Raw genomic sequence first — 144,179 nt, forward strand, 5'->3', positions numbered from 1 at the left:
CCGCATTGAATGCGGTGGGTGGGCGAGTCTTCCAGCGGAAGGCTCGCGCTCGCGCCCGCACCTGCGGGACACGTGGTGGCTCCGGACCCCCCCCCCCCCCCCCCCGCCCCCGGCGGTATGTTAGTTCTACGCGCGTGGGATGTCCGGACGGGCGCGAGGTCCCGGACCCCCCATGGGGGTCCGGGATCTCGGCGGTTGGCTCGGAGCTTCCCTTCCTCAAGGACACGTGGCGTCTCCGGACCTGTCCCTGAGCGGGGAGAGGGTCCGGGGCCGTTGGCCCGGTGAGGTAAGAGCCTGACCTGTGGGCCCTGGCTGCTCCGCCCTTTATCGCGTAGTTACGGATGACTACGCGAGTCCTGCCTTACTGCAGTAGAAGTGGGTATCCCTGCTACAGGGTATCGACAAGGTGCATCATAATATCTATGAATCTTTAAAAGTCAAAACGATTTACATTTTGGAACGGAGGGAGTAAATAATTATAATAATGCACGGCAGCTTTCTCCACCCAATAAGCATGTAGGAGCGAAGTACTTGATGAGTAAAAGACACTTCTTTATTCAAAGCACCAGGGCAAGACGAAGAAGATTTTTGTTTTTTAGGACAAGACGAAGAATATTACATGCATTTTAATTTACTGCAGACAGCACATGCTGATAAAAAAAATTATCATTGGGCACCCTTGAGAGACTTGATCGCCGACAAGATACTGGCAAATACACCAATGACGGTGAAAACCCCCAGGATGGTCTTCCAGTTTTTGCGAACGAATGCGTACCCCTTAATCCGCATCGGCCTCTTGATCCTGTAACTCTCAATCTGCAACATGAGGTTGTCACAGGAGAGTCCGAGGGGCAGGCTCTTAAGGCTGGCGAAGAAGTCGAGCGCCTTCTTGTTCGTGAGTCCTGCCCCTCGTAGAATACCCTTTGTTCCCAGGTGGTGCACGTCCTCCTTCCTATGCACCAACATGCAGAGCAGGCGGAGGTACGAGCAGACAGCAGAGTCGTCTTCAAACTCCACCTCGTCGCCCAAAGAATTTGGGGTGGTGCATACCTCAAGCGCCGCCATGTTCACGAGCAGGTTTGCGTGTAAATCGTTCAGAGACAGCGGCGCCATGGAGAGCACCGCGAAAAAGATCGGTTTCTTAGTGAGGCCCATGTCAGCAAGCTCATTTGTTTTGTTGGCTCTGAGATTGATGCCCATTTTGGCAATCTCCATGGCACTAACTGAGACTGCTGCCGACTTTATTTTCTCTACTCCACCAGGCACCTTGGTTCTGCTTCTTCCTACAATGTAGAACCGGAGGAGGCCAAGGAGATGCGGGGGTCCGTAGGTTTCATCCAAGACAGCATCACCTGCAGGCACTTTATAATAAACCCTGTCTTGCAGACGGCCGTCTTGCCACTTCCATATAGAGACGAAATCCGCCAAGGGCACGGACGTGTACTTGAGGAGTGCGTCCACCACCGGCCAGGGGATCTGGTTCTCGAGCAGCATGATGTCATGAGCGATTTCATCGGCACTGGAATTGAAGAAATTACACAGAAACTTGTCGCATTCCATGCCCGAATAGTTTAGCATGTACATGACCAAGAAGCACGCGTCAAAGAACATGATATGTAGGAAGTCGTCATCATCGCCGATACCTTCCATCACGTCCTTTCTGTAGAGGCGGCGGGCACCGATCTCCCTCGCGGCGGAGACGACCGCGGAGTACATTTCCTGGGCCGAGCGGCCCGAAGTTTTGATGCAGTGGTAAGCAGCCGCATGCTTCACATTCTCGGCATGCATGAGCTCTTGTCGACCGTGGTGGTAAGGGCCAATGGCCACAATCGTCGGGACGGTATACCAATTGCCGAGAGCTTTGATGCTTCCAGGGTACCTATGGATCTTCATTTCCATCGTGCCGATATTATCCTCAAACTTGTGGGCTGCTTCCTGGAACACCTGAATTGGATTATTGTTGTAGGACTCCTGTGCTGCTGCTTGCTCAACATTAATCGGACCGTCATCATGCTGTATGGATGCAGCATAGCAGTTGTACTCAACAAGCTGCTGCTGCCATCTGGTGGAGCTACTAGGGACATATGGCTAGAGTCTCCACATACCAGCAAATATGTCAATGTACGTGTAGCGAACATAGCCTGATAGTCAAGTGTTCGAGTATAATTTTGGTGATTCATGACAACATGATCAATGGGACTAACCATATTGATTAAGCATGTCTTTGTAGGCATTCTAGGTCCCATGAATGTTACCACGAATTAAAGTCAAGATACCACGGTTTAGACATAGCAAAATCCCAGACTTAACTCTAAGTGATGGTAAGTTGAAGACGCAAAGAAACAGCAAAAAGTCACCGTCGGATGAACCGATGGTACCCTAGAAGAAGCTTCGGTGCAAGCGCCGGAGGAACTGGTACACTGCAGGAAGACTGGAGTCAACTGACACCGTCGGATGAACCGACGGTCCGGTTTCTAGAAGCGCCGGATGAATTCCAGAGGCAAAGAGTCTGAAGACGGAGGCGTCGGATGAACCGACGGTCCATTGGTGGGAACCGTCGGTCTATCCGATAATTTATGGAGTCAAGACAGAGAGGTTTTGGTCACAGAGTCTTCAGCACCGGATGAACCGACGCAACATCGGTGGAAGCATCGGATGAATGACGTCAGCAAGTTTCAACGGTCAAATGACGTAGAAGGCAATGGCTAGTAGCACCGGATGAACTGACGCCCTGGAAAAGTATAGCGTCGGTCCGACGGTACACAGAAAAGACTAGCCATTGGAGCAACGGATCTATGGATGCCTTGGGCTATTTATACCCCTTCAATTCGGTCATTTGGGGTTGCTGAATTGTGTGGAAGTGCAGAGGAGACGAAGACACATTGAAGACCATCTCCAATTGCTTATCCATAGGCTTTGCACGCTTAGTGTGTGTAGTGCTAGCATTGGCTTAGTGCTGAGTGAGATGCAAGGTGTGTCTGCCTTGTGAGGTGATTCTCGAGTGAATCAAGGTGTACAAGGAGTGCCGGAGCCTTGTGGCTCTCCGGCAATCATCTTCAACCCTCCGACTTGGTGTGGTGCAGTGAAGACACTTTGTGCGGGGGACGTGGAGACCCCCTTCCTTAGTGGAGAAGCTCCTTAGTGGAGGCGGCATCAAGGTGACCAAGGCGGCTTGGCGAGTGCCTAAGTGGCGAGCCTTAGTGGCGAGTCAAGTGGCGCGCTTGGAAGAGACTTGGTGACCGGGAAGCAATACTCTTGTGTGAGTTCTTCAACAACGTGGACTAGGGGTGGCTAAGTGCCTACCGATACCACGGGATAAATCGTGTGTCAAGAGTTTGCTTCCTCTCATCCCTCCTTTACGTTTCCGTATTTCTTACTTGCAATCGTGTGTGCCTTTACTTTCATAGAGTAGTTCTGGATAGGATTGGCTATAGGTTGCAAAACACTTTGGGATGAGGATTGATCACTAGAACTTTGCCTTAGTTGCACATCTAGTTAGATGTTCTAGTTTTTATTTATGCAAAAATAGTGGAGCCTATAGGTTAAGATTTTAAAATTGCCTAATTCACCCCCTCCCCCTCTTAGGCCAACGGAGCAATCGATCCCTTACAGTACGACGCGTACTCTACAGGGGATCCCAAACTTATTCATTTGCTGATTCTTCAAAGGTTCTTGCCGCAGCGGGTTCCGTAGACGATGCTCCAACCGGCAAGCTACTAACTTGCTCAAAGTACTCTATGCAAACAGCCGACTGCACAAGAAAATTTGAAATGAAGAGTCAATTAAGAGAGTTAGAGCATCTCCAGCAGTTTGGAAAATCGAGTTGCCATCTTTGATTTTTGGCAAAAACGTTAAAAATACTCCTCCAACAGTTTGGCAAAAGACTTGGCAATTTTTGGCAACTTGGGAAAAACCAGCCTCCAGCGCGTAAATATACGCGCGCGGCACGCGGTTGTCATCGTGATTTCTAGTCAGGTGGGAGGGTGAAAAAAGAAATAAATAACAGAGAAGGGTTCCTGATTTAAGTTTTCAAGAGGTGGAAGAGTATAAATATAATTTTGTTTCTCTCTCAGGGTTCCTGATGTAAGTTAGATCTGGATTTGGCAAGTGAATTATGCCAAACTGTTGGAGATAAGCTCTTTTTTTACATGGCATATCTTTTTAGAAGTTGACAAAACACAAGATATGCCAAGTAAAATATGGCAACTCTTGGAGATGCTCTTAGAAACACATCACAGAGAAACAAGCATCTCCAAGAGTTTCCTATTTTTAACTTGACAAATCTTGTGATTTGCTAACTCCTAAAAGATTTGTCAAGCTAAAAAAAGAATGCATCTCCAAAACTTTGCTATTTTTAACTTGCCAAACTATTCTTTCTATTTTATACATTTGCATCAGGAACCCTTCTCTATTTTTTATTTCTTTTTCCACCCTCCCACCTGGCTTCACGTGCGCGAGAAACGCCGATACCAAGCCGAGTACGCACGCGTATCTTTGCGCTTTGGAGGAAGGTTTTTCCCAAGTTGTCAAAAATTGTCAAGTCCTTTACCAAACTGTTGGAGGTGTGTTTTCAGCATTTTGCCAAAAATCAAGGATGCCAACCCGATTTGACAAACTGTTGGAGATACTCAACAAGCACACTCTGACCCATAGTAGAATGCCATTTATAATATTAAATAATAATGGTTAATTAGTAAGAGACCAAAGAAAGATGACAAGGAAGAAGACTACTTACCGCAGGACTGAAGATCAGTAGTGTGCATCCTTACTTGTCGACGCTCCTCTTATTTATAGAGCTTTATCAGTTCCCGTGGCAGCTGGCCTTATCATCTAACGTTGGCACCAATTGATTTATTAATTTATGACTACGTTTATAGATGTCCTGATGCACACTATATGGTTGGTAGTACCTACTTTCTTGGTACACATAAACCTTGTGTCGGTGCCGACGGCGGTGATGGCTTTTGGCATCCCAAACCTTCTTGGATATATCGTTGTGGGGCTGTTTTCCCTCACAATCATTATTGGTACCTCAAGTGAAAAACTCAGTCTCGGTTCTACCAAATGGCACCGGCGGCATTCTCTACATTATTATTCCTACCGACAGTACGTCGTCTCTTTGGAAGCATTGTTGCAGCGTGAGGTCAAGGTTTTGGATATTTTGTGAACAGTGGATGGACACAGTAATAGATACTCACTCCATCTAACAATAATGCAACTCTCGCTTCCCGAAAAGTCAACCAATTTTAAGTTTTACCAAATTTATGCAAAATAAATATTTACGTTACAAAATAAACATTAATAGATTAATCTATTTGGAGATATGAATGTCAGTACAGTTCTTGTACTTTTGCTCAAATTTGAAACTATTCACTACCGGAGGATGGACCTTTCGAGCCGGTCCGTGACCTCCCTTAGGTGCCTGACCGGTACCACTTAGTTGGTACTTAAATGCCACGCTATTTAGTACCGGTCGAATTAGTGCCAGTTGATTTTAGTAAACTGTGGGCCATTTAGTGCTACTTGATTTTAGTAAACTGTAGAAGGCAGTTTAGTACCAGTCGATTTTACTAACCAGTACTAAAAAGGTTATTCATTTTGTTTCTATATATGTATTCCTTTCATTTTAATTCGTATGTTAATTCATATTCGATTCATATGCAGTATATGTTTGCGTGTAGCAGTAATATTACGCTAATAATATGGATCTAGCATAGTAAAGGTTGCATATATTGTATTTATACAATTTATATACACTTCAAAAGTTACAAGTATTCCAAATATGCACTATGCGTCATCATTCGAGTCCCTGATTGGATGAAGTTGACCTACACTTGTTCCATTGTAAGAAAACTCTCCCTTTGAATTTACGACCTCCTCCAAAAGGAAACTACATAGTTATTCATGAATTGCCCTTAGTCGTTCTGGGACCATGGGTTCTTCTCTCATGTCATAAATATGTCACGTGCAAATTAACATCATCAATTTAAAGCAATATTTGTGCAGAGTGAAAATGTATGAATTGTGCTGCGTACTCTATCTTCTTGATTTGTAATTTTCTTGTGACCCATAAAGCTGTCAATGAACTCCCAACAGCATTATCCACATAAGTTGTTTTCATACTCCTGTCTCAAACACTAAATATGAAAAAAATATGTTATGAAATATTCAAGCTGTCGTGGTTTTTAAAGAAATGACATTAAATGTTCAGATTTAATTCATACCGAAAAGTTATCCCTGATATGAAGTTATTCCTGGAACTATCCTAAGTTTTTTGTATGAAGCAAGCCCATAACATGTTAAGCGTGTCTACGAGGCTTTGGTACTCTGATTTTGGTTTCTTCTTCGGGTCCAGCACCGTAGCTTCGATTAATCTTGATTGCAAGTAATATCGAATGGAAGGTGTTCATATTTATATACACAACAATGTTAAATATACATAGTAAGTTGTACGGCAAACATATGAATTGTATGTGTTGCTGAGTATCTAGGAAGTTATAAATAGTCTTCAAGGTCCTATTTGGCCATTCCTTGTTTATGACATGCGGGTCCATGAAGCTGACATGGTAGACCTATTTTCTTTGGCACTCTTGAATCTCCATTCTGAATGATACAAAATAAGAGAGGGGGTGAGACTGCGCACATTTAATGTAGGATCTAAGATGTAGAAAATGAGAGCAAACACTTGCATAACCCCCACACTAATGAGGGACTTGTCAAGGGCGTCTTGATGGTACAAGAACCGTAGGCTTTCAAAATCAATTCATATGTCATCAATCTCTCAAATGTAATCACAATCTTGAACCCAAGCAACGAACATGATCCATCCATCTACAACTGCCTCCATATATCATTTGTGAAATGCATATATTTTTGTTGGCGGATGATGCAGTGCTGCCAAGGCACCAGTTCTTCTCCAAGAGCGAACACCGCATTTGTTGGTATTTCCTAACATCACTACTAGGTGGCGCTTCGCCCTAGCGTCAATACAACCTGATGGTATAGCTATGACCACGAATGAATCCACAAGCACGGGTATATCGTTGTAGCACTTCTCTCAAAGAGTATTCCAAGGGCATCGAATCTAAGGAACGTGTGCACTATCTTCTATTCTAGTCTATGGTCTAAGGACACAACTCTATAGGACGAAGATGGTAGAGAGGATCCCGCAGATAGTCAGAAAAGTTAAGATCGGTCTCTTTGGTATTTTCTCTCGCTTCGGGCACTGGCTTACCATGGAATACAGGCGCCTCCGGCTAATGGCTCTATGCTATATCCAAATGTGGAGTACAATGGACCAACGGCTGTCACTACCGCGGCCTACCTCTATCTATCTGTGGGATACAAGGCAAATGAAGGATAACCCGTAATCTAGACATCATGTCTACACTACCGATCACTACTATAACACGACTATGTCTGGCGTCCTATAGCAACACTATAGCACTCCATACGAGTACTGAGTGACAAACCCGCGAGGAAGAGACTAGAACTCACTCTACTACACGACTATCAATGGCAAAAGGATCACGAATGCAACTTACAGATCATGAATAAGTAGCAGCATCCGTAGTGGTTCGAACTTGAGGAGAGACACTAGTGAAACCGGCATGTTCCCAAGCTACCCCCCTCACTGTTTTCCTACTCTCTAAGGCAAGCCAGCACCTAGACTATATAATGGGGATGTCGTCCCCAAGAGAAACCTTGACGAGAAAAGTTGGAATTGGAGAAAGAAATGTGATCTATACTAGCCTCCTCCCATTCTATTTGTAGGTGTGACGCACCGGGGATTCGACGGGGGGCGCCAAGGCTTCTGGTGTGCAAGGCGGTAACTCCTTCCACGGTCGGCTGGAGGCGAACGAGCCCACCTGGGGTTCAGCTGAACTTGGGGTTCGGTTGACCCTAGGTCGGTGCCAATTGCACCGCCTTTCGTCATGCAACTTCCAGGTGGGTCCAAGGTTGGGTATGGGTGTGTACACAGTGTTTATTTCCCGTTTGCTCCCGGTTGCGGGCCCTTGTACTGTATCCATGTCCTTGCTTGTGATTGGTTGAGAGTGTGCTTCTTTGCCTCTTGTGGGTCATGGATCCACGTGTTGCTTACATGGCTGCCTCCCATTGGTTGAGGCTGAATAGCTTTGGATCAGTAGGGTGTGCTTTCTCTCATTTGTGAGCTAAAACACCTGCATACCAATATTCATCGACACTTGTGGAATTCGTTAGTAATAACTCCTACCACTAATGTTGATGCTCATATTTTATGTGTTTATGCAGGAGTTGACAACATAAAATAGGTAGTGAACAGCCGTCAACAACATCCAGTAGCCTTGAGGGGACGTCGACGAGGAGGCTAGGAGATGGCACAGTGCTACTGCTGATGGCGCTGATGGCCTTGCTGTGCTGATGGATCTCCGCCTAATATGGTTTTTTCTATATGATACAAATATATTATTCAGAATCATATATTGGTTTGTTTTGGGTTATGGTTTGTAAATAACACATGCAGATAATTTAGATTTGCATTGAGAGTTATTTTGTGCCATTTTTTTAACAATAATAGATGTAGACCATTAAGTGGCAAATTTAAGTGGTTATTACAAGTTATTTTATAATAATAGGTGGGTAATTTAGATAAATATTATGGATTACTTTAGATTATTTTCCTAATGGCAGAGTTGAATAATTGAAATTTATATACACAGTGTTACTTTAGTCATATATTTTCATAGTGACAAGAGTATTAATTAACTTTGTTGGCAGAAACTAAGTATCACTTAGCCACAACCAGCCACAATCAGCCTGTATTCATGACAGAATAGCAAGAACGAGGCAAGCTATGCATCTACCCTACTTCATGGAGATTTTTGTCATTGCTGCTTGGGAATTATGGAATCTTCGGAACGAGAAGATTTTTGAAAGGAATAGCCTCAATTCGAGTCTTTGGACTGTGCAGTTAAAGAAGCAGATCCTCCGTCAACTTCAAAGAGTTAGAGAGGATTTTAGATCCATAGTTGTACAATGGCTTCAAACAATTTGGTAATCCCTTCCCTGTCCCCCTTCTTGTAAGTATGTACCCTGTAAATATTTTTCTTCTCCTTTTTAATATATTTGCTGTGGGGATCTCCCCCACAGTCCGCTTTAAAAAAAAGAGTATTAATTAATATGTAGGCTTCGGATGAATTTAATGTATATGGTCATTAGAACTTTGGAATTGATCATAGCTTGATGCTTCCAGTAAATCTTTTTTGAAAAATATTTGTTTCAAGCACTTCTTGTGAGTGTTAATTAATATGTAAGCTTTGAGATTGCATTAAATGATGAATGCAGATGCCTTCCAGTTCATGTGGTACAACAATCGAAGTATTAAGTCATGTCCTTGATTTTGTGCGTAATTAGTGCATGGAAAATTTGATGTACATTTGCAAGATATATTCATGAGTCTTGTTAGTTATCAGGAATAATACATGCATCTTTGGTACAGATAGACTACATAAGGGAACTAACGGAAAACAGAGGAGCAACGCCTAAGTTTATAGAGCACCCAGGGCAAGGTTTGGCAAGCAATTCTTTTGAATTTTTTTTTGGTTCACTCGCAATAATTGAACTGGAGGGGTAATGTTCAAGCTGCGTTAAGGGTGATTGTGTAAAGCAATATGGGGGGTTTACCTGCAGGTTTTCCAGTGACAGAGTAGAAACAAAGATGCTCACAAAATAAATGGCCAGAAAACGAGATGGTTGAGATGCTGGAATGGTCCAAGCAAAGTATCTCTAATAGACGAAATCTGACCCAGCCATCGGGCCGGAATCGAGCCCAGGATGAGCCACGTCTCCATTAATCTTGTCCGTTCGATCGCTGTCCCATTTAATCCTGCGGCCAAATAACAAGCTAGCGCCAGATCCCACTTCCAGCTACTTCTTGAACACATGTCGTTCGGACGACTCTAGTAAATCCTAGGGGCACTTCCCCTTTCACAGCTCTCGCATATTCTCTTCCAATCGCAGCACACTTGAAACTCCCTTCCCCTTACTTAGAAAGTAAATGGCCAACGATTGTTGCTAGATTTATCCTACACCACTTCTATGTCGAAGCCGGTTTCTAATAAAAGATTGTTACTCCATGATTACTAATAAAAGTTAAGGACAAACTCTATAAAATGCAGGAGTTACTTGAAGAAACTAGTATTCACATATGGCAAATTATATGTGTTGCAATCTCACAAACTAAAAAAAGGGACTGAAAATGTTGATCGAAAATCACGATGGAACATGTGGAGCAATCGCTAAAAATATTATATATAACAAAATACTCGGAATGATTTGATTTTCGAATTACCACATATATTTTAGAACTAACTTTTGTTTTCTACAATTAAAGATGGACATACCTCAATTCCAATTGTACAAGGAAAATTAAATTACATTGAAATCACATAATCTAATGCTACCAAAAATATCTCAAATGTATATATATTTCTTCATAAAAAGTCTTATTGCTAATGCATACTAATGGTTGATATGATTTAGAAGGCACGTATAAACAATTGAATAGTATTATGATGCTTGCTGTTTTTCGACCATACAAACCCTGGCTATGAAGCGGAGGGCGCGACAAAGTCGCGCCAGGTTTCTAGTGGCAAATTTAGAGAGCTCAACCCTCAAAGAGGCGTTGCTCTTCGCGTGCAGACACAATGCATTGGCCCGGAAAGTATCTTGTCCACATTACTACAGTGACGAGGGCACCAACATCATCCACAGTTTCGTCGGCTTGAAAGCTGAAACGACCAAGGCATGTATAGTCAAATTTGAAACTCAAGTGACCGTTCCTAGCCGACTTGGTTATTAGGTCTTCGGTTCAACTCCCTGTGAGAACAAATTTTATAATTTTTTGACTTTTGTGGGAAGATTTAAGATGGAGTATACCAAATTTAAGGATTTCCTTGACTTTTGTGAGAAAGTCTCGTCTACAATGCTGTAACATCCCGAAAACTCACCAAAGTAAATCGTGCGCTAAAATTGTTTTTCGTCGTTGAGCTCGACCCCTCCTAAAACCCTGAACCCTAGCCTCAGAATTTCTTCTGAACAACCCGACACCCGAATTCAATCCGCGTCCCATCTTTCCCCATCCAACGCGACGCGTCGCGACCGGCCGCCGTGAATCTCGCCCCCTCTTTTTCCCTCTCTCCTTTTTCCTCCATCCCCTCCTGGCCGCGTGCCCCACCTCCCGTGGCCCGCGCGCGTGACGACGCCACGCGTGGCCGACCGCGGCCGCAGTCGCCGCTGGCGCGCACCGCCCCCCCCTCATTTTTCTCTTCCCTCCCATTTTTTTTCTTTTCTTTTCCTCTATTTCTTTTTCCTCTTTTCTCTTTTCTTTTTCTCCTTCCTTCTCTTTTCCCTCTCTCTTCTTCCTCCCCGAGCGCGCAAAGCCCGGCCGGCCCTTTGCTCCCGCGCGCGCCTCCTGCACCGCTCGCGCACCAACGCTCCCGGCCGTGCGCCGCGCCGCGCCAAGCCGCCCTGAGCCGCGCCCCGACGCCCCTAGCTCTCTGCCCTGCATTCACGCCCCTCACGCACGCGCACGCACGCGTGCCCCGCATCGTGCCACCTCGACGCCGGTCCGCGCGCGCCGTCCACCGCCTAAACCCGCTTGCGCGTGCACCGCGTGCCCGCACCCCCCCCCCCCCGCCGCTGCGCGCCGAGCCGCAGCGACGCGAGCACCGCCGAGCCACGTGCGCCGCCCACCGAGACACCGCTCGCCGACGCCGCAGCTCACGCCGCCTTGACGCGCGCGCGCGCACGCGCACCGCGTGGCCGCGACGCGTGCTGACCCCGCTCGCCCTGATTCCAGGCCCGCCCGCGCACACGCATCCCGCCCCCGCCTGTGCCCTGCCAGCGCACCGCACGCGCGGCCCTGTGTGCGGCCCCTCGCCGGGACGCCATTAATGGCCGCCCGCGGACCTCGCTGAGCCGGCCACCCACCTGCACCGACCTGCGCAAACTATAAAAGGCCCCCCCGGCGTCGCCATCGCCCCACAACACCGTCCTCCACCACCAGCGCCCTTCCTTGCTCCCCTAGCGCCGCCGCCACCACTTTCCCCAACCGCCGCCGCCCTCTCTCGCCGAGCCGCCTCTGCGCGCCACCCTAGCTCAAGGTGAGGCCGAGGATCGGTCCCCCGTACCCCCCTCTCCCTTTTCCCCCGGTCCACGGCCACCCCCGGAGCCCGGAGCGGCCGGATTGACCGCCGCCGGCGAACCGGCGCCCCTCCCCTGTTCTGCGATGGGAGGAAGGGGATGAGTGGCCGTTTTACCTTTTGGCCCCCCTCTCCTCCCATTTTAGTAAAGAAACCCCTTCCCCTTTTTGCCATATTACAAAAAGAACCCTGCCCTTTGTTCTAATTTCAAGTGAACCCTTCCACATAAAAACATAATTCTAAGTATACCCTTGACCCCTCCAGTTTAGTCCAAAGGTTTCTAGAAATTACAATTAGGCCCCTGCCTTCTCAAGAAATAATTACCACTAGGTCCCTGATTCCTGATCTAGCCCCTGAACCCTTACAAAACCTATCATTTCATGCGCCAAAACAACTTCGATCGACCCCAAACTTTACCATGCCATTTCTAATATAATTTTGGGCCGTACCTTTAGCAAACCACTCAAAGATGTTACTTCTAGCTCCATATTTTATGTGTTCCCGATCCGAGCTCAATGATAAACTTCTATTTTCTGTGTTTTGATTGGATGCTTGTTTGTGTGCGCTGTAGACCACGGAGTGAACGAAGGAGAGCCCGTCAACGAGCAGTACTGTGAGCAGGAGAACGAGGACCCATTCCGCGACCCCGAGCCCGAAGGACGGGACCTCCCCGAAGGCTTCGAAGACGGCAAGTTTAATCCCATCCTTTGATGCATGTTTCTGTCCTAGTGTTTATAAACACAACCCAATGGCCTGCTTTATAAAACTGCATATGTTTTGCTTGCATGAAAACACGGTTGGATAGCCACCCCTTGATTTGTGATGACCATTCCTTGACTACCTAGATTAATGTCTGATTTTACTTGGACGTTAATCGATATTAGAACGCTTAGGACTTTACTCATAATATGATTTATTTTATAAAGAAAATGTGTGTGTGTGGGAAGGGATAAAATGTGGATTTTTGAAAGATGAGTATGGACGGGATGGGCGGCATTTCTGTGTGAATTGCCGATTGGTGTGCTTGTGCCTGTGTGGCAGGGCAAGGAAGGGAGATATCCATCTTGTCGTGTTTAAGGACCGAGTTGGTGTGTCATCTCACCTAACTCCACTATCGTGCAAACCACTCGACCGTTGAATGGGCAACGGCGTAGCATAAATCCCACTAGTTGGTGTGATAGCCATCAGGAGGGCTGAGAGCAACGGGTGACCAAGGAGCAAGGATATGCTCAGTGTGACTTATACTTTGGTTATACCTCCGAGTTAGGTCGATGACCCCTTGGTGAATCCCGTGATGGCTAGTCAGGCTTAGCTAAGGTGGGTAATGGCTATGTTGGGATCTACACCGACACGACGGTGTTCGAGTTGTGGTATCCTACTTGTGGGTAAAGTTGCACACCTCTGCAGAGTTAAAAGCTATTCTAATAGCCGTGCCCACGGTATTGGGCGAGTTACGGTGTGGTCACATAACTAGTGTTTCTTGGGATGGGCTGGTGTGAGTTGTTTTGGATTTGTGTCCGGCAGTTGTGCTGTGTGCTACGACGGACGGGGAGTCCGGTAGCAGTTTAAAACTTGAACTCCGTGTTACTACAAAAACTGATTTCAAAAAGGTTTTCTGTTAAATAGACCCCTGCATAAAATATTGTTTTTCTGCAAATTAAACCGCAACCTTATCCTTGATTTACCCATGCATGTTATTCTGATATAATCCCCTCCGTGGGTGTGGTTGGACTTGCTGAGTACGTTTGTACTCACCCCATTCTTACTTTTTACAGAAGAAGATCCAGACTTCATACCAGACGACGCCGAGTAGGGTTATCGTTCTGCACCCAACCTTGCCTGTGGAACCGGCCCTATACGAGATGCCTCCGCTGTCGCAATACTCTGAGCCCGTGCTAGACCCCATGTGGTTTGCAGTCTGGTGTTATGTTGTAGCTTGGTTAATTATTATCATTATCTGTATCGAGTGTCCTCCAAGGTTTGTACGGTTTTGAACCATCTGATGTAATAAATGTGGCATCAGCCTCCTGGGACTGCTGTTTTGTATCACATTTAAGTTCCCTCTTATGAGGGGACGCTTCAGGTGGTATCAGAGCCGTAGGTTGGCCGTAGGACGTGACCCTAGGAGCGAAACCCGTTTTCAGCCCCTTTACCTTAGGACTTTTCTATCTTTAATCCTTTCCTCACACAAAAACTTACCTTTGGTTCTTGCCCTGTTCCAGATGGCTGACAATGGATGGATCGGCGGAATCTGTTTCGCAGAGCCCGGCCTTCCTAAGTTGTTGATACTCAGCCTGAAATGCATCGGAGTTGTGGACCCACCAGAGTTTCTCTATCGAGAGTATGACTCCAAGGGCACTCTTCGGTGTGACCTGATGATCTTCATAGCAAGAAGCACCCGCTATCCTGATGTGGACCCTTGGTTCATCTCCACCACTGGATTCCGTTTCCCGGACACCTATCGGAAAGCCCTGCGACGGCTCCGAATGATCTACAAGCATCACCTTCAGCGGACTCCTATGGGGTTCTTTCCGCCAACTGAAGGAAGAGGATGCACCTGGATCGCCCGGATGAGAGGACTCGAAAGGGAAGAAGAAGACCTGGAAGACACAGTATCCCACCTATCCATCTATCTCACCGGCCTGGATGAGCTCTACCGCGAGCAAGCAGCACAACTAAAGCAACAAGTCCGCAGAGCAGAAAAGGCAACCCAGGAGCTAGAAGAACAACGGACGAGAACCGTACACGCCGAGTATTCCCTGGCTGCCCTCCAAGTCCAAATGGAAGAAAAAGAGGCAGAACTGGAAGAGCAACAGGCAAGAGCCACACGCGCCGAGAATTCCCTGGCCGCTCTCCAAGCTCGGATGCAGAGGTACGAGGCTCGCTGGGGAATAGGTGGATGGATAGAGGAAGACGCAGAAGAAGAATCCGAAGAGGCTCAATGGGACGTAGTCATTCAGACCGAAGAAGAAGAACCCATGGAAACCCATTGGGATGTTGGTACTCAGATCGAAGAAGAAGAACCCGAAGAAACCCATTGGGATAAAGGTACTCAGACTGAGGATGACATGACGGATCAGTATCTTCCACTGAAGAAGCGCTCCCTTAGGATTGAGGAAGAATCCCCATGATAGGAGTAGTCTCCAAGCTAGAACCCTTGCTCTAATAATCATGTACCCATGAAGTTTGTACCCCACTATGATGCCATAAATAAAAATCATCTACCCCTTTTGTGTACCTCAAATAATCGTGCAAGATCTTCACCCTATCTTTGTTTTCAGATGGCTGAGGAAGGATGGACCCAGGGCGACTGCCAAGCTGCGCATGGCTTCCCCAGCCTGTTGATCAACGCCCTGGAGAGCCTTGGCGTCACGGAACGCCCAAGGTACTACAGCAGAGAGTACGAACATCATGGCACTCTCCGCTGCAGGGTGATCCTAGTCATCACCAGAAGTGATCGCTACCCCGACATCCAGTCATGGCGAGTGACCGCTACGGGATTTAGGCACCAAGACACCTATCCCTTGGCCATCAGAAAGACACTCCGCTACCTGTGCCGGATTTTCGAAGAACACATAGCACCCACACCAATGAGGTTCTTTCCGCCGGCCATCGGAACCCCTGTTTGGGAAGCTCGCATGAGAAGTCTGGAACGACGCCGCCATGAAGAGGACCCTCTGTACCAAGTGGCTAACTACCTAGCCGCTTTGGATCATCTCTTCGATGAACAAGCCCACCTGCTGAGGGAGCAGACCCATCGTGCTGAGCAAGCTGAACTCGCGGTGAGGCTCCAACAGGTCCGAGCAGCCCAAGCCGAGGCAAGAGCCGCAGCCGCGATCAGCAGTGAAGCAGTTGCACAGGAGAGTCTCAGACAAGCCCGAGACCGGTGCATGCAAGAATGGACCAGAAGTGGGACACCAGTTCCGGCCATCGAAGAAGACCGTGTTCTACTCGGGACGCCTGTCATAGGATGGGGAACGCTCTTTGAAAGCCCTCAAGCCCCAACCGAGAACCCTGGAAGGTCTAACACCGCCACCTCAAGAGAAGTTGCTGCTCAGCCCCAAGAGAACGGGAACCCGGAGGACAGCGAGCCTTTTGTTTCCCCGGAAGCACGTACCGCCCCAGAAGAAGACTCGCCCCGCGAGTAGTATGTCCAACCCTACCCTGTTGTTGTACCCTTCTAGCCCTTTCGGTTTAAGTTGTATCCCTAGTTTGAACCTGTACCCGGACGTGTAGTACGCATTCTAGTCGTGTCCCCGTGTTGTACCCTGCCTCGCTTTAGTGAAGGTTGCTTGTTTGCCTTGTTGTGTGCTTGTTGTGTGTGTGCCTTTCGGCAGAAGGTTAATTCTGCCTTTTTCAAAAATACGAATTAAACAACTTAAACATCACCTAATCCCAATCTCACAAGAACCCTACCCAATCTGCAGATGGTTTCTCGAAGCATCACGAGGGCCTCCCGTGTCAGGGACCCTGCAGCTGCTGATGCAGGAGTGCGTCCTAACGGGCAAAACCATCCTCAGGAAGAACAAGAAGTGAGTCAGGGCAAAGGAGAAAATCATGATGCATAGCTGCCACCACCACCACCACCACCCTTCGTGGACCTGGCACAAATAATCCATAACCAGACTCTCATACTGGAGACACTGGCCAATGCTCTAGTGAACAGGCAGCCACGAGAGCAGACCTTCAATTACAAGCTGACAGCTTTTCTGAGGGCCAAGCCACCTACTTTTGCCGGATCCAGCAACCCCTTGGATGCAGATGATTGGCTCCGCGTGATCCAGAGGAAGCTCGAGCCGTTTGGGTGCTAGGATCGAGATAAAGTCCTCCTGGCAGCACATCAACTCACCGGGACTGCCTTAGCCTGGTGGGAAAATTACTGCGCTGCTGCCAGAGATGCTACCACCATCACCTGGAATGAATTCGTGAGGGAGTTCCGCCGTTATCACATCCCCTTGGCCACCATGAAGCGCAAGGCAGATGAATTCTGCGCACTTCAGCAGGGGAGTATGTCGGTGGAAGAGTATACCCACCAGTTTATGGAGCTGGCTCGCTATGCACCCGAAGAAGTGAACAACGACGAGAAAAAGCAGGATATGTTCAAAAAGGGACTAAACCCAGAACACAGGACCCTGCTCACCCCTCAGATCTATCCTGACTTCAACACCTTGATGAACAAGGCAATCCTTACAGAGAAGGCCAAGATTGATGAAAGAAAGGATAACAAGCGCAAGTTTCTGGAGAGCAAGTCACGCCAGCAGGATCGTTTCCAGAAGCCCAGAAGCTTCAGCTACAACACACCAAGGACCCAAGCCCCAATGCAGTACAGAACTCAGTCTCAAGTGACGGGACCACGGGCCCCTAACACCCAGCTCAGAAGCCAGAACACCATGAGGGCCCGCAGAGTAATGCAAGCCAGGTCACCACCAACAACAGCAACGTGAGGGCCTGTTTCAACTGCCGAGAGACAGGGCATTTCATCGCCGACTGCCCTTATGCCAAGAACAAGCCGGCTACTTCAGCTTTCTCCAACACAGTGAACGGACCCAAGCCAGTGCTGACCGGTGCCAACCGAGTGCCCCTCCGTGGCAACAGCAACAACAACAGCAACCAGCAGAGGCAACCCCAGCAGTATTTCGGACGGGCCCGCATCAACCACATCGACGCGCAGGAAGCCCAAGGAGCTCAGGGCGTAGTGCTCGGTGAGTACCTAGTCAGCTCAACCCTTGCAACAGTACTGTTTGATTCTGGAGCATCACACTCATTCATATCCTCGAGTTTTGTGGAGAAACATAAAATACCTACAGTACTACTAAAAACACCCCTATTAACCCGGACGCCTGGATGAGACATCTGGTGTCAATTGGGTTGTCTACGGGTGAGGATCAATTTAAGTGGGGTAGAGTTTCTAGCAGATCTAGTAGTACTTAAGTCAGAAGGGATAGATGTGATCCTTGGAATGGACTGGCTGAGCAAACACAATGGCCTCATAGGTTGTACGGATAAGGTAGTACATCTAACAAACCTAGAGGGAGTCCGAGTGACCTGTCATACCCGGGAAAGTGGAGCAAACCCGATGGTATTCAGTATGGAAACCAAGACCTTGGAAGAAGTCCCAGTAGTGAATGAGTACCCCGATGTCTTTCCCGAAGAACTTCCCGGTATGCCACCAGATAGGGACGTAGAATTTGTCATTGATCTTGTTCCTGGAACCGCCCCCATAGCCAAGAGACCTTATAGGATGGCAGCCTCCGAGTTGGCGGAGTTAAAGAAACAATTAGAGGAGTTACAATGGATTGGCTTCATCAGGCCAAGTTCGTCACCTTGGGGAGCCCCGGTTCTATTCGTCAAGAAGAAGGACGGAAGTATGAGGCTATGTGTAGATTACCGGGCACTAAACGAAGTCACTATCAAGAACAAGTACCCTCTCCCTAGGATCGATGATCTTTTTGACCAGTTAAAAGGAGCCAGGTACTTTTCCAAGATTGACCTGAGGTCCGGCTATTTTCAGCTCAAGATCAGGGAGAGCGACATTCCGAAAACAGCTTTTGTCACTCGGTATGGGCAGTTTGAGTTTACGGTGATGTCTTTTGGACTGACAAATGCACCTGCCTATTTCATGAACCTCATGAACAAAGTGTTTATGGACGAGTTAGATAAGTTTGTCGTAGTATTCATTGACGACATACTTATTTACTCGAAGAGTATTCAGGAGCACGAGCAGCACCTAAGGGTAGTTTTGGAAAAGCTAAGAATGCATAGGCTATACGCCAAGTTCAGCAAGTGTGAGTTCTGGCTGGAGAAAGTAGCCTTCCTTGGTCATATTTTGACCGCCGAAGGAGTAGCCGTGGACCCCGAAAAGGTCGAGGCAGTATCCAACTAGCAGCAACCAACCAATGTCAGTGAGATCAGGAGTTTCCTCGGATTAGCTGGGTACTATCGAAGATTCATTGAGGGATTTTCTAAGATAGCCCGGCCCATGACAGAGCTGCTCAAGAAAGAAAAGAAGTTCACCTGGACGGAGTCGTGTGAAAGGAGCTTCCAGGAGTTGAAGCAAAAATTGACGACAGCCCCAGTGCTAACCCTGCCGGATATTCATCGGGATTTTGTCATCTATTGTGTTGCGTCCCGACAAGGATTGGGTTGTGTGCTAATGCAAGATGGGAAAGTCGTTGCATATGCTTCCCGTCAGCTCAGGACCCATGAGCAAAACTACCCGACTCATGATTTGGAGCTTGCAGCCGTAGTACACGCACTTAAGATTTGGAGGCATTATTTGATTGGAAATAAGTGCGAAATCTTTACCGACCATAAAAGTCTGAAGTATATCTTCACCCAGCCAGACTTGAACTTGAGACAGAGAAGATGGCTGGAATTAGTCAAAGATTATAATTTGGAAATCCATTACCACCCGGGAAGGGCAAACGTAGTGGCCGACGCCCTTAGTCGGAAATCCTACGGGCTCAAGAATGACCATTTACGAGAGGAAATGGCACGACTAAATGTGCACATTGTCCCTCGGGGCTCCAGCCATGTGCTGAACGTCCAATCCACTCTAGAAGAAAGAATCAGGAAAGCCCAAAGATCGGACAAGGGACTAATGGAAATCCGGAGGCAAACCGGAGAAAATAAGGCACCGGACTTTAGAGTGGATAATAGGGGAACATTGTGGTATAAGGATAGAATCTGTGTGCCCCAGAAGGGAGATTTCAGGCAAATAATCATGGATGAAGCCCACAACTCGGCCTACTCCATTCACCCAGGATCTACCAAAATGTATATGGATTTAAGACATAAATATTGGTGGAACGGGATGAAGGCAGATATTGCACGATTTGTCGCCTGGTGCGATACTTGTCAAAGGATCAAAGCTGAACACCAAAAGCCAGCAGGATTGCTGCAACCCCTACCCATCCCGGATTGGAAATGGGATGAAATAGGGATGGATTTTGTAGTAGGCTTGCCCAGAACCCAGAAAGGACACGATTCCATATGGGTAATAGTGGACCGACTCACTAAATCAGCTCACTTCATACTCGTACGGACCTACTATGGCGGAGAGAAGCTAGCCAAACTCTATTTGGAAAATATAGTGAAATTGCATGGTGTGCCCAGTCGAATTGTTTCAGATAGAGGGACCCAGTTCACCTCAAGATTTTGGAAGAGTTTGCATAAAGCCATGGGCACCAAGCTAGACTTTAGTTCCGCTTATCACCCGCAGACTGATGGTCAGACAGAAAGGGTAAATCAGATTTTGGAAGATATGTTGAGAGCATGTGTCCTCACTTATGGCAAAGATTGGGAGCAGAGTTTACCCTATGCCGAGTTCTCATACAACAACGGGTATCAAGCAAGCTTGGGCATGTCGCCGTTCGAAGCTCTTTACGGAAGAAAATGCAGGACCCCTCTGATGTGGTTAGAAGTTGGAGAACGTGCCCTAGTCGGGCCCGCACTCATAAAAGAAGCAGAAGAAAGAGTAGCCGAGATTAGAGAGAAGCTGAAAGCAGCCCAGTCCCGACAGAAGAGCTATGCTGACAAGAAAAGACGGGAAATTTGTTTCAACCCAGGGGATTTCGTGTATCTCAAGGTATCACCCATTCGAGGAACCCGAAGATTTCAGGTACAAGAAAAATTGGCTCCTCAGTACATTGGACCATACCGAGTCCTGAAGAAAGTTGGAGCAGTAGCATACCGTTTGGAGTTACCAGAAGAAATGTCAGATATACATCCGGTATTCCACGTCTCGCAACTAAGAAGATGTTTGAGGGTACCCGAGGCAGAGCATGTGCCAGTAGAAATGATAGATCTACAGCCAGACCTACAATATCAAGAAGTACCGGTCAAGATTCTCGATACTGTCACCAGGAAGACCAGAAACTCCGAAGTACGAATATGTAGAGTTCAGTGGAGCAGACACGGAGTGGAAGAAGCTACCTGGGAACGCGAAGACGCTCTAAAGAAGGAGTTTCCTCACCTGTTTAGGAACCAGCCGAATCTCGAGGACGAGATTCATTTTAAGTGGGGTAGGTTTGTAACATCCCGAAAACTCACCAAAGTAAATCGTGCGCTAAAATTGTTTTTCGTCGTTGAGCTCGACCCCTCCTAAAACCCTGAACCCTAGCCTCAGAATTTCTTCTGAACAACCCGACACCCAAATTCAATCCACGTCCCATCTTTCCCCATCCAACGCGACGCGTCGCAACCGGCCGCCGCGAATCTCGCCCCCTCTTTTTCCCTCTCTCCTTTTTCCTCCATCCCCTCCTGGCCGCGTGCCCCACCTCCCGTGGCCCGCGCGCGTGACGACGCCACGCGTGGCCGACCGCGGCCGCAGTCGCCGCTGGCGCGCACCGCCCCCCCCTCCTTTTTCTCTTCCCTCCCATTTTTTTTCTTTTCTTTTCCTCTATTTCATTTTCCTCTTTTCTCTTTTCTTTTTCTCCTTCCTTCTCTTTTCCCTCTCTCTTCTTCCTCCCCGAGCGCGCACGGCCCGGCCGGCCCTTTGCTCCCGCGCGCGCCTCCTGCCCCGCTCGCGCACCACCGCTCCCGGCCGTGCGCCGCGCCGCGCCAAGCCGCCCTGAGCCACGCCCCGACGCCCCTAGCTCTCCTGCCCTGCATTCACGCCCCTCACGCACGCGCACGCACGCGTGCCCCGCATCGCGGCACACCGAACCGTGCCACCTCAACGCCGGTCCGCGCGCGCCGTCCACCGCCTAAACCCGCTTGCACATGCACTGCGTGCCCGCACCCCCCCCCCCCCCCGCCGTTGCCACCTCCGCGTGGCCGTGCTGCACGCCGAGCCGCAGCGACGCGAGCACCGCCGAGCCATGTGCGCCGCCCGCCGCGACACCGCTCGCCGACGCCGCAGCTCACGCCGCCTTGACGCACGCGTGCGCACGCGCACCGCGTGACCGCAACGCGCGCTGACCCCGCTCGCCCTGATTCCAGGCCCGCCCGCGCGCACGCATCCCGCCCCCGCCTGTGCCCTGCCGGAGCACTGCACGCGCGGCCCTGTGCGCGGCCCCAGCCAACGCCGCGCCGCCCGTCGTCCCGAACAGCACCCCGCCCCGGAACGCCGCCTCGGCGCGAGAGCCGCCCCGCGACGGCCGCTAGCGGCCGGGACGCCATTAATGGCCGCCCGCGGACCTCGCTGAGCCGGCCACCCACCTCCACCGCTCCACCGACCTGCGCGAGCTATAAAAGGCCCCCCCCCGGCGTCGCCATCGCCCCACAACACCGTCCTCCACCACCAGCGCCCTTCCTTGCTCCCCTAGCGCCGCCGCCACCACTTTCCCCAACCGCCGCCACCCTCTCTCGCCGAGCCGCCTTTGCGCGCCACCCTAGCTCAAGGTGAGGCCGGGGATCGGTCCCCCGTACCCCCCTCTCCCTTTTCCCCCGGTCCACGGCCACCCCCGGAGCCCGGAGCGGCCGGATTGGCCGCCGCCGGCGAACCGGCGCCCTCCCCTGTTCTGCGATGGGAGGAAGGGGATGAGTGGCCGTTTTACCTTTAGGCCCCCCCTCTCCTCCCATTTTAGTAAAGAAACCCCTTCCCCTTTTTGCCATATTACAAAAAGAACCCTGCCCTTTGTTCTAATTTCAAGTGAACCCTTCCACATAAAAACATAATTCTAAGTATACCCTTGACCCCTCCAGTTTAGTCCAAAGGTTTCTAGAAATTACAATTAGGCCCCTACCTTCTCAAGAAATAATTACCACTAGGTCCCTGATTCCTGATCTAGCCCCTGAACCCTTACAAAACCTATCATTTCATGCGCCAAAACAACTTCGATCGACCCCAAACTTTACCATGCCATTTCTAATATAATTTTGGGCCGTACCTTTAGCAAACCACTCAAAGATGTTACTTCTAGCTCCATATTTTATGTGTTCCCGATCCGAGCTCAACGATAAACTTCTATTTTCTGTGTTTTGATTGGATGCTTGTTTGTGTGCGCTGTAGACCACGGAGTGAACGAAGGAGAGCCCGTCAACGAGCAGTACTGTGAGCAGGAGAATGAGGACCCATTCCGCGACCCGAGCCCGAAGGACAGGACCTCCCCGAAGGCTTCGAAGACGGCAAGTTTAATCCCATCCTTTGATGCATGTTTCTGTCCTAGTTTTTATAAACACAACCCAATGGCCTGCTTTATAAAACTGCATATGTTTTGCTTGCATGAAAACACGGTTGGATAGCCACCCCTTGATTTGTGATGACCATTCCTTGACTACCTAGATTAATGTCTGATTTTACTTGGACGTTAATCGATATTAGAACGCTTAGGACTTTACTCATAATATGATTTATTTTATAAAGAAAATGTGTGTGTGTGGGAAGGGATAAAATGTGGATTTTTGAAAGATGAGTATGGACGGGATGGGCGGCATTTCTGTGTGAATTGCCGATTGGTGTGCTTGTGCCTGTGTGGCAGGGCAAGGAAGGGAGATATCCATCTTGTCGTGTTTAAGGACCGAGTTGGTGTGTCATCTCACCTAACTCCACTATCGTGCAAACCACTCGACCGTTGAATGGGCAACAGCGTAGCATAAATCCCACTAGTTGGTGTGATAGCCATTAGGAGGGCTGAGAGCAACGGGTGACCAAGGAGCAGGGATATGCTCAGTGTGACTTATACCCCGGTTATACCTCCGAGTTAGGTCGATGACCCCTTGGTGAATCCCGTGATGGCTAGTCAGGCTTAGCTAAGGTGGGTAATGGCTATGTTGGGATCTACACCGACACGACGGTGTTCGAGTTGTGGTATCCTACTTGTGGGTAAAGTTGCACACCTCTGCAGAGTTAAAAGCTATTCGAATAGCCGTGCCCACGGTATTGGGCGAGTTACGGTGTGGTCACATAACTAGTGTTTCTTGGGATGGGCTGGTGTGAGTTGTTTTGGATTTGTGTCCGGCAGTTGTGCCGTGTGCTACGACGGACGGGGAGTCCAGTAGCAGTTTAAAACTTGAACTCCGTGTTACTACAAAAACTGATTTCAAAAAGGTTTTCTGTTAAATAGACCCCTGCATAAAATATCGTTTTTCTGCAAATTAAACCGCAACCTTATCCTTGATTTACCCATGCATGTTATTCTGATATAATCCCCTCCGTGGGTGTGGTTGGACTTGCTGAGTACGTTTGTACTCACCCCATTCTTACTTTTTACAGAAGAAGATCCAGACTTCATACCAGACGACGCCGAGTAGGGTTATCGTTCTGCACCCAACCTTGCCTGTGGAACCGGCCCTGTACGAGATGCCTCCGCTGTCGCAATACTCTGAGCCCGTGCTAGACCCCTTGTGGTTTGCAGTCTGGTGTTATGTTGTAGCTTGGTTAATTATTATCATTATCTGTATCGAGTGTCCTCCAAGGTTTGTACGATTTTGAACCATCTGATGTAATAAATGTGGCATCAGCCTCCTGGGACTGGTGTTTTGTATCACATTTAAGTTCCCTCTTATGAGGGGACGCTTCAAATGCCCATGGGGTAAGATGGAGTATTGTAAGACAAATGTCTGAAACTTCGAGATGGAGCAGTTCTTGATTTTGGTTTATGTAGGTCTCGATGTTTGGCATTGCTCTCTAATGAACATACCCTGACTGAATTTATCTTTCTCCTCATGGTTCCTCCATTGCTTATCCTTTCCAAGTTCCAACCTATAGATGTCCATTTGGGCCGCCCAGCCCGACCCTGGCCCGAGCTTGGCATGGCCTAGCCTGGCACTACTTTCCGGTCGTGCTGTGTCGTACCGGCCCATGGGCTGCACCGACAGCCCAAGCCCGGGCTCCTGGGCCGAAATCGTGCCGGGTCAACCCAAAATAGCCCGGCCCTATGCACGCACACGGGCGGCTCGAAGCCTGCACCAGTCGCCGGTTGGAGCCATGAAGGCCGCAGCAGCTCTGGTCCCAGCCACGCCGGCAAATGGAGGAAAGGAGGGGGTGCGGCACCGACGGTGGAGAGGAGGGGGTGCGCAGGCGGCTACGCCGGCCTGCGACCTCCGAGCATAGGGTAGCGCGGCAGGGCTGGCAGATGGGAGCGGTGCACCGGACAAAGAAGACGAGGGCGGAAGGGGACAAGGGAGCGGTGGCAGAGGGGAGAACCGAGTGGCGGCCCACCAACCATTGCATCTGCCTAGGGTGGGGGGGAGGCCTGCCAAAGAGGAGGGATACATTCATTCTGGGCCTTGGCTACACACGGTGCAAGATATTTCAACCTGAGTTATTCCTGAATATTAGCTGTGCACTGCGCAACATCGTATGGTCGATTTTCGTACCGAAGAGGCGAATACTTGATATGAAATATAAGATTCTTTAAACCTGCTAGACCTAGGCAGCTGCTATTTGGACTCGTGGTCAACAGTGAGCTTGAAATAATTGAACCAAAGACTGCGTCAAACTCATGTCAGGTCTATGCACAGAAACAAAACCCATCCTTCCTTGACCTTGTTCCCCTCATAAATGTACAACATGGCCGACATAACCGAAAACGAACCAGTGGATCAAGCTGGTAACGGTTCGGGTTGCGGTTTGATTTTGTTATTTGGGCTCATTTGGTTTAGTGTTAAATGGGCTGAGGCATCTATTGATTTGGTTAGGTTTGGTTTTTCTTACACAATGGGTTGGTTTGGTATGGTTTGAGATTTTGCTTTCAAGTTCATTTGTTGGCTCAGAGTGATAGTTCTAGCCAATTAGTGTAGCTGGACAGACTTGCAGCGCGCATAGGCAAATCTGAACATTGGCTGCAGGCTTGCATCGTGCACAAATGGAGCTAGTTGGTGGAGTTAGCTCGTTGCATGATGCATTTGGTCTGGTTTAGTTTAGTTTTGAAAGATGATGGTTTGGAATGGTGTGGTGTGGGATAATATATATCAGTAAAATGGTTTGGTGCAGTTATGGTCCAGTTCTCAGCCCATTAGCACAGTGACCAGTGGACAAGTTATGTCCAAGGAGACGAAAACTCTGCCTCCCTAGTCGTCCCGCAGCGAACTGAGGGCATCCGCAGTGGTTAGAGATATTTTACTCTCTATAACTTGTCCATCTCATCTATAGACAATATTTGTAGACTAGTCATCCAATAGAGTGTCTATAGCATTTACAGCTGCACTTGATCAACCCTGCGTGTCAGAGATTTTTTCCCACCTCCCCCTCCCTCTCCTCCCCTGTTCCCCATCTCACACGCCGGCGGCCGCCGCACCCCGCCTGGCCGGCCGCCCCTCGCCCCTCGCCGACCGCCGCATCCCGGCTCCAGTCGCGCCCTCGCGACCTGCCCCCGGCAACGTCGGCGCCTACCTTCCTCCCCCGCGCCGGCGGCCCGGATGCAGGCACCGCGCCAAGGTGTCGCCGGCTGCTCGCCCCTGCTCCTCTCTTCCCAACTCTTCCCTTCCCTGATGTCCCATGGTGTCGCCGGCTGCTCGCCCCTGTTCTTGCCTCCTCCCTCGCCGGCCACGGCGGCACCGCCCTCGCAGGCTCTGACCCGCCTCCGGGCGAGGCCGAGGCAGCCGCATCCCCGCTCCCGGCCACGGCAGTGCCGCTGGGTGGGTCGCGTCGGCACGCTGGCCTCTCCCCACGCTGGCAGCGGCGGCCCACCCTTCCTCCCGCGCGGGCCTCGCAGCGCGGCCTCGCCCCACACCGGCGACTCGAAGAGGAGCTCAGTGGCGGTGAGTTCTTGGTACGCAATGGGCGATGGCGGGGCTAGTGTTGGCCGGCGACGGGGACGCCATCGGCGGCGGCTCGATTCGCTGCTCTCCTTCATCGCTTTGCAGGGGCCGCAGGCTCGCAGCGACATTCGAGAGGTGGTGGGGCCTGCATAGCATCGGGGCACGTGATATCGGCTCTCGCCAGCCCTGGCGGCAATCTACTCTCTCTTCGTTCCTCTCTCCTACGTGGACTGCTTATCGAGAGCTTATAGGCCCCATTGCGGGTGCCCTGAGCTATGGTAGGAACTGTACGTGCTTTTGGGTGTTGCATCAAGTGATCACCGAGATGTAGGAAATTTAATTAACTTTACTCAGTTCTGAAGCTTCTTTCTTTCAAGATTGAATCAAATTTAGATTATATTTAACATAAATTCCATTGTTATAGATTTGAAAAAGGTATTAATTGTCATTATGAGATAAATGGCTACTTCCATTAGTTCTGAGTAACCAACATCTGAACAAGGAAATTAAAGCTCGTTTGGTTTGATGAAGTCAATGGGTCAAACCAATCATCATTTCGTCACACACAAGCACTGGTGTTACTGTAGTAACTGGAAACAGTCTAGTTGTACCAAAATTCATGAAGAAGGAAACTTTGCTTGGTTTGATGAAGTCAATGGGTCGATCAGTCATCACTTCAAGCACTTGTGTAGTAATTTAGTTGTACCAAACTTCATGCGACAACCCACAAGACGAAGCACTCAATTCCATGTTAATTATCAGTCTATAAATTAAATCTGCACTTATTAGCACGTCAAAGATAGTAGGGCCAAGACCAATTGCCAATTGGCATTATTGTAACTTGTACAATGCCCAACAACGCACGTACGCACACAGGTGGTCAGGAACATGTTCGCGTACCAAAATCACGCGACGTTTCATTCCAATCGCACGACATGCCGACACTGCCGAAACCTCGGCCGACGCTCGGTTGCCCACTGCCCGAGGTCTGCAGACCGCCGGAATCTTGCCATGGCGCCATCAACGACAGGCAAGCCATGGGCTGCAAACGGGGGCAAACATCACGGCCAACCCTCCTACTTCTGATATTTTGTTTCTCCAACTGAAACCAATATAATTAAGCAAGCCCTATTTCCCTAAGCCATATTTTTGTTTCTCTAAATTATTTTCAAGTTTATTTCATATGTCAAACATCATAGGATTTGTTTGATGAAATGAGGCCAAATCCTTGCACTTCTAAAGCAAAACCTCAAAGAAAGATACTTTTTTCTTACTACCTGAAGGCATATGAGGAAAGACAAGGTGTTAATGACACCTTTTTCTTCCTATTCACTTCTGTGTATTGCCTGTGCATAATTAACTATTATAGTCATAGCTAGCCATTGTATGATTTTCTTGACAACGAATAATTTGGACAAATTGCCAAATTCTTGAACCTACGAATGTTTATCTTGCCCCCCTTTAGTTTTCTCTCCAATTCCACAACTGTGTCGACCCATGCATTTATTTTGTTTAGTCTGAACGTTCAAATGCAACGCTCCACAACATTCTTGTTTTTTTTTTTTTGAAAAGATGGCAAGACAGTTGTTGTGTTAAATTAACAGAAAGGAAAAGGTAAACAAAAGTAACAGCGATGGAGAGATCTAAAGCTACACATAGAACCAGAATCAATAACCTGAGGGGAGGAGGACAAGTTACACAACAGTACAAGCAACCAAAGAAAAGGAAAGGCATCACCTAAACGCAAAAGAAGAAAATTGGACTCTACATGGAAGAAAATATGTTGGTTAATCACAAGTCACAAGTAATTGTTTTGAGCACTTTTACATTATCTTATGCGAGGCTACACTAGTATTAAAAAAGAACAAGTATATATAAAAATATCCGATGATTAATATTCATATTTTGTATGGGTAGCATTGAATAAGTATAGAAAATATCAAGGTATCATGGAAAAAAGCACAAATGTCTCATATTTTTTTAAACTAGTACAAAGTCTAAAATATCATTTCATTTGGAACCTTACTTCTAATAATAGATGGTTAGATTATTCTCTAGGCTGTATATACATACCACCAAAGAGTAATATCTAATTAATGAAATGGACTCTTTTCGTGGCAAAAGCAAAAAAAAATCTGAAATGGTCTAGTTCTACCAAAATTGATGTGACGAGAGCAAAGACAAACCACAGTCGATTCTGGAAAACTTCATTTCTGGTAGCAAGCAAACTTATAATTTTCCAAGTGGTCCATGCATTTACTTTCAGCCTGGTCGTTGGCAAACAACTTCCATGGCAGCAATAGCAGTGACTTCTCCACACAGGTCGTCGCTACTTAAGGTGCATATGCATCAGTGATGGAAGCCTTACGGCCTTACCTTAATGCTAGACAGAAGCCATATGATTCTCATCGCCCTGCAGCTCGTCCTTGGCTTCGCGCCTATGGCCGTTGCCGCCCAACCCTGGCAGATCTGCGGCACAAGCAACTACACGGCCAACAGCTTGTATCAATTCAACCCCGATAGCCTGTCATCGGGCCTCTTTGTTGAAGGTGGCGAGTCCAGTGGTTTATTCGCCAAAGGCTCCACCGGCGCCGCACCGGACACTGTCTACGCCGTCGCGCTCTGCCGTGGCGATATGAACACCTCCGACTGCAGAGACTGTGTCGATGCCGCCTTTTAAGGGTGCAAAACAGCTGTGCGGGCTCAGCAAGGATGCAACCATCTTCTACGACAAGTGCCACCTCCGCTTCTCTAACAAGGACATCCTCAACATGGATTCCGCCAACCGTGTCAACACTTCGGCCGTTGTCGATGGTGCGCTCGTCCTGATGAACATGAGCTCGGAACCCATGTTACCTGGCTGGGATCCCAATCGCCAGGCTACAAACATCACCAAGTTCTTCGAGACTGTGCTGAACAATATGGCAGGGAATTTTCTCTCACCACCCAGGCACTACGCCACAATCCGTATGGACATGGATGGTGTTCCGTTCTACTTCTTGGCGCAGTGCGCGCCAGACCTGATAGAAGATATCTGCTATGGCTGCCTGAATAATTTCAGTGACCGGGCGGCCGTGAGCTTCGCTGGGCGGCTGTCACACCCGGTTTTAAGGACAAAATTGAATGCATAACTATATGTATGCCAGGATCAAATTTTATACATATAGAGACATTATAAGTAAATAATCAGTAACAGTATCACGTAAAAGAGAAAATAAAATAATTAAAAGACTATCAGAGTTATACAGCTTATCCTGGAAACGATGGCTTCAAACTTCACAGGCAATCGACTAGGGGTTGCATATGCCTAGAACTCAGCATCATCTTCAAAATACTTCTCACACCTTCTCCTTCTGAGCAGCAGTAAGTAAAGGTGAGTACACTTATGGTTGGTACTCAGCAAGGCCACAAGAAATAACCAGAAAGTGATTTAAATCCATCTTTAAGTTTATTAATCATGTGAGGGTCCAAGCCGCTCCTGACCGTGAGCACGACTGATATATCAGTTTTACACTCTGCAGAGGTTGTACACTTTCAACACAATTCGCGTAAAAGTTCCGAAGAACTTTGAACCCAACCACGCAATGTGCTAGCTAGGCACAATACCACACTTCCGTGGTGTGATTGCATAGGGGCGCTACGAGGCCTTTCCGAAGAATCCTTATATGTATGTGTTGGTCCCTGCCTTTGCGGTTCCTCAGAAGACACAGCTTCCTTCACCCGCTCCACAACACAAACTCATAACCACCAAGCTGAACAACCCCAACACAACATATAGTTCATCTAATTACTTAGCCAAGACCAGAGCCATATAGTATTGTGGTTGTACGGTTTTCTTGGGTGGTTCTCCATGTTCCAATTAAATCAAGTACTCTTGTAAATAAAGCATAGATAGAAGTATGGTTAGGGTCACTTGCCTTTCTCCAACAAAAAGCTACTCTTACTGCTCTTCAGCTTTTGCTCACTTGGAACTCTTGATCTTCAATCTTCAAACAGCGATCCTTCTACTCGGAGCAATCAACGAGCAACCATACAAAGCAAACAAAAAATACAACTAAGAACATTACACCATAACAAAAGAAAGGCTTTAAAAGAACATACTAAAGGATAGGGCTCGCTACTACGGTTACGAGAGCGCAAAAAACACGGAAAACAGAACTAAAATGACGATTCTATAGACTAAACGGTGCTTCAGGGATCTAGTCGCGATTAACTAAAGGGTTATGGTCTAACAGAAAAGATTTGTGAGACACAACAAAGTGTGGTCACAGAGTATAACAAGGTGATAAAGCTATTGCACACGTCACAAGGATCACGTGAGCGCGAGAATCGATGAAAACGGAGTTAAAACGTGAAAGATATGACTAAAACAAGTTTCTAAGGACTTGTTTGTGATAGATTTAAACTTCCAGGGGCTAGCTCTAAAGAAACTAGGGACTAAAACAAGATTAAACCTAAACTACAGGGGCTAGCTTGCAAAACAACTCACTAAGGATGGCGGGTCCTATTTTTGAGAAGCTCAGGGGTTAAACCATAAAAGAAAGGACTGGTTTGTAAATTCTTTTCACCTAGCATGGACCGCGGGTTGATTTGCATGAAACCGAGGGTCTCTTTTGTAAAAGTTCCCCAGTTGACCGGTATAAGGCTTGTTTGACTCGGGTTAGATCTTATACGGTCCGTCGGATCGCGATCTAACGGCCACGATGGGTTGGTGCGGCTGGCGGCGGCGCAAGCGACCGGCGGCGAGCTAGGGGCGGCGGCGCCTCGTCGGCGTAGACCAAATTTGGTCCTTCGGTGCTCGATTCGAGCGCGGTTTGCACTAGGGGAAAGCGCGCGGAGCAGGCAACTCATCTAGGGCAGTGGCGCAGAGCTAGAGCGTGCGGAGTGGAGCTCGCGGCGGCGCATGGCGGATGGCGGCGACGGCGAACAAGACCGAGCGGAGCAGAGTGAGAGAGAGGGAGAGAAGGAGCCTGTGGGATCCACAACCTTGGCGCGAAGCTCTCGGACGGCTTGGGGACGGCGGCAATCACGCAAAATGGCGGCGCGGTGGCAGGCTCCGAGCTCAAGCTCGTCAATGGCGACGGCTAGGGTTTGCGCGAACTGGGCGGCAGCTACGGCTCGAGTTGGGGTTCCAGGGGTGCGCGAGGATCACTTTTATAGGCCGGGGCTGGGGCCTTGGCGTGTGAGCCAAGAGAGGGCGCGGCGGTGCACGCGTGGCCGGGTCGGACTCCACCGGGAGTCCGGCTCGGGCACGGGAGGTAAGGGGCGACCCCGACAGGCGGGCCCCGCCTGTCGGTGGGCTGAGGGAGGGGAAGGCCGGGACGGGCTGGGCCTGAGGAAAAGAAATGGTAACGGGCCGGCGATGGGGTTTTGGGCCGCGGGAAAGAAAAGGAAAAGGGGAATGAGGAAAGGGAGTTGGGCCAGTTTGGGCTGAAAAAGGTTTAGGTAGAAAGAAAGGGTTTTCCATTTTTGAAAATAACTCGAACACATTCAATTCAAATTTAAATTCAAGAGAATTTAAACTCGAGTTGAACAATAAGCAATAAAACAATGCATTGCGGCATGAACGCAACACAGAAGAACAACCTTATTTAATTTTGGAAAACAACCATTATACATTTTCTTCTGTATTAAATTCCCTGTGAAGAAAAGTAAATATTGAGAAAATTTTAAAACTATGAGAAAATTTTTTATTTATTTTTTTAATTTCTATCACAGCCTGAAATCCAAAAATTTCAGGGTGTGACAGAACTACCCCCTTAAACGGAATCTCGTCCCGAGATTCACAAGGCTAGCATGAGATAAAGGTTTAGGTGGGTAGTATGCAACACATATTAACTTTCTTTTCAGTCATTCGTCCTTACAATGTATGCTTCTTAATTCCCGGTAACTCACACAAAACACTTCATGGACACTCGATCTAATTCCACCTTTAACTATCAATTCTCTCCTCAGCTTCATTGGTCCATTTGTTGAATACTTCACTCGTGCCTTAATAAAGAATAGAGATGGATTGCTTCTCTCTAACTTGGGTGTCTTGTATCACCTCTCAAGTCTTCATGTACTTCTGTCATGGAGTTAATTATCATTTTCTTTTTCACACCAACTGGCAAGGTGTCCATCTTCTCCACACTTGAGGCAGTATAATTCAAGGTCACGGGATCTAGTCATCTTACGCTTTGTTGGACATCCATTGGCATAGTGCCCTTCTTTACTACATACAGAACACATTCTTTTAGCATACCCATCCTGGCTTCCTCGCTTTGTGGAACATCTGTTGGCATAGTGGCCCTTTTCACCACATTTAAAAGCAAACTACTCTTTTAACACGTCCATCCCGTCTTTCTTTATGTTCTACCTCCACTCTTTGTGGAATAGCTTGTGCGGCAGGATTCTTCTTGATAGAGTTGTTATATGGAGGTTGAACCACTTCAGGCTATAGTTGGTTGGAACTGGGTTGAATACTTCTGTCCGTAAAGGGTTGTGGTAACTCCATCTTCTCTTGGCTTGCGCCACTAAATTGTTTCTTGGACTGCTTGCTTCTTTTAGGCTGAAATTCTTTGAAAGAGATACTCCAATCCTCGAGGTTTATAGTCTGATTACTATCTCTATCTTGGACGACTTCTTCTAGGACTGGATCCTGGGCAGATAACTTTCTGCTGATCTCTGAATGGTAACGTCGTCTTGCTTCTGCTGTCATTAAGCTATCTTCTTGGAGACATAGACGACCATAATGCTCGCAACACTGACATGTTCCTAGAGTCTTATTAACCTCATGTTGTTCCTCTATCAGTGGCTTTGGTGCTTCATAGTTCCTCTTATGCTTTTCATTGTTCCATACTTCAGCAACTTGCCTCTTTACTGGTCCGGTGGGGATCTTTGCTTTGGTCAACTCCATGCTATGAGGTGATGCTATATTAGGCTGCAAACTTCCTTGTAAGACACAAGCTTGCATAGCTAATAACTTCTCTTTATCAAACGCTGGCAGACCGGTTGGGACTTGATTATCACTGCTAACAGAGTTGTCATTCCTAGGAAATGAGGCTTGCTCTGTGACATGCTGTTGGATATTGACCCTGATTGAAACCATTGCTTGTACTCCCGGAGTTTGTGCTGGAATGTTGAGATCTTCATTCTCCTTTCTGCTGGGACTCACCATCTGGTTGGGTGGTAGGGATAAGGTCAGTAGAGAGAATAAAGGATAAAGGAAGATTGAATTAACAAGGCAGAGTCCATGATATCCTTTTCACCAGCTCTTGGTGGTCACAACCTAAATAAATAAAGATGGAGGGGAGAAAGACATGAGGGTATCAGCAAGGAGAAGAGAACATTCTTGTCTTCAGTTTCTTTCATTTGTCGATCATTGTAGACTCTGGGAGGTTTCTACTATTGCTGCCAGTGTTGCCATAAACTTTCTTCTTGACATCCAAAGGATTAGGTAGAAAGACAGAGGATAACAAGGAGGGAGAGGTATAAAAGAAGAACCCATCTAGGCAACTGATGTCATTGTAGGTAGAAGACCCACAACACACCAACAATCATTACAAAGAAGCGAAACAGACATGGTCATAAAGCCAAGTATCATCATGCAAACACCGAATTCCACCAGTCAACATGGTCAAAGAACGATGCTAAACGTTGTTAATAGAGTTAGAAGGGGTATTTCTAAGCATAGTTATATCTTCCAGCTTCATTGTTGATGACACATGCCTCCTTCATCTTGTCTAGCGTTGACTTCACCATCGTGATTGCAGTAGTAGTGATAGTGTCACCATGTGGCTCAAGCTTGATTCTTTGGTAGTGCTTTGAATTCTCCATCCAACATGAGCAGGAATGTGAGCAGGTGGTATTATTTTCAATTCAACTTGACTCCTCATGATGAACTAGCAGCTCCATTCTTCAGATGACTTGGATCTCAGATGACTTGGACATGCATTAGGATACGTGGCGCGATTCATCTAAGTATTTTTGAATCAGAAGAGGTACTTTGGAATCAGAAATTAAGGGATGAATCCAGAGCGGTATTTATTTGGAAAGAAAGGAGAGGCACTAAGCACATTGTGAATAAAGTAAAGGAAAGATAGATCCATAAAGGTAAGTTAAAAAGAATTTCAAGGAGCCATTTCACCAGCATATCAAAAATAGGTGAGTTGGATGAAATTGGAAAATCATACATCAAGGGGGAGGTATGATCAAAATCAAGAAGTGATATAGGAAAATAAATAAATAGACAAGGATTGAAGATCTAACATTTGTAAAATAATGAAGTGCAAATGAAAAGAGAGTCAGGTGAGGAAGGTGAGTTATCAATGCTGACTGAGGGAAGAAAATAGTTAAGGAGAGAGAATATTCAATGGAGGGGGTCAAAGAATAAGCAGGAATAGATTTTATATCAAAAGAAACCTTAGAACACGGCCATTGCTATCTAGGTTTACGTCCTACAGTCGATACAGCTCTGATACCACTTCTGTCACACCCGGTTTTAAGGACAAAACCGAATGCATAACTATATGTATGCCAGGATCAAGTTTCATACATATAGAGATAATATAAGTGAATAATCAGTAACAGTATCACGTAAAAGAGAAAATAAAACAATTAAAAGACTATCAGAGTTATACAACTTATCCTGGAAATGATGGCTTCAAACTTCACAGGCAATCGACTGGGGGTTGCGTATGCCTAGAACTCAGCATCATCTTCAAAATACTTCTCACACCTTCTCCTTCTGAGCAGCAGTAAGTAAGAGTGAGTACACTTATGGTTGGTACTCAGCAAGGCCACAAGAAATAAACAGAAAGTGATTTAAATCCATCTTTAAGTTTATTAATCATGTGAGGGTCCAAGCCGCTCCTGACCGTGAGCACATCTGATATATCAGTTTTACACCCTGCAGAGGTTGTACACTTTCACCACAATTCGCGTAAAAGTTCCAAAGAACTTTGAACCCAACCACGCAATGTGCTAGCTAGGCACAATACTACACTTTCGAGGTGTGATTGCACAGGGACGCCACGAGGCCTTTCCGAAGAATCCCTATATGTATGTGTTGGTCCCTGCCTTTGCGGTCGCTCAGAAGACACAGCTTCCTTCACCCGCTCCACAACACAAACTCATAACCACCAAGCTGAACAACCCCAACACAACATATAGTTGATCTAATTACTTAGCTGAGACCAGAGCCATATAGTATTGTGGTTGTACGGTTTTCTTGGGTGGTTCTCCATGTTCCAATTAAATCAAGTACTCAATAAAGCATAGATAGAAGTATGGTTAGGGTCACTTGCCTTTCTCCAACGAAAATCTACTCTTACTGCTCTTCAGCTTTTGCTCACTTGGAACTCTTGATCTTCAATCTTCAAACAGCGATCCTTCTACTCGGAGCAATCAACGAGCAACCATACAAAGCAAACAAAAAGATGCAACTAAGAACATTACACCATAACAAAAGAATGGCTTTAAAAGAACGTACTAAAGGATAGGGCTCGCTACTACAGTTATGAGAGCGCAAAAAACGCAGAAAACAGAACTAAAACGGCAATTCTATAGACTAAACGGTGCTTCAGGGATCTAGTTGTGATTAACTAAAGGGTTAAGGTCTAACAGAAAAGATTTGTGAGACACAACAAACTGTGGTCACAGAGTATAACAAGGTGATAAAACTATTGCACACGTGTAGCGAAAATGGTCTCTCATGCCATATTTCAATATAATGTTTTGGCAATTGATGACACACAACACTTGGACTAATATGATTGTTAAGATGACCATTTGTAACACCCTAATTTAAATTCCAGCATTTATCAATAAATTTAATTGGCTTTATTTAATTTTCTAAGGTTTATTGTGTTAGACTTGCATTCAATCTAAATTTTTGTTCCTTAAATAATTAAAATTCATCATAGTTTAATTTTGTGTTGCATTCATGCTGGTGCATACTTTTATTTGATTGTGGTTTGAATTCAAACTTTGTTTGAATTAGAATTAGAAATAGAAAAGGAACCCAAAACAAAACCCAAACCCATCTCAAAACAGCCCCAAACCAGCCGGCCCATCTCCATCTCCTTCTTTCCCTTCAGCCCAAAAACCCAGCAAACCCCTCAGCCCAGTCAGGCCCAGCCGGCTCAACCCGCTCGGCCCACTTCCTCCACACACACGCGCCCCGGCCTGCTCCGCTTCGGCCCGCATCGCGCAATGCGCTCAGCCCGCTCCCGCTCGCCCAACCCCGCCTTCGCTGACCGCCCGGGCCCACCTGACAGTTCTTTCTCCCTCGCAGAGCAACACCCCGCCCGTCAAGCCGAGATTTCCGGTGAGCCTTCCATCCGGGGCACGCCTCCCCAGGATCACCGGGGATGCTCTATAAACGGCGCCCGCACCCTGTAATCCTAGCCTCCATCCGCAGCCGCCTCGACGCAAACCCTAGCCGCCGCCGCGCTACAACTTGCTCCGCCCGGAGCAGAGCCCGCGCCGCCGCGGCCACGCCCCTCCGCCACGCCGGAGCCCCGGCCGAGCCGCACGCCGGCTCCGCCTCGACCTCAGGATCCTCTTCGGGCTCCTTGGCCCCGGACCGAGTCGCGCCTACGCCGGGATTCCGCCAGGGACACGTCACCGGTGAGAAGCTCCGCCGCCGGAATTACTCGCTGCCAGTGGTCCTCGGCCCTTCCTAACCCCTTGCTTGGCTTCGCAGTGCCATCACTCGTCGATCCGTGCGACCCAGGAGGCCCGGAGCTGCGCCTCATCGACCTCTCCCCGAAACCAGCGCCGACCCGCCGCCGTTTCACGCCATCGACCTCCCCTGCGCCACGCTCCCTACCGCTCAGAGCCTCGGTGAGCATGCTTTTGCTTCCCTGTTTCTTTTGCACTAGCGATTAGAACCTGTAGCGCACCCTAGGTGCCCTGGCCACGCTTGCCGGCGCTTCTCCACCGCCGCCGAACCGCCCGTGTCGGCGGGAGTCCCCTTCCCAGCCCTGCAGCGCCTCTTTAAGTGCCCCAGTGGTTTACGCATGAGGCGTACTGCCTCCCAGGCCAAACCGCATGCCAAATCTAGCCCCAAAACGTCGGATCCGACGAACTCCGGCGAGCCCTATGCGGCGCCGCCGCGGAACAGGGCAGGCCGGCGCGTTCCGCCGCCGCCCCACACCCAAACCCTCTTGAACCGTCCGATCCGAAGTAAGCGGCCGCGATTAGATCAAGGGTACTTTAGATCTAGGCCGCCAGATCTAAATCCTGCGGCTAGAAATCGAAGATACCGGTTCGGCCGATCTTTTTGCATAAGAGACCCCCACCTTCCTTGAAATCAACCCGCGCTCCATCGGTATAGAAAAATATTTACGCAGAGGCCCTATTTTTAGCGCTTAGCACCCTGAGTTTCTTTAAAATAGAACCCGCTGTCCTGGCTAGGCCTTTTTGCACGTCAGACCCTAAAACTTTCTAGTTTTTACGTTTTAGCCCTCGGTTTTTGCAGAAAAGTCCCTGGAACCCTGTTTTTCTTTATATCCACGCGATCGTTGTAACGCGTAGAATAGTTTTAGACTAGTTTAGTGTGCTGTTTTTCTGTATTGATGTACTGTTCTTTAGCTTTTGTTAGAGTTTGCTTGTATGCTTATTATTGTGCATTGTTTTGGCCATGTGTTCGTGAGTAGACGTTGATCCATCTAAGGAGCCCCAGTACTAGTACCCGGAGCAGCCGTCTTTCGAGCACTTTGAGCAGCAGCAGGAGCAGTACGAGGAAGGCAAGTATAACATGAACAACCCATCACTTTTAAATACATTTTCATACTGCATTTTAATACTGTATGCCTATAAGGACTTTCCTAGCCACTTTATATCCTTTATATATGCCTTTGGGTTGCATTTTGGTTAGTTGTGCTAGGTTGCTGCGCTATAACATACTCTGGTCCTTTTTAATTAATTTGATTAATGGTTTACTTGAACTTAATTCTGAGAGTGGCCCTCTGTGCTTCGTGCTTGAGTGGCTCACGTCTCGTTAAAATATGGTTTTTGTAGAAACATGGTTTAGGGGGCCAGTACGGTGCTTAGTGCTTGGTTGGCCACTCTCCATAAGGACCGGTTCATAGAGCGACAACCTGGGACAACAGCGCTACCACAAGGCTAGAATGGGATAGACTTGGCGTAATAATTAGATCTTTTTGGTTTGGAGTAACTTACCTGCGGGGCAGGGGCGGTAAGCTTCTATGGCCCTCGTGCTGAGTGGCCTCGTCTGTGCTTCGTGTCTTGACGCCCACTAGGCCTGCTCCATAGTCGCTGATCCACCCTCGCGGTTACTCCCTACCAATGAGTTTCTTTGTAAAGGCCTCGTAGTGAGTCGCTAGTCATCTCACCTAAGGAAGTGTGATGAACAATTGGCGTAGCTCACGACTTGTGGGTAAAGATGTGCAACCTCTGCAGAGTGTAAAACTGGTATACTAGCCGTGCTCACGGTTATGAGCGGCCCAGATCCTCCTTTTGATTAGTGGGGTTGTCTCCTTCCGACGAGGGAGGTGCCTCTCGGGGTTACCTTGGTTTGGTTCTCAGTAGTATCATAAATTAATTTTGATTAATTACTATGTAACTGGGTTAATGGTAATCCATCAACTCGTAGTAAATAGCTTTAATAAAATTTTGCCAACACTTAAAAGCTAATGCAGTTGAGTCAGCCAGCCTAGAGCCTCATAGTTTGTGTTATACTTGTTGAGTACAAGTTGTGTACTCACTCTTGCCTCTTCTCTACTTTTTTTTCCTCTTGGCTACGCTACTGCTGCTCAGTTCCTGCCGACACGAGGGAGTTCGTCCAGCGCTACCAGGACTACGAGGACTTCTAGGTGTTCGTCTCCCAGTCGACGTCCCTGTGGCGCCCTGCTTCAGCTTCGGAGAGTCTTTATCGTATTTTTGTACTTCGCTTCCGCTGTATCAGACATTTGTCATTATTGTAATAAATAACATTCGTATTTCGATTTATTATATCTTATTCGTGATATGTGCTGTGATATACTGTTCATTCTGTTGTATATACGTGTGACTTGATCCTAGCACGTATATGATTGCTCGGTTTATGTCCTTTTATAAACCGGGTGTTACAGAGTGGTATCAGAGCCGTATCGACTGTAGGACGAAGCCTAGATAGAACTGGTCGAGTTTTAGGACTTCTTCTCTCCAATCCTTGCCTGCTGAAACTATTTTACTATTATACCCCTTGACTTCTATGACTTTTTACCCGTCTTGCCTTGATTTTTTCTCTCTGAAGAATAGTTTTCGTAGATTTTGGCCTGAATCGGTCATCTGACCACCATGAGTATTAGCTAGGTGACCCTTTTATAATAATACGATAGCACGTTCTGCGACGCGTTGTGTTAGTCGAGTCTTTTGCTAAACTCGGCTAAGTTGTGAAAATTGTCTGCTTGTTATTGTGCTACATGTTTGATTTGGATTTTTGACTGATTGCATAGCTTAGTAGTTTAAATTTGTTTAAAGAAAATCACTCTTATGTTAAAGTTAACTAATTTATAAAATGAGTTAGATCGATGGGGGTAAAACAGTCCACTCTATCCTGTCTACTTTATCATGGCTGAGTCTTTTTCCGCAAAGAGTTATCATATCCATCTGAATTTATTCCTGCAATATCCTTACTCGTGAAATCTTTTGTCCAAAATCAGATGGTGAACACCAGGCGTGGTTCTGACCAGCAGGGGCAGAACAACCAGGGTCAGAATACCCAGGGGACCGGGATCCCGATGCCGCCACCTTTGACTCCGGAGCAGTACTTCCAGCTCCAGATGCAGATGATGGCTACCCTGAACAACACTGTTCAGGCTCTTCAGCAGGCGCACACTCAGCCCCCGCCTCCTCCACCGCCGCAGCCTCGCGACAGGCGTGCTGAGTTCCTGAGGGGTCACCCGCCGACATTTTCTCACACGTCCGACCCTCTTCAGGCTGACGACTGGCTCCGTGCAGTGGAGCGTCAGCTGGACATCGCCCAGTGCGATGATCGGGAGAGAGTTCTGTACGCAGCAGGACAGTTGCGAGGGGCAGCTTTGGACTGGTGGGAGTCCCACCCAGTTCATGACCGCGAGTCTCTCACTTGGCTCCAGTTCAGGGAGCGTTTCCGCAGCCACAACGTCCCCGCGGGCGTTATGAAGATGAAGCAGAAGGAGTTCCTTGCACTGAAGCAGGTAATCTTAAGTATAATCATTCAGCGTTTTCTTTTGAGCTAATGCCCCCTTGTTCTATCCTTATGAATCTTGAGTTAATCTTCCGATATCTATCTGTCTTTGTGAATTCAGGGGACTATGTCAGTCACGGAGTATCGTGATCGCTTTCTTCAGCTGCCTCGCTACGCCCCTGCCGATGTTGCGGATGACCGCAAGAAGCAGGAGCACTTCATGGAGGGTCTTGAGGACTACCTCCAGTATGCGCTGCTCAACCTCCGCTTCGACGACTTCAACCATCTGGTTGACAGCGCGCTCAACACTGAGCGCAAGCACCTGGAGATGGAGGACAAGAAGAGGAAGATTGTCCCCGTTGCTTCCGGCAGCAACACTCGTCCTCGACTCCAGCACCCCCAGCAGTACCAGCAGCCTCAGTACCGGCCTCCTCAGCAGTACCAGCCGAGGCCGCAGCAGTACCCGCCTCGACAGCAGCAGCAGGCAGGTCAGGGCCCGAGGTTACCGGCACCTCCGGCTCGTGCTGCTCCACCAGCTCCGCCAGCACCTCAGGCTCCACGTCCGGCAGCTCCTACCGGACAGCAGGCTTCGACACTTGCACGCGTCTGCTATCACTGCGGCCAGCCGGGGCACTACGCCAACACTTGCCCCCCGGAAGGTGCAGGCAGGACAGCAGGGGCGCCCAACTCAGCCCAGGGCGCCAGCACAGGGCAGGGTGAACCACGTGACGGCTGAGTCAGCGGCCGAGGCTCCTAACGTGGTTATTGGTACGTTCATGGTCAACTCTCACCCCGCTACAGTGCTTTTCGATACCGGTGCTACCCATTCTTTCATTTCCAAGTCATTTGCCGAGCAGCATGGTATACCGGTTTCTTGTATGAGGACAGCTATGGTAGTTACCTCACCTGGGGGTCAGATTCGTACATGTTCTATATGCTCCAGAGTTAGTATTGTCATAAAGGGGGTAGAGTTCCGCACTGGCTTGATAGTTATTGACTCCTCGGGGATAGATGTGATTCTGGGCATGGAGACCCTTACCAGATGGGGAGTCCGTATTGATTGTGCTCAGCGGACAGTTCACTTATCGGCATCTGATGGCCAGGAGGTGACAGTCAGTGCTTCAGAGCCTTCTGGATTTCTTCATCAGATGGAGGCTAGACCCACGGACGGTATTCGCGTGGTGTCCGAATTCCCGGATGTCTTTCCGGATGATCTGCCAGGTATGCCGCCTGAACGCGCCATTGAGTTTTGTATTGATCTCTTGCCTGGCACAGCTCCTATTGCGAAGCGGCCCTACCGTATGGCACCTATAGAGCATGAAGAAGTTAAGAAGACTATTGATGAGTTGCTAGCCAAGGGCTATATCCGTCGCAGCTTCTCTCCTTGGGCTTTTCCATTATTGCTGGTAGATAAGAAGGATGGCTCGAAGAGGATGTGTGTGGATTATCGGGAGCTGAATGCAGTTACTATCAAGAACAAGCATCCACTGCCCCGTATTGAGGATCTCTTCGATCTGCTTCGAGGTGCTCGTATATTCTCGAAGATTGATCTTCGTTCGGGTTACTTTCAGCTGAGGATCCGTCCTGGGGACATTCCGAAGACGGCATTCACCTGCAAGTACGGGCTATATGAGTATACAGTCATGTCCTTCGGCTTGACTAATGCCCCGGCTTACTTCATGCATCTGATGAACATGGTCTTCATGGATTATCTGGATGTCTTTGTGGTGATCTTCATTGATGATATTCTGATCTTCTCCAAGACAGAAGAAGACCAAGCCATAACTCCCAAAGGTTAAAGAGATAAATGATATAGGGAGGCATGGCTAGGTAAAACACCTCTCACCAAGTTAATTCATTTTGCTACTAATGCTCCTTGTTGCTAGTGGTTATGAAGCTTTTAGGTGTTTGATGACAAAGGGGGAGAAATGTACCCTAAAAGCAAGCAAATAGTTTGGAGTAAATGATGCCATTAGCAAGGGGGAGGAATGGAAAATGCAATGCAAAAGGATGCATGGTGATAGGGGGAGGTACATAGTCAATGTGGGGGAGAAGTGCAATTTGATGATCCCATGGACTAAGTGTTATCGCCATAAATTAACAGGATTAATTTATGGACCGAAAGCAAGATGGGCTTAAAGCAGAATATTAAGAAGACTTGTAAATCGGCTCCTGCGTGAGCATTTGGGCCACATGGGCCATGTATTTTAGATTTAGTTCAAGATTAGAGATAGAGTCCAATCGGGACAAGATTAGTTTAGATTGTTTCCCAAGTCTCCGGACTATAAATATGTACCCTTTGTTATTCGTAAAGGCGAGCGTCATCACGTCTCACAAACAACAACTCTCGGCGCATCGCCACCCCTAATCCTAGGGTTTCATCCAAGTAAGCGCCATGCTGCCCTGATCGCTTCTTGTGATCAGGGCAGCGTTGTTCTTGCTTTTACCTTGGCATTACTCATACTGAAGCATTTTTTATGGCGAGTAATGCTAGTTATCCTGATGTTCGTAGCATGGCTTTTAGTAGATTTATTGTGCTTCATTGCTTATCATCTACGAATATCATGTTGTCTCTGTGCTGTCACATTTCAATCTCATGCTAGTTCTTGTCGTATAGAATTAGTCGCACAGAGGCAACACCCTGCTTCTTTTATGTCTAGTAGATCTAATCTGTTATGGTTTGCTCTTATCTTAGGAGTTGGCGTAATATCTGCTAGGTTAGGCCTTGCAAACGGATTGGATGATCCGGTGGCGTAGTAGATGCTTTATCTTGGCCTTGATAGGGATTGTTCTGGGAATCGGCTCTTACTAGTTCTTAGGCCTCTGTTTTGGGTTCTGGTTCAGTTGTCTGTTATGTTCATTAGGCCTAGTCGCGTGTAGGATGTTCTGATCTAGCAGTGAAGCTTTTACCATCGTGGATTAGATTAGCTAGATTTAATTGAAGCAGCTTTATAGTTATTTGCTTTACTCATCAGTATCTGGATAGATGCAGATCCAATCCGACACCGGGGCTCGATCGGCTCTTTAAAGCTGATGCAAGAGTCGTCCTGGGGAGCCGACCACGGCTCGGACTTACGTTTACACGTGTCTTTGTACGCAAGAAACTGTTCAGAGCACATTCACACCCTTCTGATCGGGTATAGGTCAGGTGGCACTCCCGGTTTTCCACAGAACATTCGGGCGCGTGACGGAATTGCGGGCCGTCGACGAGGGAGCAGTGCCTGCCAGCGCCCCGGCAACCTCCCGGCTCTTCGTGTTGCCCGTCGCTACTCGCCGGTGGGTTTCGACCGACAACACATTCTGGCACGCCTGGTGGGACCCTTCTCGGCAACAATGTCTGGAGCTCAAGATCAAGAACCCGCTCCCAAGCCCGTCACATATGAAGAGCTCTCTCCTGAACACAAGAAGAAGTATGATGAGATCAAAGCTCTGCTGGAAGCCAATCTCATCGGCTCTTTTGAGAGGACCCGCAACCATGGCATCAGGTGGAAGGGGTTCTCGCCAGAAGGCGCTCTCGACAACGTGGATCTGTCTGTACCATCAGAGGAGCGCACCAGGGCCCTACGTCAGGAGATGAACTACATGGTGGCCCATTCGCTTCATCGGCACTCTCAGAGCCTGATGAACGAGCTTGAACGCATGGCGCACCGCGTCATCCAGGAAATAATCAAGAACCAGTACTCTCCATCGGGGCCAACCCTGGGGAGTCACATAGAGGAAGCTGCACTGCATTCTAGGCCGCAATTGCCGTTCTCATTTGCGGCCCCAAGACCACAAAATTCGCCGATCTACGTCGTCCATAAGATCGGCGGCGATCCTGGAGAAGGCCAATTCCTCACCGAGCCACCCAAGGAGATCCCGCATGGCTACAGGTGCGCCTACATCCCTGACAGCGTCAATCCAACACGCTTGGTGCAGATGGTAAACCCAGGAGCTTCTGGAGTAGATGCGGAGAAACAAGCGTGGCTGGCAAAGTACGCTACTGGGCCGAGTGCTGAGCCATCGGCCCCAGGAGTTCTTAGTGTGGAGCAGGTCAGTGCAATACTGAGAGACCAGTTTGGTATCCTGCCCAAGAGGAAAGCGATCGGCTATTCCAAGCCGTATCCAAGTGATTATGACTTGATCCCGTTGCCGCCCAAGTATCGGCTTCCTGAGTTCACCAAGTTCAACGGGTCAGAAGGGGCCAGCTCCATAGAGCATGTGAGCCGATACTTAACGCAGCTTGGGATGATTTCAGTATCGGATCCTCTGAGGGTCCGGTTCTTCGGCCAGCCCCTTACAGGCCCACCTTTCGGATGGTACGCGTCATTGGCTCAGGATTCGATTCGAACTTGGAGGCAGCTGGAAGATCAATTCCATACCCAGTACCACTCAGAGGCTGCTGAAGCTGGAATTGCCGACCTCGCCCAAGTCAGGCAAAAGCGAGGAGAGACCGCGTCGGAGTACATACAGCGCTTCAGAGAAGTCAAGAACCGATGCTACTCATCGCGCATCACAGAGAAGGAGGCAGTCAATTTGGCTGTTCTGAGACTCGCTAAGCCGATCAAGGATCTGGCTTTTCAGTTGGAGTTCACGTCTCTGGCGCACCTGGTGCAGAAGCTTATGGCATATGAGCATTATCATCCTGAGCTGTACCAAGACAAGTTCAAGCGCCATGTAAATATGGCCCAGGCGGATGAATCTGACGACTCTGGCGAGGAGCAAGAAGTGGCCGTAGCAGAGTGGACTCGGGGGGCAAACCCTATCCCGTGCAAGTGGATCAAACAGGAGGGGCTTGTGAAGGGCTTCGACTTTGACGTGACGAAAGCAGAGCAGATATTTGATCTGCTCCTCAAGGAAAAATAGCTGAAGCTCCTAGAGAATCACAAGCTACCGACGGCACAAGAGCTGCAGGGGAGGCTGTACTGCAAATGGCACCACTCGTTCACTCATGCCACGGGTTAATGCAAGGAGCTGCGTCGTCAGATCCAATCGGCTATCGAGCAAGGCCGATTAATCCTGGCTCAACACACAATGAAGGTTGACACGAGGCCCTTCCCGCAAGTTAATGTCGTGGAGCTGTCGGACTTCGGATCCGAGGGCCAGGATCTAGCATTCCAGATCAACATGGTGGGACCTATGCGCCGCCATGACAAGCAGAGGAGAGAGGCCGCTTCTGGCAAACGGCCGCAGGATGAACACGAGCTGGAGCAGCAATATGTGACTGAAGAGCAAGTGCATCACATCCGCAACCAGCTTCCAGTTTCTAATCGGCTTCTGGAAAAGTACCAGTACCAGTACAAGCTGCGCCGCCGATACAAATTGGAAGAGGACGAGTACGAGCACCACACAGGAAGGACACTGGGGAGACGCCAGGCTATACGCGACCACTGGCATTGCCCGTTCTTCAGGCCTCGAGGGCGCCAGCGGGACGAGACATCGGTGTTCCGGCGCTTAGGGCCTAGAACACGTCAAGACGATCATGTGAGGCGCCCGTCCAGGGGTGATTCCGAGCCAGAAGAAGGAGACAGGTACCATCGCCCACGGTGGTGTCCTGACGGGCTTAATTGCTCGCAGAAGCACAGAGTGCAGCGTTTGCGCAACCTAGAAGAGGCAGAAGCAAAGTACCTCGACGTGCTGAGGAAGGCGCGTCCGGATCTCGCGGAGCAAGTCAGGCGACCGCGAAGGGAGGAGAGGCGCCCTCCAAGGAAGGAGTGGCGCCCCAAGCAGACAAAAGCCGATGAGAAGCTATCGGCTGATGTGAACATGGTGTTCGTGCTCCCATCGGAATTTCGGGCACCCCAATCAGAAGAATTGGCCATCGCGCAGCTGGATCTCGGCCCGCGGCCAATCATCTTAGAGAATCCCAAGGAGAAAAGCAACAAGCATCTGAAGGGATTGTATCTCAAGGGCTTCATCGACGGCAAGCCTGTAAACAGGATGTTGGTCGACACTGACGCCGCAGTCAACCTAATGCCGTACTCTGTGCTGCGCCAATTGGGTCGTTCTTCTGCTGATCTGATCAAGACCAATGTGATGCTCAATGACTTCAATGGACAACCATTAGAAGCAATGGGGGTTCTTAATGTGGAGCTGACAGTTGGCCGCAAGACCATCCCGATTTCGTTCTTCATCGTCAACAGCAAGAGTACATATACGGTATTGCTTGGGATGGATTGGATCCACGCCAACTGTTGTATCCCTTCCACAATGCATCAGTATCTCGTTCAATGGGATGGTGATAAAGTGGAGGTAGTCCGTGCAGATGATTCCAGCGAGGTTTCCCTCGCAGACATGAACACTTGGGATGCGGATGGGCAAGAGCCGATCTCAGGGATCGCCCTGGAAGATTGTGATCGGATCAAAGCGACAAAAAACAGACTGAGGCTGGTCTTATCCACTGGCCTCACAGAGTAGATGCATCCTGGCATGCTGATAGAGAGGCCGGTCGCAAAAAATAGAAAAGTCCTATTTGTGTTTGGAATTCTTACATCATGTACATACGATGGACTGCTCTGGCAGTTGGCCACTCATCGACTATTTGGTTCCGAATGATAATGGAAGTATAGAAGCGGCCAGCCCGTGCGGTTGGCCAAATAATTTTTCTTGTCATCTCCCTGTGTTCGCCGCTGATCTTGCGGATAACGAAGACTCGCCTGCGTTCGCAGCTGGTTTTTCAGACGACGGCAAACTAGGATACGAGTTCACGTCAGCTGACGATTTGGAAGAGGTTGACATCGGTCCTGGGGATAAGCAACGTCCGACATTTATCAGCAAGAAGTTGGATCCGGTCTTGCGTGAGGAGATGATTGCATTAATGAAAGAGTACCAGGACTGTTTTGCATGGGACTACACTGAGATGCCCGGTCTGGATAGAAGCATCATCGAGCATCGGCTCCCGCTCAAGAAGGGGTTTCGGTCATTTCAGCAACGAGCACGTCAGATGAAGGCTGAAGTCCTAGAAGAAGTCAAGAAAGAGGTGGAGAAGATGCTAGATGCTGGGTTCATCAGGCCGTGCCGTTATGCAGAATGGATCTCCAGCGTGGTACCGGTGCAAAAGAAGGATGGCCGATGGCGTGTCTGCGTCGATTTTAGAGATCTCAACAGAGCAACGCCGAAGGACGAATACCTGATGCCTGTTGCAGAGACGTTGATCAACGCAGCTGCTGGCCACAAAATGATGAGTTTCATGGACGGCAATGCCGGTTACAACCAGATCTTCATGGCCCCGGAAGACGTGAACAAGACCGCGTTCAGAGTGCCAGGCGCAGTCGGTTTGTTCGAGTACTTGGTTATGACCTTTGGACTGAAAAATGCCAGTGCAATGTACCAACGTGCCATGAATTACATTTTTCATGATCTCATCGGCAAATTGGTAGAAATCTACATTGATGATGTTGTGGTCAAGTCCAAATCAGCTGGGGGGCATCTAGAAGATCTGCGCCAAGTTCTAGAACAGACTCGAAGGTTTGGGCTCAAAATGAACCCAAAGAAGTGTGCCTTCGGCGTATCGGCCGGTCAATTTCTGAGATTCCTGGTGCATGAATGGGGAATTGAGATCGGCCTAAAGAGTCAAGAAGCTGTGAAGACGATGAAACCACCTACTACGAAGAAAGAATTGCAGAAGCTCATCGGTAAAATTAACTTTGTCAGACGATTTATCTCTAATCTGTCTGGACGCATTGAGCCGTTCATGGGTTTGGTGAAGATCAAATCCGATGATGAGTTTCGCTGGGGGGCAGAACAGCAGCAAGCTTTCGATGAAATCGAAGAATATTTGTCAAAGCCTCCAGTGTTGGTTCCTCCTTAGCATGATAGGCCGTTTTACGTGTACCTATCCGTGGGTGACAGTTCCATTGCTTCAGTGTTGGTCCAGAAGCATGACGGACAGGAGAGGGTGGTTTTCTACCTCAGCAGACGCATGTTAGACGCCGAGACCAGGTACCCTGAAATCGAGAAGCTTTGCCTTTGCTTATATTTTACATGTACGAAGCTTCGTCATATTTTACTCTCGGTGGAAATAATTGTCATATGCAAATCGGATGTCATAAAGCACATGCTGTCGGCCCCTGTCCTGAAAGGCCGACTTGGAAAATGGATGTTTGCATTGTCAGAGTTCGATATCCGGTACCACCCTGCAAAAGCAGTCAAAGGACAAGCACTGGCGGATCTTGTTGCAGACAGGATCAGCACTGATATTGCTGCGGTATTTATTCGTGCTTGGCCTATGTTCTTTGACGGATCGGCTTGTGATGATGGGTGCGGTGTGGGAATTCTGTTGGTGTCGCCTCGTGGGGCGACTTACTCCTTTTCTATCAGAATGACTGCCCCATGCACCAATAATCTGGTGGAATATGAAGCCGTTCGCAGAGGGATGGAACTACTCCTCGAAGCTGGAGCAGAAGCGGTGGAAATTTTTGGAGATTCAAAGTTGGTGATTTCTCAGCTCACGGAGGAATATAGATGTGAGAGTGAAGCTCTTTTCCCGATTTGGGTGCAGTGCCGTGAGTTGATGTCATGATTCAGGTACATCAATTTCCACTGGATACGCAGGACTCTGAACAATGAAGCCAATGATTTGGCACAGATGGCTTCTGGCTACAAGGAGACAGCCGATGGAGTCGATGTGGAGGTTCAGTTTCTAGAACCCGGAGACTGGAGAGCCGATATCTTCAACTACTTAAAAGATTCGGCTCGGGGGGCACCCAGAAGGATAAGACTCAAGGCCATGAAGTATGTTCTGATAGGGGATGACATGTTCTACAGGACCTTGGAAGGACTACTGCTTAAATGTATGGGACCTTCAGAGTCAAATCGGCTCTTGCATGAGGTTCATGAAGGAGCCTGCGGTACTCACCAATCGGCTCATAAGATGAAGTGGCTGATTAGGCGATCGGGTTATTTCTGGCCCACTATGCTTGAAGATTGTTTCAAATATTATAAAGGATGTCAAGCATGTCAGAGATTCGGCAAGATTCAGATAGTGCTAGCATCAGTAATGAATCTGATCATCAAACCGTGGCCATTTAGAGGTTGGGCCATGGACATGATTGGTCAGATCAACCCGTCATCTAGTAAAGGTCACCAATGGGTCTTAGCTGCCACAGATTATTTTACAAAGTGGGTGGAGGCAGTGCCCATGAGGTCAGTAGCATCAAGAGATGTGATCAACTTTGTCAAAGAGCACATCATTCACAGATTCGGGATCCCTCAGACCATTACGACCGATGGAGGGTCGGTCTTTATATCGGAGGAGTTCAGAAAGTTTGCCGATGACATGGGGATTAAGCTGATCAGATCATCTCCATATTATGCCCAAGCTAATGGACAGGCTGAAGCATCCAACCAGAGCCTCATCAAGCTCATAAAGAGAAAGATCGATGAATATCCTAGGCGCTGGCATGAGGTGTTATCAGAAGCTTTGTGGGCATATCGTATTTCGTGTCATGGGTCCACCAAGATGTCGCCGTACCATTTAGTCTATGGCCAAGACGCTGTGCTACCATGGGAGATCACGGCCGGATCAAGGCGTGTTGAATTTCAGAATGATTTATCTGCTGAACAGTATGCAGCCTTGATGAATGACAACATGGAGGACCTGACAATCTAAGACTTTGGTCATTGGAAAAGATCAAGGAAAATAAAGCTAAAGTTGCCCGTGCGTACAACAAGAAGGTCAAGCCTAAGGATTTCCAAGTTGGAGACTTGGTTTGGGAGGCAGTATTGCCATTAGGAACTAAAGATAAAAAGTTTGGTAAATGGTCTCCAACTTGGCACGGGCCGTACAAGGTTGATCAGGTTTTGCCTAGGAATGCGTATATGCTCGAGGAATTGGACGGTGTCAAGTTTCCTGTTGCTGTCAATGGTCAGCACCTCAAGAAATACTTCCCGAGCATGTGGGAGAGTGAGTAACAAGTGCCGATGAGATCCATCTGGCTGTAATCATGACAGGCCAACACGTTGAGTTGGCTAGTAAAAATATATGAGAAGCGAACAGCCGATGTGTAACCATTGACTTAAGATGTTTTTAAAACAGTTGCGAGTTTCAGGTTAACAGGCAGTACTCATTATCTCTTGAGCCTATCTACTGGTTCAGGAATTCTTCTATGGCATGGATGGCTTCAGTACGGACGGCGTCTGCTCGTGCTACAATCGCTTCGTCATCCTTGTCATCGCCTGTAACTATCTGCCGACTCAAGGTGCTGATCTCTGCAAACTCTGCTTGTATCTGCTCGGCTATTTCCTGGGTTTCTTGTTTGTAGTTTGCAATGGAAGTTTCCTCGGCCTGGATGAGTTCCTTGGTGGTGCGGACCTTTTCTTCGAGTTCCGCCAGTTCTTTCTTCAGGAGGTCGAGTCGATTCATGTTGGCAGAAACATCAGCTTTGATATCTAGAGTTGCCTTCTTCTGGTTGAGGGCCTTGCACTTTTGGGTAATGTCAGCTTTCAGAGAAGCTTGAGAGCGACGTGCTTCCATCCTTTGTTGTGCTTTACTGACTTCTATCCGAAAGAATGGAAGGTTGCTGGCTGACCAGAGCTTGATTTGCAATGGCTCCGGGAGTTGGGATTCTATTTGCTCGAAGATGTTTTTTATCTTGCTGGAATCATCAACTAGAGCAGTAATTGGAGCAGATAGAAGATCCTTGATGAGTTGAAGCTGATGTGCCAAGTTAGCCGATTGCTGCAGAGATGATGTTTCTGCTTCAGGGACAGTCAGACCCATTGATGCCGGGTCGAAGGAAAGCAAACCTGAAATATCAAAGCCCTATGGGCATATCTAGAGTTAGAGCAAGATGTATTTATGGGGTTATCGGCTGGTTCAGAATTGGTTTCGTAATGTTACCTGTTCTGAAGAAGAAGTGTTGGGCGGTTCAGGAGCAATCGTCCTATCAGAGCTGGTGTTGACGTCAAGAACGTCGACTGTATCAGCTTGTTCCTCGTTTGCATCCATTAGTGCATCAGGAGTTGCAGCCATCTCATGTTGATCCAGGCTTTCTACATTGGGGATTTCTTTAGCTGCATCCTGGAAATAGAATTACAGTCAACCAGAGTACATATGTATGAAATAAAGAAGAAGTTTTTGAATGATGAGTTACCTGGTTGGTGTTGGACTCTGATGGATTTGGGGAAGTTGGTGCTGGTTTCTTGACCACTCGCCTTGTGATCATCTTCCTTTTCTTGGTCAAGATTCGGGGGGCAACGCTTGCAGAAGTTTGTCTTCGTTTGGAAGCCGACTGAAGTAAGTCTGGCTGAACAGTCATTATCACTTTCTTCATTGGTGGTGATCCTTTACAGAAGAGTACATCAGGAGCAGTTGGAAGGAAGTGAAATGGCTCCCCAGTGCTGGTCATAGGTTCTGGACCATCTTGTTGCTGCTAACAGGATGAGCAGGTTTAGCCAAGAGAAAGGAATAGAGGATTTGGGAGGAATAAAATGCATAAATTCAGTACCTCTTCCTCGGGGATTATGTATTCAGGATCGATTTGCTGCAGTTGAGGACCTAGAGCTTTCCTGAATACATGTGTTTTCCATATTCCCCACCATGTGCTGAAGCCGATTGATGAGAATGTGAAGGACAGATCGGCTGGTATTGGAATGTGGAGGTCATCAAACATGTTATAGCATCTTGAGCTAGTGAGACCATCAGGCAGATCGGCTCTGCTCTCTACCAAGTGGTGAATATGGAAGTGGGGAGGGACCTGTCCTAGGCCAAATTGCCGAGCTGCTATGACTGGCTGGTAAGATTCATAACCTGGCTTGATAATTCTATTAGAGGTGCTGATGCCAACAGGAAGGAAGCCTGTTCGAATCATCAAAGAATACAGATGCCGAGTGCTGTCGTCATCGGCAAAACTATCTAGTCTGAAGGCAGTTGGTTTTTCGAAGGATTCAGATTCAGTAAATGGGAAATATAAGGGATTATCTAGTCCTTTGTAGAACACTCTGAACCAGTTTGCTGCATCTGCTGAATTCAGTTTACTGCCAGGGAGACTGAATAAAGCATGGCCATAACTAGTACATCTAATTGGTTTGCCATTCTCGTCAGGGAAGGAGTTCTTGGTCAGACCTTGGAAGTTGGGAATATGGTGCTGGAAGTACAATTGTGCCCACAACTGAATAAACCACCAAGGGCCTCCAGTTCTCAGTTTCTTTTTGTTAAGAAAGTTAGATGTCATCAAATGGAGATATCTATATGTTTCTCCAAGAAAAAGTTTGCCTAGGCCGGTGTGATTACCATGGGCCAAGTGATAGGCCAAGGGAAGATAGTTCTTAGTTGGAGCTAAAGAAGGACCACAGAAGATGAAGAGCTCTAGCCAAAGATTTAAGAAGGCTGTGTGTTCCTTCTCAGTCACTGGACCTTTTGTTTTCATGTGCTGACTCATGTAAGTACCCCAGTTTGTGCAGTTAACCTTGGAAGAAAGTTTAAAGGGGACTTCTGCCATTTTGTGAGCAGTAGGATTAGGAGAGCTAATGTCTAGTCCAGTGATCATGGTGACATCCAGCAGAGTAGGGGTCATGGGTCCATGACCAAAGAGGAAACAATTCAGAGCATCAGACTAGAAATAGCCGATAGTTTTCAGGAGATTTTCACCTTTGTCAAGGGGTGACAGTGATAAACTAAGTGCATCGGCTATGTTTAAATCCTTCCATAAGGGCATGTGACCATTTGCTACTCTGCTGTACCATGTAATCCAGCTCTCAGGTGGATTAGGCCAGTCTCTTAAGCAGTCGGCCCAGAGGTTCAGATCGATGTTTTGACTCACAAAAGGGATCCTATTTGCTTCACAAGAGATCAAATTTGTGGGGTTTTCATGGGTTTGTGGGCCAAGACAGAAAGATTTTGGATTGGAGGGATGCAGCAGAAGGATGTTTGACACCTGAAGTTCAGAAATTCAGAAGTATACGTATGGTGTCATGTTTCAGAGTTTTAGTTTTAGAAGCTTAGTAAGCTGAAGAAAACTAAAGGATTAGGCCGAATATTACCTTTAGACCGCAGATTGCCGTATCATCGGTTGCAGAGCTTGTCGTATGAGCTGCAGAATCTGCCATGGTTCAGATCTGTTGACTTAGGGTTTGATTGCTGTAGGCTCTGATTCGAATTCCGGCTGCTTGGGGAGTTCTTACTCAGATTTGTAGAGCTTGGTTTTCGAATTACACTCGAATTTGAGAGTGCGTCGAGTTCGGTTCAAGCTGGAAGCGATATTCTACTCTTGTGCGGGTTGCTTCTAGTTTGAATTTTGTCGGCTCTTGGATATTTATGGAAGTCTGATGCGTTGCCATCGGCTTTTTGGAAAGTAAACGAAGACACACAAAATTGAAGAAACTCGATTTCATTAAAGGAAAGTTCATTACAAGGGAAGCCGATTTTACAAAGGAAATAATCCTTCGGCTTTGTGATCCTACTCCTACGATGCTACCTACATCTACCAGTCGTAGGTATCTAAATACCTACGGCGCTTCGGGCCTCGCGATGGTGCGTCTCCGCCGTCGTCATCATCGTCGTCGTCGTCGCTGCTGCCATTACCGCTGTCATCGGCGCTGCTGCTGCTTCGTCCGCCGCCGCTGCTGCTTCCTTCTTCGCTCCCCTCCGAGGGGGCCTTGAGGAATTGGTGGGGGTTTCCTCCTGCCGCCGTGTTGTCGCTGGAGGAAGAGCCGATCTCTTCGGAGGAGTCGGCTCCTTCCCAGGAGAAGGCATCATCTTCGCTGCTCTCCAGTTCCTCTTGGAATAGGAATTGGAGGTCTTCCTCTCCTTCGGTCGTGGGTTCATCCTCCTCGGAGGCGACCCCGAAGTCGAACTCCTCTGCATCCCAGTGCAGAGGAGCCAGTGCCTCGTAGGCTGCTGTTGGGTCCCATTCAGGGGTCGGCTCTCGGCTCTCTGAGATAGGATCAATGGAAGAGGGAGAAGAGGAAGAAGAGGAATCTCCAAAGGAGTTGGAGCCGGAGGAAGAGGAGATCGCCATTGCTGGTGCTGGAGGATTGGGGTTTCTGCGTTATTGGCTTTGGGAGGAAGAAGGAGTTTGCTGTGGAGAAGAGCCGATTCGGGGTGAGGTTAAATAGTAAATGATGGGAGACGGATCGGCAGTTTCACATTCTACGAGGAGCCAGTTGCAGAGACGTTGCGTCTTCCTTGGTGGTTACAGTGTGTTTAATGAGCATTAACAGGAAGATGAAGCGACAGATTGGTTTTGGAACTATCATTGCCAAAATCAGGGGGGCATGTGTTATCGCCATAAATTAACAGGATTAATTTATGGGCCCAAAGCAAGATGGGCCTAAAGCAGAAGATTAAGAAGACTTGTAAATCGGTTCCTGCGTGAGCATTTGGGCCACATGGGCCATGTATTTTAGATTTAGTTCAAGATTAGAGATAGAGTCCAATCGGGACAAGATTAGTTTAGATTGTTTCCCAAGTCTCCGGACTATAAATATGTACCCTTTGTTATTCGTAAAGGAGAGCGTCATCACGTCTCACAAACAACAACTCTCGACGCATCGCCACCCCTAATCCTAGGGTTTCATCCAAGTAAGCGCCATGCTGCCCTGATCGCTTCTTGCGATCAGGGCAGCGTTGTTCTTGCTTTTACCTTGGCATTACTTGTACTGAAGTGTTTTTTATGGCGAGTAATGCTAGTTATCCTGATGTTCGTAGCATGGCTTTTAGTAGATTTATTGTGCTTCATTGCTTATCATCTACGAATATCACGTTGTCTCTGTGCTGTCACGTTTCAATCTCATGCTAGTTCTTGTCGTATAGAATTAGTCACACAGAGGCAACACCCTGCTTCTTTTATGTCTAGTAGATCTAATCTGTTATGGTTTGCTCTTATCTTAGGAGTTGGCGTAATATCTGCTAGGTTAGGCCTTGCAAACGGATTGGATGATCCGGTGGCGAAGTAGATGCTTTATCTTGGCCTTGATAGGGATTGTTCCGGGAATCGGCTCTGGCTAGTTCTTAGGCCTCTGTTTTGGGTTCTGGTTCAGTTGTCTGTTACGTTCATTAGGCCTAGTCGCGTGTAGGATATTCCGATCTAGCAGTGAAGCTTTTACCATCGTGGATTAGATTAGCTAGATTTAATTGAAGCAGCTTTATAGTTATTTGCTTTATTTATCAGTATCTGGATAGATGCAGATCCAATCCGACACCGGGACTCGATCGGCTCTTTAAAGCTGATGCAAGAGTCATCCCGGGGAGCCGACCATGGCTCGGACTTACGTTTACACGTGTCTTTGTACGCAGGAAACTGTTCGGAGCACATTCACACCCTTCTGATCAGGTATAGGTCAGGTGGCACGCCCGGTTTTCCACAGAACCTTCGGGCGCGTGACGGAATTGCGGGCCGTCGACGAGGGAGCAGTGCCTACCAGCGCCCCGGCAACCTCCCGGCTCTTCGTGTTGCCCGTCGCTACTCGCCGTTGGGTTTTGACCGACAACACTAAGGTACAGTCAATGTGGGGGAGAAGTGCAATTTGATGATCCCATGGACTAAGGTACAAAATTTTCATTGCTCATATGGTTCAAACCGCACAATTGTCTTACATTGGCCACAAGCCATTGTTTCACAATTGCTATCAAGCCGGAAGCATTTCGTCCTATGGGCTAATCAAATGCCGGTGGCTTTTTAAATGAGCATTGAAATGTCATCCGAGCAAGCTAAGTAGTTTCTAACTTTTCAAATTGGTATCAATTTCATATTCTTGCAATTCATCTTGCTTGCTTTGGTTGTGTTGTCATCAATCACCAAAAAGTGGGAGATTGTAGCGAAAATGGCCTCTCATGCCATATTTCAATATAATGTTTTGGCGATTGATGACACACACAACACTTGGACTAATATGATTGTTAAGATGACCATTTTCAGGATTTTAGGTTCAAGTGATGACAAAGAGAAGATAGGCGTAGCTAGGCCCGAAGGGCCGCCCCTACGATGGTCCAAGGGACAAGAATTGAAGAGACCGTGAAGAAATCCGAGTCAAAGAAATCAAGACAGAGATACTTAGTATCACCGGTTAAACCGACACTGAGAAAATTATATACGTCGGTGCATTGACTTGGAGCACACCAGGAAGTTTAGTATCACCGGTTGAACCGACATTAAGGAAGTTGAATACGTCGGTGCAATGGACCCAGAAGCTGAGGCAAGGTCTATACACCGGATGAACCAACGATAGGGTCTTGGTGAACGTCGGTGCAGTTGTCCAGAGAGTTTATTTTCAGAGTTCACATGACAGCTACACTCACCGGTTAAACCGACGCAGCATCGGTTGATTGCCCGTACACGTAACGGCTAGTTTTTGAGGCGGGCAGTTTAGTATCACTGGTTGAACCGATGATGGCTTTTGGAGGAGCGTCGGATTAACCGGCATTAAGTGTTTTTCTGGCAGCTTTTCTCCAACGGCTATATTTGCTTGGGCTGCCTTTATATACCTCCAAGGCCGGGTCATTTGAGGTTGCTAGAGACTAAGGAAGCATACTACACTTGAAGAACACCTCCAACCACCATAGAGCTTCATTGTACATCATATAGGCTTAAGCACACTTGTGAGAGTGCTTAGTGCTTGTAATAGGGATTAGTTCTTGCGAGAGCTACCTTGAGAGAAGTCTTGCTGCGGCAAGCATCTTGTGTACTCGTTGTGTGACCCTCCGACTTTGTGTGGAAAGGCAACGACACTTTGTGCGGGGAAGGAGACCCCTCTTGGTGAGAAGCTCCATTAGTGAAGACGGTGCCGTTGGTGACGCTTCGAGAGAGATGGTGGCGGTGGCCTTGTCTTGGTGACTTGGGGTCACTTAGCCTTTGCTTGCCGTAAGCCTTGGTGGTGAACGCAAGACGGTGATCAAGCGAAGAGACTTGGCATCACACTTGTTCTTGTTGGACAAGTGGCCGTGGACGTAGGGAGGGACTTGGTGTCCTAACCGAACCACGTTAAATCGTGTGTCTTGGTGTCTTCACGGGAGTTTGCATATTCTCTCTCTTACCTCTTTACTTACCGTATTACGTTTCCGCATTTACTTTCTCTTGCGTGCCTTTACTTTCCTAGTTAGTTTGATTAGGATTGGCTATAGGTTGCAAGTCTTTTAGGGGTAAGTAGAGAGTAGTATAAATAAACCTTAGTCATAACTAGCATGTGTAGGACGTGTTAGGTTTATTTTATGCAAATAGATTGAGCCCTAGGATAGAAAGCGATTAGCGACCCTATTCACCCCCTCCCCCTCTAGGGTCGGACACCACGGTGATCCTTACAACACGTCACAAGGATCATGTGAGCGCGAGAATCGATAACAACGGAGTTAAAACGTGAAAGATATAGCTAAAACAAGGTTCTAAGGACTTGTTTGCGATAGATTTAAACTTCCATAGGCTAGCTCTAAAGAAACCAGGGACTAAAACAAGATTAAACCTAAACTACAGGGGCTAGCTTGCAAAACAACTCACTAAGGATGGCGGGTCCTATTTTGGAGAAGCTCAGGGGTTAAACCATAAAAGAAAGGACTGATTTGAAAATTCTTTTCACCTAGCATGGACCGCGGGTTGATTTGCATGAAACCGAGGGTCTCTTTTGTAAAAGTTCCCTGGTTGACCGGTATAAGGCTTGTTTGACTCGGGTCAGATCTTATCCGGTACGTCGGATCGCGATCTAACGGGCCAGGACGGGTTGGTGCGGCTGGCGGCGGCGCAAGCGACCGGCGGCGAGCTAGGGGCGGCGGCACCTCGCCGGTGTAGACCAAATTTGGTCCTCCGGTGCTCGATTCGAGCGCGGTTTGCACTAGGGGCAAGCGCGCGGCGCGGGCAACTCATCTAGGGCGGTGGCGCAGAGCTAGAGCGGGCGGAGCGGAGCTCGCGGCGGCGCATGGCGGATGGCGGCGACAGCGAACAAGACCGGGCGGAGCAGATGGCTAGGGTTTGCGCGAACTGGGCGGCGGCTGCAGCTCGGGTTGGGGTTCCAGGGGTGCGCGGGCGTCGCTTTTATAGGCCGGGGTTGGGGCCTTGGCGTGTGGGCCAAGAGAGGCCGCGGCGGTGCACGCGTGGCCGGGTCGGACTCCACCGAGAGTCCGGCTCGGGCACGGGAGGTAAGGGGCGACCCCGACAGGAGGGCCCTGCCTGTCGGTGGGCTGCGGGAGGGGAAGGCCGGGACGGGCTGGGCCTGAGGAAAAGAAATGGGAACGGGCCGGCGATGGGGTTTTGGGCCGCGGGAAGGAAAAGGAAAAGGGGAATGAGGAAGGGGAGTTGGGCCAGTTTGGGCTGAAAAAGGTTTAGGGAGGAAGAAAGGGTTTTCCATTTTTGAAAATAACTTAAACACATTCAATTCAAATTTAAATTCAAGAGAATTTAAACTCGAGTTGAACAACAAGCAATAAAATAATGCATTGCGGCATGAACGCAACACAGAAGAACAACCTTATTTAATTTTGGAAAACAACCATTATACATTTTCTTCTGTACTAAATTCCCTGTGAAGAAAAGTAAATATTGAGAAAATTGTTTATTTATTTTTTTAATTTCTATCACAGCCTGAAATCCAAAAATTTCAGGGTGTGACAGCGGCAAGGAGGACGTGTTCTTGGTCTGAGGTGTAATCTGAGGTACGATACAAATAAGTTCTATGCCGGCGAGACAATGTGGAGCTCTGGGTTGTCGAATCCTGCTCCAACTCCAGCACCGCAGCCTGCTGCTCCGCTACCATTATCGCCAAAATGCAAGAGTAGGCAGACATATGCCCTTTCATTCCACAAAATTTTACTAAATAAAGATTAGATTATTACTTTCATTATCACCATTTCAGGATTGCAGGCAACTAACCTTTGGCACTGACTCTGAATATACAGAATCCATACTCATAGGTTTGGTCATTGCCTTGGTGGCGGCACTAATAGCACTGTTTATCTGCATAGTTGTTTCATTAAGATTGAGAAAGCACATAAAAGGTCAGATTTCTACATAGACATATTATGTGTATGAGTGTATATATGCTAAATTAAGTCAAAGTGTCACACACATCGACTCTAGGTAAGATGACCCCGCTTGAAGATGAAGCACTAATTTGGGGACTAGAAGCAAGGAGCTCAGAATTCACGATTTATGACTTCTCTCAGTATTAGAAGCAACCGATAATTTCTCAGAAGCAAACAAACTCGGGTAAGGAGGCTTTGGTCCTGTATACAAGGTAAGAGAGTAAAAGATAAAGAGATGAGCTTAGACCATGCTGAGAAACAATTTTCTTTGTTATTCATTCATTACATATAATTCAAATTAACTTTGCTTTAGCAGATTATCATCTTAGTCTTGTTCATAAGATCAATCAAGCCGATAGACAGTTAACTGTTCAAAATTGTGTCACTAATTGATCTCTATTGCATTTATCTCCAGGGCCAATTTTCTGATGGGTTGGAGATAGCAGTGAAGAGACTTTCTTCCCATTCAGGGCAAGGCTTAACAGAGTTCAAAAATGAAATTCAACTCATAGCTAAGCTCCAACACACAAACCTGGTCAGGCTTTTGGGATGCTGTTACCAGGGACAGGAGAAAATATTGATCTATGAGTATTTGCCAAACAAAAGCTTGGATTTCTTTATTTTTGGTATTACTTCTCACAGTATCTTAGTCCTAGTAAAATCATGATTCCTTAACTCGTCTTACTATTAAATCAGTTTTTGTTTAGTATACCATTTTGAACAAATTTGCAGATGAAACAAGAAGAACTTTAATAGATTGGAGTAAACGTCTAGCGATAATAGATGGAATAGCACAAGGTCTTCTGTACTTGCATAAGCACTCTCGGTTGCGCGTCATCCACAGAGATCTAAAAGCAGGCAACATTCTGTTGGACCCTAAAATTTCAGATTTCGGGCTTGCAAAAATATTCAGCACAACTGATAATGAAGGCAATACACAAAGGATTGTTGGGACATAGTAAGATTTTCTTATGGTTCAGTACGTACTTGGTATATATACAGAAATGCACCAATACTAACTTAACTTCAATATTTCCTTTCAGTGGTTATATGGCTCCGGAGTATGCTTCAGAGGGCCTCTTTTCAGTCAAATCCGATGTATTCAGCTTTGGTGTGCTAACTCTTGAGATTGTTAGTGGAAAAAGGACATCAAGTTTTCATAGATACGGTGACTTTATTAACCTCCTTGGACACGTAAGTCTTTTCATCATTTAAACATGTAATGGATTCAGTATATTACCTTTATAAAAATGGAAGTATAAGGTTTTTAATGGCATCAATATCATTGTTTAGACCATCCACAATACTCACTGACAACAATATTGCTCTAATATTTGTGTCTTTCTCAGTTCATTTTTGTTTTGGAAGACCGTATGTAGAAACATTTTTGTACTAGACCACTGAAAATCATTTGGATATTTTGTGTCCAATCACATCGCAGGCATGGAAGATGTGGAAGGATGATAGCTGGCTTCAACTCGTAGATACATCATTATTAGTCACAGAGTCTTGTACACCACAAATGATGAGATGTATTAACATTGCTTTGCTCTGTGTCCAAGAGAATGCGGCCGATCGACCCACCATGTCAGAAGTTGTTGCAATGCTAAGCAGCGAGAGTATCACCCTACCTGAGCCTAAGCACCCTGTTTTTTTTCACATGAGGGTGACGACCGAAGAGACATCAACTGTTGTTGTGGCATCTAGTGTTAATGGTATCACATTATCCGCTGTAGATGGTAGATAGTTTTAAATTTTTCATCAAGTTCATATGAAAATATTTTATATATTGTACACTACTCCATTATTCAAGGAGTTCTCTATTTTCCACCTCTGAAATTGTAAATCAAAGCAAGACAAATTTTGTTGAATGGCAATGTTTGCCGAAATACCTGTTTATGTAGTTGCGTGTGGTTACTTTATTTTGCCAAGTTGTTATTTTTTTCTTGTAGAATAGCAAATCGGACAACATTTGTCAAACATCCCATCAAACTGTGGTTGATGAAATTTTGGACACAGAAGTTACACTTTTCCAGAAAACTAGCTACAAAATCCAAGACAAAGCGAGCCGCTACATATACGGAAAGAGAACTGTAGACTTTAATAGTATAGTAAATTTTAGATATGTGAGCAAAGCACAAAAGGGAAAAAAATCATGTCAGAAAAAACACAATATATGGAAAGAAAGAACATGTAAATACATCTCTCATGGAAAAAAGTGGGTGAAATATCAAAAAAAAAGTTGACCTGTGAACCGATGCCTCTGGCTCGGGTAGCGTCGGTTCATCCGGTCACTCATAACCCGAAGTAGCTGTTGAACTCCTGACAGCTGACGCAGTGATCACCGGTTGAACCGATGCTTTGTACCGATGCATCACCGGTTCATCCGGTGCTTAAGGATCTTCTCCTGGGCGCTGACGTCATTACACCAATGGTATGCACCGATACTTCACCGGTTCAACCGGTGCTGAAGACTTGGCTCTTGCGCGACTTGCATCGTCTCTGGAACACAGTACGCCCAATGCACCGATGCCCCTTTTTGACCCATCGGTTCATCCGGTGCCTCTAAGCTGACTTGGCTTCGATTCCCTCCTGCACCAAAATACCAAGGCGTCGGTTCTTCCGACAACCATCGGGCCTTGCTACGCCCGTAGGGGCGGCCCTTCGGGCCTTGCTACGCCTATTTTCTCTTTCTCTTTGTCATCACTTGAACCTAAAAGCCTGAGAAAGGTCATCTTGACAATCATATTAGTCCAAGTGTTGTGTTGTCATTCGATCACCAAAATCACTCGAAATGGCATAAATGGTGCCATGTTCGTTTCAAATGGAGTGATGAAAGAGCAACTTGGGAGCCAGCAACCCATACATTATTGTTGTTTATTAAAAGTGCTTGTCATCCAGTCTTATTCTTCTCTTTTGAAGGGCCAATCCTATCACTGATGTGTGTGCTTCAATCATATGATGGATCAACAGAAGAGGATTCAGAGGTGTCAGGATCTTCAATTATTCAAAACCAATCAACGCACCCTGTAAGTCAATTATTGGTATCATCACTTAGCACAACTTTTGCTAATCCTCACGCGGGGCCGCGCATAGCACATTCTCGAGCGGGGCCGTTGGTGGCGCAACAAGCCTTGCTGCCGCCGGCTCTACGACCAGGATGTGAGACGACCCGATGAGGAGGAAATGAAGACTAGAGAGGAATAGATGGAAATAAGAAAAAATAAAATGAGAAACCATATGTTTCAATTATGCCACCGACATATTTTACCAATAGTATCCATATACCACTCATACCATCTATGTATACTACCTATACCACAGTTGTAGGCTTTGATTTGTTACCCTCTCTTTAACTTTATCTATTCCTTCCCTGTCTCGAGTACTTTGCACATGTAACTGAAAGCGGCATGCCAGAATTAAAAACAAAACTCATGAGTAGCTCGGTATTAAAAATTTAAAGCAAATGGTGTTGCTCCTCTGCTCTGAACGCACAAATGCCTATATTCGGAGTGGAAAGAAGGTGTTGGGTGCACGGGATCAATGAATTTGCTGGATTTTTTTTTTTGCTAGACAGCTGAAACTCAAAAAGCACGTACAACTGATGAAATAATAGCCGAGTTCGTAATAGTTGCCTTTGGCTGCTTAAAAGCACTATCAATTGGGCCTTTTTGGATTGAGGGGCTAAACACCTCAATGTTTAGCTCCATTCAATTTTTTGTTGAGCCTAAGGATTTAGAGCGAGACTAAATATTAGCCCCTACAAGTTTAGTCTCTCTGTTTAAAGATCTAAGGGCTAATTTTTGGTTAAAAAGGGGCTAATGTTTAGCCCCCTTATCCAAACAGGGCCATTATTATTGTTTTGTGTTTTGACCGAAATAAACACTATAAAAAATCTGGTGATCCATGACAATTGAATTTCGTCACAGATCACTGAAAACCCGTCATAAAACAGTATCTATGACGATCTCAAATAACGTCATGTATTGAGCGTCACAGATCACACCTCGTGACGTTACTTAAATTTTCGTCATAGATTGCTTGATCCATGATGTTTTAAAACCGTCATGGAATGTCACCGGGCCGCTGAAGCCCAACCCAAGCCCGTTTTCTATGACGAAAATTAACGTCACGAACAGTATAATTTTTGTCACAGATTCTATTGCCATGTCACACATTGATGACATGGAGGATGACGTGGCTGCTGACATGGTGATGATGTGGATAGCAATGATGACGTGTAAATTAACGTGACCGATGACATGGTTGCTGACGTGGCGGGTGACATCAGCACCACGGCCCATTTGTGAATGGGCCCAATTCAGCCTGGTCCACAGACTTGGGCCAAATATTTTTCAGCCCACCATTAATTTCCAGCTAACCAAAATCAGCACTATATACAGCCCAAATAAAAATTCAGCCCACCAATTCATCCCATTTTTTCCACCCATTTATCGAAACAAAAATCCCAGCACAAAAATAATAGCATCACATGAATCACGTTTCCATTCAGCATCGCATTAAATCAACAGATCACATACATTTTTTTCATCTACTATCACTTGCCGTCCATTGTAGCATCAGAAAAAAAAAGATAGGTTTCAGCAAAATTACAAACACAAGTTTGGTTCCTGCAAAAGCTTAGTTCCACCAAAAGCTAACATACCACCATGACGCTTTGCTCGGTCCATTTTGACACAGCAAATGCTCAAGCTGCGCCTCCAACACAGCTTGCTTCTTCATCTCTGACCTAGCAGAAATCTGCATGTATGCTTGACGCCCATCTCATTCGCATCCACAACCATGTTGTACCTGCACATATATATTATAAAGTTCAGATGCACATGTACATGGTAAATTTCATATGGTATTATGAGGATACTAAGGTCTTGCATATTCAGATCTTACATTTCTATATCTATCCATGTTCTCTACAGATTAGTAGAGTACAAAATCTGCAGTATAGCACATGTATATAATACCTCATCAGGCAGTGCATCCATCTAGCAAGAACTCTATTTTCAGATAGATATCTAACTGGTCCACCTAGCACTAGTACTTTCAGTCTAGCAAAATAGCAGTTGAGAACACCTCTAATCCGAAGTTCTAAAAAATTGGTATAGCAAAGTTTAAGGATAGATAGCTCCAATTAATGATTTCTTATTACAAACATGGTATGACTGTTATTATAAGGGATCAGAAACTTATCTTGTTGTATGACAGGCTCAAAGGCTCTTATCAGCTTGTAGGTCACAAACAATACACTGCACAGGATAGCTACAGCTTATCAGGACAATCATCGAGCACCAGTTGACTTTATTTACCAAATCAAAATTGCTGCGTGGTAATGCAATAAAAAATTGTGGAACTTTTTAACAAAAACTATAGGGCAAGTTCCAGGGGTAGATTACTGTGCAAAGAAATATTTGCTTATTGCCAATTAGGATATACTAGACCACATTAGGATAAAATAAATAAACAAAAAAGCTCATGAAAACAATATTGCAGTGCGAGTACTAGCCTCACTTCACATAAACAACGATCAATTAGAAATCAAATTATCTTTCTTCCCTGTGTGATGACCAGCCATTCTCATCACTTGCTCCTGCACAACCTTTGCTCCATCTGCACATGGCCTCAAGCACATAATTATAAGCTATGGTCAGCTCTCTAAGAAATCCAGACAGGCCATTTAGTTCATCTTCCACCTGCAGCAACAAAGTGTGCGTGTGTGCTTGTGCTCACTGATCAGAGGATCAGTGCAGCTGAGGTAAAGGGTTAGGCTAACACAATAGAATGAATGTTTGCAAAAGTTAAGAGGACATCAGCAGCACCCTGCAACAGATAAACTAATTTTAGTTATCATCAAAGTGAGCTAAGGATTTTGTGGGAAAAAATAGCTCTGTCAAAATGAAAGGGCGCAATTATTTCTGAATCAGATGCAGCGTTGCCTATGATTTTCCAGTGGATACTATGATCCAAAATCAAACATTAAAGAGCACAATTAATACACCCTTCCAGCAAACGGCAGGAGCAAGAGATTCAATACATAAAAAACAATCCGCCCAAACAAGCACGCACTGCATCAGATTGGCCAAGAAGAAAATGAATCTGCGTATTCTTACAGCTCGTCTACTTGAGCAGTTGGAGGGACCGCGAGAAGCTACACCCACCCGCGCTTATGCAGCCATGCCCTCGCTGGAGTTGAACCCTGGCAAGAAACAGAAAGGGTTGAAGGAGGGGCGCACCTGAACTAGATTCACAGCCGCCATGTCGTTCATCGCCGTCGTCGCCGTCCGCGGAGGGGCTACTTGTGCTGGCGGACGAGGCCGAGCACCACCGGGACTTGGCCGCCGCGCTCCTCCCGTTCACTGAGGCCTGCGCGTGGCTTCACCTCGCCGTGCTCCTCCACGCGCCTCGGGGAGAGAGAGAGGCCGCGGACGAGCAGTGGCTCCGGCGGTGGAGGAGGACGCCGGCTCACGCGCGGGCGCCGGCGCGAGGAGGCCAGGGACGAGCGGCGGCTCCAGCGGTGGTGAAGGAGGAACCACCGGGGGATCTGAAGAGGAGGCGCGGCGGATCTGAGGGAAGGGAAGAGAGGGAGGGGGTTTCGGTCGGAGGAGAGCGGGGAGGAGTGGAGAGCTAGGGTTTTCGACGGCGACTCGCCTTTTATACTGTTTGAGAGTGATTCTAACCATTGGATTGCCAATGAATGGTCAGAAATAACTGGGCCGGGAAGACCGAGCCAAAAACAGCCCATATCTATCTCAGTTTAATGTTTTCTTTTTCTTTTTCCATTTAAAACACTCTTGTGAAGTAACTTGCAAAAAAAATATCTTGAATATCAGTACACTTTTTAAATGTATTAGACAGCATATGTTTTGTCATGTGGAAGTTTCAAGAATTTTTGAATAGATTTAGTATTTTCTATCATTTAAATGAATTTCTACAAGCTTATCGAAAGTAATTCCAAGCTGAACTATAATGTAGTATAATGAATGAAAAAATGATATTCATGTTATTGAGTCCAATTTGAGGCATTGTTGAAGAAATGAAAGGAAAATTCGAACATCTTGTTCACGAAACATGACAACGAACGTGCGCGCCGAATAGGTTTTAAATTCTATAAAAATCAAACGAAGTCTGAAAATTATGAGATTTGTCAGGATATCATGATATCATACATGGAGGTTGTGATAAAAAATTGAGCAGGTTTCGTAAAAGTTGTCACGTACGTTGCTTACAAAACTAAGCATCTCCGAAGAAGTTCCATAGACATGAGAAGGATTCAATAAGATTTTGAGTCACAGTAATGATCGAATTAGGTTTTCACTTCAAAACTTTTTGTATAGGCAATATACATGATGGATTGTCTCAGGTAAAATTTTGGTTATTTTTTGAATCCGTTTGATAATTTTAAATTTTTTTTGCAACTCCTGTATACTCCTAAACCCGGATACAAATAAAATGAACTCAATATGGGGACACAAATCCACGAGAGGCGCAGCGGTTCAGCTTCCTCCTCTCTAACGTGGGGGCGCGGGTTCGACTACCCCATGCGCTGCATTTTTTTAATTTAATTCAACCATCAATAGCAGCTGGTGACAGAAAGGTTATCTAAAAGAAAATTCAACAACTGATGCAAATGGTTAAATGGTCTGGTGGTAGAGCAGTCTCGTGTTCAGCGATGCGACCTGGGTTCGAAGCCCCTTCTGCTCCCCATTTTTTTTTATCTAATTCAACCATTCTGGAGAATAGGTTTATCTAAAATAAAATGCTACACTTTGATACAAACCATCTGATGGTATGTTGGTGAAAGCAGATTGCAGTGCAGTGCTGCGGTCCTAGTTCGAATCCCCCCGCAACTTCTTTTTGTTACAAATTTCGCGTACAGATGTGGTGGCAGTTTTTATCTAATATAAAATGCTTAACATGATGCAAACAAAGTGATGGCGCGGTGGTAGAGCAGGCCAAAGTTCAGCCCTGTCACCAGGGTTCGAATGCCCTTGGAGGCCTAATTTTTTACCCTTTTTTCTTTCTATTTTTTTAAAAGCATTTGTGTCCTACATGACAGGTGGGTCCATGTTGACGCCACGCAAACAAAATGATTTTCTGCATGTTTATAGAAAATAATTACAATTTGAACTACTTCTATTTCAAATACTATTTAGAAAATTCCTAAAAATAAATTTTAAGTATGGTTGTTCAATTATAGCTCATATCATAAAAATAGATGAAAATTTGAAATGTTTGTTAGGGATAGTTCAAATTTCTACTCAAAACCTTATTATAAAATAATGATAATAATACTCAAAACCTTTTTATGACATTAATGTTAAAACGTCATGTTTTGTGGGCTCAGTTATGACGAATTCAATAAAACGTCATATTTTGCGGGCTCAATTATGACGAATTCAATAAAACGTCATAAAGTTCTGGGCCTAGGGTCCATACCTTCAAATTCGTCATAGATTGTGTGCAATTGTGACGCTCCATTAAAATGTCATAAAACTTTCGTCATAGATCACCACATTTCTTGTAGTGAAAGCAGATAATCTGAAATGGGTCTGTAAACATTTTTTTTTTTGAGAATCGATCTGTGAACATTGGTGTAGAGTCAGATGAGCAGTGCCAGCAAGGTGTCTGTGGCAGAGCACCCGAGCAACAATGCATGTGAATGTCCGCTCAGTCTTCCAACGCATGGCTAAACGTACGCTTAGATCTAAACTAGCATTAATCGAGACCTTCTCCAGAACTGAAGTTGTGAAGTTAGTCTGTTGGTTGAGATGATAACCATAGGCCATAGCATTTATAAGTTTTTTTTTGGAAAACCCACACCCTGCGCCGGTGAGTTGACGACCAAGACAGGAGCATTTGGATGATGCAGGAGCACAAAAAAAAAGGAGCTAACAGTAGCAAATTAACATACATCACACATTCCTTACTGCATTCTTGTGTGAGCTAGCTGAACATTTGGATGATGGCCACGGATCCATATTGAAATGAGCTTGGTACGAAACAAGGTGATTCACAGATGATTGAGCAACGAAACGGCTCAAGCTACTACCTTATCCTGATGTAGTAACTATTTTTCTCTTGTAGCAACAAAACAATAAATCCGAAATGGAAGGTACGAGGTGGAGGTATGCATAATTTCATTAGCTTCTGGTAGAAAGCCATAGTAGATGAAAGATGTGTGTTAGAAACTTGGAAGGTTAGGATGAGGTGTTAGTGGAAGCTGAAATGCACATGCCACCAATTTTACGAACTCGGATGATTGATCAATGCACAATGTGAGAATCATATCAAGCTAGCGGCACAACACAAGCAGCGTTTGTATCAGACGGATTGGTGGAAGTAAGTTGGTTGAAGCCACCAACACCAATAAGGATGCCCACAACTGTCTCAGCTTGATTTGGAATTAAAAGACGTGATGCACCATCAATCAAGCTGGTTTCATGTTACATTTCTCTAATACGGCAAACCTGCTGTCAGTGGTAGCACCTACAAAAAGGGACTAGAGCTTGCAGGCTCTGCAAGAGTTTGCCATTTGGAGTTGTGACTTGTGAACTTCGAATTCCATTATTGTATCATCTTTCTGAGTTTAGCATTCAAATTCTGTTTTCAATTTGCTGCTAATTCATGCCAAACCCATTCTGTACTTTTGCAAGGCGGTAGCAAGTATATAAATTTCTTGTTTTTTCACAATAAAGAAGTAGTTCATATATACTATTGAGTCCATAGGACCGAACATAAACAGAGGCATACATCTCGTTCATATACTGATATACACAACACTGTCCTAACACAATGGCAGCCCCAGACCATTTGCGGGTTGCGGTAGATGCATGGGGTACACTACTGTGTCAACTGTACAGCCCATTTTGATAGCTTGAGGATTTTTTCTGAAAGCTTGTGCAGCAACTGCGACAAGAGTGATTGAGTGGAAGATTTGTTTACCTGCATGGAGTGAATTATGTTGATAACGACCAACTGCAACAAGGATGGGGAAACAGTGAAACACAGGAAAAACAAGAAGAATATTGTTCTGGATCTTCCGGTCCAAAGAATGTTTGTCCATCGAACCAAGTCCAGAAAGGTGGGGCTTCTATTGCCCTGGAGTTGCACATCATAGAGCGAAAATGCAGTTCAGTACCCTGCAGTAGCTACTGCACTTATTCTGGCCACTCATCCCGTCTGGTGGCCACTCATCCCACCTCGTGCTTCGTGAGTTCTTGTCTTTAGCTAATGCATTTGCGATGTATACAATGCCCCTTGCTTCGCTGCGGGTATGATAATTGTAGGAAGGGGCTATTGCGTTCTTGCCCCTGCTTTAAATGCTAATTATGATTTTACCTTCACTTTCTTTGACATTACATTTTTACCCTCAATTTTTGAAAATGAACCGTTCGATTACCCCTACTCTCAATGCTGTCGGGTCAATCTGGATTAAACGAAATGAAATAAATACAAAAACCCTTCATAGTGGGCGAAAAGGCCCAAATACCCCTTATCTCTTATCCTCATCCACATCCAGTCAGCCACCACCACACGGTCTCTCTCACCAGGCAGCCAGACAGAACCCTAGCTGCGCACCGCGTGAGGGCGATTGGAGCAGAGGCGCGAGTGAGGGTGACAGGAGCAGCGGCGAGCAGGCAGGAGCGCGACTCCGTGCGGGTCGCGAGGCAGGAGCGCGGCTCTGTGCGGGTCGTGAGGCAGGCGCGCGCGGGGGCGTCCTCTCCGGGCGCACGCACGGGCGTCCTCGCCAAGCCCACGGGTGGATGGGCCCTGCGAGGGCAGGCCTCGCCAGGCGCGCGGGCGGGCCGCGTCGCCAGGCGCGTGGTCGGGCAGGCCCCTCGAGGGCGCTCACGAACGCAGAGTCAGGGAGAAGAGGCTTTGGCTCAAGGCTCCAGGCGCGTCGTAGGGAGAAGGTAAACGCTCTGTTCTTGTGGTTGGAGTTCGATTTGATTTCAATTCGACTTAGAGGATCAATTAACCTAAATTTTTAGGGTGATTTTAGCTGACCATACTGTGATTTGTAGGCCAAATCACATGGATTTGAATCTTGTCGTTAAATTTCGGTCCTTCTTCAGTCTTCCTGATGGAGGACCAAAGTCATGGCGGCAGGGTAAAACTCTGCCAACTCAAATGGTTGACATCGATAACTATGGCTTGATGCAGTTGGTTGATTTCATAGCTGAGCACTATATGTGGGGTTCAAAGCAGTACATTTCTTTGTGGCGTGAGTTGGATAAAAGGGATCGAGGGTGTGTCCGAGCGACCCAAGAGGGGGAGGGGGTGAATTGGGTCACTAATCGCCTTCTAAAATCTATAGCTCCAACTAGTGCATAAGATAAACCTACCACGTCCTACACAAGCTAGTTCACAGTAAGGTTTATCTATGTGATCCTCTACTTACCCAAAAGGAGGCTTGCAACCTAGTTCCAATCCTAACCAAACTAACTAGGAAAGGTAAAGGCACACAAGCAATGCGGAAACGTAAATACGGTAAGTAAAGAGGTGAGGGCAAGAGGGATGCAAACTCCCGAGAGGACACATGGATTTATCCCGTGGTATCGGTAGGCCAAAAGCCACCCCTAGTCCATGTTGGCCCGCCACCAAGGCAACAATGGCCAAGCACCGAGTCTCTCCCGATCACCGTCTTGCACTAGGCCACCAAGGCACACCGGCAAGCAAAGGCTAAGTGCACCTAGTCACCAAGACAAGGTCACCGCCACTGTCTCTCTCGGTCACCACGGCACCGTCTTCACTACGGAGCTTCTCCACCAAGGAGGGGGTTTCCTCTTTCCCCGCACAAAGTGTCGGCACTGCTCCACACCAAGTCGGAGGGTCGTCGACGTGTACACTTGCTTAGCTATGGCTAAGACTTCTCTTAAGCTTGCTCTCTCAAGAACTAAGCCTATACAAGTGCACAAAGCACTCTCTCAAAGCTTCTCACAAGCTAGATATGACACTAAGCTCTACTAGGATGGTTGGTGATGATTGTTTGCTTGGGCAACACTTTCTTCATCTCTTGAGGCTTCCAACCATATGCTGCAACCTGCCTTGGGGGGTATATATAGCCCACACAAACCCCAAAAGAGCCGTTGGAAAAGTGGCTGACAAAAAGCGCAATCACCGGTTAAACCGATGATTCACTTTGTGTCATCACCGGTTTAACCGGTGAACACCTTTTTCCAGCTAGCCGTTATACTTCAACGGCTACATTAATCAACCGACGTTCTGCAGCTTAATCAACCGGTGAATGTAAAATCATCGTCGGTTTAACCGGTGAACATCTCCTACAGAGGCTCTGAAAGTTGGTCCAAAAACCAGTACAGATCAACCGACGCTCGCTAAGAAATCATCGGTTTAACCGGTGAATATATTTTCCTTGGTCTTTATCTGCCAATGCACCGACGTATGTCTTTTCTTTAATGTCGGTTCAACTGGTGAGTTTATCTTCAGTTTCTAGCCTTCTATACAACTGCACCGACGTAGCATCCCTTGTCTACATCGGTTTAACCGATGTATAGAAATGTTTTTCTTATCTCTTGATGGCTATATGCATTGAGTCTTTGTCAGTTTCTTCAACTTGTTTTCTCCATATTTTCATCCCTTGGACCTAAAGGGCTGTATATAATCAACTAGAACACACACATTAGTCCAAGTGGTGGGTTGTCATCAAATCACCAAAACACATATGAGGAAATATGGCAACCATGGCATGAGAGGCCATTTCTCTAAGAGGGGCCATTTTCCTTACAATCTCCCCCTTTTTAGTGATTGGTGACAACACAACCAAAGCAAGCAAAACATGTAGATATTGAAAGAATTTAGACACTTGAATTGATAAAAACTTAGCTTGCTTGGATGACTGTTCAATGTCCAATGCTTATTTAGAGAATGTGTTGAGTTGATCTTAAGCATTGGCATTATGGTATGACACTATGATTCAAAGGATCATTGATATTTCACTTCTCCCCCATATGTGAACCATAAATACCTCCCCCTATCACCATGCCTTCCATTTGCCATTGCATTTCCTCTTCTTCCCCTTATTGATGGCCTTCTAGGATCTCTCCCCCTTTGTCACCCAAAGGTTATCCTAGAATTTTTCTTCTTCGATGCTTAAAGATGTGGGGTATCTCCATTGTATGCTTGCTTTGAGACATCTCTGCCCCTTTGTCATCAAACACCCAAAAAGCGACCTAACGGTCTACAACGGCCACTCACAAGGAAAGAGCATTAGTAGCAAAATGAATTGACTTGGTGAGAGGTGTTTTACCTAGCCATGCCTCCCTATAATATTTATCTCTTCAATCTCTTTGGAGTTATGGCTTGGTCTCCTTCCCTTGTCCAATTTTTCTTGATCAATTGATACTAATTGTAAGGCTAATTGCAATGTGCATCATCTTGATATAGAAGGATTGAGTGTATTACCATTTGGACTAAGGGAGTGTGACTACAACAAATATCACTTTGAAAGTACGTTAGTTACAAATAAGACAAGATATAGAGCAAGCTCCCCATAAAGGTGTGTAATAAAAGCTAACTTGGGGGTACTATCTCTATAGCTTGAAAAACATGGCACTAAAAGATGATATACATAAAACATGTGCCATGAAGGTTTCCACGCAAATTAGCTCATGTAGGTTGCGAAAAGATTAGCGAGAAATAAAGACAACCTACCATATGAAACTCTAGGAAAGCTCATAAGATAAAAAAGAGTCATATAAGCATGCAATCCTAGTGAGATACGAGCAATTTTAGTTGCATAGAAAGAAGCACAAAAAATACTAAAGAAGTTTGATGCACCTTACCAATTGCATTGTTACATTGTGATAGCTTGCTCATACCTTTGTAAGTGGGTGAAGGGGAATTTGGGTAATTGATCCATGATAACCAACCTGACTCCAATCAAAACATGATGCATCCCACTTTATGCATCGTATAACTTGCCAAGTCTCCAAATTCCCCGAAGCCTTCTTGGATCCTAAGTCTTTGGAATCCAAACCTTTTGAGTGCTTTCCATGGTTGTGAGAACTTCCTTTGGCACCCAAATAGGTCGGTTCCATCCTTGATGTCTCCACCCCATGGCATGAGCAACCACCTTGTTATTTTCCTTCTTCTTGAGAATGTAGCGGTCGCTCTTTTGCTTGAATTTGTGGGTGGGCTTGGTGTATACCAATGAAGCCTTCAAGTATGGAGATGTGTTTTTATTGATCTCCTTAGCCTTCTTGTGGCCCTTCTTGTTCTTGTTCAAGTTCTTGGGCTTGCCGTTTTCTTTGTCCTTTGCTTGGCCCTCTTTCTTCTTGCATTGGTAGGACTTGTGGCCTTCTTTGTGACACTTGAAGCAAGTCACGATTTCTCCCTTCTCAAGCTTGTTCACGCCTTTGAGGGGGTTATCTTGAGAAGGTTGGGCTTTCTCTTAGTGTACTTTCCTATGAGCCGCCTCAAGTCTTGCCGTAGCTTTTCTACTTTTTCCTTGAGCTTTTCATTCTTCTTGACAATGAGATCATTATTTGTTTCTAAGATCACATTCTCATTGAAAGAAGTTAGATCACAAGAGGTAGATGCATCTACCTTGATGATAGGTATTTCACAAGGAATATTGCAAGGAAATGATTTATCCGATGATGATTCACTTCTAGATTCAAGGCTCTCATATTTATTTTTAAGCTCTTCATGCTCATTGTCTAACAAATTGAATTTGTTTAGCAAGTTCTCATATCTTGAGACAAATGAGGCATGAAGCTTTTCTTTAGCTTTGAGAGCTTTGATTTCTTTATTTTGTTTAGTGAGATGTTCTTGTTGATTATGGAGAAGTGTCATCATCTCACTAGTTTCATCGGTTTCAACATCGGATTCATCATTTGAGGAGGAGTCATCACTTACATAGTTATTACCTTGTGCCATAAGACACATGGGAGGTGGTGATAATCTCCGAGGGCGACGAGTGGTGGAGCTCTTGGAATCTTTGATGTTCTTGCTACTTGAGCTTTTACCACCTTTCTTGGGCTTGTTGATGGCGGAGAGAGCTTGAGATCATGACTTGCTCTTTTTCTTTGCCATCTTCTCCATTCCTACCGCATTCTCTCTAATGAGTGTTTTGTACCCAAGCTTATAAAGCTCATGTATATGCTTGGCTATCTTGCGGTGGTGATATAGCACGGCACTTGGGTATTCTTCATCCTCACTTGAACTTGATTCATCATCACTTTCTTTCTCATCCTCTTCTTCTTGTTCACTTGAGCTTGATGAGTTTTGTCGCCTTGGTTGGTGCTTGCATGAGTGCTTGGCGGCAAGGCTCTTGCGGCTTGAAGAAGAGGTGGACTCTTGCTCCTTCTTCTTTGTCATCCCCATACTATATTCATGGGCGATGATTTGATTAATGACTCGATTTGGTGTAAGCTTGACCAAGTCTTCCTTTAGCAAGAGTGCGTTGATGATGTCATAGTCGGGCTTGCGAAGGCTTCGGAGGATCTTCCGATTAATCTCCCAATCTTCAACTTGATTGAGACCTAAGGCATTAATTTTATTGACAAGAATATTTAATCGTGAGTACATGTCATTAGCATTTTCATTGGGAAGTTGCTTAAAGCTACTAAGCTCCTTGTCGAGAATATGATATTTTTGATTTGCAACATCCTTTGTGCCCTCATGATTCTCGATGATTTGCGTCCATAGCTTATGAGCATCTTCACAAGAAAAAACACGATTAAAAACACTATCACATAAAGCGGACAAGAGAGTAGATTTAGCAATTGCATCATATTGCTGCTCGGCCTTAGTCTCATTCTTTTTGCCCAACTCGGTGACACGCCAAACATCAAGCCCCCGGGCTTGAAGGTGTGCTTGCATAAGCACTTTCCATCGTGGAAAACCCGTGCCATCGAAAAATGGAGCCCTATCGGTATTCATCCCTTTTGTCGGACATACAAGCCCACTAGGAGGTGAAGCCTATTGATCCAATGAGCAACGAGGCTCTGATACCAATTGAAAGGGATCGAGGGTGTGTCCAAGCAACCCAAGAGGGGGAGGGGGTGAATTGGGTCACTAATCGCCTTCTAAAAACTATGGCACCAACTAGTGCATAAGATAAACCTATCACATCCTACACAAGCTAGTTCACACTAAGGTTTATCTATGCGATCCTCTACTTACCCAAAAGGAGGCTTGCAATCTAGTTCCAATCCTAACCATACTAACTAGGAAGGGTAAAGGCACACAAGCAATGCGGAAACGTAAATACGGCAAGTAAAGAGGTGAGGGCAAGAGGGATGCAAACTCCCGAGAGGACACGTGGATTTATCCCGTGGTATCGGTAGGCCAAAAGCCACCCCTAGTCCACGTTGGCACGCCACCAAGGCAACAATAGCCAAGCACCGAGTCTCTCCCGATCACCGTCTTGCACTAGGCCACCAAGGCACACTGGCAAGCAAAGGCTAAGTGCACCTAGTCACCAAGACAAGGTCACCGCCACCGTCTCTCTCGGTCACCACAGCACCGTCTTCACTACGGAGCTTCTCCACCAAGGAGGGGGTCTCCTCTTCCCCTGCACAAAGTGTCGGCATTGCTCCACACCAAGTCGGAGGGTCGTCGACATGTACACTTGCTTAGCTATGGCTAAGACTTCTCTTAAGCTTGCTCTCTCAAGAACTAAGCCTATACAAGAGCACAAAGCACTCTCTCAAATCTTCTCACAAGCTAGATATGACACTTAGCTCTACTAGGATGGTTGGTGATGATTGTTTGCTTGGGCAACACTTCCTTCAACTCTTAAGGCTTCCAACCATATGTTGCAACCGGCCTTGGGGGGTATATATAGCCCACACACACCCCAAAAGAGCCGTTGGAAAAGTGGCTGACAAAAAGTGCAATCACCGGTTAAACCGGTGAACACCTTTTTCCAGCTAGCCGTTATACTTCAATGGCTACATTAATCAATTGACGTTCTGCAGCTTAATCAACCGGTGAATGTAAAATCATCATCGGTTTAACCGGTGAACATCTCCTGTAGAGGCTATGAAAGTTGGTCCAAAATCCAGTCCAGATCAACCGACGCTCACTAAGAAATCATCGGTTTAACCGGTGAGTTTATCTTCAGTTTCCAGCCTTCTATACAACTGCACCGACGTAGCATCCCTTGTCTACATCGGTTTAACCGATGTATAGAAATATTTTTCTTATCTCTTGATGGTTATATGCATTGAGTCTTCGTCGGTTTCTTCAACTTGTTTTCTCCATATTTTCATCCCTTGGACCTAAAGGGCTGTATATAATCAACTAGAACACACACATTAGTCCAAGTGGTGGGTTGTCATCAAATCACCAAAACACATATGAGGAAATATGGCAACCATGGCATGAGAGGCCATTTCCATAAGAGGGGCCATTTTTCTTACATTGTATAGTGGTTCTATGGAGATAAAGTCATATGAGAACCTACGTGAGTGGTTTCAACTTAATCTAGATAGGGGAGTAGTTCATATCAATACCCAGATGAATGATTTTGAGGGCCCATTACAGTGTTCACCAACAAAACGTAGGTTTCACCCTTCTATTAGGAACAAAACAGCCCCAATTGAGCCACCCACCATTGAGCCATTAACAAATGAGAGAACCACATCCACAACCAAAAAAAAGAGAGGCACCAAAATCAAAAGAACAGAGCCAAATGATGGTGAGGGTGTAGCAGTTGATGAGGGCATGCATTCTGACACTGATTCACTTGTGGCACCAAGTGATAGCAGCTATGATAGTGATTTGGCTGCTTCATTGACTCTAATGATGATTGCTCTGATCCAGAGTTTGATCCTGATGGTGAAGTAGTTGATGACGATGAAGAATATGATCCTCCTCCTTTTCCTTTTCCTTTTTCTTATGACGTTGATGATCCAATTATTGGTGTAGATGTGGTATTCCCAGATGTGGAACATAGAGAATGCATGAGGCACTTGTGGAAGAACATGAAGAAGAATGGGTTCATCGGTGGACTTTATGGTAAGAATATGTGGTCAGCCGCCAAGAGCTTCACAACTGACAAGTTCAACTACTTCATGGGCAAGATAGAAGAGAAGGATCCTAGTGCACAGCCGTGGTTGGATGACAATCATCCATATGTGGGGAGTAGGAGCAAATTCTTTGAAGATTGCAAGGTAGATTACATCAATAACAACCTTTCAGATTCTTCAATAGTTGGGTGTCCAAGACCAAGGACTACCAAATTGTTGATATGCTTGATAAAATAAGGCAAATGATCATTGAAAAATTTGTTTTGAAATCCAAGATTGGTGCCAAAATGTCAGGAAAAATAATCCCAGCTATCATCAATGCTCTAAATGCTGAAGCCAAGACTATCAAGAACCATGATGTGTTGAAATGTGGGGCTGGAACAGCTGAAGTAACTGTGAACAGATTTAGGCATGCTGTCAACCTGCAACAAAAGACATGTAGTTGTAGGGCTTGGCAAGTCACTGGAAAACCCTGCACCCATGCTTTAGCTTTCATTGCTAAGCTGAGTTGACATGTACAAATGGATGAATTTTTCCATGACTACTTCTCTGTGGATATGTTCAAGAAGGCATATGCAGGTACTTTCAATCCTATGACATCAAAGGATAATTGGCCACGTGTTGATTTAGGCTACAAAATCAAGAAACCTAAATTGAGAAGAAAGCCAGGAAGACCAAGAATCTCTAGGATCAAGTCCTATAATGAGGCCGGCACTAGTAAAAAAAAGGAAGCCTTGTTCTGAATGTAATGAAATAGGTCATATAGCCAGGTATTGCTAAGGAGGTCTCACTGCTACTCAAAAGAGGAAGCTCTCATCTTCACAAAATGGATCATCTTCACAAACATCAGTGTGAGTATTGAATTGGTATTCAGTTATTCATGTAATCAGCTTATTTATGTCAACTTGTTTGCTGAACCATTTTTCCTCCCTACATGAAGTGCAAGTGCAGGTGAAAGTGGAAGGGGAAGGGGAAGGAGAAGAGCAAGTGCAAGTGAAAGTGAAACGGGTGGTGGTCGAGGAGGAAGGGGAAGGGGAAGGGGAAGGGGAGGAGAGGAGGAAGGGCAAGTGCAAGCGAAACAGGAACAGAAAGTGCTGGAGAAGGTAGAGGAAGGGGGAGGGGAAGGGGAGGAGGAAGAGGAAGAGAGAGGCTGGCTACATTGTTAGGAATGTGATGTGTTGCTAATGAACATGTAATATTGCAATACTAGTTGCTCTTGTTGGATGTGATCTAGTGAAATATGTCTACTAGCTATTGCTTTTGTTGGACATGTATGATGAGATGTTATCTATCTATATATGCATGTGGTTTGGACCTACTTTTGTCTCGTTATGCTGTCATTTTTTTTCAAAATCAAGTTGGCAATTTACTGTTCTTAATTGTGGAAATGCACCGAATATTATTTTGCAAGTTTTAGTTAATATGTGTTGAATTGTATCTACATACATGTGGTCAAATAGGGGTAAAATCACAAAGTTCAAATAAAAGTAGGGGCATATTCGCAAGGGCAAATATGTCTTCTTTCAACATTTTTGATACCATTACATGTTGTTCACGGAGTAGAGGTAAACTGAAGCTTCGTTTTCAAAAAGTGAGGGTAAAAATGTAATGTCGAAGAAAATGAGGGTAAAATCATAATTGGTATTCAAAGTAGGGCCAAGAACGCAATAGCCCCTTGTAGGAATGTAGGATCATGATTTTACTTGATTTGAGGGAAAATAATTACGTGATTTGGTTGAAATGAAGGAATGGTGAATGTAAAGATTCAGGGCTTATGCGCAATTATTACTAAACTTGAGGGGCTAGCGGGAAAGTTTGTCTAGATTCACGCATTCAGCGAATAGAAATCGCAAAAATGTAAAACTGAAGGGTTAGTTCTGTAAAAAAGAGGTTCGACTCGATCTCAAGAAGGGAATCTTCATGGGGCTTTTCTGCAAGAATTTGGAGGTATAAGTTTATGGATAGAATTTCTTTGTTGTTCAAGGGGTTTTATAGAAAAATACGCAATCTTATCTCCTCAACCTCACCTCTTTCCACAGCTCGCTACTCCAGTTCCAGTGTCTCTCGTGCGGCTCCCCGGCGGGGTCCAGGCAGGGAGCGGGTGCTGCGATCCGGCGCCGCGTGGCCTCCCCGGCGGGTTCCGTTGGCGCGTGGCTCCCCTCCCTCCCTTCCTCTTCCTCTCTCTCTCTCTCCCCCTCCCACCCTTGCAGACACCGGCTTCAGCGCACAGCCGAAGCGCCGCCTAGAGGCAGCCCCAACGCCAGCCCCGTGGCCTGCCTTGCCTCAGCGGCCACGCACAGGAGGTAGCGGGGCTCGGCCCGTGCGGGGCTTCAGCGGCAGCCCGTCACGCTGCTCCGGTTGCCGCGCCCAAAGTTCCGGGGTCTCCGGTCAACGCCGACGGAGTTGATCTAGTAGCGGTGCGACCGGCCTCCTCCAGCGCGGTCTCCCCAGATGCGGTGCTGCAACCTGGTAGATCGCGGCGTCAGCTCCCCGCGGGTCCAGCAGACCGGCGGCGCACGGGCCTCCCTGGCGGGTGCGCTGTGACGGGGTGGCCTCCCCGGCGGAGGCGCTGCGGCTCGGCGGCGCGTGGCCTCCTGCACAACTTGACGACGTAGCGCGGCGGCCTCTGTCACGGGCCACGGGCCGACTGGGCTGCGCGGGTTACTGTAGCGCAAGCTACTGTAGCACCGCGGAGCTCAGCTCCTTAGTCCCAAACTGAAAGTAGAGAGGGAGCCGAACCAGCTTAAATAGCCGGTCCCTGGGAAGCTAGTAACTCCGGTTCGAACCTTTTGCGCGAAACCAGAGAGTTAATTAGCAGGTGTGGTTTACTCAAAGTGTAGAGTAGATCTTAGCCGTTATCCTGGGCCGGGTCGTTACAGGGGTAGAAAAGCAACACACCCAGCTCTTTTATGAGTTAGTATAGATAAAATTACTACTCTATAAATGACTGCCCAGGAATTATTAATTGACAAGTTTCCCATACCAACTCACTTTATGTTGGACTGTAACTTTATCATGAAGGAAAAATAATAACACCTAAATCGCTAATCAACTCGGAACTTTGCATTCATACATATGCATTGTTGCATTTCATTTAGTTACGATAGATGAACCACGTGAAGGATGTGACGTTGAAGCCGAGCCAGAAGACGGTGAATGGTGGACACGTCTAGAAGATGGACGGATGGATCCAGATGTGCACAACTGAAGGAAGATACTCGCCGAGCAGTTGTTCTCTAACTAACACTGACCTAGTGTTAATCCCAGGCAAGCCCCGGAGCATGTCCTATCTATTTTAAATTTATGCAACTTATTATTGTTTCTATCTACTTGCGCATTTAAGTTTAAAGGAGTTGCTTGGAACCTTAGCTGCATAATCCTAGGTACCTATGCTTGAACACTAGTATGTGTAGGTCGCTAGATGGCTAGGCTAATGGTTCGGTAGAAGTCGAGTGATTTCCTGTCACTCGCGAGAACTATATGAGTTGAATGTTTACTACATACTGCAACTATAAGGTTCACGGGCGGGGTTGTGGTACTTGTGATACCCCGTCTGTTTAGTGAAAATAGATAAGGCCGCAGTGTGTGGTAGTGGTGGTTAAGCTTTTGAACGTACTAACCACATGCCGAGAAATATGGTAATCGGTAAGCTTCAGTACTGGATTGCACCAAGGCCGGAACATACTCCCCACCGTCTTTGAACGTTGTTCTCATGCGGCCAATGCGGGTGCAAGAAGGCTCACGACCCGGCGTCGTACCGTGGCATGGATTCTTGTATATGAGGGCGGTGGGCCTGTTCCGTGCAGCGGGAATTGAAGGGAAAAGTCGTGTGGGCGAAGCGAGACGTCGATTCCCATGTGTGTGTGTTAGGCCTGCCTAGCCAGGTTAACAAATTCGATTCGAATCGTCCGCTTCTCACGGTTTGGGACTGCTTAACCCTTTTGCCACATAGAGTAAGAAGTGAAAGATGATGATGATGAATATGGTTGGTTGGATGATGAAAGATAATTATTTCCACCATGTATGCTATTGGATAGATGCTCACCTAGAATGGTTAATTGAACTAGAACCTGAAAACTAAAATATGAAGTTAAGGATCTACTCTTTACTGCTTTTCGGCAAACAAACCCCTCAAGCCAAAAGCCTTGCATGTCTAGATAAAGGGCTAAGTATACCTTTAGTCGGGTAAGCCTTGCTGAGTATTAGTATACTCAGCCTTGCTTGTGGCTTTGTTTTTCAGGTGGTACATCGGAGGTTATGGATGACGTCATGTACGGGCTTCATCATGACGTCTTGTTTTGTCGCTAGACTATCGTTTGTTTTCCGTCACTCTTGAACTCTGTTGTCTTTTTATAAATTCAAACTTGGTTTGTAATAATAATTGAATTTCATACTATGTGCTGTAAAATTTGTGGAATGTTGAACGCTCTGAACTGCTTTGTCGATCCTATTTCAAGTGGTTTAATTGGGATTTTACCCGACAGCACTGCTGGATTACTCTGTTTTAAGTGCGTGTTAACCCTAGTTACCGTTTCGGTGATGGTTAGCGCACTTAAATCGGATTAATTTAGGCGGGACTGCCACAGCTCCACAAGCAAGGCTGAGTATACTAATACTCAGCAAGGCTTACCCGACTATGGGTATACTTAGCCCTTTATCTAGACATGCAAGGCTTTTGGCTTGAGGGGTTTATTTGCCGAAAAGCAGTAAAGAGTAGATCCTTAACTTCATATTTTAGCTTTCAGGTTCTAGTTCAATTAACCATTCTAGGTGAGCATCTATCCAATAGCATACATGGTGGAAACAATTATCTTTCATCATCCAACCAGCCAAATACATCATCATCATCATCTTCCACTTCTTACTCTATGTGGCAAAAGGGTTAAGCAGTCCCAAACCGTGGGAAGCGAACAATTCGAATCAAATTTGTTAACCTGGCCAGGCAGACCTAACACACACGCATGGGGATCGACGTCTCGCTTCGCCCACGTGACTTTTCCCTTCAATTCCCGCTGCACGGAACAGGCCCACCGCCCTCGACTACAAGAATTCACGCCACGGTACGGCGCCGGGTCGTGAGCCTTCTTGCACCCGCATGTGGCCGCATGAGAACAACGTTCAAAGACGGTGGGGAGTATGTTCCGGCCTCGGTGCAATCCAGTACTTAAGCTTACATATTACCATATTTCTCGGCATGTGGTTAGTACGTTGAAACGCTTAACCACCACTACCACACACTACGGCCTTATCCATTTTCACTAAACAGACGGGGTATCATAAGTACCACAACCCCGCCCGTGAGCCTTATAGTTGCAATATGTAGTAGACATTCAACTCCTATAGTTCTCGCGAGTGACAGGAAATCACTCGACTTCTACCGAACCATTAGCCTAGCCAACTATCGACCTACACATACTAGTGTTCAAGCATAGGTACCTAGGATTATACTAGTGTTCAAGCATAGGTACCTAGGAATATGTCTAGGAACAATATTATATAAATATATATATACACATATATAGTATTAGAGTGCTTATATATATAATACATAAATACTCATAAATAGAAATTTAATACATACACACACATATATATTTACATAGATATATTCGTTCTTAATTACATATATACGCGTATATTATCATATTTGCTGTGATTGTTAATATTAGATATTCCATCATAGTAGAATTCGCTTTTTGAATCGATGACTTCCTCAACAATAAATCCGGACAATTGTTCTTGAATCGCCATAATCTTTTCCTCCGGTATGAGTTTATCGCGCATCTCCTCGACCTATGGAAAAAGGGAATAATTAATTTTGACTAATTAAAATACGAGTTCAAATATTAACAAGTTTTTTACTTACTTCCTCCTCCCAATCTGTCCAGCCCTTTGGAGGACCTACCAGACCATGGATGTTCTCGCATATATAGTATGCGCATAAATTGCTGCCTTGTTTCTGCCTCATACACTTTAAGAGAGAAGAAATTAGCAGGTATTTACATGAATATATAATAAAACTAATGAATCGTGCAACAAATCATCCAAGTGCGTACCGCAAAATCTGTCTTGATATTCAATTCCTTGTCAAATTTGCCTAGATGATTTTTAGCGAATTCTTTCCAAATCATGTGCATGATTAGAACAATTATAGTCAAGTAACAAAGTGATTCAAATTATCGGTCATCGACGGAGTAGTGGTAGAATTACTTTTTCATCATGTTAAGAAGATTTTCTTATTGTTCTGGAGGTCTCCCCAATGAGTCCATAACCACGAGTAGGCTCTTCTCGGGAATTATGACAATTAGGACCCAGTGTTCACTGCAAGATTATACGGAGGCAGTTCTTGGTAGTTAAGGTTTAAACAATTCGATTACAGAATAGAAAGAGTTAGACAGAAGGAATCACTCACGCAAAGTTGTAAGGAAACAATATCATTTGCTTGTTGTGATGAACGCTTATGTACTTGAACAAGTTTTGGAATATCTCATCGGAATTGTCGCATAGAAGCCTCCAATTACAAGTAATTGGGTCGATGAAGCCGAGGTGAGAGTATCCCTTTCTCCTGCAAGTTTCTATCTCCATTCTACATGATACCGAATAAATCAAGAGATCAGTATGTTGAGATCATGCAAAACAATACGTAAGGAGAGTAAAATACTTAAAGAACCCACAAGCCGACCATAGAGATGTCGAGGGCCTCCTGATGGAATAGTTGGTAAGTTTCTTCTCAGTTTATCCATATAATGGCCTCCCCCCGTAAGAAATCGTCATTTTTAATGTTTGCGCCCTGCATGAAGATGCAATCGGCCATCGCACGCATGTAGTTCTGGTGTAGCTTATACATTTGCGTTGGAAACACGGACACTACTTCGGGGGGTACAAGAGAATTGCGGATCTCATACGTCCATTTGACGACCACATCGGCCTTTGGAATATCTTCTCCCCCTGCAATCTGAGCCACCGTCAGGTTTGATTCTTTAAAAAATGTAACAAAGTCTTGTTCTTGCGTCGTCTGTCCCACTACGAGAGGCTCTATTGATTGTTTCTTTTGGGCTCCGAGCTGTGGAACGTTGGACGACGACGACTTTGATTGTCTTTTCTTTTTCTCAGTAGTTTTGATAATTGTGCGTTCGTAGTCTGAAGGGGGGTCAATCGGAATGAATTTTCTCTTAATTGCTTCACACATTCCCTTAAAAAATTTCAAATCTATTGGATTTATTACTTTCTCGGGCTCCGGCTTCGGCTTCGGCTTGAAGTGCTCTTTAACTCTTTCTTGAGTTATCTGATCGCATTCTTCAAGGCTCATGTCCCAGGGTTTAATATGAGCCTGCTTAGTTTTCTTCTCCTTTTCCTTCTTCTTTGGAGGCTCCTTAGCCGGTGTAGCTACCTTCTTTGCCAGCGGCCGTTTTAGCTTCTTTGCCAGCGGCGGAGGAGTTGACCATGGAGGCGACGGTGACGCTTGAGTGTTCATCGGCGCATGAGATGATGGTGATGGAGATTGTGCCGTGAACCTTGCCGAGACAGTGCTGCCCTTGGGGAGTTTTGCGGAGATGCTGGCCTTGGAGAGGCATGCTGAGATGCTGGTCTTCGTGTTTGATCATCCGACTTTAGGATAATGTAGCGCTTATCCCATAGGATGTAGCCATAAATGGCTTCTGCTAGTGTCCTCTCCCCATCGCCTTCAGGAATATCAAGCTCCAGCGTCTCCCAACCTTGGCACACCTGCTCCACGCCAACTCTTGTGTATCCTGGTGGAATTTGCTGCCCATGGTACACGTCGCCTGGTTGGGTTGGCATGGCGGTACCGTACGCAACAGTGAACATTAAGTTCTTAACGGAAGTCTGCAGGTCACAAGGTGTCCGCTGGGTGATCTCATCCACTGGATATCGCTGCGGGGCCATCGCTTCAACTACGGCCTGGATCCCCGTTGGCTCGGCGATGGCGACGTCTGTGGAAGCGCAGCTGCTTTTTCGTTGAGACAGATGATCGGCTGCGACATTAGGCTCTGGAGGCACCATTTGTGCTTGCTGTTGCTGGCTCATTGCTATGGCCACTTGGCGTTGAACCTCTTCCTACAGTATTTGATCATGTGACATGAGCCGTTCCTCTAGCCTTCGCAAGTGCTCCCGCTCATCATTCTTTCTTCTTTCCCGGCTTCTATATGATTCAATGTAATCCCTGAACCCGTACTTCCACGGAACCACGCCTTTGCCTCTTGTGCGGCCCGGATGCTCTGGATTCCCAAGGGCATAAGTCAGCTCGTCCCTCTCTCTATCCGGCTGGAATGTTCCCTCGGCCGCTGCTTGTATGGCCTCCTGTAGTCTCTGGGCTGCTCACTGGATGTTTGGCACATAGATGCAGTCACCAGTCAATGGGTCCAAGCTTACCCCGTGACCATAAAACCAGGTCCTTGACCTTTCAGGCTAGTTCATGGTCGCAGGTTGGATGCCTCTGTCAAGCAGATCCTGCTCCATCTTCTCCCATTTGGGTATTGCAAGCTTGTAGCCTCCTTGGCCTAGAGTGTGATGGTACACTTTCTTCGAGGCATTGTCTTTGGCCTTCTGCACCTTCTGAAGCCCAAGCTCTGAAGACTTGTATTCCACAAATGCATCCAAGTGACCCCTGAGCTTTTCGAGCTCGCCAGTAAATACGGGTGTGGTCCCGGTCTTGATATATTTCTTCGTCAAAATTTTCTTGAATGATTGCAGCTGTTCGGCCATCTTACTCAGGGTCCAGTGCTTGCATATCTCTTCGGATTCAGCTGGAACCGTGAAGTTTTTCTTAAGCTCCCGCCAGCACCATTCTTTTTCTCTTTCGGGTACCGCATCCCGTTCCTCGCTTGGATTGGAAGCTTTCCAGCGCCTGAAGCTGATCGGGATGTGGTCCCTGATAATACATCCGGATTGTCTTATGAATTTTTTGGCGGCAGCTTCTGGAGCGATCGGTTCGCCTTGGGCCTCGCTTCGTCTTTTTCTGCTGCGACGATGATCCAGACGGCTATAAAAAACATTCATAGTATTCATATAGATTCAGATGAAAATATGATTGTCACTACAAATAAGTATAGTTGTGATATGTACATTAGCACTTTGTTCAGCAGCAGCGTCATCCTGAATAGATGGTGGCTCAATTCCATCACCGGACATATTAAAATATATGTCGGTATTGCTGCCATCATCAGCTTGTTCAGCGACATCTCCTTGACCTTCGCCAATGATATTCAACAGGAACTGTTCGTCTTACGCGTCTGTGTGTCGCGGGTCCATCATAACTAAAATATAAATACAAATAAAACCCATAAAAAAATTCTCTAAATAATCCACATATTTAGATCGGTAACGATCGGAAACTATCGGTCGGTATCGGTAACGATCGGAAACTATCGGAAATGATTCGGTCGGTATCAGTAACGATCGGAAACTATCGGAAACGATTCAGTCGGGATCGGTAATGATCGGAAACTATCGGAAACGATTCGGTCGGGATCGGTAACGATCGGAAACTATCGGAAACGATTCGGTCGGGATCTGTAACGATCGAAAACTATCAGAAACTATCGGAAATGTTTGTGTGTTAGCGCGAGTTTGCGAGCTCGAGAAGTAATATAAATGACATAATTAAATAATAAATACATAATACATTAAAATATTTGAGTGACATAATTAAAGAATAAATACATGATAAATTGAACTCTTTGAATGACATAAAAAAATAATAAATACATGATAAATTAAAGTCTTTGAAAACATAATTAAATAATGAATACATCATAATAGAAATTCCGTCTAATTCTATATTTCCTTCTCTATTTCTCTCTAAATTCACTCTAATAATATATCCATAATTTGTCGCTAATAATATATCCAAAATTTAATTCTAATAATATATCCAAAATTGAATTCTAATAATATTTCCATAATTGAATTCTAATAATATATCCAAAATTGAATTCTAATAATATTTGCACAAAATTTGCACCTAATTCTAATAATTGAATTCTACTTAATATATAATAAATAAAATTAACACCTAATTCACTAAAATTTGCACAAAATTTAGTGTTTGGGGGCAGGGGCGGCAACGACCCACACAGCTCGGGGCGAGGTCGGGACGGCGAGCTCGGGGCGGCGCACGGGCGAGGCGGAGGTCGAGGACGACGACGGCACAAGCATCGCGGCGGTGGACGACAGGCGCGAGCGGGGAGGAGGGACGACGTCGGCGCTCGGGGTGGGGGCTTGGGGCGGCGGAGATCGGGGACGACGGCGCGGTGGGGAGGTGGAGCTCTGGGCGGCACTCGGGGACGGCGGATCTCAGGGCGGCGCTCGGGGATGGCGGACCTCGGGACTGGCGGCGCAGTACGGCGGCGGAGCTCGGTCGGCGCGTCCTCTGGTGGCGGGGGACGGCGGCGCTCCGGGACAACGACGGCGGCTAGCAGGAGGCGGTGGGCGCAGGGGACGGCGGCGGCACGAGCGAGGTGGAGATCAAAAACTGACCAAGTGCTGGAGGAAGGCAGTGGAATGGGAGATATATAGTGTGGGGGCCTTTTGTCCCGGGTGAAGCCACCACCCGGGACAAAAGGGCATTTTATCCCGGGTGGTGGCTTCACCCGGGACAAAAGATGATTTTGGGCGGGCCGGGAAAATTCCCAGCCCGCGGCCCATCTTTAGTCCCGGGTGGATCTACCACCCGGGACAAAAGGGGCCCGTTTTCCCTCGTTCCCGCCAAATCTTATATTTGTTTTTGTTTCTTTTTACTTCTCTTTTAAAATTGGCTTTCATTTGTTAATTCAGTTAATAAAATTATGATTCCAAATATTATGGAATAAAATTTCTTATCTCTATATAAACTTGATACACACAACAAAAATAATTAATTTTCATTCAAGTGATTGGGTCAACGAAATATCTAACTTTTTTGAAATCATATTTGTTATTTTGACCATGCAAAAATATATTAGGTGAACAAATTTTTTCAAACTGTTGCTTTTCGACACAAAGTGGATTCTATCACGATATTAATGTTTAAAAAGTGAATTTTAGATAAAATTAAGCAATTTCATGATATTAATGAGCAGTGTGTGAGTTTGAGAGATAGTGTGTGTGTTAGTTAGATTGTGTGTGTTAGTGAGAGAGTATAGTGTGTTAATGTGAATATAATTTCATGAAATAAATAAAATTAGTTGAGTAATCTATTATTGAATTGAAATTATAATTGAGTCTGGTAATTAAGTGAAAAATTTAAAAAATAATATATATAACACATAAAGTATAATTGTACAGTACATATATAATAAAAGTATTCGAATTGCGATTATGTTTTTATATAATAATATAAAATGATTCAAGTACATGAAGGATTAGCGGTAACAGACTTTCTCTTCACAAATGTCACTTGATTATGATCACGGCGCAAGTATGGAGCATCATCATTGGCTAGCAGGATGCATGGATCAGCATTTACTTCGAAAGGTGGAATGACAACAAAATTATTATATTCTTCTGACAAGTCTGTCTTGTTCTCTACTCCAACGATGTTTCTCATTCCTGATAGAACTATGTGTCTCTTAGGCTCTTTCTTTTGCTTGTTTATTCCCTTATTTGGCTTGCTGGACATGTCCTTAATGTTGAAAACCTGAGCGACATCCTGAGCTAGGAGAAATGGCTCGTCTCTATACCCAAGATTGTTGAGATCAACTATTGTCATCACATACTCATCTTTTGTTACCCCTCCTCCAGATAGCTTAACCCATTGGCAACAAAATAGAGGCACCTTGAAATTGAGACCGTAATCCAGCTCCCATATCTCTTCAATGTAGCCGTAATATGTGTCCTTTTTTCCATTATTGTCCGTGGCATCCATACGAACACCGCTGTTTTGGTTTGTACTCTTTTTATCTTGGGCTATCGTATAAAATGTGTTTCCATTTGTCTCGTACCCTTGGTATGTTAAGATATTCCAAGATGGTTCCCTAGCCAATAAGAACAGTTGTTCACTTATATCCATGTTATGCATTAGATGCTTCCACAACTAGCTGCAGAAAGTGTTCATGTGCTCACGTGTAATCCATGCCTCAGACTTTTCCGGGAAATTGGAGAGCAGAATTTTCTTGTGTTCCTCGATATATGGGTCAACCAAGGATGATTGTTGAAGAACCGTATAATGCGCTTTCTTGAATGAGAAATCATCTGTGCAGACATAAGATTTCTTTCCTAATGTACCCTTTCCAGTTAGTCTCCCCTCATATCGCGATTCAGGGACTCCAATCGGTTTAAGGTCATCAATAAAGTCAACACAAAAGTCAATGACCTCCTCAGTTCCATAGGCACTGGCGATGCTTCCTTCTGGACGAGCTCGATTACGAACACATTTCTTGAGTACCCCCATGAACCTTTCGAATGGGAACATGTTGTGTAGAAATACTGGTCCGAGGATATCAATCTCTTTGACAAGGTGCACTAGAAGATGTGTCATGATGTTGAAGAAAGATGGTGGAAATAAATCGATTTGAATTCTTTACACGTATCGAATAAATAAAATATATCAAACCTAAATTAAACTAAATGTAACATAACATGAATAATTAAAAGATATGCAATATCCATCATACATCTTGATTAATTAAAAGGAGTACTTAATCCATTACAGAACTTAACAAAGGAGTACTATACATGAAACTTAAAAATTCGGACAACAACACATAGGTTTTCAACCGTCCTTGCGTTGGAACGCAGAATGCTCTAACGGATTTCTTACTGGCGCAGAAGAAGATGGCGGAGCTGAAACCTCCGAGTTTGGTGGTGACGAACCGTAACGCCGCAATAAATCATCAAGATCAAACGGAGGTTCCTCGCCCCTTGCCATGCATTCTCTATATTCTTTTTCCAAATAACGGAGCGCTGCCCTATGAAAAGCACTAGGTTTTTTGGACCGACGACCTACTCGAGTTGTGCCCTTCTCTCCAGAAGGACAACGATCACACCCACCGGCGCCACTCCCTCCAGTTGCTGAAGCCATATTTTACTGAAAAATACCTTTATTTTCCACAAAATTATAAATTCTTACCATTACAATGCAAAAATTATTTACTATTACAATTACAATGATCAGATTAATAACTCTTGCAAATAACAATGAAATCATACAAAAAAGACGAAATCTATCATTAATCCTCAAGAAATCTCTAATTAATTGAAAGAAATCTCTATAACTTCTAATTACTTTGACACCCTTCAGTTCCAGGAGTACACTCTTTTCAATATCTAGAAACCCTCTAGAAGAAAAATAAACCTTTATTTCTGAAAATGTATATGTCAGTAACCTCAACCCTGTGGTGATGACACTGCCTTTCGAGGGGACACGGTGAGGTACAAGGATGTCACCAATCGGCCAGTCGCAGCACCAACATTTACGATTAATAGGCACAGCACTTGGCACAGGCAGTGTGCTCGTTGATATGCTCTCAGTACAACAACGGCCATGCTGACTGCGTCAAATGCTGTCTTCTTATCAATCGGAAGTGCTGGTGATGCGACCAACCGATTCGCGACGTCCTTATAGCGCATCGTATATCCCCGAAAGGTAGTGCCATCACCGTTGGATGGAGATTAACGACGTATACTTGTTTCGAAATACATCACTAGAGTGTCAAAATAATCCATTCATACTACAAAAAATTCTAATATACTCATTTCATTAATTCCTTCATGAATACAAAAATCAACTATCCACAATATGGTCATATATACAAGTACATCACATGAAGTGTCTACACTCATTCTAAAAATTTCTACTATCCACATACTCATATAAATCTAAAAGAAAATGACACCTACATATGCAATCTAGCTAAATGTCCAAGAAATGAGCTAGCTACACATTTTCTCTATTTCTAAAGCATGAAATGAGCTATACAAGCCAAGGAAGAAGAGAAAAAAGAAGCCCCAAACCTTTAGCACCGATGGATGGACGGGGAATCAAAGATCTTCACAAATGTGGTGAAGAAATGAGCAAGAAATCCTCTCTCCCGACCCAAGAACAGCAACAAACAAGTGAGCTGAATGGCTCGGGCGGGGGAAGAGGGAAGGGGATAAGGGGGCCAAGGCCTTTTGTCCTGGTTGGTGGCTCCAAAAGGGACAAAAGGCTACGCGGGCCTTTTGTCCCGATTGGAGCCACCAACCGGGACAAAAGGCCTCCCTTTTGTCCCGGTTGGTGCCTCCAACCGGGACAAAAGGCCCCTGTCCCCCCCCCCTCGCTGGCCCGGCTTGCCGTTGGACCCGGGACAAAAGTGTAACATCCCAAAATTCACTAAACTAAATTGTACGCTAAATATTTTCAAAATCATTTTTCATCGTTGAGCTCAATTAACCCTAAACCCTAATCCCCTCCCAGTTTTTCCGCTGTCCTGTCATCCGGTTTCAAACGCCGACCGAACCCTCCCTCTTTTTCCTCACCGACGTTGCATCCCGCACCGCTCGGCGGCCTGTCGCCACGCGCGACCGCTCGCCTCGATCGGCGCCGGCAATCTCCCAACCTTTTTATCCCTCTCTTTCCCTTTTTCTTTCTCCATTTCTTTTTCCTTTTCCCTTCTTCCTTCTTCCTTTTTCTCTTTTCTTTTCTCTCTTTTCTTTTTCCCTCCTTCTCCCTTCCTTCTCCTTCTCCCTCCTCCTGCTCTGTCCCGCACGCGTGCGCCCTCCTGCCCCAACCTCCGCTCAGCCCGCCGCCGCACTTGGCCCACGCACACGCGCGACACATCTGTCTCCCCTAACCGCCCACACACCAAGCGCGCTCGACCCGGCAACTCGGCCGCGCGCACGCCGCCCGGGCCGGCCCCCGACCTTGCCCCCACGCTACAGAGCAGCGTGCCGCCGACACCACGCGCACGGTACGCGCCCGCCGAATGCCGCTCGGCCACCGCCTGCCCCCACGCGCCTCCCCTGGCTGTGCACCCCGACCCGCCTCGCACACTGTGCTGCGGCGCCCTGAGCCGTGCGCGCGCCCACGCCACGCCACGGCCGCATGGACGCGCTCGCGCGCGCCCGCGCCGGCCGCACCACACCGCCCGGTCCCGCTCGCCCTGTGCCCCACGTGCACCGCCGCACCGCTTGCCGCTACCCGCTGAGCCGACGACACGTCACGTCGCCTGGCCGCATCACCGCGCCACCCGCCGAGCCGCACGCACGCCACACACCGCCGTCCGCGTCGCTGCCAAGCACGGCGAGCCACACCCGCGCACAGCGAGCTCGCCCTGTGCCGCGGCCTCGCCGCTCGCACCACTCCACGACGAGCGAAACTGGCCGAGCGCCATTAATGGCCGCCCGCGGACCTCGCTAAGCCAGCCACCTACCCCCGCACCGCTCCACCGACCTACTCGGGCTATAAAAGCCCCCCCACCCCCGCGTCGCCCTTCGCCCCCACGAGAGACCACCGCCGCCATAGCCCTTCTCTGCTCCCCTAGCGCCGCCACCGGAGCCACCTAGCACCGCCGCCTGCTCCTGCTGCCCCGCTTCCTCGCCGCAGCCCAGGCCAAGGCGAGTGGGGGAATTGAATCCCCGCACCCCACTGCCCCTTTCCCTCTCCACTCCGGTCGCCACCGCGCCCCCAGGCCGCGGGCCCATGGCCGCCGGTGCCCCTAATTCCCCCTCCCCTGCTCCGTTCGGGAGAAAGGAGGAAGAGGAAGGGCTATTATGCCCAAAACCCCCTAGCCTTCCCTGTTTTTGTGAAAGAAACCCCCACCCTTTTTAACCTTTTTCCCAAGAAGCCCCTCCTGTTTTCTTATTTTGCAAGCAAGCCCTCCAACTTATAAACCCAATAATAAATAAACCCCTACACCTTCCTAATCGGCCCAAATATTTCTAGAAATTACAAACCAAGCCCTTGCCTTCTTAAATATAATTACAAATAGGCCCCTGGACCCTGATTTAACCACTAAACCTTTAAATAACCTATCATTTCATGCGCCAAACGACCTCGGATCTACCTAAAACTTTTCCACGCCTCTCATAGCATAGTTTTGACCACGCCATTAGGAAACCACCCAAAGATATTACTCCGAACTCCATATATTAATTATTTCCTATTCGAGCTCAATGATAAAACTTTTATTTCTTTTTCTTGATTGTGTGTTTGTTTGTTTGCGTCGTAGACCACGGTGTGAATGAAGGAGAGTCCATTGATGAGCAGTATTGTGAGCCAGCGATTGAGGACAAGTTCCATGACCCCGAGCCCGAAGGACAGTGCTTCGACCAGGACCTCCCCGAAGGCTTTGAAGATGGCAAGTTCAATCCCATCCTTTGATGCATGCTTTTGTCCTAGTTTTTATAAATACAACCTATTGGCCTGTTTTAGAAAATTGCATATATTTTGCTTGCTGAAAACATGGTTGGATAGCCACCCCTTGATTTGTCATAACCATTCCTTGACCACCTAGATTAATGTCTGATTTTGTTTGGACGTTAATCGCTGCTAGAACGCTTATTATCTTATACACAATACAACTTGTTTTATAAAGAAAAGGTGTGCGTGTGTGGGAAGGGATAAAAGTGGATTTTTCGAAAGATGAGTCTAGACGTGATGGATGGCATTTCTGTGTGATTTGCCGTTGGTGTACTTGTGCCTATGTGGCAGAGCAAGGAAGGGAGATATCCATCTTGTCACCACTAAGGACCGAGTTAGTGTGTCATCTCTTCTAACTCCACTATCGTGCAAACCACTCGACCGTTGTATGGGCAACGGCTTAGCATAAAGCCCACTAGTTAGTCTGATAGCTATCAGGAGAGCTGAGAGCAATGGGTGATCAAGGAGAAGGGATTAGCTCTGTGTGACTTATGCCCCGGTTAGAACCTCTGTGATAGGTCGATAACCCCTTGGTGCATCCCCTGATGGCTAGTCAAGTCTTGCTAAGGTGGGTAATGGCTTTGTTGGGATCTGCACCGACACTAAGGTGATCGAGTTGCGGTACCCCGCTTGTGGGTAAAGTTGCACACCTCTACAGAGTTAAGAATCTATTCGAATAGCCGTGCCCACAGTACTGGCCGAGTTACGGTGTGGCCACATAACTAGTGTTTACTTTGGCATGGGTTGGCGTGAGTTGTTTTGGAAATGTGTCCGGCAGTTGTGCCGTGTGCTACGGCAGATGAGGAGTCTGGTAGCAGTCTTAAAACTTGGATCCTGTGTGGATCACCCCTTCGTGTTACTCGGTACAAGGAAACTGGTTTTGAAAATGTTTTCTTTCAAAGGAACCCTTGCATAAAATATTGCTTTCCGCAAAAGTAAACCTTAACCTTATCCTTGAATTACCCCGTGCATTATACTCTGTTTATACCCCCCACCCCCGTGGGTGTGATTGGACTTGCTGAGTACGTTTGTACTCACCACATTCTTTATTTTTACAGAAGAAGATCCAGACTTTGTACATGACGATGTTGAGTAGGGGTACCGTCCTGCACCCAGCCTTGCCTGTGGATTAGGGACACCCGCATGAGTTACCGCATGGTGTAAGACTCTGATGACCTTCTTTTTATATTTAATATCATTGCGTGTGTATGGATTGTAATCCTCGTGATAGTGGCGCTTCTCTGCTCACTACCGCGTAGAGTTTTACGGTAATGAACCATCTGATGTAATAAATGTGTCATCAGCCTCCTGGGACTGATGTTTGTATCACATTTAAGTCTTCTCTTTTGAGGGGGCGCTTCAGGTGGTATCAGAGCCGTAGGTTGGCCGTAGGACGTGACCCCTAGGAGCGAGACCCCTTTTCCCAAGCCTTTCCCTTTAGGTCCAACCCTGTTTAACCTCACAGACCGTTTTTATGCAAAATGGATTCACCTAATCTTTGTTTTTCAGATGGATGAGGAAGGATGGACCCAGGGCGATTGCCAAGCTGCACCTGGCTTCCCCAACCTGTTGATCAACGCCCTGGAAAGCCTTGGCGTTACGGAACGCCCAAGGTACTACAGCAGAGAGTACGAGCACCATGGTACCCTCCGCTGCAGGGTGATCCTGGTCATCGCCAGAAGTGATCGCTACCCCGACATCCAGCCTTGGCGAGTGTCCGCTACGGGATTTAGGCACCAAGACACCTATCCCTTGGCCATCAGAAAGGCACTCCGCTACCTGTGCCGGATTTTCGAAGAACACCTAGCCCCCATGCCAATGAGGTTCTTTCCGCCGGCTATCAGAACCCCAGTTTGGGAAGCACGCATGAGAAGTCTGGAACGGCGCCGCCATGAAGAGGACCCTCTGTACCAAGTGGCTACCTACCTAGCCGCCTTGGATCAGCTCTTTGACGAGCAAGCCAACATTCTGAGGGAGCAGACCCATCGAGCCGAGCAAGCAGAGCTCACGGTGAGACTGCAACAGGTACGAGTAGCCCAAGTCGAGGCAAGAGCCGCAGCCGCGGTCAGCAGTGAAGCAGTTGCTCAGGAAAGCCTCAGGCAAGCCCAAGACCAGCGTATGCAAGAATGGACGAGAAGTGGAACCCCGGTCCCGGCAATTGGGGAAGACCAAGTTCTACTCGGGACACCCGTCATAGGATGGGGACCACTCGTGATAACCCCACAAGCCCCACACGAGAACCCTGAAAGGTCTACTGCCGTCGGTGAAAGGGGAGCTGCTACGCAACCCCTGGAAAATGGAAACCTAGAGGACGGCGAGCAAGGACTACTCGCACACTCCACCCCAGAAGAAGGCTCGCCCCGCGAGTAGATTGCCCGACGCCATCCTAGTGTTGTACCCTCCCAGCTCCCCTGGCTTGAGTTGTACTCTTAGTATGAACCTGTACCCGGACATGTAGTACGTGTTTTAGTCTTGCCCCGCGTTGTACCCTCCCTTACAATAACAAAGTTGTGTGTGCTTGTTGTTTGCCATGTTTGTGTGCTTGTTAGTTGTGTGCTTCGGCAGAAGATAAATTCTGCCTTTTCAAAAATACGAATTAAACAACTTAAACATCACTTAATCCCAATCTCACAAAAACTCTACCCAATTTACAGATGGCTTCCCGAAGCGTTACGAGGACCTCCCGCATTCGGAACCCTGCAGTCGCTGGTATGAGAGTACAGCCTAATGGACAGAACCCTCCCCAGGATGAACAGGAAGTGAGTCAGAACTGAGGAGAGAATCAAAGAGAAGTGCCACTGCCACCACCTCCACCCCTCGGAGATCTGGCCCAAATAATTCACAACCAGACCCTCATCTTGGAAACACTGGCCAATGCTCTCGTAAACAAGCGGCCCCGAGAGCAAACCATGAATGACAAGCTGACGGCTTTTCTGAGGACCAAGCCGCCCACCTTTGCCGGATCCAGCAACCCCTTGGATGCAGACAATTGGCTGCGTGTGATTCAGAGAAAGCTCGAGCCGTTCGAGTGTCAGGACCGAGACAAAGTCCTGCTGGCAGCACACCAACTCACCGGGACTGCCTTAGCATGGTGGGAGAATTACTGTGCCGCCGCCGAAGATGCCTCCACCATCACATGGAAGGAATTTGTGAAGGAATTCCGCCGATATCATATCCCCTCGGCCACCATGAAGCGCAAGGCGGATGAGTTCGGCGCTCTGCAGCAGGGAAGCATGTCGGTGGAAGAGTACACCCATCAGTTCATGGAGTTGGCCCGATATGCCCCATAAGAGGTGAATGACGATGAGAAGAAGCAGGATATGTTCAAGAAAGGATTAAACCCAGAACTCCGGACCTTGCTTACTCCACAGATCTACCCGGATTTCAACACCCTGATGAACAAGGCTATTCTTATAGAGAGGGCCAAAATTGATGAAAGGAAAGATAACAAGCGCAAGTTTCTAGAAAGCAAGTCCCGCCAGCAGGATCGCTTCCAGAAACCAAGAAGCTTCAACTATACTGCACCAAGGTATCAGGCTCCAATGCAGTATAGGACTCAATCTCAAGTGACAGGCCCACAAGCCTCTAACACGTAGTTTCGGAGCCAGAACACCATGAAGGCCCCGCAGAGCAATGCAAGCCAGGTCACCACCAACAACAGCAATGCTAGGGTCTGTTTCAACTGCCGAGAGACAGGGCATTTCATTGCCAACTGCCCATATGCCAAGAACAAGCCTGCTACATCAGCCTTCTCCAATACAGTGAATGGACCAAGGCCAGTCCTGTCAGGTGCCAACCGAGTGCCCATCCGCAACAACAACAACACCAGCAACAACAGTCAGTAGATGAGGCAGCCCCAGCAGTCATTTGGACGAGCCCGCGTCAACCACAGCAACGCACAGGAGGCTCAAGGAGCTCAGGGCGTAGTGCTCGGTGAGTACCTAGTCAGCTCAGTTCTTGCAACAGTATTATTTGATTCTGGAGCATCACACTCATTCATATCCTCGAGTTTTGTAGAAAAGCACAACATACCTACAGTACTACTAAAAACACCCCTAATAACCCGGATGCCCGGAGGTGACATCAAGTGTCAACTAGGGTGTCTATGGGTAAGGATCAATTTAAGTGGGGTAGAATTTTTAGCAGACTTAGTAGTACTTAAGTCTAAGGGGATAGACGTGATTCTTGGAATGGACTGGTTAAGCCAACACAATGGTCTCATAGGTTGTACCGACAAGGTGGTACACCTAACAAACCCGGAAGGAGTACGAGTGACCTGCCATACCCGGGTAAGTAGATCAGACCCGATGGTGTTTAGCATGGAAGCCAGGTCCTTAGAAGAAGTCACAGTGGTAAATGAGTACCCAGATGTTTTCCCGGAAGAACTCCCTGGAATGCCACCAGATAGGGATATAGAGTTTGTCATCGACCTTGTCCCTGGAACCGCCCCTATAGCCAAGAGACCCTATAGGATGGCAGCCTTTGAATTGGCAGAATTAAAGAAGCAACTAGAAAAATTACAACAAATTGGCTTCATCAGACCAAGCTCGTCGCCTTGGGGAGCCCCAGTCCTGTTTGTCAAGAAGAAGGACGGGAGTATGAGGTTGTGTGTGGATCACCGGGCGCTAAACGAAGTCACCATTAAGAATAAGTACCCCCTCCCAAGGATTGATGACCTTTTCGATCAATTGAAAGGAGCCAAGTACTTCTCCAAGATCGATCTGAGGTCAGGATATTTTCAGCTCAAGATTAGAGAGAGCGACATCCCGAAGACAGCCTTTGTCACCCGATACGGGCAATTTGAGTTCACTGTGATGTCCTTTGGACTCACAAATGCTCCTGCTTATTTCATGAACCTCATGAACAAGATATTTATGGATGAGTTAGATAAGTTTGTCGTAGTCTTCATTGATGACATACTTATTTACTCAAAGAGTGTCCAGGAGCACGAGCAACACCTGAGAGTAGTTCAGGAAAAATTAAGAGTACACAGGCTATATGCCAAATTCAGCAAATGTGAATTCTGGCTGGAGAAAGTAGCTTTCCTTGGTCATATTCTGACCGCAGAAGGAGTAGCAGTGGACCCCGAGAAGGTCGAAACAGTCTCCAACTGGCAGCAACCGACCAACGTCAGTGAGATCAGAAGTTTTCTCGGATTAGCTGGGTATTATCGGAGATTCATTGAAGGATTTTCCAAAATAGCCCGGCCCATGACAGAGCTGCTCAAGAAGGAGAAGAAATTCACCTGGACAGAGTCTTGCGAGAGGAGTTTTCAAGAATTGAAGAATAGGTTGACAACCACCCCAGTGCTGACCTTACCGGACATTCATCGGGATTTTGTCATCTATTGTGATGCATTCCGACAAGGATTGGGTTGTGTACTCATGAAAGACGGGAAAGTCGTCGCATATGCTTCCCGCCAGCTCAGGCCTCATGAGCAGAATTATCCAACCCATGATCTGGAACTTGCAGCCGTAGTGCACGTACTTAAAATTTGGAGGCATTATTTGATTGGAAATAAGTGCGAGATTTATACTGACCATAAGAGCCTGAAGTATATCTTCACCCAGCCGGATTTGAACTTAAGGCAAAGAAGATGACTGGAATTGGTTAAATATTATAATTTGGAAATCCATTACCACCCTGGCAAGGCTAACGTGGTAGCCGATGCCCTAAGCCAGAAATCCTATGGACCCAAGGATGATCATCTGCGAGAGGAAATGGCACGATTGAATGTGCACATTTCTCCTCGAGGTTCCAGCCAAGTGCTGAATGTCCAATCCACACTAGAGGACAGAATCAGAAAGGCACAGAGTTCGGACAAGGGGCTAATGGAACTCCGGAGGCAGACTGGAGAAAATAAGGCACCAGATTTTAGGGTGGATAATAGGGGAACCTTATGGTATAAAGATAGAATTTGTGTGCCCCAGAAAGGAGACTTCAGGCAAATAATCATGGATGAAGCTCACAACTCGGCATATTCCATCCACCCAGGATCCACCAAAATGTATATGGAATTAAAACAAAAATATTGGTGGAACGGGATGAAGGAGGACATTGCACGGTTTGTTGCCTGTTGTGATACTTGTCAAAGGATCAAGGCCGAACATCAGAAGCCAGCAGGGCTGTTGCAACCCCTACCCATCCCAATTTGGAAGTGGGACAAGATAGGAATGGATTTTGTAGTGGGTTTGCCCAGGACCCAGAAAGGACACGACTCCATATGGGTAATAGTGGACTGACTTACTAAATTAGCCCATTTCATACCCGTACGAACCAACTACGGCGGAGAAAAGCTAACCAAGCTCTATGTGGAAAACATAGTAAAGTTACATGGTGTACCTAGCAGAATTGTTTCAGATAGAGGGACCCAGTTCACCTCTAGGTTTTGGAAAAGTCTGCATAAAGCCATGGGCACCAAATTGGATTTCAGCTCCGCTTATCGCCCGCAGACAAATGGCCAGACAGAAAGAGTGAATCAGATCATGGATGATATGTTGAGGGCATGTGTTCTTACCTATGGCAAGGATTGGGAGCAGAGTTTGCCCTATGCAGAATTTTCATACAACAACGGTTTATCAAACAAGCTTGGGCATGTCACCGTTCGAAGCTCTCTACGGGAGAAAATGCAGAACTCCCCTAATGTGGTCAGAAGTTGGGGAACGTGCCCTAGTCGGGCCCGCACTCATAAAGGAAGCCGAGGAAAGAGTAGCAGAAATCCGCGAGAAATTGAAAGCCGCCCAGTCTCGACAGAAGAGCTACGCGGACAAGAAAAGACAGGAAATAAGTTTCAAACCAGGAGATTTCGTTTATCTCAAGGTTTCACCCATTCGAGGAACCCGAAGATTTCAGGTGCAAGGAAAGTTGGCCCCTCGAAACATTGGACCATACCAAGTTCTGAAGAAAGTTGGAGCAGTAGCATACCGTCTGGAGCTACCAGAGGAGATGTCGGATATACACCCAGTATTCCATGTCTCGCAATTAAGAAGGTGTTTGAGGGTACCCGAGGCCGAGCACGTGCCAGTAGAAGCGTTAGATCTACAGCCAGACTTGTGATACCAGGAGGTACCGGTCAAAATTCTAGACACTGTCACCAGGAGGACCAGAAACTCCAAAGTGCGGATCTGCAGAGTCCAGTGGAGCAGACACGGAGTAGAAGAAGCGACGTGGGAACGCGAAGATGCTCTGAAGAAGGAGTTTCCCCACCTGTTTAGGAACCAGACGAATCTCGAGGATGGGATTCATTTTAAGTGGGGTAGGTTTTGTAACATCCCAAAATTCACTAAATTAAATCGTACGCTAAATATTTTCAAAATTGTTTTTCATCGTTGAGCTCAATTAACCCTAAACCCTAATCCCCTCCCAGTTTTTCCGCTGTCCTGTCATCCGGTTTCAAACGCCGACCGAACCCTCCCTCTTTTTCCTCGCTGACGTCGCATCCCGCGCCGCTCGGCGGCCTGTCGCCACGCGCGACCGCTCGCCGCGATCGGCGCCGGCAATCTCTCTACCTTTTTCTCCCTCTCTTTCCCTTTTTCTTTTTTCTTTCTCCATTTCTTTTTCCTTTTCCCTTTTTCCTTCTTCCTTTTTCTCTTTTCTTTTCCCTCTTTTCATTTTCCCTCCTTCTCCCTTCTCCTTCTCCCTCCTCCTGCTCTGTCCCGCACGTGCGCGCCCTCCTGCCCCAACCTCCGCTCAGCCCGCCGCCACACCTGGCCCATGCGCACGCGCGACACCGCCGTCTCCCCTGACCGCCCACGCGCCAAGCGTGCTCGACCCGGCCACTCGGCCGCGCACACGCCGCCCGGTACGGCCCCCGACCTCGCCCCCATGCTGCAGAGCAGCGTGCCGCCGACCCCACGCGCACGATACGCGCCCGCCGAATGCCGCTCGGCCACCGCCTGCCCCCGCGCGCCTCCCCTGGCCGTGCACCCCGACCTGCCTCGCACACCCACGCGTGCGCACGCACGCGCACGCCGTGCCCCGAGCCATGCGCGCGCCCACGCCACGCCACGGCCGCCTGGCCGCGCTCGCGCGCGCCCGCGCCGGCCTCAACACGCCGCCCGGTCCCGCTCGCCCTGCGCCCCACGTGCGCCGCCGCGCCGCTCGCCGCTGCTCGCTGAGCCGACGACGTGTCACGTCGCCTGGCCGCATCACCGCGTCACCCGCCGAGCCGCACGCACGCCGCATGCCGCCGTCCGCGTCACGCCAACGCTTGGGCCGCTACCAAGCACGGCGAGCCACGCCCGCGCACAGCGAGCTCACCCTGTGCCGCGGCCTCGCCGCTCGCACCACTCCGCGACGCGCGAGACTGGCCGAGCACCATTAATGGCCGCACGCGGACCTCGCTAAGCCGGCCACCTACCACCGCTCCGCACCACCGACCTACTCGGGCTATAAAAGCCCCCCCCCCCCCCCCCCGCCCCCCGCGTCGCCCTTCGCCCCCACGAGAGACCACCGCCGCCATAGCCCTTCTCTGCTCCCCTAGCGCCGCCACCAGAGCCACCTAGTGCCGCCGCCACCTGCTCCTGCTGCCCCGCTTCCTCGCCGCGCCCCAGGCCAAGGTGAGCGGGGCAATTGATTCCCCGCACCCCGCTGCCCCTTTCCCCCTCCACTCCGGCCGCCGCCGCGGGCCCATGGCCGCCGGCGCCCCTGATTCCCCCTCCCCTGCTCCGTTCGGGAGAAAGGAGGAAGAGGAAGGGCTATTATGCCCAAAACCCCCTAGCCTTCCCTGTTTTTGTGAAAGAAACCCCCACCCTTTTAACCTTTTTCCCAAGAAGCCCCTCCTGTTTTCTTATTTTGCAAGCAAGCACTCCAACTTATAAACCCAATAATAAATAAACCCCTACACCTTCCTAATAGGCCCAAATATTTCTAGAAATTACAAACCAAGCCCTTGCCTTCTTAAATATAATTACAAATAGGCCCCTGGACCCTGATTTAACCCCTAAACCTTTATATAACCTATCATTTCATGCGCCAAACGACCTCGGATCTACCTAAAACTTTTACACACCTCTCATAGCATAGTTTTGACCACGCCATTAGGAAACCACCCAAAGATATTACTCCGAACTCCATATATTAATTATTTCCGATTCGAGCTCAACGATAAAACTTTTATTTCTTTTTCTTGATTGTGTGTTTGTTTGTTTGCGTCGTAGACCACGGTGTGAACGAAGGAGAGCCCGTTGACAAGCAGTATTGCGAGCCAGTGATCGAGGACCAGTTCCACGACCCCGAGCCCGAAGGACAGTGCTTTGACCAGGACCTCCCCGAAGGCTTCGAAGACGGCAAGTTCAATCCCATCCTTTGATGCATGCTTTTGTCCTATTTTTTATAAACACAACCTATTGTCCTGTTTTAGAAAATTGCATATATTTTGCTTGCTGAAAATATGGTTGGATAGCCACCCCTTGATTTGTCACAATCATTCCTTGACCACCTAGATTAATGTCTGATTTTGTTTGGACGTTAATCGCTGCTAGAACGCTTAGGATCTTATACACAATACAACTTGTTTTATAAAGAAAAGGTGTGCGTGTGTGGGAAGGGATAAAAGTGGATTTTTCGAAAGATGAGTCTAGACGGGATGGATGGCATTTCTGTGTGATTTGCCGTTGGTGTGCTTGTGCCTGTGTGGCAGAGCAAGGAAGGGAGATATCCATCTTGTCACCACTAAGAACCGAGTTGGTGTGTCATCTCACCTAACTCCACTATAGTGCAAACCTCTCGACCGTTGTATGGGCAATAGCTTAGCATAAACCCCACTAGTTAGTCTGATAGCCATCAGGAGAGCTGAGAGCAACGGGTGATCAAGGAGAAGGGATTAGCTCTGTGTGACTTATGCCCCGGTTAGAACCTTTGTGATAGGTCGATAACCCCTTGGTGCATCCCGTGATGGCTAGTCAGGTCTACCTAAGGTGGGTAATGGCTTTGTTGGGATCTGCACGGACACTAAGATGATTGAGTTGCGGTACCCCGCTTGTGGGTAAAGTTGCACACCTCTGTACAGTTAAGAATCTATTCAAATAGCCGTGCCCACGGTACTGGGCGAGTTACGGTGTAGTCACATAACTAGTGTTTACTTTGGGATGGGTTGGCGTGAGTTGTTTTGGAAATGTGTCCGGCAGTTGTGCCATGTGCTACGGCGGATGAGGAGTCCGGTAGCAGTCTTAAAACTTGGATCCTGTGTGGATCACCACTTCGTGTTACTCGGTACAAAGAAACTGGTTTTGGAAATATTTTCTTTCAAAAGAACCCCGTGCATTATACTCTGTTTATACCCCCCGTGGGTGTGATTGGACTTGCTGAGTACGTTTGTACTCACCCCATTCTTTATTTTTACAGAAGAAGATCCAGACTTTGTACCTGACGACGTTGAGTAGGGGTACCGTCCTGCACCCAGCCTTGCCTGTGGATTAGGGTTACCCGCAGTAGTTACCGCATGGCGCAAGACTCTGATGACCTTCTTTTTATATTTAATATCGTTGCGTGTGTATGGATTGTGATCCTCGTGATATTGACGCTTCTCTGCTCACTACCACGTAGAGTTGTACGGTAATGAACCATCTGATGTAATAAATGTGTCATCAGCCTTCTGGGACTGATGTTTGTATCACATTTAAGTCTTCTCTTATGATGGGACACTTCAAAAAGCCACCTATTGTCCCGGACAAAAGGCTGCCGGGACAAATGGCCTGGAACAAAGTGTCACATGAATATTGAGTCCACTATGCTAAAACATCAGACATTACAATTCTTACAAAATAATGTACTAATAATCTCATATTTCATACTATTTGCTATCATTTTCTTACTGTACCGGTATATTGACATTCTAATTAAACAAGATACTACAAATAAATAAGAAAAGAAAGAACATGTGTGATTACGAGCAAAGAAAGAACAGAGTGATCCTGCACAAGAGAAGGAAAAAATCCTACAACTCCACATGAGACACACAAGAACTAAAATTTGGAGACATCTTAGTGGAAGAGCGAGAAAAAGAAAATTAGAAGATGCTAATCAGTGCAGCACCTAACGTCACGAAACATAAATTAGAAAAAGCCACGAAAGAGAAGGGACTTGTCCCTGGTGCTCACGCAAGCTCCCCAGCAAAGCTCCTTCACGGACAGTGACAACGGCGCGACGCCTCCTGCAGCCACGATGGTCGTCGGGGCTCGTGGCCCTGCCTCACGGGCGGCCGGGGTGGAGAGGCTCGCCGAGAGGAGGAACAGCCCCGAGCGGTCCGCGGCGAGCACAAACGGGAAGTTCTGCGACTTGGGGTGGGCCAGGAACACGCGCTCAGAGACGCCAGGCACGACACGCGCGGGGGTGCCGCGAGCGCCATGGACAGGTCGGTCCTGTTCCCGTCGCCACCTAGCTGCGCGACGCATGGGAAGCTGCTGAGGATGACCCGTGCTGCCGGGATGCTGCCAAGCTCACCGCTTGCCCCGACGTGCCGCCTGCATCGAGGAAGCAGAACGATGCCCATGAAGCTCGACGACGTGCAAGACCAAGCCGGGGCCACCGGATCTGGACCCAGAGCCGAGGTCGCTCAATCCGGGTGGTGCGATTGCGTCGGAGACGTCGGAGTATGGCTCGACGCACACAACCGCTGGATCCGGGGCGGCACGGGGGACGGTGGGAGGCGAGGACTCCGGATCCAGTGCCAAGGCCTGGAGATGCGGGCAACTCCACAGGTCGCCGACTGGTGCTCGTCCGCTCACCCCTGCCAATCGCCGACGCTTGCCGCGGGGTTGACGGCCACTGGTCGTTGCTTGCCGCACGGCTCAGGGCCACGAGGGACGGCTACCGGGGCACTCTCCGCGGGGCCGCTGGACACCGGAGGGGCTGCGCCACGCTGCACCGCGGCTCCCACCCAAGTGTGCCGCTGCTAAATCCGCGCCCGGGGTCGATGGATTCGGTACCGCCGCTACCAGATCTGCTACCGGTGCGGCCGGATCTAGTTGGAATTCCTGTACGTGGGGTTCAGCGTATAAGATACATCGATGGGACATAAACACAGACTCACTAACGACCCACTGATTACGGCACAGATCTCGGTACATGAATAGATGTACAAGATACCTCCTGTAGCTACTGCACGATACTAAAAATCTTGGTTCATTATAGTCATGGGAACGTATCAGGTGGAAACCACAGTTTTTTGTGAAAACTTATGTAAACCACGGTAAAAAAATAGTCTAAATTAAAAAAAAATCATACATATAGATGATATGATGATACACAATTTTGTAAAATATTTTATCCAAACTCGACTTCAAACGAAGTTTGGACAAGATATAACGAAGTCGAGTTTGGACAAGATATAACGAAGTTGAGTTTGAACAAGATGTTTTATAAGGTTGTGTATCATCATGTCATCTATATGTGTGATATTTTTAATGAATTTAGATGACTTTTTTGTTGTGGTTTGCATGAAAACTGTGGTTTCCATTTGATAGGTTCCCATCATAGAGTCGGTCATTGACTGAAGTGGATACTGGATATGCTATTGGTGATTTTGAAAAGCATATCGAAGAGCATACGGAAAAACACTGAATTCGTGACGGAAGGCAAAAGCGTAACACTACTACAATTTCAACACTGAACAATACTCACTCCGTCCCACGATATTAGCATCCGAAGCATTCAACTTGAGAAACTAGCAGTGTGTGGAAATGACGCATGTGCCCCTGAGTACATTTATGAGCTGCACAAAGCCGGCGCCGCACCGCCCGTGAACGTCGCCGCCACGTGACGACCAGGGTTAACGTATCCGACCGGTGACCGGTAACCGCCGGCCTCCGGTTCCGGTATACCGGTCCGGTTTGGCCGGTTACCGGTCGGAACCGGTGGAATTCAAATTTGAATTCAAACTTCCCCGTTCAACCGGTTCCGATCGGTATGCCGGTCGGTTAGACCGGTATACCGGCCGGTTTGACCGGTATACCGGCCGGTTTGGATGGTAACCGGCCGGTTTGACTGGTACCGGTCAAATTCAAATTTTTTTCTTTTTTTGTTTAAATTCAAATGCCCACAAAGTATACTAAATAAATGTTTGTACAACATATTTTAGTCAAAATGAACCCTCCAACTCTTTTTTATACTACTTTTACATTGTATTTGTATACTTTCGTATGCACGTTTTTTTTATTTAACTTATAAATTCCGCAAACCATACTAAATGAACGAATTTTTGAGAAAATTTGACACCATTAGATTCTTTGCACCTTGAAATATTTTTAGGAATTTTTCATTTTTTTGAATTCAAATTCAAATTTTGAATTTGGACCGGTTTCATACCGGACCGAACCAGAACCGGTCCGGACCGGTTTGACTGGTAACCGGTCAAACCGGACCGGTTACCGACGGTTCGGTTAACCCTGGTGACGACTCGCCGGTCCCCACCGTTGCCGCCGCAAGAAGCGACCACCAACGCGAGACACCAGCTCAGGCCGCCGGCACCATCGCAGCCTGGCCAGCAACGCGCCCTCCACGCTCGCCGCCGTGCACACTGCCGTCGCCGCCACCCTAGACCCCACGGGGCTCGGGGCGCCGCCGCCGCAAGTCCCCGACCTGCCTGGCCGGCGAGCAAAGCCGCCCCGAGCAGCCCACAGCAGCCGGGCCAAGGCCTGGCAAACGAGCTGCCGTCGCTCAGCCTTCAAGTCGTGAGACAGCCTCAGATCCAGATCTAGATGAAGAAGAAGGAAGGGAAGAAAGGGAGGCAGGAAAGAAAAATGGAGGGAGGGAAGGAGAGGAAGGAGGAGGGGGCCGCCGGCCGTCGGCAGCGGTGGCAGCCAGGGCGACTGCTGGTGGTGGGGCTGAAGGCGGTGACGATGGTCGCATTCCCCCAAGCCGCCTCGCGAGACGATGCGACCTCTCCTCGACGACGTGACCACGAAGGAGCAGCTCCCGGCGCTCTTCCCCCCGCGTGGAGTTCCTCGACGGCCAAGCTTCCTCCCGACGGAGCTCCTCGGGCCGCGGACGCCCCTCCCCAAGGGGTCTGCAGTCGAGCGAGATTGAGATAGAGAGATGAGTGGTAAGCAGGGTTAACAATTTCGGCGAAATTTCGCCGAAATTTCGGAATTTTTTTCGTTTCCGCTAGTTACCGGGATTCGAAATTTCTGTATTTTTCGGTATATTTCGTTTTCAAATTCAAAATTCAACAAATTTCGACCGAAATTCAACGAAATTCGCCGAAATTTACCGAAATTTCGGAACGGAATTCCGTTTCCGCTAAACACCGGGATTTGACCGGAAAACGAAATGGTTAACCCTGGTGGTAAGGGAAAGAAGAAGCCCCAACGGAGTCCGGGGAGTTTTTAGAGCAGGGATTCTTTTTTGAATCCAATGTGTGGGGCCCGCAGCACAAATGCTAACATTGTGAGAAAAATTTTGAATGCTCAAGATGCTAACATATTGGGACTGAGGGAGTAGAAGAATCACTGCCTACAACAGGGACATTTTTTTAAGGATGCACACTTCAGCGGTCATTTGAATTTCTTCGAAATAGAAAATTCTTAATAATAACAGATTGGATGCCTTCCACGTCCTCTCGTACGTACAAGAACCAAATTAGTATGCTCGTCATGAATCTCATTTGCTGCTAATCCATAACAAACCCATGATGTACTTGCAACAAAGGGCAGCCAGTATATATGAATATGAGTCTTGGCAGTTACTCCAACGAAGTGGTAGCATAGAAATACTCCAAACTTCCGATAGAATCAGCAGAAAACAGAGGGACATAGATTTTGTTTACAAGTAGGATGGCACTGGCAGCTACTGTACATCGGAGGCAGTGTTCTCTGTAATTATGTGAAGCCATGAGTTTATTGACAACTTCAGACTTTACAGGGACAGAGGAAACAGATAAAGATTGAGATGTTGGAGGCAGCTGAAACTGACAAGCGGAATACGGTCAATTTGGAGAGCAGAGGCGTCAAATAGAAGCTGTTACTCGTTATGCACAACAGCACAAATAATGTCCGGAGCAAATGATACGGTGTCGTGGCCTATGCCACTGAGCAGTAGCACACCGCTGTGGAGTTTCGATCTTTTGATTGGTCTATCGAGCTCAATGTTAGAACTTGTAACAAGGTCAAACAAATGTTAAAATGTCTATAACTGAAAACCTGAAACAGGCACCGCGGCCTGTCGTGTTCCAGGACAGAAATCCTCTGTTGCTAGCGCTGGTTTGTCATTTCTTCCCCATACAGGGTGTGCCCCACAACAAACCGATTATGTTTTCGATCTGCTCCAATCTTTTTCCTCCATTCACCACCCTCTCTCAAATTCGGAGTGTCAGAGGTGTATAGCGGCGACAAAACAAATGCTAAGGTGGAGTACTCGTGCGTGTCGGTGGTCTGCGCTGGGAGACGAGAGGATGGTAAAAGTTTCTTTTTTGCTAAATTTCAATGATAAGGTTTTTAGGAGTGGACGAGTGGTTTAGTCGTTTAGATAACTTTTAGAACATGCCAACATATGGATGGATGAGCTAACAGTAACAAACATAAAGCACAGGATGCCACACTTCAGCAGAACTTTTAAATCTCTTTGAAATAGAAAACAGAGGGGCAACATCTCTGTTTGTAGAGAACAAAAAGCAAACTTTTTGCGAATGGGCTTCTGTCTCCATCTGTGTTGAGGTTTGTTAGAAAAAAGACAAGACCAAAACCGTGCACGAGCTGAACTTGGTCAGCAATACAGCCCATTCTTATTGCTTCAGAATTCTAGAGATAAGCGAGGATCGGCGCTGCTGCATTTACTATTTTACATATATGGATACACGAGCTAACAGTAACAAACATAAAGCACAAATTCCTTACTGCATTCTTGTGTAACAGTAACAAACAGAATTCTGATGATGGGCACCAATGACCAATCCATATTGAATGAGCTTGGCACGAAACAACGTGATTGACATGACTGAGCAACAAAGGGCTTATAGACACATGGAAACTAGAAGCTGGAGGTTGCTACTCTTCAAAATCTGCTTACCGAGCCTATTTTTTCGAGTCTGTAATGTTTGAGCCTTGGAGAAGACTATGGAAATCCTGGGCTCCTAACAAGTGCAAGATATTCCTCCGGCTAGCAATTCGTAACAGGTGTTGGACAGCGGACAGACTTGCTAATAGAGGGCTGCCTCACCTTGATAGGTGCCCTCTATGTGATCAAGAAGAAGAAACAGTTCAGCACCTGCTAGTTTCATGTGTGATGGCAAGACAGGTGTGGTTTAACTTGTTAAGCCCACTCAACCTTGGTGAATATATTCCCAGGCAGCGGGAGCGCAGTTTCGCTGAATGGTGGCGTAAAGTGGTGAAAAGGGTGCAAAAAGAACACAAGAGAGGGGTTAATTCCCTTATAATCTTGGGCGCTTGGATGATTTGGAAACACAGGAATGCCTGTGTGTTTGAAGGGGCAGCACCGTCAGTTAATTCCATCATGAGGGACCTCAAAGATGAGCACAACCTCTGGTGTTTAGCCGGCGCTAGGAAGCTGCAAGGTCTGGGATTGGCTGCTGTGTTCTAGTGGTCTAGAGGGAGGTTTTTTTGTCAGGTCCTGTCATTTTTCTTAGGCTAGTGTGTTTTGATATTTTTTTACCAACTCTCATATTTGGTCCCCGTATGAGAGGAGGCAGATGTATGGGGACTTTTTTCTCTCTAATACAAAGAAGCGCAGATCTCCTGCGTTTTCGGAAAAAAAAAGCAACAAAGGGCTTTAGCTACTACCTGATCCTGATGTTCAGTTTAAAAACTATTTTCTGATTTGTCTAATATGTACTTAGCTCCTTCTCCTCCTCACTTAATGGCCAGCGGTGCCTATCCATTTGTAGAAGTCCAACAACCTTTTTCTCACTGTAACGTAGAAGCACAACTAAATATGATCGCTATTGCTTTTACCCCACCAGTCTTGACCAACTTTTATACATTTCTCAACCAAACCTGATTACACATACGAGCCCCCTAAACCAATGACATCCTCCCAATATTCCACTTAAAAAACAAGGAATCAGATTGAAAAACAAAAAAAATACAATTTTGCGTCCCACATTTGAGTCATCTAAGATTTAGGAAGTGCATTGGAAAAAGAGAAGCTTAAAAGACATATGCTTACTAGGAATAATGCTGGAACTGTAGAACATTGGTCCTCATAGTATAGATTGCAGTAGCATCTCAAACGGAAACAATTTTAACTTTAGTAATCCGTTAATCTGTCGTATTAAAAACTTAATTGAAAACACATGCCTTCCAGGTCCTGTCGTAATGATTTTGATTTGCTGCTAAGGCATACCAAACCCATGATGTACTTGCACAGGAGTGTAGGAAATATATATGCATATGGGTTATCAGTTACTACAATGAACATGTAGCATAGATATACTCCAATGAACTAACACAAATCCGAGGAGGAACATCTCTGACAAAAAAAATATATACGCATATGAAACTGTCTCCAAATTCCAAAACTGTCTCCAATGAACTAACACAAATCAGAGGAGGAACCCATTAATTACAAATAAAACTGTCTCCAATTGATCTGCCACTAATGCATACTGTCGTGGTGCTGCAAACCACAGCCGGGTGGCGGAAGGCACCCGCCTAAGCCCAGAGGGTGTGTACTCGGGGGTTAGCTAGTCTTAGATCGATCTCACTCAAGAACACGATGAACACAGCAGGATTTAGAGTGGTTCGGGCCGCCGGAGCGTAATACCCTACGTCCACTGTGTGTTGTATTGCCTTCCCACGAGAATGAGAGGGTTGCGAGAGCTTGTGTCTGTCTGGAGATGATCCTGTGCACAGCGAGCGCCTCCCTTTTATATCTCAAGGGGGCGAGTACACAGCTGTTGGGTGGCCGACAGGTGGGTCCAACGTTGTAGTATAAAATAACGTACTGTTCATATATTATAGCGTCACAGGCAAAGGAGATCTCTCCTCTGGATTCCTTTGCCTGCTCCTGGAGTTCCTCATCCACCATGTCCTAACGCTGTCTTGTTGGGACGGTGCCAGATGCAGCTAGTGGCGCCGCCCGCCACGTTGCTTAAGCGGGCGGTGTAGCTTGCGGCGTAGGCGCCATGATGGAAAAGTGCCGTGCCGTCGTATCCATTAAATGCGGCAGACGGGCTCTGCACGGGTGCGGCGCAGGCGGCTGTACTGTGCACCTTGGTAATACGCGGCGCACGGCGGGGCCTGACAAAAGCTGTATCGCATTCCGCGGCGGCAGAGCACGCCTTGTCCATCAGCATTAAATGCAGTGGGCGAGCGAGTCCTCCAGCGGAAGGCTCGCGCTCGAGCCCGCGCCTCCGGGCCACGTGGCGGCTCCGGACCCCTACGCGGTAAAAGGGGGGTCCGGCGGGCGTAGGAGGTCCCGGACCCCTATGGGGTCCGAGGTCTCGGCTGTCAGCTCGGATCTTCCCTTGCTTAGAGGCACGTGCCATCTCCGGACCCATCCCCAGGCGGGGAACGGGCCCGGGGCCGTTGGCCTGGTGAGGGAAGAGCCTGGCCCATGGGGCCTGGCTACTCCGTCCTTTCCACGCAGTTACGGATAACTACGCGGGTCCTGCCTTGCCGCAGTAAGAGTGGGTATCCCTGCTACATGGTACCGACAGTGGCCCCCGGGCCGACCTTAGGGGAGGTACGAACCCACAGGTGGGGCCACTTTTGCGATTTGGCTCCATACAGGTTGAAGCTTCTTACTGCAGTGGTCTTGACCGGCTATGACCATCCATCGGGTTGTTTGCTGCCTCATCACATCGCAACGGCTTACTGACTGTGGGCCCCACGCACAGTGGTTCCCCTAGTCACGCGCGCGACGCTCGGCATTGTTGCGGCCGGGGTAAACGGATCATTTACCACCGGCGCAGTTCCCGAAAAGCTCGGCCACGCCAGCGCTTAATACGCGCACGTCAGCTCAGCTTTCGCCTCGCTCCCTGCGCGCGCGGGCGACGGCTCAGATCCCGTCTTTTCGCACCCTTGTTGGTTACCCGCTCACCCCGCCAGGTGGGCCTGGGCCCCCATGTCATGGACTGGGCGGTTAACGCCAGGCGCGGACGTTGCTTGAGTTCCGGCGACGGTTCCGGGGCGCGCCGGTTGAGTCAGGCTTTATAATGGGGTGTACCACATTCCGCGGTTACTTTCCCGCATTCGTCTTCTTCCTCCCAACCTTTGCGCCCCTTTGCCTTCGAGCTTTCCTTGCCCTTCTCTCCCCTACGCAGGCTGCTCCTCACTCCACTAAGAGATGGCATCCCTTGTTCATCCCCGCCGCTTCCAGACCGAGGGAGAGTTGAACACAGTGCGCCGCCTGCTTGGGTGGAGTGCTCAGGAGACTGGCTGGGGGGTGCGAGCGGGCTCGGTTCCCCTTGGCAACCTCCGCGCCGGGGAGTTTGTGCTATTCACCTCGCACAACTCTGCCGGCGTGGGACTGCCGATTTCTTCGTTCCTGTTGCTGCTGCTGAAAGACTTCGGCCTCCAACTTCAGCATCTGACGCCCCACTCCCTCCTCCTGACGTCCATCTTCGTGCATTTATGCGAGATGTTCGTGGGAGTGCGCCCCTGCGTCATCCTCTTCCGCTACTTCTTCATTCTGGTGAGGTCCGGAAGGAGCAAGGACGAAGTGGGGGGTACTACTTCCAGATAAGGAGCGACCTGCCGACTCCTTACATTCCCGGCCTTGCTGGCGGAAGGTGGGAGGAGTGGCGCAGTGATTGGGTGATCGCCACCACCGAAGTCAACGAGCGCCTCGCCCTGCCGACCGAGGGGCCCGCCTCCGACAAAGCATCCTGGAGGGCCAAGCCGTCGCTGCAGCCGGAGTTCGACTCCGTGCTGGACAAGATCAGGTCGCTGGCGGAGAGCGGCCTCACCTCGTGGCACGTGCTTGGAGACTTCGTGAAGTGCCGGATCGCCCCCCTGAAGCAGCGGCCGTGCCCTGCTTGGAGCTTCACTGGCCTCAACGACTGTAGCAGGACCCACCGCGGAGAGGGGAGCGACCTGACCCAGGAGGCCTTGGAGGTCCTGGTGCGGAACGTGACGGGGGACGCCTTCATCCCGGAGAACCTGATCCTCCCGCAGAGTATAGTCCCCCTCTGCGAGGACCCCGCGAGGATGGCGGTGCTGGCTACCCTGCCAACTCTGGACGACGGGGGACTGGCCCCACGCCAGACCGGAGGCGACCCGAACCGTGGGCTCCGGATCCATGGCGCGTCCGGGGATCAAGCTACGCTGAGCGCTGCGGGGTCCGGCGCCACCACGAAGGGGAAGCAGGCCGCGGCTAGCAGCGCGGCCGCAGCCGGTTCCAGCCGGGCACAGAGCAGCTCCGGTGCATCGTCGGGAGACGCAGGCCGGCACAGGCTACTCAGGGGCGACGGGACCCTGGTCTTGGAGCCCGCCGCGAAGCGCCAGAGGTCTTCTGGGGCTACTGCACCACCACCATCGCCGCCGAGGAATTCCTCCCGCCGGCAGTAGCAGCAGCAGCAATATCAGCGGCAGCAGGCGCGAGGGTGGCAACAGCAGCAACAGGTGCTACCCCGGGTCGCACCCATGCCGCAGCCACGGGGACAGCAACAGCAGGGGCAGCAGCAGCAACAGCGGCAGCCGCAGGAGAAGAGGCCGGGGCTCCGAGGACGCTGGGTACCCGGTACTTCTGGGTTAGTGTTATCCTGCTCTCTTCCCTTGCGCTAGTGCTCTGCTTTTTTCCTGAAGGCTTCTCCGCTTTGTTACCAGGGCTCCTCGCCCCAGCGGTTCTTCTACCATCGCTGGCTCGTCGGCTGGTGCCCAGGCGGCCGTGGCCTCGGCGTCAACAGCAACGGCGACAGTGGGTGCGGGACCCTCAGGTACAGCGTCCTATGCCAGCCCAATGGTGCATGACGTGATGCTGACAGGCATGTCATTTTCAGACTCAGCAGCGCACAATGCTGCGGCGGCAGGGGCGCCGGTGCTGGGTGCAGCCGCGCCCGACGCGGCGACGGCGGAGGCGTCGGCACTGAACGCAGCCGCGCCCGACACGGCGGCGGCGGAAGCGCCGGTGCTGGGTGCTGCTGCCCCCGACGCTACGGCGGTGGAGGCGCCAGTGCTGGCCGCTGCTCCCGACGCGGCGGCAGAGGCGCCGGTGCTGGGCGCAACCGCACCCGACGTATCAGCGGCGGAGGCGCCGGTACTGGGCACGGCCGCACCCGACGCGGCGGCGGTGGAGGCGCCGGAGCTGGGCACGGCCGCGCCCGACACGGCGGCAGCGGAGGCGCCGGAGCTGGGCACAGCCGCACCCGACGCGGCGGCAGCGGAGGCGCCGGAGCTGGGCACAGCCGCACCCGACGCGGCGGCAGCGGAGGCGCCGGAGACAAGTGCTGCAGCGGAAGCGCCCACCTCCAGCTCCGGTCCTGTTGCAGAGGAGGAGTTGGAGGTGGTCTTTGGCAGGCGGCTCCTGCAGCTCCAACTCCCAGAGGAGGATGCGACTCCCCTCCCCCAGGTGCTGTTTCAGGTTCGGCGGTCGATCGAGGAGGCAACCTCCTCTGCCGAGGCGGCCTTCCGGCGGGAGTGGTCTGCTCTGGAGAGCGAGCGCCATCGCCTCTCTGACTGGCACACCCGCCTGGAAGCGCAGACGAAGGCTGAAGCCTCCCGCGCTGCAGAAACTCGGTCGAAGCTCAAGGCGGACCAAGAGGCCTACCGAGCCAACCTTAGGAAGTTGTTTGACCGGGAGTTCGCAGTGTCGAACCGAGAGAAATCCCTGGCGCAGCGGGAGCAGGATTTCACCCTGGAGGTTGTTGGCTTCGCGGCTCAGCGGTCCGACCTCGAGGGTCGCCTCGCGGCCCAGCAGTCCGAGCTGGAGACTCGCAGTGAGGACCTCGAGGTCCGGAGGAAGGAGCTGGAGGAGGCCCGGAAGTCCCTCTATGCACGGGAGGCCCACGTCATCGGCATAGAGAAGGAACTTGGCCGCCAGCTAGACTCGCTGAAGAAACTGAAGGAGTCGGCGGAGCGGAAGTAGGCCAAGCTCGAGGAGAGGTCCCGTGAGGTGGAGGTGGCCAACGCTGCTCTGGACACCCGGGTGCAAGAGGCGGTCTGGGAGGCAGTCCGGAAGCACCAGGAGGACCAGCGCGTGGAGGCCCAGCGGATTGCTGACTGGGCGACCGAAGCGAGCCTGGCACTGGTGCCACTTGGACTGAGCCCGATCCAAGTGGCGGAGCCGCCAGCCTCAGTAGCTGACGCCCTCCCAGTGCTGAATTCTGCTACGGATAGACTCCAGCGCCTGGGGCCGGTCCTTGCTGGACAGCTCGAAACCGAGGGCCGCGAGCTGATCCGGATGGTGGCGGAGCACATCCTGACCTGCCTCCGGAGCCATGACCCGACCATCTCGCTGGCGCCCGTGGTCGATGGCCCTGTAGCAGAGACGGAGGCCACCGCTCGGGACAGCGTGCGGGAGGTCGTCGACTTCGTTGCCGCCTACTTCAAACGGGAACCTGCAGACCCTTGAGCTGGGCATTGTATCTTTGTATTTTTTGCACTATGCAACAAACATTGTACTAGTTGAAATTTTTTGGAATAGAAGAAACTTCAACTTAGCTGTTTGTCTGTTGTTGATTTGCGGTATACAGCACCCCGGCGCCCTGGCCCCCTGGCGGATAGGTTCAGTTGATTGGACCTGTCTGGCACGTGAGCCGTAGAAGATACTCCGGACCTCCTTTGGCATAGGGCTGCATAGCTTGCAAGACGAGCAAGCGCCTTATTCCCTGTGTAGTATACAGGACTACAGAGAGAAGAATCAGATTCGCTTATACAGTAGCAATGATACTGCAACTTAGCTGTTTGACGCATGCAGAATCCATTCATGATGTCTGGGACAAAGCGGATGCCCCGGCCCCCTGGGAGATAGACTCAGTTGTTTTGAGTCTGTCTACCATCGAGACTGGATCTTGATCTGCATGGAGGCTTTGAAGCGGATGCTAGGACCCCCTGGTAGGTAGGCTTAATGGTTTGAGGCTGGCTACCACCAGTCAGGGCTTAACCTGTGCACCATTTCAAATTTACAGCTTAGTAGCAGGCCCGCGGGACTCATCCCTGACCAGTCCCAGGTTGGTACCAGGACCGGGGCTCTAGATGCTCAGGTCTAGGTAGCTCTGTGCTTGTTACAGAGTGGTGGAGTGCGTAGGCTTAGGGTACGGGACCAGGCTAAGGCGCTACACAGGGCTCCGGACCACTACAGGAAACAGCACGATCTTTCCGGACCTGGCTTCATCGCCCCAGGCCTTTCGCATCAGTGGGCAAGGTCACTTTGTTGTACTTGATCCTTTGAGATATAAGACTGGACATGCCGTGTTGGACTTAGGAAACCAACTCTTGAACTGGAACGAGGTCCGGGCCCCTAATTACCCGGCTCCAGGTACTAGAGTACTCATTACAGGGTGGTGGAGTGTGTAGACTTTTGGGTACGGAACCAGCTAAGCGGCTACACAGGACTCCGGACCACCCCAGGAAACAAGCACCCGCTCTCCAAAGTAAGTCCCTAGGGGTCCGGATCCTTCTCCAGCAGCAAGAGGGTCCGGATCTATACGGCAGTCCAGCAGCTCAATGCAGATCTTAGTTGTAGCAACAAGAGTTGAGGTCCCCGCGGGGGTTAGAAACTTGGAGAATCGAAACGCTAAGATTAACTTGACACAAAGACAGAACTAGGAGAAAGATTTTTCCTTTGCAATCTTGATGTACATGGCTTGCGCGATGGATGCCAGAGGCCGGGTTTACGTGGTCGGACCTCTACCGCTCTGAGCCGCGCGTTAGCCGACGGTGCGATGGATGCCAGAGGTCGGGTTTACGAGGGTGGTCCCCAACCGCTCTGGTCCGCACGCTAACTCTATCTTATTACAAAGGAAAAGTTTTATTTCCCTGCTCTGCCTAGGTGTAAAACTTACGCAGATGCTCTATATTCCATGGGTTGGGCAGCGGCACTCCATCTTCTGTGGCGAGGCGAACGCATCCGGGCCGGCATACCTCTATAACCCTGAAGGGCCCCTCCCAGCTGGGGGAAAGTTTGTGGAGCCCTGCTCAGCTCAGGATCCGTCTGAGGACGAGGTCGCCAGCCCGGAGCTCCCTGCTGTGCACGAACCGTTGATGATAGCGCCGGAGCGCCTAGTTGTAGCGTGCATTTCGGATTGCTGCTCGCCACCTTCGCTCGTCAACGAAGTCCACATCGTCGCACCGCAGCTGCTCCTGCATGGATTCGTCAAAGGCCTGGACCCGTGGTGAGCCCAGGTGAATTTCTGGGGGAAGGCATGCTTCAGCCCCGTAGAACAGGAAGAACGGAGTTTCCCCGGTGGCTCGGCTGGGTGTGGTCCGGTTGCCCCATAGTATGCACGGAAGCTCGTCAACCCATTTGGCACCATGCTTCTTCAAGCAGTTGTAGGTGCGGGTCTTGAGTCCCCTGAGGATTTCTGCATTCGCTCTCTCTACCTGTCCATTGCTGCGGGGATGTGCTACGGACGCAAAGCATAGCTGGATGCCGATGTCCTCACAGTACTCTTGGAAGAGTCTGCTTTTGAATTGGGTCCCGTTGTCCGCGATGATGCGGTTTGGGATGCCAAATCTGCACACAATGGACCTGAGGAATGCGACTGCTGATTTCTTAGTGATATTCACCACAGGGGTAACCTCCGGCCACTTGGTGAACTTGTCGATGGCGACATAGAGGAACCGGTACCCGCCGACAGCCCGGGGGAATGGCCCCAGGATATCCACACCCCACACAGCGAATGGCCATGAGGGCGGAATCATCTGCAGAGCTTGAGCGGGGGTGTGTATTTGCTTTGCATGGAATTGGCATGCTTTGCAGGACCTTACCAGCTCAGCCGCATCCTGGAGTGCTGTTGGCCAGTAGAAGCCATGCCGAAAAGCCTTGCCAACAAGCGTGCGAGAGGAGGAATGACTTCCGCACTCGCCTCCATGGATCTCCGCGAGCAACTCGCGGCCCTCTCCCTGGGAAATGCACCGCATGAGGACACCATTGGCGCCGCGGCGGTAGAGATCCCCTTCTACCACCGCATAGCGTTTAGCCAATCAGACTATGCGCTCAGCAGACACATCGTCTTCAGGGAGGATGTTATCTTTCAGGTAGTCCCGGATCAAGGAGATCCATGCATCGGGAGCTCCCAGAGTAGGTGGGGGTGGCTCTGTGAGGTCACCAGGATCCTCAACAGAGCACACAGCCCAGGTCGGGCGCCATAGGTGGAATGCTGCCGGGACCGCTGGCTTCGAGGTGCTAGCTTGATCCCCTTCACCCAGCTCGGCAGGCTGGGCGGTAGGTCTCAGCAGCCGTCTTTCAAAGACACCCTTGGGTACGGATGCTCAGGTAGATGCTCTCACAGAGAGATCATCTGCTGTTGAGTTGTGCTCGCGGGGAACGTGTTGCAGTTCCAAGGCGTCGAAGTCCTTCTCGAGCTTCCTCACGTGTATGAGGTATGCCGCGAGCTGGGGATTGTTGCAGTTTGAAAGGACCTTAATCGCATGATGTCGCCTAGAGGGGGGGTGAATAGGCATTTAAAATTAATCCTGCAGATTAAAGCACTTAACACAATTGTCAGCAACCAACCGGTCAGACCTGTATGGCATACCGGTCAAACCGGTACTAGGCTTAGAAACAGGATTCAAACACTCAGACCGGTCAGACCGGTTGAGCAGACTGGTCAGACCGGTCCTACGCAGAACCTACACAAAAGTGTTAATCCTCCCCTTTACGAGCTCTAGCACAAATGTAGCTTGGTATGGTGCTTCTTTAGATGCTTACAAATGTATTTCTTAACCCTGCACACACAGAAACAACAAAACCATGTAGATCGAAGCGGAAGGACAAATAAAGCTAGAGTACAAAGTGTGAGGCAAACTAAATGAAGATAATGCAAGGAGACACAGAGATTTGTTTCACCGAAGTTCGGATTCACCACGTTCACCACGTGTGAATCCTAGTCTCCGTTGAGGAAGCTTATCGTGACCACAAGGTCAAGCTATCTCCTCCTTTCCACTATATGACCATGTGTCCTCGTGCCACATGATCGCTGCTGCAACAAACTTGCCGCTGCTCACCACAAGCTTGGGAGCTAGCCGGCGACGCCTAGCCGTCTAGGAGGCTTCTCCTCCAAGAGTAACAAATGCTTCAATCAAGTTGGCGACGCAACCACAAGTGCGCAAGCTAGGGCTTATGCTCTCGCTGCTCAAATGCTCTCTTAGCAAAAGTTTCACTCAACCCAACTCAAAGGATTCAACTCTAATCACTCAAATCTCACAAAGAGAGGTTGGGGAGGACTTCTCAAGTGCTCTCACGGCTCAGAGATGGCTCTAGAATGTAATGGCTTCAGCACCCACGAATGGGTGAGGGTGTGGGGTATAAATACCCCTCTTTCAAAAACTAGCCGTTGCTCTGTCAAACTCAGACCGGTCAGACCGGTCTCCAGACCGGTCAGACCGGTCAGCTTGACCGGTCAGACCGGTCACAGAAGATTTTCTGCTCCCAAGTGTTTCTCTCTGATTTTTCTCACATGGGATGGCTATGAGCACTTTTGGTAATGTCAAACCACTGATGTTGCATCCCCCTTAATAGTACGGCATCCTATACTCTAGTTCACATAAAATGACATACACACAACACTTGAGATTTCATGTCTTGATCAAGCCGAACTTCTTCAATCAATATCTTGAGGCTGTCAACATCCTTAATTTCAGTGAGCATGCCTGCTTGAGCTAGTGACTTTGAATCTTCCTTCATATAAGAATGGAATCCATCTTTGATTCACAAGTCACTCCCATTTTCCAAATAATCACACTCTTCAATATAGAGCTCTCCATGACTCTAGGATCTCCAGTATTTTGACCCGTATCGGTTCCCTTGCTCCCCCCAAGCCAACGCTTGCGTAGACTCTTGAAACACGCCTCTCGGTCCTCCACCTTTATCCTAGCCGTCCATCTTGAACTCATATTGATTTGTGTCATGCATGAAATCTTCGTTGTCAATTTGAATTCTCAATTCAATCTTATATACAAGCCTTCTAATTTGAGATAGCATATGCACATCAACTCATGTCTCATTCACTTTTCTCTTGCTTGCTTCCCTTGTACAATAATATTCATCTCATACGACAAGTCTTTCCAATTTGAGACTATGCAACAACATATTGTGTCTCATTCTCATAACATTTACTTGTCATACGAATTCTATCATAAGTCGAATAAACCTTTAATAGATATTTGAGCCTTTATGTCAATCATGAACACTTGCTCACATTTTCCTTTTCTTGTTTTGCTTGTCATATACATCCGAAACAAGCCTTCGCATATTAGAGTCTTTATATTAACCATGAATACCTTGCTCTACCATTTTTTTTTCTCATTCTAGCTTGTCACATATAATGATTGTCAATGGGACATACACATTTGCTTGTAAGACATGAGCTATATCATTCCACAAATTAAATACCTGCTCATAATCTCATGCAAACAAGTTAGTCCTTTAATCGTATTGTCAATCAATACACCAAAACCCACTAAGGGCCTAGATGCTCTTTCAATCTCCCCCTTTTTGGTGATTGATGACAAACCGATTAAAGCTTACAAAAAGATATTCAATAACTCTTTTGAATTCTCAGATTTAATTCGAGCTCCCCCTTAATTTGTGCAAAAGAATAAAACTCAACAAATTTGGCCTCACATGCCAATGTTGCACAAATCAAAGAAGGATGGAACTCCCCCTAAATCTCAGCATCCGTGGGGTGAAAAAGTGTATGTATGCCTACACAACAATTCTACACGTGATGCGTATGACAGGATAACTCAGTTCATCAAATTGAAAAGAAAGTGACTCTGTCTGGTGCCGACCGGTCAGACCGGTCTCACAGACCGGTCAGACCGGTCTGCCCCAGACTGCCAGCCAAAAACACTACATCAAACAATTTGCATCACACTATCACAATATCACTTAGATAGAATGATTAAGTCTATTACACTCATTAACACACAATACAAAAGTCCTCAAGTCCACAAACTAGATAAAGTACGAGATTATTACAAATTTCAGAGCTCCAAAGCACAGACCGGTCAGACCGGTCCATTAGACCGGTCAGACCGGTATGTCTGAAATAGAAAGCAATTTTCTCTCTTCTTCAAGTTTTAGTCTTTGTTCTTCTCCCCTTTGTATTCTGCTTCAGGGTTCTCTTCCTAAGCTTTAATCTTGTTCTTCTCCCCCTTTGTCATCCATCACCATAAAAGGGGCAGGAAGAAGAAACCAGGCTGCCCATCACTGTCCATTTCCTCCATTTCCACCTAAAGAGGAATGATCATCCCAGTGGTGGCCAAACACAGCATCGGATAATCGAGTAGCAAACTGATCTGCTGCAGAAGGTCGAGATGACTCATGTGAAGGTCCTTCTCCTTCATAGAAGTGCCCTGAATACGTGCCAAACACTCCTTCTCTAGGAGGTGGTGGAGGTGCCTGAGAAGGACCACTGACATCCGGGTAGAAGATATGACCATACTGCTCAAAGTATCCGGAGTCCACATATCCTTGAACTCGGTCCTCAACTGATGGTATTACAGCCTCAGGAGGTGAAGGAGAAATGGGTGATCGAGGCGGCTGTAGATTCATTGCATTATGCATCATCTTAACTTTATCTCTTTCTTTCTTGCTAGCCCTCCACTGCCTCTGCTGCTCAACTTCTATATCTCTCTGGCTCTTACACATCCCCACAAACAAATTAATTAGCTTCTTAATGGGAGAGGTGGAGTCGTGCCTATGTCTGTGCTGCTCAGGCCGAGACCGGTCAGACCGGTCTTGGGCACCGGTCAGACCGGTCCCAGTCAGTCCACCAGGAGATGGCTGATGCTGCTGCTGAGGGTGTTGTCCTCCCTCTTCTTCTTCTACAACTATATCATCCTCAGGCTCTGAGTATCTGTGAGGTGATGGCTCCCTTCTATGCTTGGGCATCTTAGGACGAAAAGACTCATGTTTTACATCGGTTTGATATGTAGTCTTTGTCGCTTTTTCAATTAATTCCATCAAATATGGCGCATATGCACAGATCTTCAATGGGTTTTCTAAGATGTATTTAATTTCCTCCCATATATAATCAGCCACACTGAATTCTTCTCCATTTGGCCCAAAGCATGCCAGCAAATTCCTTGCATGAAGAGATATGTCTGATGGATTTCCACCTCTCTGAGATATGGTGTTTCTGAGCAACCGGTTTAGAATGGAGTAATAGGTGTAGAGTCTAGTTGCTTTCCCTGCATTTCCTGTCTCACTCCTAGGATACATAAATTTCATTTCCTCATTTGGGAGAGCCACCTGGTTATGAATTTTGGGCCTGTTTGCATCATGCCTGTCAAGTCCAAGCACACGAACAAACTGAGCAAAAGTAACTCTATAGTAGTTTCCTTCAGTCATCTAGAACATGGCCCCATCGTCTTTCAGATATCCAAAATGCACAGTGGCATAAAACTGGGCAATAAGCTCCTTGTTCCAATCCTTTTGAAATCCCATGAGATCCTTGACATTTTTGCTCTCACATGCATCTATAATATGTTGGAACAAAGGATCATTAGTCTTTTCCACGCTCCTCCAGTCAACATACTGTACCTCAATGGCAATCTTTCTGTCCCTCAGAATAACTGACTCATAGAAGTCCTGCTGGAACAAGGTGTGAAATCTAGGATCAACTGCGTTCTTTGGCTCGGGATAAGGATCAATGCTTCTCCACCTTTTCACCTCCCTTGTCATTCCCTTTCCATAATAATCAACACATTTCCTGGAGCCAAGTCTGATAGGCCTTTGTATAATAGGATAGATAAGATTTTCCTCCCTATCTTTTTCCTTTTCTACTTCATCATCTCCAGCAGTTTCTTCTTCTTCCTCACTGCTGCTTTCTTCTGCTGGAGCCTTCCCACTTCTTTGCTCTACCCTATAAGGAGAGTCCTCCACATTATCCTCATCACTAGAGGTGTGCTCACTTTCCTCCACTATGTCATCAATAGATGATGTTGCTGATCTTTTTCTCTCCCTATGCCTCAACTCTCTGCCACTGATCACATTGGTGCCACTAGAACCACTATCATCTTGATTTGCACCGCCACTATCAAATCTGCGCTTTGTTCTCCTCTCATACCCCCTTGTCATTTTGTTACAGATCCTGGGTCCAAACAAAATATGGATTATATAGATATGAGACCACAAGAAAAGATTGGCATTGGATTGATGAAAGTTTAGTGACTAATTTGCAGCAATTGGGTCTGTTCTGGTCAGACCGGTCAGACCGGTCCATTATACCGGTCAGACCGGTATAGCTCAGAACAGAGCCAATGGCTCCAAAGATAGTTCCTAAGCAAGGATTTGATCATGACCATTTTTTTTTGTGAATATCCAGATCCATCCTAGCAAAGATATGTTGAACACATTGTCCTGAATCACGACCTAAGGTTTCACTGGCAGACCGGTCAGACCGGTCAGACCGGTCAGACCGGTAGGACCAGTCTAACCCTAGGTTGTGATATCTTCCAAAATATCCAATAAAACTGAAAGATCTTCTAGGGGCAGGCTCTAGGATGTTGCAGGAGTTGTTCTACCAGAGGTATTTCAAATCTATGGCTTAGATAGATAGATCGATGAAAAACAAGCCATTGGGTACCTTTAGAGCCGAAAGTTTTGAGAGGAAAACGAAGGACCGCCTTGGGAGAGCGGTCAGGCCGGTGATGTGCACCAAATCCCCAAGAGGAAACTCTTCTTCCTTGGTTAGAACTCCAAATCGCCAAAGGGGGCCTTCTTGGGCGCATGAGGAGGAGAGGCACGGTGGAGGGAGGAAAGAGGTGTCGGTGGAGGGATAAAAGTGAAAAAGTTTCACTGTTTAACCCGTGAAGGGGTAAAAGGATAACTGTCCGGTTGGACCGGTCAGACCGGTATTACATACCGGTCAGACCGGTCTCACCTGAAGTGCCAGAAAAGTTGCCTTCCAGATTATCCGGGTGTATATCCGGAGAATCCGGATGTAGCCCAGAGTATCCGGCAAAATATCCAGAGAATCCGGGATATTGATCACAAAAAGTTTTAGAATGATAATTCCTTGATCAAATGGTTAAGCACTTCCAAAAATTCATATTTTCTGACCTTATGTGCAAACCATGAATTGGATAGGTGGATGACTAAGAAAGGAGTATTTTGATGAATACATAATTCCTAATCAAGAGCTCCTTGTCACTTCCAAGGAAGAGATGATTTTCCAAATATAACCGGTCCTTGGATGAGAGAAGTATTTAGGATAAAGATCTATGGACTTGAGAAGGTCTCACTACTTGTGACTAGCCATCAAACAATCAATGAGAACTATAGTCACAAGTAGATTGATATGGTCACAAAGACCAAGATCCAAATATTTTCAAATTTGACACACAACCTATCATGCTAGTTGAGTTTTTCGAAGAAAAACATCTATCCTATAACACTCAAAGCATGCTACAAGTCAAGTTATCACCACACTAGAGAGCTTAACGCAAACCTAACTCAATTTTACACAAGATTGACACTTAGTCACAATTAGGAAGGTTTCAGCTAAATATCTAGGTGACAAGATTTCTTGAGCTTGATGCAAACAAATGCACATACTAGCATTAATATGTGGCCTAGATGCTCACAGGTAAAGCATAATGAGTAGAAAACATACCTTTGCCTCTTAGCCACTTAAACTTGTGCTTAAACTTTTAGAAACACTCACTAGTTCTCATAGATAAGAAGAAGTGTGCAATGTAGCACAAGTACTTCATGATTATGCTTTGTCAATCAGTATTTGATCCAATTGAAGAATAAACTCATATTAACTTATATTGGATCCATAAAGAGCATAATCAACACTATAAGAGACTACACATTCACTAGAAGAAAATGTTAGTCCCAAAGACACAAATTGTAAAGTGATCTCCCCCTAAATAAGTGCATAAGAGTTTTGAATTTCTTTTATATGCACTTCATCCATATTAAGAGATTAGGAGAGACTACTTTAACAAGTTGGTCATAAAGCACATAGAAGGATATTTAATTGAAATTATGCTAGATTCTCTTACTGCCTGAAATACATGACCCCAAGAGATGCCTATAAAGCATATGCACTGAGAGGGACTCTTTCTCACATAGCTTCTTTCTCGTTTCTTCAGTTTGCTGTAGTTTTCTGGTCCAGACAGGTCAGACCGGTCAGATGGACCGGTCAGACCGGTCCCACCAATCAAACTGCAGTAGCCTTCAATTTGTTCAAGTCTTGCTTCAATGAATGTCTACTAGATATATTTGCTTACCTGCACTAAAACAAGACATTGCTCTACACAAGAGCCATTAAACGCATCTTACGGCAAAATGGGGAGTAATTCAAAGAAAACTGCTTTAGTCACTTACTTAGAATGTCCCAAGCTCAACACAAGTGACACACTAGTACTCTCCAAGAGTTAAGTGACTAATTCAATTTGAAATTAAAAACGAGTTACCGAGATAGCATTGGATGAAGATATGCAAGATTATTTCTTGAACTTGGTCAATGACATGAATACACAATAAACTTCAAAGAACCAAACTCTCCAATGCATCTCCAAGTACCTGAAACTCTTTCAAGCATTATTTGGTGTCCAACTCTTGTTGGACCCTACCACATTAGTTACAATCGACTTGGGAACCCAAATAGCTCTTATGCTAGCATTCGGTGAATGAATTATTTTAGTAGCATAAGTACTTATTTTGTCCCTTCCAAGTCTAGCAAAGTTATATTGAACAAGTTTAGAATTGAGTATTTTACCATTTGGACAATCCTTACTCATATGCCCTTTTGCTCGACATGTATAGCAAATTCGATGTTTGAGCTTGACAAAGGTGCTATTTACTTGTATTTTGGACTTCTGGGCATCAGTAGTCCTTTTGGGTGCAAGGGTGCTTCTTGTGGGCTTGAGAAGTCCAGCAGCTGCACTGGCCTGGACCGGTCTGACCGGTATGGTACGACCGGTCTGACCGGTCTGGTCAGACCTGCACTTCTGTGGACAGCAGTGAACCATATGCCCCAATTTCTTGCATCCATGGCACATTCTATTTTCTAGAAGCCCTTTTTGATTTCTTGATAATTGAGCTTCCTCATCAGATTTGATTTGACAATTTCTTGCATAGTGCCCTTTCTCTAGACACTTGAAACACTTGATGTGTTCTAGAGTTTTCTTTCTTGGAATCTTGTGCTTGATGCTCTTTTGACCTAGTTGATGAGCTGAGCTAGTGAAGTTTGAGCCCATATCAAGCTTCTTCACCACGGGATCGCGGTTATCTTGAGATGGTCTCACTTGCCCCTTGCCCTTCAACTTGGTCACTTCTTCTTTGAGTCTTTTTACTTCACACATAAGATCTTCATTTTCTTTTGCTATGAAGTCATCACAAGATTCTACAAACACTTGCTCAATACTAGATTGGCTTGCTTGAGAACAACAAGGTTTAGTGCAAGTCAAATCAATTTGAACATGTGAGCATGTGCAAGTGTGTGTGAGAGGTTCATAGAATTTTACCGTGTTAACCACAACCTCAAGAGCCATTTCAATCATCACATGTGATTCCACAAGCTTCTCATAGGATTTTTCAAGTTCCATATGAGTTCCTTGTAGAGTCACATGATCACTAGAGAGCTTATCAAATTTAGCCTTGAGCATTTGATTTTCCTTCTGCAATGAATCTATGCGACGTGAATAGTTTGCAGAGGAAGCTTCTGATTTACTTACCAAGAAGTCATAGTTGCGCTTGAGGCATTCAAGCTCCTTTCTTATAGTTTTTATTTGCTCAATTTCTTGGACGTGTTCTTTGTTGCCGTTGGCCATCAAGCATTGGTGATCAACATCACTTGAGGATGCTGATCCAACTGAAACTTGTCTTGATCGCCTACGGGAGCATTTCTTGCTTTCTTTGCGCTGCCCCCTGATAGGACCGGTCTGACCGGTATTGAAGACCGGTCTGACCGGTTCCAACAGGGAAACAACAGACTTCTTTGATCTTGCTCCTTGATCATCGTGAGAAGTCACAAGAGGATGAGTATTTATTGTTGCAGTAGAATACACTTCAAGTGACTCCTCTTCTTCATCTTCATTTTCACTCTCATCTTTATATATCTTCTCTAAGAACTTCCAAAGACGATGAGCTTCACTTCGTGTCTTTCTCAATAACTTCTCCTCTTGTATGGAATCTGAAAGTTCTTTGTCCATATACTCAAACAAGAGGTTAGTGACATGGTGGTTGCAAGACAAGCATTCCTTTTCCTCGGTTGACAATTTGGACAAATCATCAACGTCCTTGGGAAGGACACTTGCCTTGACAACACGCTCAAAGGAAGGACCCATTGTCCTTAGAATATTAAGAACATGAGCAGACCAAGAAGGATAGTTTGAGCCATCACAACGAAGTAGCTCAAACGGTACCTCACGTGGTGTCGACATCGCGATTCTCCAAGCGGTTAAGCTTCAATCCGGAGACCTTGCTCTGATAATAATTGAAAGGACCTTAATCGCGTGATGTCGCCTAGAGGGGGGTGGATAGGCGTTTAAAATTAATCCTGCAGATTAAAGCACTTAACACAATTGTCAGCAACCAACCGGTCAGACCGGTATGGCAGACCGGTCAAACCGGTACTAGGCTTAGAAACAGGATTCAAACACTCAGACCGGTCAGACCGGTTGAGCAGACCGGTCTGACCGGTCCTACGCAGAACCTGCACAAAAGTGTTAATCCTCCCCTTTACGAGCTCTAGCACAAATGTAGCTTGGTATGGTGCTTCTTTAGATGCTTACAAATGTATTTCTTAACCCTGCACACACAGAAACAACAAAACCAAGTAGATCGAAGCGGAAGCAAAAATAAAGCTAGAGTACAAAGTGTGAGGCAAACTAAATGAAGATAATGCAAGGAGACACAGAGATTTGTTTCACCGAAGTTCGGATTCACCACGTTCACCACGTGTGAATCCTAGTCTCCGTTGAGGAAGCTTATCGTGACCACAAGGTCAAGCTATCTCCTCCTTTCCACTATATGACCATGTGTCCTCGTGCCACACGATCGCTGCTGCAACAAACTTGCCGCTGCTCACCACAAGCTTGGGAGCTAGCCGGCGACGCCTAGCCGTCTAGGAGGTTTCTCCTCCAAGAGTAACAAATGCTTCTATCAAGTTGGCGACACAACCACAAGTGCGCAAGCTAGGGCTTATGCTCTCGCTGCTCAAATGCTCTCTTAGCAAAAGTTTCACTCAACCCAACTCAAAGGATTCAACTCTAATCACTCAAATCTCACAAAGAGAGGTTGGGGAGCACTTCTCAAGTGCTCTCACGGCTCAGAGATGGCTCTAGAATGTAATGGCTTCAGCGCCCACGAATGGGTGAGGGTGTGGGGTGTAAATACCCCTCTTTCAAAAACTAGCCGTTGCTCTGTCAGACTCAGACCGGTCAGACCGGTCTCCCAGACCGGTCAGACCGGTCAGTTCAAATTAACTAGCCGTTGGACCCAGACCGGTCAGACCGGTCACAAAAGATTTTCTGCTCCCAAGTGTTTCTCTCTGATTTTTCTCACATGGGATGGCTATGAGCACTTTTGGTAATGTCAAACCACTGATGTTGCATCCCCCTTAATAGTACGGCATCCTATACTCTAGTTCACATAAAATGACATACACACAACACTTGAGATTTCATGTCTTGATCAAGCCGAACTTCTTCAATCAATATCTTGAGGTTGTCAACATCCTTAATTTCAGTGAGCATGCCTGCTTGAGCTAGTGACTTTGAATCTTCCTTCATATAAGAATGGAATCCATCTTTGATTCACAAGTCACTCCCATTTTCCAAATAATCACACTCTTCAATATAGAGCTCTCCATGACTCTAGGATCTCCGGTATTTTGACCCGTATCGGTTCCCTTGCTCCCCCCAAGCCAACGCTTGCGTAGCCTCTTGAAACACCCCTCTCGGTCCTCCACCTTTATCCTAGCCGTCCATCTTGAACTCATATTGATTTGTGTCATGCATGAAATCTTCGTTGTCAATTTGAATTCTCAATTCAATCTTATATACAAGCCTTCTAATTTGAGATAACATATGCACATCAACTCATGTCTCATTCACTTTTCTCTTGCTTGCTTCCCTTGTACAATAATATTCATCTCATACGACAAGTCTTTCCAATTTGAGACTATGCAACAACATATTGTGTCTCATTCTCATAACATTTACTTGTCATACGAATTCTATCATAAGTCGAATAAACCTTTAATAGATATTTGAGCCTTTATGTCAATCATGAACACTTGCTCACATTTTCCTTTTCTTGTTTTGCTTGTCATATACATTTGAAACAAGCCTTCGCATATTAGAGTCTTTATATTAACCATGAATACCTTGCTCTACCATTTTTCTTTCTCATTCTAGCTTGTCTCATATAATGATTGTCAATGGGACATACACATTTGCTTGTAAGACATGACCTATATCATTCCACAAATTAAATACCTGCTCATAATCTCATGCAAACAAGTTAGTCCTTTAATCGTATTGTCAATCAATACACCAAAACCCACTAAGGGCCTAGATGCTCTTTCACAGTTGCAATCCCCTCGGACCTGCTTGATGATTAGCTGGGAGTCCCCCTTCACTAGAAGCTGTCGGACCCCCAATGAGAGGGCTTGCGTCAGGCCAAAGATCAGAGCTTCGTACTCCGCCATGTTGTTGGTGGCCTTGAACTCAAGGTGCACCATGTACTTCAGCTGATCTCCGTTTGGGTCGATGAGGACCACACCAGCTCCGGCCCACTTCTCGTGGGCGGACCCGTCAAAGAAGAGTGTCCAGTGAGGCTCGGTGAAAACTGGTGTCCTGATTTCCGGCTCCGGGGGTCCAGCGTTGACGACCGGACCCCCAGAGTTGCTTGGGGAAGGAGTCCACTCCGCTATGAAATCAGCCAGGATCTGGCTCTTGACTGCATGGCGTGGCTGGAAGTCCAGTTGGAACTCTACCAGCTCTGCTGCCCACTTGGCGATATTGCCTGTGGCGTTGGAGTTGTGCAGGATCGCTCTTAACGGGTAAGAGGTCACTACAAAAACTCGGTGTGCTTGAAAGTAGTGGCACAGTTTTCTGGACGCAATAAGTATTGCATAGATAAGCTTATGCGTCTCAAGATACCTGGTGTTTGCCTCGTGGAGGACTTCGCTGACGTAGTAGACTGGTTTTTGGACGGTCCGGACCCTAGTTACCGGGTCCGGCTCGCCCTTGTCCACCACATCAGGTCCCTGGCCCCCCAGTGGTTCTGGGTTCCCACTGGGACGAGGCTCCTCCGGACCCGCTTGTGCGGGATCCGGACCTTCAAGCTGGGGTGAGGCTGACGGGCCCCCGTGTCCGGGGTCCGGCTCACCATCCTTGGCCGGGAGGACCCTGGTGTTCCCCTGGCGAGCTTGCTCCGTCCTTTCGGCGACCAGCACCATGCTGACTACCTCCGCAGACGCAGCAAGATACAGAAACAACGGCTCACCGGGTTCTAGAGTCACCAATACTGGCAGCGAGGTGAGGTGCTGCTTCAGCTCCTGGAAGGCCTGTTCAGCCTCTTCGGTCCAAGAAAATGGACCGGACCTCCTCAATAGCTTGAAGAAGGGAAGGGCCCTCTCGGCTAGCCTCGATATGAAGCGGCTAAGAGCAGCGAGAGACCCAGTAAGCTTCTGGACGTCCTTGATGCGGCCAGGAGGCATCATTGCTTCGATCGCCTTGATCTTGGCTGGGTTTGCCTCGATGCCTTGATGTGAGACCAGGAAACCCAGCAGCTTCCCTGCTGAGACGCTGAAGATGCACTTCTCTGGGTTCAGCTTTGTGCGCGTGGCGCAGAGCCGGTCGAAGACGAGGGACAGGTCCTCCACTAGTGTTGACCCTACCTTAGTCTTGACCACAATGTCATCGACATAAACCTCAACAATATCTCTAATTAGATTACAGAAGGTTTTGTTCATAGCTCGTACAAACGTGGGTAAGGCATTCCTTAGACCATATGGCATGACAATGTAGCAATAAAGCCCATCTACTGTTACAAAGGCAGTATGCTTCCTATCCTCTCTAGACATCTGAATCTGGTGGAAACCAGAGTATGCATCTAGGAAAGACAAAAGGTCACACCCGGAGGTGGAGTCCACGATCTGATCGATACGCGGAAGAGGATAGGGGTCTCTTGGACATGCCTTGTTGAGGCTGGTGTAGTCGATGCACATTCGAAGCTTCCCGTTGGCCTTTGGGACGACGACCGGATTGGCCAACCACTCGGGGTGGTGGACCTCCTCGATGAAGCCGGCGTGTAGGAGCTTGTGGACTTCTTCGCGGATGAAGTTCTGCCGCTCCACAGACTGCTTCCGAGGCTTTTGGCGCACCGGCGTGGCGTCGGGGTAGATCCTCAGATTGTGCTCGATCACTTCCCTGGGGATCCCGGGCATCTGTGATGGTTCCCAGGCGAACACGTCGACATTTGCCCAGAGGAAAGCGATGAGCGCGTCTTCCTATTTCTCCTCCAGGTTCCCCGCGATGCGGGTGGTCCTGGTGGAGTCCGCTCCAATCTGCACCATCTTCACGGGAACATGGTCCGGATCGGACGGTTGGACCTTGGGAGCCTTTGCAGGTGCCTTGGGTTGCGAGGTGGACGGATCCTCCTCGGAACGTGCAGCCTCTGCCGCCAGAGCATGCAGTCTCTCAACTACAGCAACGGCAGCGGTGCGGTCGCCCTGCACGGTGAGGACTCTGGCAGGGGAAGGCATCTTCAAGACCAAATACCCGTAATGAGCAATGGCCATGAAGCGGTAGGGTGCCGGTCGGCCAATGATGGCGTTGAACGGAAGGTTCACCTCCGCAACATCGAACAGAACGCTCTCTGTGCGGAAGTTCTCCTCGGTCCCGAACGTGACCGGCAATGTGATGCTCCCCAGAGGGAACACCGGGTGTGGGCCCACTCCGGAGAATGGGCGAGAGGGAGTCAGCTTGGACTCCGGGATCTGCAGCTGCTTGAACGCTGCATAGCTGATGACGTTGAGGCCAGCCCCACCGTCAATCAACACGTGATAGAGCCTCACATTGGATATGACAGGAGCGGTGACTAGAGGTAGTACACCAGCTCCGGCCATATTCTCCGGGCAGTCGGATGGCCCGAAAGAGATGGTGGTGTTCATCCACCTCTGATGCGGCGCCGCTTTCGGGACCCCCGGCTTCACCGAAAGGACCTCCCGGCGAAGGGTCTTCACGTCCCGCTGGGAGACAAGCTCCCAACTTCCGCCATACATTACGTACAGCTTCTTGCGGCGGTCGCCGTTGTCGGAATCGGAGTCATCGTCGTGATAGACGCCCTTCAGCTCTCGAGCGGGGGATTGGTACCCCAGCTCCTTCTCCTCGGCCGCGGCCCCGCTGTCAGAGGCCTTCTCCTTGCCGGTCCGCTGGCGAGGAGGGGGTGAACCGTCCTTGGAGGACTGCTCACGCCGCCCACTGACCCGCTTCGCGAGCTTCTGGATCTCGCGGCAGTCAGCGGCGCTGTGGCGAGCGGTGGGATGCACTGGGCATGGACCTCCGCTTCCACCTTGCGGGTGAGGGCATTTGCCATTTGCATTCTGGCCCCCAGTCGCTGCCGCCGCTGGCACTGCTGCTGCAACGACTAGTCCGCCAGAATGCGGCTCCCCGCGACCCCGGTTCTTGTTCTTCTTCTTCTTGCCACCGCCCTGAGCGGTAGCACTGGAGCCACCAGCCTTGGTGTCTCCGTCTTGGGGGGCTGACTACCATGCACGGCCCTCAGCGGCCCTGGCACACTTGTCTGCCAGGGAGAAAAGCGTAGTGACGCTTTCCACCTCGTGCGTCGCCAGCTTCTCGAGCATCTTCTCATCACGTACCCCCTGGCGGAAAGCAGTGATAATAGATGCATCTGAGATACGAGGAATGGTACCCCGTACCTTGGTGAAGCGCGAGATGAAGGCCCGGAGCGTTTCCCCGGGTTTTTGCCTCACGGCGTGAAGGTGTGCCTCCACACCATGCTGCTGGTATGCACTGGTGAAGTTCGCTGTGAACCTCGCACAGAGCTCTTCCCAGGACTGGATCGTCCCAGGTGTGAGGTTCATGAGCCAGGTCCGAGCTGGCCCAGACAAGGCTACATGAAAGTAGCTTGCCATGATGGCGCCGTTACCACCAGCTGCTGTGATGGCGGTAACGTACACCTGCAGGAATTCCGACGGGTTAGTAGTACCGTCGTACTTTTCCGGCAGGTGGGGGCGGAACTTGGGTGGCCACGCCACGGCGCGGAGGTGCTCCGCAAGTGCAGCACAGCCCACCCCAGCCACTAGTGCGCCTGACTGTATCCGGGCGTTCACCGGAGGCCTGGGTGCCACCGCGTCCAGATCAGCATTGAGGTTGCGACCCTCAATGTTGAGACGGCGCTCTCGCGCCCTCTCGACGGAGATGCGGGCATCCTCTCCCGCGCGCCAGCGGTTGAGCTCCGCCCGCAGGTCTTCTGTTCGTGCACCCCTCACGGTAGGGGAGCGCACGGACGCCGACGCACCGCCCTGATGCTGGTGGTAAGGTACCACCGCGTTGCCGGGCGGAGGTCGTTGCCCAGTCCTTGCAGAACTGGGGAGGCTTGAGCCAGGTGGAGGAGATGGTCAACGTCGTCCCGCCACTGCTTCAGGGCGTCTGGCGAGGCTGCCTCAGCCGGGGGGTTGCGAAGCAACTCCCTAGCCGCTGCCAGCGCTCCGCCGCTCGCAGCCTGTGAGGGGGCCCTTGATGGGCGCCCTGACTCTTGCCGGCGAGCGGCGCGCGCCGCCGCCAACGGTGGCTCCTCCACAGGCACAGTTGCCCCTGGAGCAGGAACGTGAGAGGCATGTGGCGTGGAGGACGCCACACCCTCCGTCATCTCCACGTCGTCCACGCGAACCATGGGGACGAAGAAGAGATGAACTGCGACCAGCTAAATGTTCCCCTACCTGGCGCGCCAAATGTCGTGGTGCTGCAAACTACAGCCGGGTGGCGGAAGGCACCCGCCTAAGCCCAGAGGGTGTGTACTCGGGGGTTAGCTAGTCTTAGATCGATCTCACTCAAGAACACGATGAACACAGCAGGATTTAGAGTGGTTCGGGCCGCCGGAGCGTAATACCCTACGTCCACTGTGTGTTGTATTGCCTTCCCACGAGAATGAGAGGGTTGCGAGAGGGTTGCGAGAGCTTGTGTCTGTCTGGAGATGATCCTGTGCACAGCGAGCGCCTCCCTTTTATATCTCAAGGGGGCGCGTACACAGCTGTTGGGTCCCCGACAGGTGGGTCCAACGTTGTAGTATAAAATAACGTACTGTTCATATATTATAGCGTCACAGGCAAAGGAGATCTCTCCTCTGGATTCCTTTGCCTGCTCCTGGAGTTCCTCATCCACCATGTCCTAGCGCTGTCTTGTCGGGACGGTGCCAGATGCAGCTAGTGGCGCCGCCCGCCACGTTGCTTAAGCGGGCGGTGTAGCTTGCGGCGTAGGCGGCATGATGGAAAAGTGTCGTGCCGTCGTATCCATTTAATGCGGCAGACGGGCTCTGCGCGGGTGCGGCGCAGGCGGCTGTACTGTGCACCTTGGTAATACGCGGCGCACAGCGGGGCCTGACAAAAGCTGTCTCGCGTTCCGCGGCGGCAGAGCACGCCTTGTCCATCAGCATTAAATGCAGTGGGCGAGCGAGTCCTCCAGCGGAAGGCTCGCGCTCGAGCCCGCGCCTCCGGGCCACGTGGCGGCTCCGGGCCACGTGGCGGCTCCGGACCCCTACGCGGTAAAAGGGGGGTCCGGCGGGCGTAGGAGGTCCCGGACCCCTATGGGGTCCGAGGTCTCGGCTGTCAGCTCGGATCTTCCCTTGCTTAGAGGCACGTGGCGTCTCCGGACCCATCCCCAGGTGGGGAACGGGTCCGGGGCCGTTGGCCTGGTGAGGGAAGAGCCTGGCCCGTGGGGCCTGGCTACTCCGTCCTTTCCACGCAGTTACGGATAACTACGCGGGTCCTGCCTTGCCGCAGTAAGAGTGGGTATCCCTGCTACAGGGTACCGAGACATACTAAACTCATGATATACTTACACATGAGGGCAGGCAATATATACGCATATGAGTCTTGTCAGCTATTCCAGGTACTAGGTAGCAACAAATATTTACTGTAGCACTATATTATCAAATCATGGCGCAATTAGGCTCAAAAGATTCATCTCGCAATTTTGGCGAACCGTGCAATTGTTTTTTTATTTTGTCCACATTTAATACTCCATGCATGTGTCCAAATATTTGATATGATGTTTTTTGCCAATTTTTTTTATCTAAACACGGCCTATCTTTGAAACGGTAGGAACTAATAATTAATGTCTGCGTCACTTCCCCAAACCGCTGACGGGATCCAAGCAATACGATGACTGCATGTAAGCTACATCAACTTGCCTAATAATCAGCAAGCCGGCAGTAGTAAACTAAGGTACATGCCTCTATATATGTCCTAATTAAGTACTAACACGTCACTAAGAGTACGGAAGTTCTTTCTTTTGTAATGACACACACACACCGATTCAAGGACATAATTTATAACATATATAGTTCTTTCATGACCATTGATTGAAGAGAGGTATGTTAGCTGCTAATTACATAGGGTTTCGCCAAGGACATAATAAGAACTATGACTATATCGACCAAAGCAAATATAATCACGGCTATATATATACTCTCTCCGTCAAAAAAAGAATGCAATGCAACTCTCGCTTTCTGAGAAGTCAAACGATTTCATATTTTACCAAATTTATATAAAAATTACTAACATTTATGTCTCCAAATAGATTTAATATAAAAATATATTACATAATTAATCTCATAATACTTATTTTGTAACATAAATGCTAATACTATATATGTTGTAGTAGTAGAATGCCCGTGCGTTGCTACGGGAGCTAAAAATTCAAGTATAAAAAAATATAAATCGCCAACAAATAACAATATTCATAGTATATAATGCTGTTGTTTCAAAAGGTATTGGGATAAATCAAGCCCATTGGTTCACCATTGTTACCAAGGTCAACTAAATATTCAAATAAATATACAATACATTCTATTTTATATCCCTACCTACAATGCGGCTAAGATAACATTTTATGTCCGCAGGAAATAATTTTCGATAAGCATTCAAGTCTGACACCAACACATCGATGAAGTTCTGTCTCATAGTATGTGCATCCTGCGAACAATTCGAATACATAAGTATACATCCCATATGTGATCGATATAATTATTAAAGATCATGAAATATTTTTTTGCACAAAGTAGTATCACGCAATTCCTCCCCATCAGGAACAAGGAGAAGCTTCAGAACAGGTTGTAGGGCATCTTTGGCTGCGAATTCTCTATCTTGAACAAGAAGATTTTCAAGCCTATTCCATCTGCAGAGACGTGAAAGTTAAACAATGCTACCTGAGTGGTGCTTTCATGTCTCAAAAGATTACAACATACACATAGATCAGCAGGTACTTGCCTGAATCTTCCGTCCTTGAATAGAAGCAGGAAATAGGATGCTTCCTTTTCTCATATACGTGCAATTTAAAAGTAGAGTGCGAACATAATATATTTGACCACTCAATGTAGTTCATGCTTAACAGGAATATGTAAATTTTAACCAAATCACTAACCTGGAACATCTTGTGAGTCCGCATTGGTCAAGACAGCAATGGAATCTCCATCGGCAGCACGATCTTGAGAAAGAACTGACAATAAAGTTTGGTTAGCGTGTATAACAATAATTTGTATTGATCCGCCGTATATCTGATAAATGCAACATCACCCGGTGTCGATGCAGTACCCTCATGTCGGGGAGTTCCCTGTACGTAAAAGTCATTGGTATGCAACCAGTCACTATTCTAATCCATCAAGAGCAAGTCCATCTGGGGAACCAGTCATGTCACTCATTGTTCTGTTGATGCATGCACTCACCAGGATTATCGCTACCTATAAAAATCGTGATCAACATAATGGACTGGGAGTAAAAAAAGAATTCTACAAAGTATAGCATTGAAGACTGTCATGCAGTACCATCATGCAGATTACAATGTTAATAGGTTCATACCCGTGCATTGCAACAGGACCAATAATCATATGAGCAGTAGCAATAAAATCAAGGGATGATCTTGTAGGCAATGGTTGTAGAATCAAGTGACTGCTATCAAAGAATCAGCTTAACCAAAACCACTTCATTCAAATTTACAGTGCTCCATTTGTTACAACATGAAACTATGTTTTTAACACTTCATTGAAATTTTGCATTTCATGTGTTCAAAGCATAAATGTGTAAATTATTGTAGCATGCGTCTGTTCCATGTTGCAATTACACCCTATCTGACTAAATGTTTCACACCACTAATCTCTGATCTATCTGAGCATAATCATTATGAAGAAGCTTTGGTGTTAACAACAACAAACAGATTATTGGTGCATATGTCACGAGAAACCATTTTCTGGACCCAGTATCTACAATTGGAATCTTGAACTGGTAATTACAAAAAACTATATAAGCCCATAAGCGCATCCCTTACCAACTTTATGAACAGTTAAATACACATTCATCAACAATGATAGTAGTTGGTAATAAAAAAAATTTGATCCCAGCAGCTCAAGCTCTATTCGCTAGTGTGACAAGGTGACATGTTCTCATCTGGTTGACCAGAAAATCAATTTTAGATTTGAGTCGTCAGCAGCATTGGGGCCCTCTAAAATATTGAATGTGATTATAAATGATTTCATCAAATATTGCACGATCACCCACCCAATGGCCTCCATCCAGAGTTTTGAAACAAATTCTCAATTCTATAAGCCATATTGATCCACCCAACGAATGCAAAGGGCAAAGGAATCTAAGAATTGCAAAGCCAAATGTCACCAGCTTACTCTTGTAATCTTTCAAGGTGCCGTAGGCAAAAAGCCGGAGGACGTCCAGTGCCGACGCGTACTGCGTGCCTGCGATCTGCACCAACAAACAAATGAAACAACCAATAGCACATTCGCGTTAGATCGAGCCGCGCACCACCCAATCAACCTGGGGAAAAAATAAATTAACCTACCCCTACCCAGCGGCGAGCGCCAAGGGATACAGCACAAGAGGAGGCCGAAGGCATAGGTACCTTGGAGCGGGCGGAGAGGGTGAGGAGCTTGGAGAAGGCGAAGAGGTCCGGTTGCGAGGTGGCCTCGAGCACCAGCGCGGCGAGCCGCGGCGCCGACGACAGCACCGCCGCCTGCGCCGAGAATCGGCGATTTAGGTTACGGGAGAGTGAGAGACATTGAGGGGTTCTATTTTGCTACTTACCGGCGGTGGAGAGGCTCGAAATCAGATGGATTTGAGGATGAGGCGGACTGGGAGGCGACGGATGTGACGAACGCCAGGGGTCCCCGTACCAGCGGCAGCAGCAGGACGGAGAGGGCGGACTGGGAGGCGGCTTGGCGTGATTGTGGTGCTGCAGGGACGGTGGGGCGGAGAGGTGGCCGAGGGGGACGTCGCCGCGGCGGCGTCGGCGAGCGCGAGAGGGAGGCGAGAGCGGCGCGAGGGGGATGGCTGAGCCGCCGCGGCGAGAGAGGCGAGGGAGCCGGCGCGAGGGGCAGGTGTTAGGGATGTGGTGGCGACGGCGAAGCACGGGGGTGGGCGGCAAGCTGCGGAGGAGGAGGAGGTTGCGGGGCTGGAGCGCGCGGAGCGGAGGAGGCAGGGGCGCGCAGGGCGGAGGAACCGTCGGGGACGGGGTCGTGGGGAGGGACGAGGGAGCAGAGAGGCGAGCCGGGTCGGGGGAGGGTTTGGACGGTCGAGATCAGGGTTGACGATCAGATGGCAGAACTATGGCAAGTCAGATTCCTAAGAGAGAGAGGGAAACATGACTTCCTTCTTTTTAGGCAGTAGTAGTGAAACTTAAGTTGTTCGACTCTTCAAGAAGTGAGAGTTGCAATATTTTTAGACAGAGGGAGTTCCGCTGAGTCCTTAATTTGGCACCCGCCATGCACCCCAAACTAGCCTCCTTGACTTGATCCAGATTATATGTTTTGTTGAATTGAATTTAATGAACTCTAAAAGATAGAGAAATAAATAACAGTAAATTTTCTCAATACCATAGAAATTTAGATGGATTCCTTGTATGTCATAAAATTTTTTGAGTTTTTTTTAGTGCCATAGAAGTTTTGATTTATTCCCTCAGTGTCATTTCGTCCAAATTCCCATGTGCTGTTAAGTGTGGATGAAAAAGATAATTTTGCCCTTCGGACCACCTGTCAGCGCCCATCTCTCTCTTCTCTTTTTTCCTCTCGCGTCCTCTCCCGTCAACGGCAGCAGCGCACGGGCCAGGGTGAGCTCCCCTCCCGGCGGCGGTGGCGGCGGCGGTGCGCGGGTCAGGGCGAGCTCCCCTCGTGGCGGCTGCGGCGCCTGGGTCGGGGCGTGCTCTCTGCCGACGGCGGCGCGCGAGCCGGGGAGAGCACTATCGCCAGCGGCTGCGGCGCACGGGCAGGGTCGAGGTCCCCTCCCAGCGGCTGTGGCGCGTGGGCCTAGGGCTGGAAAAAAAGCTCGTTAACTGGCTCGGTGCCTTTTTTCAAAATTGCTCCGATTACGTTCGTTCTTTTTTTAAAATAAAGATTAGTTGATTTGGAACAAAAGTCAATTTTGGCCGGCTCGGCTCGCTCGATTTGAAGTTGCATATCAAACAACGCGGGAGACTATAATAAATACGAATATATTGATTTCGAAGAAAGCTCGAAAAAAGTCTCGGCTCGGCTCGAGTCCAGCCCTACGTGGGCCTATAGAGCTCCCCTATCGGCGGCGCATGGGCCACGATGAGTTCATCTCCCTCGGTGGCGTTAGGAGCGGCGGCGGCCGGCCAAAGCGAGTTCCAGCTCCGCCCCCGCTGGGAGAGGGGCGCCGCTGGTGTTGAGAGTGCCGCCGGTGGGAGATGAGGGAGAGGACGCGAGATGAAAAAAAGAGAGAAAAGAGAGGGGCGCTGATAGGTGGGCAGAGGGCAAAATTGTCGTTTCCATCACCTAACAGCATATGAATGGGAATTTGGACGGAGTGGCGTTGAGGGGATAAATCAAAACTTCTATGGCACTGAAGAGAACTCAAAAAATTTTATGGTATCCAAGGAATCCATTTAAAAAAGTTTGAGAACCTGGATGACACCCCGAGTCAAGTTTAGGATCTAGTGGTGTATTTTAATCTAAATAAATCATGTCACCGAATGAGTGAGTTAGTCTCGACCGGAGAGGAAACACTATACAGTTTTTGGCTGATTTTCAACGATTTCAAACTGCAGAGCTGCGGTAATCACCCAAGAAGCCCCGGCTGCCGTCGCATCATGAATAAATGAGGCCCATCAATGCTAAAAAGAAGAAGGTTGACTGACTGGCCCAGCAGACTACAAAACCGTCCAGCCCAAGATTATTGATGCCCTCGGATGGGACGGCCCAGTGAAGCCAGGCGCGTGTGCGTGTCCAGCCCGGAGGGAGCCTCGCGGCTCTGCATCTCCTCTCGTCCCGCTTCGCTCCTTCCCTGGCTCCGGCCAACCACCGGAGGAGAGGACGATCGATCTTATTCTCTCCCCCAAGTGAAAACCGATGGATTTGTATTGACGCTTGCATTAGTTATTCAGACATGGCGGCCTATCTGATACCAGCCTCACTCCGTCAGTTCCTCCCCTGTTCGTCACTTATTAGGGACACTAATATTATTTCTGAAATTATTTGACAGGCATCTAGTAGAGATAAAAAAGAACAAGGTAAGTATAAAGAGGTTTTTTGCTTGTAACAAAGTTTGATGTGCATGGTTGAAAGAAAACATAGCTCTTGGACAGATTCTTACTTGCAGCGCTGCAAAAGGATATTAGTGCTTGTAAATTGTAATTGGTAGGAACACGCTGGAAAAGAAGTTCTACCACGGAGAAGAAACAAAAATGCACGAAAAGAAGATGCAGCGCCGTTAGGGGGAGTTCCAGAGGCAACGACGTGTGTTAACGTTGAAGAATGCTCCTGCACCGTCGTTGTTTAATGCTATAAATAAAGGTGGTCAGAGTCTCCCAGCGCAGGCCGCCGAGTTCCCCCAATTCAAGAAACGTCTCCTCTCTCCCTCCCTCTTCATCAGTTCGTTCAGAGGCCTCCCTCCGCTTCTCTCCTTCACCATTCTTGCCATGGCTCTGGATTCTGTTCCTACCTATCTCAGCGACTTGGGATCATCCCACAGGGCTGCCAGAACCCAGCAGCAAAGGATCAGGTACGCAGAAGCGCAGCTTCCTCAAGTTTCCCCTGCTGCGAAATTTGCACGAATTTCAGTTTCATGGTGCCTTTTCTTCAATTTCTGTTCTGTAAACAAAACATCAGGAAAGATGAGCGCACTTGGACCTCGGACACTTACGCTCCGTATGACGACGGGCACCAGTGGAGGAAGTACGGCGAGAAGAAGCTCTCCAACTCCAACTTCCCAAGGTTCATAATCCCTCCTGCCTTCAATTTCCTTTCCATGCATTTTGTTCCCTGAAAAAGCGTTTTTTTTTCTTTCAGTCCAAGCATGCATCCACTTTGTGTGCAAGAACTTCTGTTACTGTTGTCACGATACAGTTGTCGCAAATGGTCAATTCAGCTATTGCTAGTTCTGGAGTGAATTTGTGGGACCTGTTGCTGTGTGAACTGACGAGTGATTACCTGAAATATTTGGATTTTAGGAACACCTCTGCCTTGTTTTGACTGGAAATATTCCTGGTTTTTAATAGATTTATTGTGGCTTCCAGTAATATAAATAAAGGAGATTCATACATGCTTCCTATCTACTTCTTAAATGTAGCTAGCAGACCTCATCATGTAATTAAGCTCCAATTCTTACATTACCTAAAATAAAATCTAAATTTGCCCACCAATAAAAACATCTCTTGCTTTTGGTCAATATATAGTCTTTGTATGTTCAATTTGTGGGCCAGATACTTTTTCTGCCCCAAATCACATTGCTTGTTAGTGCGCCTAATGCTTGTATATTAGGGGAAGGAGGACATATCAAACTGCGCAGTTGTCTACTAGTCCACTCTGCAGTAGAATTGTCGGTGGACAGGTGTCGCCTTACCCTTGACTGGTTGAAAGGAAACAAATATTAATCAATTAAAAAATGCTTTATGAATGACTACTGGGCTAGGAAAATAACCCTTGCAGTGGCAATATCTTTCTTAATTGACAACTCAACTAGACAAACGAAAACTTGCAAAGTGTTGCTTCCTATATGAATATACAATTCACAAGTTGGCCACCTTTATTACCTGTCACTGGCAACTCGTTCGAAATCTAATACTTCATTAGCAGGCTAAGTGTTCCTTCTTCATTTGTCTAGCACACTTGTCCCAAATCAAGTTTCCTGCTATTAGTATGCATGCCGACAGTCCCTGCTACCCTTTCTTTTACTTCCTTAGATAGCGATTGGAATGTGGTGCAGAGCCCATATATCTTGTTAGCCTATTAAGCATGTTTAATAGGTGGGAGCAATTATTTCTTTTTTCTAAAAGGCAGTGTATGTAGCAGAAGAAAAGGTCGTGAGAGTGTTTATTGATGCTGTTCCACCTAATTTAGGTAGACTGAATGTTGACAGAGGGGGAAAGGACATGACTGATCTTGATTTTTCAAATACTTACCCACTTACTGAGTTAAAGGGATGTAGACCTTTGGCAAATGCATCTTAATGCAAAGTTCAGTTCCAAAATTCTTAAGAACTTTCAAGAAAAAGAAAAGAACAAGATCAGTCACCAGTGGGTACATTAAAAATGCAAGTCTTTAAAAGATGTTCAACCGTCCAAAAGGATCAGTGGGCAGAAATGCAGAATGACATGAAGTCCCCTGCTGTCACATTCTGATGTCCTCTTGCTAA

At 47.7% G+C, this 144,179-nt stretch overlaps 3 protein-coding genes and 1 pseudogene across 3 annotated transcripts in view; 3 read left to right on the forward strand and 1 right to left on the reverse strand.

Moving 5' to 3' along the window:
- Positions 1-573: 573 nt before the first annotated feature.
- LOC120683974 (UPF0481 protein At3g47200-like) lies at positions 574-7,720 on the reverse strand. The gene is made up of 2 exons (XM_039966057.1): positions 4,736-7,720; positions 574-3,751 (listed from the first exon to the last, which is right to left on the reverse strand). Exon 2 carries the CDS (start codon positions 1,897-1,899, stop codon positions 667-669), a length of 1,233 nt encoding a protein of 410 aa, XP_039821991.1. The 5' UTR covers positions 1,900-3,751; positions 4,736-7,720; the 3' UTR covers positions 574-666.
- Positions 7,721-29,079: 21,359 nt separating this feature from the next.
- Positions 29,080-61,658, forward strand: LOC120682936 (annotated as a pseudogene).
- Positions 61,659-70,430: 8,772 nt separating this feature from the next.
- Positions 70,431-78,671, forward strand: LOC120683032. Its single transcript, XM_039965045.1, has 4 exons — positions 70,431-70,839; positions 70,951-71,036; positions 77,825-78,069; positions 78,201-78,671. Exons 2-4 carry the CDS (start codon positions 70,961-70,963, stop codon positions 78,435-78,437), a joined length of 558 nt encoding a protein of 185 aa, XP_039820979.1. The 5' UTR covers positions 70,431-70,839; positions 70,951-70,960; the 3' UTR covers positions 78,438-78,671.
- A 63,538-nt stretch (positions 78,672-142,209) lies between these two features.
- Positions 142,210-144,179, forward strand: part of LOC120680432 (WRKY DNA-binding transcription factor 70-like) — a 3,024-nt gene continuing 1,054 nt past the window's right edge. The window contains exons 1-2 of the mRNA XM_039961926.1: positions 142,210-142,547; positions 142,655-142,759. Of these exons, the coding sequence (XP_039817860.1) occupies positions 142,465-142,547; positions 142,655-142,759 (188 nt within the window). The 5' untranslated portion in view covers positions 142,210-142,464. The remainder of the gene's footprint in view (positions 142,548-142,654; positions 142,760-144,179) is intronic.

This window comes from Panicum virgatum, chromosome 7N (assembly GCF_016808335.1).
Source record: "Panicum virgatum strain AP13 chromosome 7N, P.virgatum_v5, whole genome shotgun sequence".
NCBI classification, from domain to species: Eukaryota; Viridiplantae; Streptophyta; class Magnoliopsida; order Poales; family Poaceae; genus Panicum; species Panicum virgatum.

Bases quoted from the DNA above. Each gene is read 5' to 3' on its own strand.
- LOC120683974 (XM_039966057.1), bottom strand. From the start codon at position 1,899: ATGGAAATGAAGATCCATAGGTACCCTGGAAGCATCAAAGCTCTCGGC.
- LOC120683032 (XM_039965045.1), top strand. From the start codon at position 70,961: ATGGATTTGAATCTTGTCGTTAAATTTCGGTCCTTCTTCAGTCTTCCT. The intron at 71,037-77,824 runs GTAAAACTCTGC...TTATTGGTGTAG, and splicing joins ACCAAAGTCATGGCGGCAGG to ATGTGGTATTCCCAGATGTG. The intron at 78,070-78,200 runs GTAGATTACATC...TTGAAATCCAAG, and splicing joins AATTCTTTGAAGATTGCAAG to ATTGGTGCCAAAATGTCAGG.